The sequence below is a fragment of the Colletotrichum karsti genome (assembly GCF_011947395.1).
Source record: "Colletotrichum karsti strain CkLH20 chromosome Unknown Scaffold7, whole genome shotgun sequence".
In the NCBI taxonomy this organism is placed as follows: Eukaryota; Fungi; Ascomycota; class Sordariomycetes; order Glomerellales; family Glomerellaceae; genus Colletotrichum; species Colletotrichum karsti.
The window spans coordinates 88,946-210,841 of record NW_024065907.1 but is presented as its reverse complement, the minus strand read 5'-3'; the positions used below and the strand labels follow the sequence as shown (position 1 = coordinate 210,841).

Sequence of the window (121,896 nt, the reverse complement as noted above, 5' to 3'; positions counted from 1 at the left end):
CCTCAGCACCGCGTCCGAGTTCCAGTCTCTTCAGCCGTCGGCTCCAGTCCTGAGACCCCACCGGCTGTTCTTTCACTTGAAGGAAATCCGAAAATCGTTCACGGTTTCCTTCTCGGGCCATCTTACCTCGTGCTCCACCAACCTTTTCGGGAAGGCACAAGTCGCGGTCGCCTTTCGGCTCCGCACCTGCCCTGCCGTACGTTAGAGGAGAGAAAAGACCAAGAACGACCTGAGGGGAAAAAAGTCAACATCAAGAGGAGGCAACTACGAGAACCCCCATGGCCATGGACACAGGTTCTACGAGCTTCGCCGCTCGTAGACAAGCGACGCAGGCCCTGCCTCCTTTTCATCTTCCGTCAACAACTCAAGATATTCCCAGTATGAGTAGACCGTCTCATCAATTCCCCTTCAGTTATCAGTCCACGCCCGTTCAATCACAATCTTCTTCTTGGCAAGCTCCCACGATGATTCCACCATCGGTCCCAGCTTCTTCCTCCTCCGCAACCTCAAACACCCAACACTCTCCACACACCGCCAGCTCCGGTCTAACATCGCCTTCAGGAGTGACAGGTGAAGGGCTCAGCCCGCTTTCCTCCGGCGTAAACACCACCAGCTCCCAGAGCTCTCAGTACTACTCTGGCTCGTGGCCGACTCCCCAAGCCCACGGCTCTTATCAACTCAGCTCGGGGACGCCTCAAAGCATCGCTCAACAATCCCCCTACGCCTCGAGGTCAAGCACCTACGAACAGCAATCTCCGTTGGCTTACTCGAGAACCTCGCAGTCTCCAGCCACCGGCGGCGAAGGTCTCCCAGCACCCTCCTACAACAACAGCCACCAGCCTTTCCAGAATGCCTATTCTCAAGCAGGAGCAGGGTCTACTCCAGTTAGTCTGCCTTCCCAGGCGCCTCAAACGGCGCAACCCGGCATCCTCAACTCCCAGACTCCGGTCTCAACGCAGCCTGCGACCCCTGGCGGTGTTCCTTCGCATGTTGACTCGTATATGCAGTCCCGACCATCAGCTCCACAGTCCTACTACGCCGCGTCCTCTGCTCCTCAGCAGCCTGGATACCACAGCTACACGTCGCCAAACGCGCCTTCCCCGACGACTGCAGCTGGGCCGCCAAGGGGACTTGCTTCTCTTCATAACCCCTCCGGCATGGCTCCGCCTTACCAACGGTACACCTACAATGTCTCCCCGATGGGAGGACCCATCATGTCCAACCTCGGTGCACCAGGTCATCAGATGTCTCTGGTCCCGGGAATGGGTGTTCCTACATACGGGCATCACTTGGGGGCTTCCATGTACGGTGCCCATGGCGGCCAGCCGAACCCTCAAACCGAGCGTCCGTTCAAGTGCGACCAATGCCCGCAGTCTTTCAACAGAAACCACGATCTGAAGAGGCATAAGCGAATCCACTTGGCCGTCAAGCCTTTTCCCTGTAACTTCTGCGACAAGAGCTTTTCGCGAAAGGATGCTCTGAAGGTAAGCTTATTCTCTCCGCGGGCGATATCTGTCGCGTAAATTAAATGCTAACGGGGTGAATTACAGAGACACCGACTCGTCAAGGGCTGTGGAAACAAAGAGACAGATGCTTCCAACGAGACCAACCGCCGTTCCCCCCCGGATAACTCTGACGACGGAACCCCTCCAGTGAAGCGAGAGTGAAGAACTGATGCGCAGCACACCGGTGCTTTATCAAAACATCGGCCATATCTCGAGATCCAGATCGATTTTTCAAGCAACTGAAAAAAGTACCTGCCCCGTGAGGCGTTGACGCACCGAACTTTGGGTGGAGAAGAGGACAGCCCATCACGTTCAGGACCGCTGGGGTCATGGTTCTCAAGACAGTTGGAGAGACTCGTTTGAGCGTCTCAGAGACGAGTGTGAAATTGCTACGAGATCAGAACGAAACGCGAGCTTTGCTGGAACCTTTCCTAATTGTATTTGGGCCATTGCCAACACCACGGCAACTAATTGGAGCACGGTTATCCGGGTTATAGATGGGATGCTTGGGATTCTTTCGTCGGTTTACATGGACACGGAACTCTCGGCGGCGAACGGATTGCGACATGAGAAACCGAGCGATTACAAACTGGAAAACGGATTCACGGGACAACTACAAGGGACAACGGGGTATAATGACTGGGTTCGTCATGGTCACGGACAACGGCGCCTGGGATCTCGTGCAGGGCCCGGCAAAATTTTTACAGGACGGAGTTCGATCGTGGCGAGGTACGAGATGGGTTCGGAATGCGGTTCGGAATTGCTTTAGGAGATACCACATAGGGGATGGAGTTTCCAAAACTCTCTTGTACAAGTATCTTAGTGTTAGGAAATAGACCCGGTCTTACGGGTAAAATGGTGTCATTGGGAACAACAATCTTTTTTTGCCGCTCATCGAAGAGTGCGAGATGCGTCACCGGGGAACACCAGGTTTCTCAAAATTCGACAACGTGACCCCATGATGCCTGGATTGTGGATAGCATTTGCGGAAAGTCGCATCGTGATTCAACATTTGCCCCGGGATGACACATTGCCTCGGAAACCTTCGGGGTATTAAAGCTTAAAATGTGGAAGTTATGCGTAATTCAACCTCATCGCCATGGGCCTTGAGGACGCGGATGGCGGCGGGGGTTTAAAGTGTGGAAAACCGGGATGTCGTGATCGTCACCTCACGGTCTCCGAGGTACGGACAACGGGAGGATGATGACAGCTTAAGGTGTGGCAACACCGGGTGGCGTGTGGTGACTGTTCTCTTCCATTATACTTTGAATTTTGAGAATTCGATGAGCAACACACACACACACACCCATCCGTGTTGGAAGGAACTTCATCCTCGGGCCCGAAGAGACCTTGATACTTCTATTGATTGTGCAGGGCAGAAAGTTCCCTAGTGATTAGGACCTTTTAGGACTCTGCATGGTAGCATGATCACCACCAGGTGGGCCTGCGGTGCTGAGGTTGAAGCAGCGTAGGTATCGCGCGATCTGACCGGAACCGAACTCGTCGAGATTTTCACGAGCTACAGAATACCAGTCACCAGCATTATCCACTCAACCGCAGCTCTAGACAGAAAGGTTCACAGCAATAAAACGACCCCCACGAGAAGAAAAGGAGGTTAACTTCGCATGTCCCCCCCCCCTAAACTAGTAACCATCGTGACGCGCAGGAAAGATCGACTATATTGGATTGGAAAGTCTCCGGGTTGCGCTCCCACCCTCCCCTCCTTTCATCTGATCTAGACCCAGAAGGCTAGCAAAAGTCTGTTTAGTTGACATGTCGGACCGGACGGACGGTTCGCTCGGTGACAGGACGAACTGGAGCGCGAAGGAAGGATGAGGAGGAGTAAATCGGACGATGAGGGAAAAGCTTGCGTTTGCTTGCATTGGCTCTCCTGCGCTCCGCCCCTCCGTTTTCTGCCAACTTATTTCTCTGCAGGTTGCCTAGGGTGAGTTTTTAGATCGGATGATAGGGCCAGGGAACAAACCGACGAACCGACAAAGCGACATGGAGGATGACGGGGGGCCGTTCAGACTCTCTTGCCTTTGCCGTATCCGGCGCATGTCTCCCCTTTTTTTTAATAATGCTTCGTATGCTTCTCCCCCGCAAGAAGTAGGTCGTCCAGGTGTGCTTTTCGCGTCGATAAAAGTCTATATCGCGACCTTGTGAGGTGTATATTACTCACACCTTGGGGGTGCTTGGAGGCCTTGCACAGCCCGTGACTACAGCCGTTCCACGGCGGCGGATGAACACACGCCATCGTGGCTGCAACTAAGGTGTGGTGGTTTGGCGCGGAGAGGGCTTGATGCAACTCAAGGTTGCAGAGGGCTTTTCTCTCGTGCTGCTGCTGCCACAGGGAAACGCATACACGGGGTCGTGACGCCCCTTGCATCGGTTACATGCGGCTGCGAGTCACCATGATTCAACGATTTTTACTGAATTTTCCTTTGCATCCTGCGCCGATAGACTGGAGTAAATAAATGCCGCAGAATGAGGCTCGTCCGAAAAGATGCGATTTGCTGGAGCTGAGAAAAGACCTGCGCGTTCCAGATACCTCAAACTGCCTTCGGGGGCCACCCTCCCGGCAGAAACAAAGCCAGAAGCTTGTGAGGAGGTGAGGTGAGGGGTGCGTGGGTGCGTGGCGGCGAAGGCGAGACGGTAGGCTGGAAGCTGAACCAGACCTGAGGTGAGCTGAGACATACTCACGCGGAGGAAGAGAAGAATGGCGGCGCCTTGGGGACCAGTCCACGAAGACGCAACATCCAAAGCGAGGACGGAGAGACGCCTCCCACCCAGCGGGCTTCTAGCCTGTCCCTCCCCTCTCCTCTCCTCTCCCCTCTCCTCCCCTTTTTCTCGGGATTGGTGGCATGTTGGCGGCATCACTAGTGATGGAGCTAGGGGAAGCCACGCCATCTGTGCACGAGGGGGCTCGAAGAGTCCGTCGCCCAAATGCAGCCAGATGGATAGGCGTTGTCGCCATTGATCTCTGACGGTCCCTCCCATCAAAAGCTAAAATGGCGTGGGGCTGTAGTGTTTGCCTTGCTACCCGGAGAGTTGGTGGGGGAGTGGCCAGGCGAGAACTCGACGAGGGCAACCGCGTCCGCTGCTTTTCGTCCTTTGTCATACGCAGACTGCTTCACAAGGTGGGAAGACACTGCAGGCCTGGAGGAGACATCCTCTTCCGTTCTGCTCAGCTGGTGTCCGAATCTGCGGTGTCGCATATGCGCGCGGTCTTGGCGAGGAGACACATGTCGTGAGCTCTTCCAGTAAGAGCAGGATTCACAGGAATGGCCGGCCGTTGGCCTCTCGGTCTTCCTTTTGGAAATGAAGCTCATCCACCAGCGCCGTGGCGGCCGGTATTTGCGAACGTTCCTCAAGCTCTTTCTCGTTTCTTCTTCACATTCTTCAACTCGGCGTGGCATAAGCCCTGAGTGCCACGTCGGTCGTTGGGAGTTAAGAAAAATGCGGGAGACGTAAAGCCAGGACGCCTATGGCTCAAAGGATACTGTACTAATGACAGGAGGAAGAAGGTGTGGACGGCATCCAGCTGTTGGCAGGGGGTTGGACAATGCAGGTGCCGCTGACATGCGAGGCGTGCCTCGAGGGTGCTATTCGTACCCATCAGCGTTCTTGGAGGGGGGCACCAAAGCACGTCGTCATGCTGCTCGGAGTGCCATATTGAGGCTAGCGGCCACTCAGTGCGGCAGCGGCTGAACGCCCGGATGCGGGATTGGGGGACTCCATGGAGATCTCACGCAATTACGCGCTGCCTTTGGTCCCCACCAATCTGACCTCCTTCAAATCCAGAGTCAGCAAACAGGATATGGCTGGCCTGATCAGCTGGGTTGACTCTCGAGCCGACGAATTGTCTTTGAATATTCGACGGGCGAATCTCTTCATGTCTCAGCAACGCAGGCCGCACGAATGTGAAGCCCGGCGCAAACGACTGTTGCTTACGGCGGGCACCACGGCGCCCGATGCTCATGATAGAGCCCAGGGCCACTGACGAATATCCTTATCGTGAGTTCTCGTTGTGTTCCATGAATAGAAAGAAACTCGTCGCGAACTCCATCTTTGGTTTCGATCTCAGGTATGAGGCGACGAGCAAGAAGACGTCAATTTCGGAAGTAGACGGTACTAACATCTGGTCAATAGAATGTTATCTCCGGGGCTGCGAGTCCAGACGAAAATTCAGGATGTGATGTTCCGTTTGTGATAGGGCAGTGCCGAGATGCATGGCCTTGACTATGCGTCCGTCCTTGTCACTGTTGCATGACTGCTTGGCTTCCAATCCAAGTCGGTATGCTCTTTTTTGGAGAAGTACTAGAGCCCCAGCACTTGGGACAATACCCATTCGTGGAAAAGATGGCGCTCGCAGGTATGTTGCCGTTTGTGTTACCTGAAAGCCAATGTTGATATTCTCATTCAGGTGCCTCTTCCCATTGGATGGTGCTTTTCGATGATTTCGAGTTCCCGACGCTATTTCTTTGCGACAAACAACGACCAAAGAGTTTACACAGCTTGATTTGAAGGTCTCCGTAGGATTATATTGCAATGTAGTCGGCAAGGTAATGGCATGTCGAGATATCTCCTTCAGAGCCATGGTATTCAGCACATGCAGCCGAGGGCCGCCATGAGCTTTGTCCGTGCCAGTCACGTGCCTTTTGCCCATATTCTCCCGACTTCTCGGCTTCGTACGGCGGGCTGGACGACAGAAGATGGCTACTTTCGTCGACCAGAACAAGGACGTCACCGCGTTCTGCCTGATGCTGGACGGCTGTCACCGGTGGCGAGGCTGGTTTCGCATCCAGAGCATCCCTAAGCAGGGTTGGGAGTGTGATAAATTGATTGGACAGTCAATAACGCCGGTCGCCGCGAATCGGGCTGGCGATATGAGATCAGCGACGATTGCAATCAGAACCAGGACATCCGTTGCAAGTCGTCGAAATAGACTCGGCAAGCTGCCTTGCCCGCCCCTTGATCCCAGCCCCACGGTTTAGGTTGGATGCAGATGGGGATGTGATGGCCTGTGTCCCCGTCTTTGGCCAACCAAGACTTCATCCACCCGCTTCCTGTGGATAGCGCCGCGGGTTGATGCAGATCGTTCCCCATGCCTAAAAGGTGCGGACCAGCGCCGCCCCAATGGCCGGCGTGGGGACTGTCTTGTTCGGGGCTGTCGAGGGCTGAATGAGAGAGGGGATGGCCTCACCGGAAGGAAAATGCCAAATGGCAGGCCGCAAACTCTTTTTGAACATTCGCTGGTCTCCCTCAGCAAACATTGTTGGCTTTGAAGCGACACAAACCACAAAGACTGCCAACTTCGGCGAGGTGCTGCTCTGAGGCACCAAGTGAATTCAGGTGTCCAACGTTGCATTGGAGCCGGGTCAATCACCACCGGGCTCCCCTGTCGATTTGACAGTCGTGTGCTTTTCACACTCCATCCCGGCTAACGAACGATTCGATCGTTGAGAATGACCCGACCACTCGAAGTTTTAGTTCGCTTTCCCCCGGATCCGATAAAAATACTCCGGCGACGATCGGCGGGTAACTATAGCCCGAGTCTTCCGCCGGATCTTCCGCCGATCGGGTCCCACATAAGACCCGTTGACCGGCTGCAAGCACATGATGGTCTACTTTGCTGCCGGTTATCGGGGTTGGTTCTTAACTGTTCCGTCTTCTTTGGCGAAACCGAGTTACGCGTGCCATCGGGGGAATATTGAGGGGGACAGAGGATTGTTTTCCATGCTGTTGCGGCTAAAAGTTGAGTCCGACTCTCTTCTGGACACCGGCCTTTGAGAAGTACTGCATAGTATTCCCGGCGGCATTTTCGGCGAAGCACTTGGCGATTATATCGCAGTCCCGGCGCAAACTTTCCAGACATAGTTCTGGGGTATTTCGATCCGAAAATGCTCAGGAGCTTGCCGTCGTCGTCAGTCCAATGCTGGCGTATGGCGTGGGAGACTGTGATTCGCCAAGACCAGCATACGCCCCCAGCAAGGGACGAGTCGGAAGGAACTCTATGAGTGAGTTTGGACGGATATTGGCGTTTGATGTGGAAGCTGACGATTCCGACTTTAGTTGACACTGATCCTGCGTCAAGTAGCGTTTGTCGTTGGCCGTCCCACGCCAGCCTTCAATTTGTGTCAGTAGGAGGACACCAGTTGGTTTGCGCTTTTGAAGCCTGGGTATGGAAGACATGCTGCGGGTGATTCAATGATTCCGATGACGAGTATGGTTCGAAGATGGCTCAGGGAAGCCCGTAGAGTTAGCTAACAAAAAGGGGTTTGAGTGCTGTTGTTGTGGACAATATCTCGCGAGCCGCTTTCGAAGCTGGTCGTCTGAACGCTGTAGTTTATCGTGAAACTTGCATATTGGTTACCCCTTTAGGTAGGTAAGAGGACGAATGAAGCACAGAATTCGGCTGAAGATTTCTCAGCCTGAAATCTCGTCCAGTCCAACGTTGACGACGTGGACGGGAGATTCAGAAACGCGGCACCCAGCACGCGAGGAGTGGGGCGTGACGAAGCATCGGGGGCAATGATACGCAGGTTGGACGCCGGCTAATAGTTCTTGCCAGTGAGACCAGGAAGGGTCGACGTTCCACGGATGCGATTGGCGGATTTGTGCCAAAGCTTGGTGGTAAAAGCTTTCTGAGGTGAAGAAGAAAACGGCCGAGAATAGGTCGGTTTAGACATGATTTCGGACGAAATGCTCAGATTGACCTTAGCTTCGGGCTCGGTGACGACACATGAGACAGCGCAGCCGTCCCTTTCTGCTTCTTCGTCGCAGCCGCGAGAGCCTCTTGAGCTTGTTTCGAACAAGCGTAATGTTGCCATGAACAAGGTCCCTTTCTTTTGCCAAGGCCACGGTCCAGACGGCCGACGGACAGTTTCCAACGTGGTACGCGGTCCCTCGTTGGAAGGGGGCCTATTTGAGTTCTGTCAGGCCCGGGGTTGGCTTGGTTTGTCTGATTCGGTCACCCATGTTTGTGTCGCCAGTTGGTTCAGAAACACGGAGTTGTGGGCTATTTCTGGAAGGCGAGGCATTTGGTCCCTCACGACGATACCGGCTAGGAGATGGCGGTTGCGGTCGCGGTCGCCGCAGCGGCGAAGTCATGGCCAAGAAACCAGTCGGCAAAGACCTCGTGTACCGTTCGGCCCAGTAGTGGTATTGCTTATTTTCGTCTCGTAAATCGTCAGAGGTTCGTGTGAAATGATGAGATAGACTAGGGCCAAAAAAGCGGGAGGAAGAAGCAGAAAAAGCTGATGTCGACACGGCAAATGAGCAGGTTGTTTGAGGCCAGGAAAGACGGAGGTTAGAGTTGAGGGGTCACTCGATGTGAAAATTGTTAGGGAGAGCAGGTATCGGTACTTGCTGCTGCTCTCGGCGGGGCGAAGCTTAGTGGCCACAACAGCCAATTAAAGATGGGAAGGTCGGGACCGTCGCTTACTATCCGTCCTTGGCGTTGTCGCAAACCCCACCAATGCGCATGTTTCCCAAGGGTCTGTCCCTGGGTCGCAGTAACGACACTTCCAACCTGCCTTATCGACATCACAGCGTCAATCCTGCTGTTTTCTGCTAACGACATATTAGACCACGCTGTGGCCTGCCGTCAGTATCACCTGGGGTCATCCAGGTTCCATGGCTGACCGGCAGGAGTAGCAAAAAGTCGCATCTGCCCGTCTCCAACATCTTGGCACGAGCCAAGTCACTTGCCGTTAATGCAGAACATGCTCTTGTTTCGCTGCGGCATCGCGAGAACTAATTCGTAACGCTCTCCCTGTTCCAAGCGTCTGAAGATCCCTCGCAAACTTTCTCGCTGTCAATCTATATCACCGTCCTCGCCGCCCAACCACGTCAACTTTCCGTCCGAAAAATCACGCCGCTCTCTTTACACGTCAAATCACGAGAACTAACATATAACTCCTCGGCCGGGACTGGAGCCTGGTTGGAATATCCGTTTCGTCACTCTCTAATACCGACCGTCCGTTTGCCTCCCGACAGCGTCGACCGCTTCGCCCCTTCGAACCGAACCGCACCGCCGCGATGGACAGCTATTTGATGGCAAGGCACGGTGGTGATGACCACGGGGCGGCAGGAACAGCTACCCAGGCTGACACCATGCCCGGCATGGACATGAGCGGATCTGGCGGCATGGCAATGAACGACAGCCACGGTTCGAGCAGCATGAGCATGATGATGATGACCATCTTCCAAACCAACATCAAGACTCCGCTCTACACCGAGAACTGGACCCCGAACAGCGTTGGCACCTACGCTGCCACTTGCATCTTCCTCGTCTTCCTGGCCTTCGGTCTTCGCAGCATGGTCGCCCTCAAGTCTATCCAGGAGAAGCGATGGTTGGACAAGGATTTCAAGCGTCGCTACGTCAAAGTCAACGGAAAGCTCGGTATGGCTGGTCAAATGTCCCAGGACAGCATGGCCCACAAGATGGTTCTCTCGGAGAACGGAGTAGAGGAAAATGTCACAGTTGTGCAAGGACAGCACGGTATCTGGCGGCCATGGAGGTTTTCTGTCGATCCCATCCGCGCCCTCATCGACACGTCCATCGCCGGCGTTGGCTACCTCCTGTAAGTTTCCCACCCATCCACCCAAGCGAGTCGCTTTGCTAATACGCATCACAGCATGCTTGCGGTCATGACCATGAACGTCGGATATCTCCTCTCCGTTCTCGGTGGTGTTTTCTTGGGTAGTCTCGCCGTTGGCCGATTTGCGACCATGGGAGAGCATTAAGTTGTCCGAAGATTGCCTCACCACAGGGCAAAGTTTCCCCTGAATTCTTCACTCAAAGAACCAGGAAAGAATCTGTGGTGTTACGATTGCTTCTACGGAGGCAAAGAGACGATATGAACGACGGACCAATTCTGACCAGACTTCCTTCACCTTCACCAACCCCTTCTACTTGGGATTTTTTTTTCTGTGGACTCCTGTCGAGGGAATATCCAGACTTCTAGTGGCTGATGACAAGACACTCGTTGGAAGTGCTGCAAACAGCACGACTGTATATTTTTATGGCGGCCAAAGTCGCAAAGGCCGCAGCTGTAACAATAATAATGCTGTTGCGAGGTTTCGGCTCGAAGTGGCTGGTGATGTGTTTGTTAGTCGCTCCTTCCAACAAGTGATAAAGGGACAAGTAGAGGGTACGCCAGAAGCGGGGGGCTGACCCGTGGCCCGTGCAGAAACCTTCTCAAACCCCCTCAGCCCATTCCTCTTGTGCTCTCTCCAACCGAGACAACACCAAGGCCAACGACCTTTTCCTTGCCGGGTCATCCATCATCTCTTGTTACATTTCATCATCACCGACCCTAGCCAACATCCAAGCCGCCTGTTCTTATCAGCTCGTTGATTTCCGTTTGCCGAACGAGGCACCAGCCACGCAGGCAAGCCACCAGCCCGCTCGTGTCCCGTTAAGCTGCCGCTAACTCTTGCTTCTTGCAGACTATACATTCAGGTGGTTTCGTGGGAGAAACGATCCGAAGGTGAACGCCAGACGCTTGTCATGAATGAGTATCGGCACATATCCGTCTTTTCAAAAAAGCCCATCTGTGTCGTCTTACAATATTTTACGCCCATCCACATGCTAAAATTCTCGCGAGTACGGATACGTTGCGATGCTTGATAAACAAGCATTCCCCTTCCACAACTTCCGAGCCTCCGAGTCGTGGAGCCGCAGGTCAACGTCACCCAAACCAGGTGCGAGCCTTACGATGGCGGTGGGATGTCCTGATTGCCGCATTTACTAAGGGCCCGCCTTCCCAGAGAGCTTGTTTCTGCTCGTTTCATCTGAACAGTCAACCAGATGGCCTCTGAAAGTTTCACAGCCCCGATGCTGCTGCTGCCATTCAAGCCATCAACTTTGGCCAATCTACGAACGAGTTCGGAAAGTTCCACGTGGCATCGAGAAAAGCATAACGTCGCTGCTATCGAATATCCCCTCTCTGCGCCTGGACTATGAGTGGCTGACCACGACATTGGTGGTGGCCGCCGCCTGCGTCGGTGTCAGAAACCGAAAGGCAAGCTGTAGAAGCGGCAGACGGCCGACAACTTGTGGCGCCGGCGTCGATATACTCACCAGTTGCGTCGCTTCTCGCGCCGTGATTGCCGGCAAGTCGCAACGGTCTGAGTTAGCCGAACCCTGGAGTCAACGATCGGCCTTGCCAGCCGGCCGTCGAACTCGAGGCAATCCAGTCAGAACACCAGACGATGGGGTTGGCGACTAGACCGAAAACGCTCTTGAAGGCTTTCACTTCGACTGAAGTTCGTGACAGCTCCCCCAAACCCGACGGACTTGATCCCGTCAAAGTAGCCAACGGCGCACAACTCCGAGCACTGTGTGGTACATGGCTTTCATCAGCGGACCTCGGGCGTATGTGGGCCTCCATCAATCCGACTCCATCTGTGTCTGTGGTCTTTGGGACGACGCAGAGTTCGCAATTGTCCGGAAAGACAAGGACATAGGCGCGAGGCTGGATTGTTAGACAAACATCAGCGAAGAACACAGCCCAACCAGCCGGTGGCCAACGCCCGGACGCCGTCTTTTCAAACGTCGGAAGACCACCGCATGATACTTCGTGTCCGACGGGCTCCGGGGAGCATTAAAGCAACTCCCGCCCGTCGTTCCTACTGGTGCGATGTCAACTTGACAGGCGAAGAAGGCTTGGGATTGTTTTATTTCAACGGTCAAAACAGAAATTGAGCCCTCCATTGTCGGTTTGTTTCCGGCGCCTCGCGGTGAGTCTGGTGAGTAATCCGACGACCTCGGCAGCGGTACGGTGTCCGGTCAAGGAGATAAGTCCTTGGGACTCGGCAGGATACACTTTTCTTTAGGCCCGATGAGTCGCGGACACCAACTCAAAGTCAACCTCTTTCTTGGACATCCTTGTTCGCGGGGCCTTGAGAATGGCCGCTGCTCCTGCTGATATTATCAAGACGTCCAGTGTCGGTTTCTGCGAAGTTTGACTGGAAGACGTCAAAACCAACCGCATCAGTGGCCGCTCTACGGCGTCGACACGTGGCGGTCATCCAGGCTGGAGATCAGCTCCAAACAATCATACCTACTGAAAAGCCACGATGGGCAAGAAGTCGCCGATAACTCCATGACAACCGTCGCGCGATTCCATCGCGAGCAAGCCCACCAAGCCCAAAGAGGCAACGAGCTGTCCCTGCATCATGTCCCAATCCAGACAAGACCTTCCCCACCAACGAGCAGCGAATCCATACCTTCACCGAAATGGAAGCAGCCGGAAACACCATCCTCGATTGCTACCCCGCTACAGAATTGCAAAAGAAAAAGCCAGACGAAGTGCTTGGGAAGCGCATGTGACACATCATGATACTGCTCGCCCCAAGTTTTTCGTCAGCATTGAAGGGCACAATCTGGCATGTGTGTGATCGACAGAGACAACCGACAGTCAAATCCGAGACCGAACAGTTGGTGCTCTTCAGCTTCTGCCCTACGCGCCACCATTGACCCCTCTACGCCGTGCCGTGCGGACGTGCATCCAGCTACCCGGGCGCTATCAGGTCCACTAACCATCGCTGGATCTCAACCACTGACAGGGCGGACGCGGTAGCCATGGCCGGGGCGCAAGCGGGCCTCCCAACCGCCGAATCACAGCCCGCCAGACGGCCAAAAGCAGCATTCGAGTCCTCAGCTGCCCTTGCATCCCGTCCGTCACCAAAAATCATCCTGCGTCGACCAAGTTCAAAAGGTCGAGCGTGGGAAGAATTGTCTTGCCTGTTCAGGAAACATGTGGCTTACACGGCAGCCATCGACTTGATCGAATCTTTGGCTGCCCATCCTCCGGACCGTCCCATTCCCACACACACACTCGCGGGTACGAATGGAGGATTGCAAACGCCGCGAAATCATACCCGACCCGTAATCGCCGTACTCGCTTTCTCACAAGCGAAACCAAGGCAGGCATGTCAGTCAGTCAGTCAATCAGTCGTCATGTCCATGTTTGCGCGTTCGCATGTGCGTGCTGCTTTGTCCGTAGTCCGACAACCCCCCAATCGATTAATACGGAAATTCCAAGGAGAAAAAAAAGAGAGCCAGGGACGCTACAAGGTACTGCTGTCTTTTGACATTTTTCTGACAGACGGCAGCACGCGAACAAATCCAGCGAAAATTTAAGAAAAATCTTAATTTTCCCCTTAACACAAGCCTAGGAACTCACAACCCTCGAGGAACAAGAAGAAGCTCAAAGTGTCTCGCATGACCCCGTTAGAGTTCATGTCACTGTCATGTCACCAGTCATGTCATGGAAGGGCAACAGACAATTCAACATGACGGAACTCAACACCCACCACACACCACCACTCCCACCACCACGCGGTCTCGCTCGCCACACCGCGTCCGCAAACGGCCAGCCGGGCAAGCCCAAGCTGAAAGGGGAGCGGGCTGGCTGGCACTGTCGACATTTTACGTGATCATACATCAATGAGAGCTGTTGTCACGCATTTCCTACAGATAGATAGCAAGGTGGGAATCAAAATAACGTGAAAAAAAGATTAGCAGCTTGTGTCAGACCCTGACTTTCTAAGAGAGACGAGTAATAAAACGCATGGTAAAAGAATCAACGGGCAAATGCAAATGCTATCATACAAAGCCAACCGGGACCCCTACGTCCCCTCCCTATCGCGTCAAGCCTTTCTTCTTCCCGTCTTGATTCCCATCCCGTCTGTCTCCTAGACTCCAGAAAAAAGAGGTAGGGGGTATTGCTTTCGTAACAAGTGTGTGTGTGCGTGCGCGTCTGTATGAAAAATAGAGATGGGGGCGGGAAAGGGACAGGACAGGACATTGTTTTGTGAATGTATTGTTGTCTTGTTGATTTGCCCAGGGCCGGGGGTATCGAAGCCGAGTCCTACGAAAGGGCCTCGGGGAAGGTTTTTTTTGTTGGAAATAGAAGGAAAAGAAAAAAAGTCGCGCGCGCATCATCTTCGGCCCATCTGATCCTCGACAATATCATCAAAGTCCATTCCAAGAGAAATGTGCCTGCCCCAGCCGTGAGAAGTCATGCCCTCATGCTGAAAACCCCCGTTCTTTCCCGCGCCAAACCTCCCCCATACCCTTTTTTCGAAAGGTAGACAACGCAAACATTTCCTCCCGCGGCATAAACGAAAGAAGAAGAAAAGAAATTGGCCAACCTTGCCATGCAATCCCACTCACGCGCGCACTCCTGAGCTCCCGTCTAGAGCCGGCGCCAAAAATTGGCCCATGGCACAAGATGTTTTTTGTGTTCAATGAGGCCGCCCCTCCTCCGCAATGCCATCCCAACTGTCGTGTGTTTCCCCATTGAGTATCCTCCATGTTGCCGTGTTCTCGTTGCATCCCCCAAGGTGTTTCCACAAGATAGCATTAAGTCTCGCTCCGTGATAAAGAACGGCGCACAGAGTTTTCCAGTCCTCATGCCAGGCCAGTTGTTGCATCCGTCCATGACCAAGAACTGTCCAAGTGCTGCATGCCGGTAACGGAATCGAAAGAGAGGGAAATCAGAGTCAAGGGAAATAAAAGAAACGTAGTGGAACGAGATGCAGCAAGTGGTAACACCGAACTGTAACGCCAAACCGCCGGAGCCTCGGATTTGAGGAACGAATGCCGACCATGCCCCCCGTGCCGATGAGCGACTTCTCCAGCATGCAGTTATCAACGAGAGATGCACTGGTCGTGAACAACTTGGCTATCATGACTGGTGCGACGTGTGCTGGGGAAGACCAGACTGCGGCATGTAGCCACCTCCCCGTTGTTGTTGCTGGACGTAGCTCTGGTACGCGAGGGCCTGGGGGTCCATGGGGTTGACGGGCATGCCGTATTGGGGAGGCATGTGGTTCTGGGGCATACCTTGACGTTGAGGAGGGAGGTGTTGTTGGGGGGGCTCTTCGGGAGAGTCAACCTGGTTTGAGTCGTCGACGCCGTTCTCGCCGCCCTGGGAGGGTTCGGGGGCATTCAGACACGCCTACATCAACAGTTAGCCCATCAAAGTCCATCTACCAATGGGAGATATGGGTGGTAGCCATACCTGGATCAAGTTCTTGCCCTCAGCCTTAGTGACGAGAGGCTGGAGTTTCGGTGTCGTGAACGTGTACACCAAGCCAGTCTCTGAGACGACAAGGAGCAAGACCTGGGTACCGGTGAGGACGGAAAGCTCGTAAGCCTAGTAACGCGTCGTGTCAGCAATTGGCCCATTGGGTCTGGCGACGAGGGTGCAGCAAGCCGGGGCGCGCGATAATGGCGGCAGGTCAGGTCGGATGCACGGGGGAATGCGACGGGTGGTTACCTTCTTCATGATGCCAGCTTTGCGCTTGGAAAAAGTGATGTGGCGACGAGACTTGTCGTTGATGAACTTGATCTCAATCTTGCGACGCTCGCGGCCGCCCTTCTCGTCGTCGTCGTCATCGTCGTCGGCGGTGCTGGGACGCTGGCGCTTGACGCCTCTGTTCTCGGCGACGTTGCCGTTGCCAACCTGCGACTCGTCGAGGTCGGCGGGAGAGGTCTGTTCGTGTTGATCGGTGATGTCGGCCATTGTGGTCTTGGTGATAGTCGGATGGTATCACGAGGCAGGTAAAGGTAAAATAAACGGTGGAGATGCTGCTTTGAGCGTGGTGCCGATTGATCTATACTTGATCTGGAGGCAAGGGCAGCTGTTGTGTGTAGCTTGGATTCTGTCGCAGAAGAAACCAGGTCGGGACGGGACGTAACCTGTATCGAGTCTGGTGCGGAGCGGTTGCAGTGGCCTTGTGGTGGTGCCTTGCGGTTGGTGGAGGGTGGTGGCAGGTGGAAGGAAGAAGTAAGGCGAGGAACGAGAACCAGAACCAGGACCAGAACCGGGTAAGGTAGGAGGAGGCAGGCAGGTGCAGGTGCGGGTGCAAGTTAGGCGGGTAGTGGTGGCAGTAAGTGGGTGGTGCGCGTAGTGCGTTTTTTTGCTGTGCCGGCCAACGGAAGCGAGGAATTTGCTGGTTTAATTTTTTTATTTGCTTTGTTTGACTTTTGGGTCTTCCGTGCCTGACAGCTGCTGGTTGCTTGTCGGGAGAGCGGACGGACGAAATTTGTTTAGGTCGGCAGTAGTCAAAGTCGACTATCTTTTTCTGACAGGCGCGCCGTGTTTTTTTTTTTTTTTTTTTTTGCCTTGGAAGGATTTGTGGTGGTGGACAAGTGTGGTGTTCGCGGTTGGAGGTGGTGGTTGCTCGCGCAAGCGTGAGCGGGTAGACCGTGGGAGAGGCTTGGCCTGACGAAACGAACTGGCTGCGGTGCGGATTATGAGCCGAGCGGGTTCGGTTTGCGGTTTGCGTGGTGTACGAATAGTTTTAGGACCTGCGGTTCTGCGGGTGCTATGTTGGTGGAGGTGGTGGGTGACGGCGCAGAAAAAGGAAAAACGCGACTCGAGGAACCTGGGACTGGGGACTTCGGGGTCGGGATTGCCTGAGCTGGGAGAACAACAAGACTTTGAGGTTCGAGGTACTGATACTCGTCCGGTTGGTGATTGTCTTGTACGGAGCCGACGAACGGGTTTGAGTTACCCCAGAAAAAAAATAGGATAAGCAGGTAGGTCCGGTAAGGTGGACAAAGAGACAGATGTTGATCTGGTCGATGGGTTGGTTGGTTCTCTATAGGTATCTTGTCGATAGAGAGAGACTTTTGGTGGTGGTCAAGCGGTTTCCCCTGCTCTCATAGAATCAAGCAACAAAAACGTCAGTTGGGGAAAGAAGCTCGCTCGATTGAGGATAAGGCAAAGGGGAACTGCGGAGTGAATGAAAAGAGGATAGTGAGGTGGTAGCACGGGCTGCGGCCACGACCAGACAGTTTAAGGGAAAACGAAAGGCGGGGGGGGGTGGCGGCCTTTGCCTCTGGGCCACTACCTTACGGAGACCTGAGAGTCGCGACGGGGGGCCCTTGGGGGAACGACCAGGGTATCGAATGCTAGCTAGGTTGTAGCGTACAGTGCGTGATACAAGATACCTCTGGCCTTTCCTTTGAAAGGGACGGCGTGGGAGGGGGTGGTGAGGGAGGGGTGTTGGCGATGGATTGATGGATGGATGGGTGGGATGGGTGGATGAAGAGTGAGAGAGAGATAAATGGTGGTGGTAGTGGTGGGAGCGGATAGGATGTGTGTATCCGTAATTTTTGTCAAGTCCTCCCTCTTGTTCCTCCATCTGACAATCTGCTACAATTTTCTCCCTCCTTCTGATCTTATCTTATCTACATAGTTACTAATAAAGTACTGCACCTTATTCGGGCAGGAGCAATTAGAAAAGATGGAAGGGGCGGATGAGTATAAGGTATAATGCTAAGCAAGAGCGAAGAGACAGATGAGGCAGGAACGATCTGGTAAGACTGCACGTCAGGACGGGACGTGAGGAAGGAACACCACAGACGTGGGTAGGCAACGGCCGGGCAGGCAAGAACTCCAAGTCGACGAGGGAAGGACCAACTTGACCGGCGACCAGGTGCAAACCGCAAGTGCAAGTGAAAGTGCAAGGTGCAGGACCAGACGACGGGAACGAACGGGGTTGGGCGAGAAGGTGAGGTGGTGTCGAAAGAGGAGAGTGGGGTCCATCCCAATGTGAATGTGACTTCCATTCCCCAGCTCCTGCTCCTGCTCCTACTCACAATCACAATCACAATCACAAGCACTCTCGAGTCTCTTCCTTCCATCATCTCATAACTACATCAACGTTTTCTCACCCCTCTCATTTCTTGCCTCAACGTCGGGCATCTCAGGTTCCCGATATTCTCTCTGGATTTCCCCCTTTTTCTTCATAAGGTCCCCTTATCTTACACACCAAACCCAGGGACCCAGATTGACGGCATTTGCTTGGAGGCGCACGCAGACTAAGGCATCGCCAAAGTATTTCTTTCTCCTCCCAGGGGCCCCCAGCAGGAAGCTGAGGTACGAAAAATGAGGAGACGTATGTTAGCACGCACTCACCTGCAGCTAAGAAGGTTTCCCCCTCAAGTGCAAGCGCAAGCAACAGCACAAGCATTTGCCAAAGTACAGAACTGCGTATCAGTATCCGTATCTCCAAATATCTGACTTGCCAACCTTACCCGCACGTATCACCTACCGCACTACCATCCACCCAGCGGCACTGCACTACCTTACCACTACCACCCGCATCGCCAAGGCATCTCGTCTTCTTCACCTACCGCAACCCTCTTCTACAGTTTGCCAGTACATTGGTCCTCATCCATGTCCTCGGTTCATCATTCCTGCGTGCCGTCAAGTTGGATGGGCTTAAATCAAGCAATGCCATGTCATCTTCGTACTGGCGCAAGGTGTCTCCCGTCACCTTAACTCCGCCCACGCAGTAGTCCTAAACCCCTAGCGCAGCCCAAGTTGCTGTCCCCCGTCGCCGGTAGGCGCCAATCGATGGCCTGGCCTGCCAAATTGGCACAATTAGGTTGCGTCCCGCCCTGGCCGTGGGGCATATCGGTCAGGACGCGGCCGACCGAACCAGACCAGCGCGGCCCTGGGCTGGAGACTGGAGTCCTCACTGCTGAATGCTCTGTATTCGTACGAATACTGAGAATCGGACACGGGTTTCTGGGCGTCTCCCACGCTCACGGTCCATGCCTTGTCGTCGTCGTTGTTTTCGCACTCATGACTTGACTCTCTCTTGTCTCACCGACGCGCACAGGTAGGGCGACCATTCATACTACGTACACCTGCAGATACGGCTGCGAAGTATTGCATGTCTGTCTGTACGCTTGGATTCAGACCGTAACCGCATTTCCAGGGTCATCTATGTCACGTACGGCGATAGTAGACATTTTCCAGAAAAGGGGGCGCGCAAGAACGGTACGACCATCGCGATGGACAAGGGCTCGTTGGTTTGGCGTGTTGAATCTTTCTTTCCCCCTCCTCATGGCCCAGGGAGTCAAGCTCAACATGAGGACCGTGTGCAGGAAACGTACCTGACTTGTCCGGTTTGGGATCTGTTCCCTGTGTCTCGAAAGGCTGTTTTCCTCGAGTACCGAGCTAACGCAAGGCAGAGGGCAGACGTCGAGTCGACGTCTTGCCAGAAACTAGAACATTCACACCGGTGCTGTCAAAGCCTTCTTTCTGGCTTCTCTTGCTTGCGGTCTAATACTTGGTGCCTTTTTTTGCTTTTGGCTTTGGCTTTGGCCGCCACGCGATCGTCCAGACCCGCGCCCGCTTCCTGTCGTTGACTTTGTCTGGGAGCCGGTCCCTGTAGGCTGTCGATATGGATGAGCATGTCGGTCATGTCAGCAAGTACTCCACGACTCCAACCACCGGTTCTCTGTGTCTCGCACTCAGTCCGGCCCCTCAATTTTAGCTCCCCCATCCCAGGGCCAGTCTGTATGTCTCTACCAGTGGCATCCATGGGAAATAAGCGATCGCGGTATGGATACAGTGTAACACAGTACGCGGCATGACGACTCGCAAACAGTGGTCATAGCATTGCTCCTGGAAGGGGGAAGGGTTGTTGCGGCTTCAAGGGCATGAGATTCAGAGAGGAAATCGGAGGAGACCAACAACTGCGAGGGAAAAAATCTCCATCCAAAGAAAATGACCGAACCACTCTGGGGGACCCTCTTTTGGCCTCGACTTCGAGAGACACGAGAACCACGCACAATATTGACTGAACGCGCCAACGAATAATTAATGATTCCTGGGCTTTGTGGGGCCAGATGGCGCCTGGTTGATTGGGATCATGGGGGAATGAGTGATCGGGAAAGCGCCCAGTGCGACGAGTGTGCAAGGTACAAGATTGTCCCCCTGCTGCTTACCGCGACTAGCGGTATCGACGACCTCGGCTTGTCATGGTCTGCCATCGGTTTCTTCCAGTCATCCAATGGCCACTTCGGTTGGCTGTTTTCAGCTGAAGAGGATGCCTAGGTCGACAGATAGCCGTTTTCTTGTGCCAAATTATCACGCCTCCCCGGTAGGCTTGTTGGATCACGGTCTGCGCGTAAAGCTTCCGGGCGGCCCTGGGTGCAGTCGGCGAGCACCACCCACAAAGGAACGGCTTGGACGTCGGCTTGTTGGACTGCCCTGCATTGCAGCGCGCGTTGCTTTCTGGTACGTATCCTGCACAGCGTTCTGGAGACGGGAGTGTGTGGAACACTGCGACGCTGGTGTTTGGCCTGGAGCGTCTGGCATCTGCTTGGTAACTCGAGGGATCCAAGAGGGTGTAGGGGTGGTCCTAGGTGCCGCCAGGAAGCTGATTTCCTGGTTTGGAGAGCTCTTCTCATCTGCGCCCATACTCGGAGTAGCGCTCTAGAAACCTGCCTCAATCAGCTGTGGCATGTCATCCGCATGGGGCAATTTGCTCACGGTAGCGTGGCAGCCGGCGCAAGTAAAGCACTCAACGACACCCGCAAGCAAGTCAGCGCAAAACGCAAAGTGCAACTTGCATCGGCCGAGAAAAGTCATGTCCTGTCGCGCATCTTAGCCTGCTCGGGTCCGCACGACATGCTCCCCCAGCAATCATCAGATTTTGCTCCGTTGATGTGCAGAGACTATCGATGTTGACCTGCAACAGAAAATGACAGAACTGGGGCCTCGAAGACGTTGGCGGTTGGGCGCGATCACGTCGCGGCTGTAGCGTATTGTGGCACTATGCCGACGACTCTCATCATCTACCAGAGGTGGTAGTTGCAGGGCCAACCCGACCAATCAGTGATTGGCGGAAATTGGCAATGGGTTGACGCTGTGTATCGCTCGCTCGAGGGCGAGGGCGGCAGGGCCAGGCGGGTTCCCAAGAGAATGGATCAAATTCGATAGTGCTGGCCAGACCTAGGTTCGGAAAGGGTGACTTTTTGATGTGTCTTTGTCTGTGGGCGGGTCGATGTTCGTTCGTTCGTTCGCTCGGTCGAGATAGATGCCCCACGCCGTCGCCGACCGAAATCAAACGACACGACACGGCGCCGGCAAGGGTGGGAAGTGTCGTTGAGCCGGGGTCTGGTTGGTGGTTTGATGGGGGGAGGTGGATGGGAGTCGACAGTCGGCGCGGTCGCGTTGCGGCACAGCACACAGTGCTTGTTCCTGAAGGCTGGCTGCTGGCCTGCTGGTGCTCAACATGGGACGTGCTGTCGAGAACGTGGCCCCAGAGCGGGGACGGCCAGGGCGGGCTAGGATGGATAGCGTGTGATTGCAGCGGCCACGGGCACGGAGCAAATGTCGTGAGCGTGGAGTCGAGAACATGGTGCAGTCCCGGTCACCAGGGATTGTCTGATGGATGCAGCTCTCACGAGTACCCGACTCGGGCCAGAGACTGGGTCGATGCTGGGAGAGGATTCGGAGCTTCGGAGCGGATAATGGAGGAGGACCACATGTTGCAATGGCGGACATGGCTGACAGGATTCAGGACTCTCTCAGGGCAGGCATAGGTCGGGTCGCGGAAGTCTTTCTTCGCAGCGCGGCGCACATCCGCGTCCATTGGACGGATGTGAGATACACTTTGTGACCTGGCCTGCCCTGGGAGGGTTGTATGCTTTCCACCGTGTGCAAGCCAGCACTTTCGAGGGCGGTAGAGACAGTTGTTGGTGCGTTTTTTAGATGCGAGTTGCGGTACGGTACGGTGCGCTGCATTGCGTTGCGTTGCGTTGCGTTGCGTTGGGCTGAGCTGAGAAACTGAGAATAGCAGCCGAAACAAGCGTCGAGGCAAATTCCGCGTGGGCACATGGCCGGAGGCCACCTCGAACCCGAAGAGGTACTTTGTACGTACGTGATTGAGAGGTGGAAAGGGTAAAATTAAAAGGTAATCGTTTGCCCGCACGTGGAGAAGGCTCGCGAAAAAGCAATGGTTGTCGAGGACCGCAGCACAGCGGTAAGAAAAAGAAAGCAAGATCTGAGATTGTCGACGGGCGCGACAGCGATTGCGAGATTCGCTGGTCCAAATTGACGCGGCCAACCCGCCTGGAATTGAAACAGTCGAATTGCTCTGTCGTACGCGTCTCTGAGCATGACGAGTTAGATGAGGGAGTCGAGGCCTTTGACCAACAAGAGAGAAAAAGAAAAAAACGCACTCGCAGGAGTGACGTGAGGTCGTAGTAGACTCGAGTGAAGTCGAAGAGGCTGAGGCGGGAATGGATTGATGACGCCCAAATAAGGTGGCATGTCAAGCCTGACAAGGTAAAGCGCGGTGATTTTGACTTTTGTGCTCCCGAATAAGAGATCTGGACGTTGCTCGATTTGTGCTTGACAGCCTTCGTGACAGCCTTTCGAGGACCACGGACCTGGGGCACCGCCGGGCTTGCCATGTTGGATGCCTGGGGGTGTGTGTGTGCCGGTATGAGCGTTTGAGGTGAAGTCGGGTGCCAATGGAATGGCACGACAGGCGGCTGGCAGGTGCACTCCGGCGGAATGAAGCGTGAAGCAGGAGCCACGAACCGCGAATCGCGAACTCGTCTTTCCCGAGGTGGTGGTGGATGATGGATCTGCTGGTGTTGGAACCAGCAGCTGGGTGAAGGTGACTGTGAGAACCCAGCCGTGAGGCGGCAGGCCCATGAGGTTTGTGTGGGACGGTGGGACAGTGGACCAAAGCTGGGTGCAAGGGGGCCGAGATTGGTCCAAACCCATCCAGGAAGAGAAGGAAATCGATACGGACGGGGAACGATGGAGACAAATGCAGGGGAAGTACGTACTCTCACCTACCTGACTGGGCAGGCAACAGTGGGCTGGTTTCCACGAAGGAAGGAAGGCCTCCACGAAAGGCAGGACGACTCGCGACGGGAGATACTGTACCTACTCTGTACGTAAAAATGCAATGCAACCATTGTCATATCCACGGATATTAGGACCCTCCAGCTGCGAGTCCAGATTCAGGGCAGACTGCATGCTCATGACGCCGATAATGATGGCACCTACGCAGTATTGAACCACGCGATGGCAGGCACCTGGCACACTTATCAGGGCTACTGGGCCACTGCCACGGCTGCCATTGCTCCTGCCGGGAGAGAAAAGAACGAGGGAGGTGGACACCATTCCTCATCAGGAAGTTACAATGGATACTCCACACAGTGTCAAGCGGGATCAAGGGTACCTCATCCGCTACCTTCGTACGGACACCCAGGTGAGAAGGAAAGGACAAGAGGAAAGTGCAGGGTGTAAATGAAAGATGGAATGAATTATCTTACCTTTAGCTCGGCCAATAACAAGCTTGCCTCGATCAATTTACTCCGTTGCCCTCCTCGAACGCGACAGAAAGTAACCCGCGAACACTTTACTTCACTTTAGGTAGGTACGGAGTACTCGAACTCATCTCCATACGAATGCTCATTATATCGCAGTTTTCATATCAATCTTAATCCACGACTCCAGTTTCCAGGACATGGGCCATGCGTTAGCTACCTTACCTCAGGAACGCTTCGCTCCAGACTCCAGCTCGAAGGTTCAATCTTGATCAAACGAACTCGGACTTCGGGCGCGCAACAGAAAATGCGCGTTTGGTGTCAAGTCGCGGCAGGGTCTGCTCCGCGGCCCGTTCATCTCTCCAGTCCCAGTCCCAGTCCCAGTCCCAGTCCCAGTCCCGGCGGCTGACTTGCCTTGTCGTCTTCGATCTCCCACCCTCACCCTGCTCTCGGGCGAGCTGAGCTGAGCTGGGCTTAGGTCGACCGTTGAGATTTTGGAGCATGTGTCATTCTGCAGCGACACCAGAAACATCTCGCGGCAGTGCACATCCTCACGCAACCACACAATACTTTTCGTTCCGAGACATTGAAGATGAGATGAGATAAGATGAGATAGACCAGGGAAGGGAGCGCGTGGGCAGCCCATCTCATTCTCGTCTGCCTGCCTTGTCGTACATGTTCGGAGTCGGCGACGGCGACAGCGACGTCGACAGCGTCAGTGTCAGACCCAGGTCCCGGAGAGCTGGCGACTTGCTGCCGATCTACGAATACCTTTTGAACATGGACAAGACGCCTTACCTCGATTCAGTACCTTACTGGTAGACTCTGGTCTTCCCTGCACTCCCCCGGTCGAAGCCGACTGAACCCAGTCTTACCGGGCCTTTTCCGTGCACGTGACTCCGCATCCCCGAGCGGCTAGCTAGGGGTCCTGCGTCAGAGATTCCGGTGAAGCAGTTGCGCCTGATTCACTCACCACAAAAGACCCCTGTTCTCCTGTTCTCCTCGAGCCTCCCTGCACTAACGTTCACAGTGTCGCTCCTGCCAGCTCCACTAGCCCGCTGCCCAGCGTCGAGCCCACCTCATCACATCACATCTGCCCTCCCAGGACCCCGGCCAACTTCGGACTGCAACTGACACTGCGTTTCGTTTCGTTCGGCGACCTCAATTGAACTCCAACTCCAGCTATGGACGGCCGGACACGCAGACGGCCGGTCCCTCAAGTCTTCATCATCTTTGGTCTGTTCTCTTGATTCTCCTGCAAGCAAAAGAGCACGTATTCGTACGCGGGCCATCGCACCTCCATCATCCCGCACCAAAAAATCGTGTGATGGGTTCACATCTCGCAGCGCCTTCTCCCGTCCTCACACCCTCTTCGAGTTCGTGCTGCCGCGTTCGTGTGCATGGACTGGCTCTTCCTTCGGCCGGCAGGAGACAAGCAGGCCTTTCTTTGGCAGCAAACAAGCTCATCATCAACAACCTGTGTGGCCCAGGATCAGGCCCATGAGGGGAGGTGGCCTAGACAGCTCGCAGACATGGCTCTACGGGAACGGATGCAATCCTGTTCCGTCAGTTGTCAACTTGACGTACTCTCTTCAAGGCCCTTGTTGTTCCTACAAGTTGAGCCAGGTGCATGAACTCAATCTTACGGGATCTAAGCCGTCTGAAGACCGCCTCTTGGTTGTCTCTTCGCCCCCAAGGATGGCTTCACTTGTCAGCTCGGGGCCAGACCACGGCGACATACGCAGACCGGTCCGGGGAAATCGCTTTAGGGAAACGTGGCAATCTTACCCAACCCCCTTTACGGCATCTACGCGCTATCTAGGTGGCCGTATCGCTAAGCACTCGAGAAGCCGTGCAATCGAAAGCACTAGCGGAGGTATTTTCGGACATCTATGGTGTGCGCGTGTGTGGACTTGCATACTCTAGCTCGACATTTCGCATGCTGAGCAGGTTTTCACTCGGTCAATTGACCAGAGATCCTGCGGACAACACTCACAGCGGCGGGCGCATGTCTCTGCTTCCAATGTCTGTAAAAACAAAATAACCACGTTCCAATCAGGGGCGTTCGCTCCCACCCTTCAGCAAGGGTAACTGCAGAGCTTGAGGGAGAAGACTTGGACCATCTCCTGCCGCAGTAACCAGCATCTCGCAGCAGATGACTGTCCGAACTTGGGCGGACCAAGCTGAACCAGAACTCTTCTGAAGACGAGGGCCGTGTTGCTGCTTACAGCGGCTCTGCGAAGTACTTGCCAAAAAGGGAATGTCGCAGACATTCGTGCAGCCCATCAAACGGTCTATCTGGATTCAACACCGATGGCGCCGAAGGCCCCTGGGCGCCACTGAAGAGAATCACAACTCTCCAGGCTGTCAACGGGCGCCCAAGGTTTGGCGTCGATTTAACGCAGCACCCGTCATGAAACTCACGGCCCCGGGTACCCACGTGTATCGGCCGATTTCAAAAGAGACTACTCTCTTCACGGTTAAAGAATCTTGAGATTCCAGCTTGGCGGACTGCCCTACCAAGCGTTCATGGCCTTGAGCTAAACGTCTTCTGGCCCCGTACGACGCAGGGTTGAATGACCTAGGCCTAGTTTGGTACGCGTTGAGCGCACTGACTTTGGGCTTTGCTGAAGAGTCTTTTCTAAGTCGACCTGTCAAGGCTCGTGAGAGCTTGGCATACAAACGGACCCCTTCTCTACTGATGTCAAATGGCTAGGATCGAAGACATGTGCGTCTTCTCGAACATCATCCCACCCGAGGGGGCCTTTGATCTCAAACCTTTCAGACACTGTTGCTGCAGCTGCTAGCCCCGTGTGGCACCCCGCCAGGAGTTTCTCCACAGCTCCGGATCCAACCTCACTCCGCAGCCCCGGTGTTGCTTAAAGATTTCTCGACGGATCCCAAGCCTTGGCTCGGCTGCCTCTCCCGCGCGTGGCGGATAAGAGGTTCATGATGCTGACAAACGTATTCGGGCCTGGCCACTTTGACGCGATCACCGTCCTCCATGCTCACGAAAGGCATTACGACTTGTCTATACACAAGGCAGTTGGCAGTTCCTGTTCCAGTACAATGTGTATGACGGCTCAATTTCATGCCCTATTGACGGTGTTTCGTCGAACAAAGTCTCGGTCTTGAGGAAAATCTGCCACCGCATTCAGAGCATGTGTCCATGGGCGGTTTGGTCAACCTCTGTCGGCCATCGTACTACGGGACGCGTAAGAACCGTTCCACCGGCCTCATTCTCAGTCTTCACGGAAGAACAACAGCTCCCTCGTGACAATGACGCCAAAATTGCCCCATTGCGTGCCTCTTTCCGAATCCAAAAGACTGACTTTCGTCCCAAGTAGCGCGGAAAAGGGATTGAGTTGACAAGGGGGCGAGGGCCACATGCTCGCAAGAACGTCATTCTGAGCCGCCAGTGACAGCCATGGTTTATGGCATTGAAGCTTGTTAACCTCAGCTGTTGAGTTCTACCGAACGTCCGGTTCTAAACTCTCTTTACGGACTTTGATAGGTTTTTGGCATGAGAGAGAAGCTACGTGCCTCAGGTCGCTGACAGAGGCCGAGAAACTCGGCCGTGGTTTGACGAGACGGTTTCGAGGCTTTAACTCGATGTGGGAAACACAATAGGAATGATGAAGATAAAGGGGTTGATGAAATGACTAGCATACTTTTGTTGACAAAGGTTCGTTCCAAGGGTGGGTGTGTACACGTTGTTCTTCCGGATCTCGTAGGTTTAAGTAGGTTTGAGTAGATATAGGCTGTGTTTTCCGAGGGGTTGGGTCAGCGAAAATGTGGTGTTCGTAATGTTCGCGATCTCGCATTCAGAGAGGAAGGTTTCACCATATTTAAGCCTTTTTGTGAGGTTTTCTGGAGGGGATCGGATTCATCATGGACGTGTGAGTCTCGAAGACCAGTTGGTTGTATGGACGACACTGAGGACTATGACTGTTATATAGGGCTTTGCCGTTTGGTAGAGACACATCTTATGGGAAACTGCGCCGGCGGCTTTACGCGAGCCCTTGAGAATGGCTTCGTTTTGGGTTGTGGCTGTCGCTCAGGAGGATATGGTCAGGGGTTGTTTCGATTTCTATTCTCGCAGTCAGTGAGGTTTCGTAGCAAGGTATCTGTCACTTGGGCATAAGATTTCGACACGGGCAGTGGACCAACGTGGAAAAGGGTTTGTGAACTTTGTAAGTCTAGATACGATTTAAGAAACCGGGATCGATAATACGAGAAAGTCGCAGATGAGTAAATAATCTTCGTGACGGATTTGAGAACGGGACCGGAACAACGACGTGAAAATACCGTAGCTGATAATAGTTCTTCATGTCTCATATCGCAACGGCACCGGAAGTTGAGCTAACGGTAATAGCACCGTAGCTGCGACAAGAGTGTATACGATTGTCGGAAGAGAAAAAGGAAGAAGGCAGCGTGCGAGAAGTTTGGTGAAACTGGCAGAAATTAGGCAGGAGGATGGTCGAGAACAGCAAGCTGTTGTGACCACTTAGAATGCACAGGGGTTGTTTCTTCCGCACTATATAGTTCAGATAGGTTTCTATGGTGGCATTTCTCTCACATCTAGGTTCTGCAGAGAAACAAACTATTGACAACTCTATTCTTTGTATCGCTCACCAGGCTCTTCGTTGACTGCACCTTTCAACGACTCATTGGTATCACAAGCCAAATGACTTCAGCATTCGATGTTATTTCAGCAACCCTGACATCGAATTTCAAAATCAACGCCCCAGCATCTAAGACGTCTCGAAGCAAGAGCGTAACTCGTGCAACATACGCAGTCCAAACCTCTCTCAGAAATCATACCTGAAATCAGGGTTCTCCTTATCCGTCATATCCGCAAAAGCATTCTCATGCCCGATCCTCTCCTCCCCATCGCTCTTCCCTTTGGAACTGGACTCATTGTCATCCTCATCCCCAGCGTCAATCCTCTCCGGCCGGGCACCATCAACAACTCCAGCAGCGGCGGCCTTGCGCTTGGACGAGTTCCTCCTCACGAGCAAGAAGCGCATGAGGACGAGGAACAGGTTGAAGAGCACGTAGAGACAAAAGTGCGCGGTGAAGCCCCGGCGGTACCGCGGCGCGTCGCTGTCCTGGAAGATCTGGGGCGCCATCATGTTGCCGGCGGCCCAGCCGATGAAGGTCATGGCGAGGGTGGTGGACTTCTTGGTCTGGCCGGCGACGTTGCGCGAGATGAGGGAGAAGATGAGGTTACCCTCGGCGAGGTAGAACTGGGTGCAGTAGAAGGCCACGAGGAGGCCGATGCGGTTTGAGGGGGACGGGGGGATGGAGTAGATCACGGCGGTTCCGATGATGGCGGGACTTGGATTCACGTCAGCGCAAGTCCTTGTTAAGGAATGGAATGATATAGGAGAGACTTACATTGTCCATCCCTACGTCGTGTCGCGTTAGAAAGTTGGTTCGTATGAAATGTTTTAAGTGTGACTTACATGCATGACCCACGCGGTCTGCTTCGACCACGTAGCCAACGACGCCCCTCCCACCATCACGATGATGGTCACCGCGCCCTGTGCGATATTCAGCAACTGCGTCTGGAGATACGTGAAGCCGAACGAGGCGATGATCAGGTTGGAGAAGACGCCCAGGCCGCCGATGATGAGGGTCGAGGTGACCTGGAGCATGACGTAGCACCACACGACGGGGTCGGTGACGGCCTCGGCCATCTGGTAGCGCTTGTAGGTCTTGTTCTGGATGCCCGTCTCGTTGGCACGGACGCGCTCAATCATGAGGCGCTTCTGGTCCTCGTTGAAGCACTTGGCGGCCATGGGGGAGTCGGGCAGCCACCAGCCGATGAAGACGGCCCAAGCGACGGTCGCGGCGCCCAGGACGAGGAACAGGAGCTGCCACGACTTGATGTTGTGGTTTTGGTAGTGGGAGGCGCCGTAGGCGATGAGGCCGCCGACCATCAGCTGGACTCCGGTCATACAGTACCAGAGTGACGTAAGGATGGCTTGTTCTCTTTTGGTGTACTATTTCAAATCAAGTCAGAAAAGCTAGGCCAGGAGGCTCGAGAGGGTAGTCAGTCTTTAGAGTCAAATCACATACCCACATGGAAGTCCTAGGTTCGGGTCAGGATATCAGAACATGATATCATGGTCAGGTGGTAGATGACTTACATGATGATGAAGGCCGGCTGAACGCAGCTCTCAAAGACTCCCAAGAGAAACCGCACCACCATCAGACCTGCAAAGTTTTTGGCGGCGGCAGAGCAGGCGATGACGATGCCCCAGCAAAAGACGTTGGCAGATAGGTATTTCGCGACAGGGAACTTTTGCAGCAACATGTTGGTCGGGTACTCTCCAACTAAGACGCCCATGTACAAAATCGTCCCGAGCCAGCTTGCGGTTTCGTCAATCTGATTTGATCCCATCTCAATGATGCAGAGTTTTAGGTGGTAACTGACCTGAACTGGTTGCTGTGCGTGAGGCCGGCATCCTGTCGGATGTTCATGACGGACGCAAAGCCCAGCGTTCCCTTGTCGAGAGACTGACAAAAGTAGGTCCCGAGCATACAAGCCAGGATACGACGGTTGATAACCCAGAACAACTCTCTGCTGGTTTTCTCATCGACGTGGGTCGCTGTGGTGCTGGTCCATTTGTTGGTCTGGCATATTTGTTAGCCATGGTGGATGATAGTAAAGACGGCCTAGACATACTTCCTTATCTCCCTCCTGATGTTCAACAGGGATATCATCGGAGACAGGCCGGATGGAGCCATCTCCCTGAGTCGAGTTCTGCTTCATTGTTTCTCACGTGGGCCCAGCGAAGTTTTTTTCGTGATAGTGTTCGATAAGTAGACTTAGTGCTGGTCTCGACACCCTCTCTTACCCCGGATTTTCCTTTGGTCGGCGACCCTCCTATATGCGCACAACGTCGACTTTCTGGGGACCCCAACTTCCAGAATTCCGGAGCGGCGGAGTAGGAGAAACTCCTCGAGCTAGAAGGATGGGCCGATGGCGATGTCAGGGATGTTGGAGCGGGCAAAGTGTATTCTCGGACAGACCTCCGGTACCTCCCCCGAGCCCGGAGGCGGGAAGGTGGGCGGATCGTCGCTCGGGGAGTTAGGGCCGTTGGTGTTGCTGAACCCGGGTTTGAAGTAATAACATGGAAAAATCGCGTTGCGCTAAAGCGTCTGATTCCCCCTCGCTTTCGCTTGGGTCAAGAGAGTATTTCCGTTCACATGGTCTGTCGTGGCTTTACGTTGAAGTTTCTTGGATTGGAGGGCTTTCAGTCTCGAAATTCTGAGCCTATCAATGCTCCTACATGTAGGTTGGAGATTATGAGAGGAAATTCTTGGCCGCGGCCATTTCCTGTTCTCTGTCAATTTCGGGATACTGTCTTGTTATTAGTTTGAACTCACTCGACTGTTCTTTCTGTTAACGTCGACAAAGTCAACTGCGTGCTCAGCGTCATGATGTCCCTTAGTAGAAGTGTTCTTGATATGTCGTTTCATACCTAGGCCGGAATGGAGGGGTTACAGCGCGTGTACTCGTACGTGCGGAGATCACAGGACTCAACACAAGGATTCTACCCGCTGTAGCTTGCTTTAGCGGCCCAACAAGACGGCTTGTAAAATGTGACAGGCGTGCGTTCCCCGCACAACTTCCCCACGTCGAAGTTTCGATCCCCTAACTGCTTGAGGTGACGGCACCGTTTTCTCGACTCGGTGGTCAGGCCAGTGACGTTCGTCTTCAAAATGTTTGCTCCTACATATTCTGGATATCGCGCTCAATTAACTTGCGATACGACGTGATGGCATTCGAGGACGACGATGAGGCCATGTCTGGCCGGTCCGGTGGTGAAGAGGATGGCCAGCCGCAGTCCAAGAAGAGGCGCACGAATTCGGGAGCGAACGGCTGCGATACAGACGGTCCTGCGTGAGATGCGCCAACTTCTCTTCCATGTTCGAAGGACTGACAGACATTGCCAGTTGCCAGTCTTGTCGCAAGAAGAAGGCGCGCTGTTCAAGGCGGCAGCCATGTTCGGCCTGTGTACGATACAGTTAGTTCAACTCCTCAACCCGTGAGGCGACCGAACACTGACGTTATCTAGATGTTGAATGTTTATATGACGATAAGAGATCCAAACCAGGACTGCGCACCGGTGCCGTAGAAAGCCTCAGTCAGCGAGTTGGTGAGTTTATGCGACGTGTTCTTGATCGATCGGGATCAGAAACCAGGCATTGGATCACTGACACACGGCTTAGCAACTCTTGAGAATATGTTTCTCGGTCAGGGGGTTCTCTGGCAACAAGTCTTCAACGCCCTGAGCACCGCCACTAACTCCAAAGCCGCCAGCCCGAGCTTATGCGACTCCCCGAATCACTCTCTCAGCGAGACGACTTTGTCTTTGAAAAATACGTTGGCTACTCTTGCCGCTGGCGGAGAGCCAGCCATGGCGACGTTGGCTGCCCGTGCGAAGAACGCAACTAGGCAGAAGGAGGCACCCGAGGGACACACGCGTGCCAAGGACAAACTCGACTCTGTTTTCGATGACAGTTTGCTCCCTGAGGCCGATCTCGTCGACAATCTTGTTGAAGTCTACTTTGCTAACATTCACCCCTGGATACCGATGCTTCACGTCCGTCAGTTTCGCGAGAGAATGCAGGATGCCGAGCAGCGATCACAACTCATCACAATTTTCCATGCCATTGTGTCCCTATGCGCCAGGTTCTCTCAGGATCCCCGCCTGGGATCTTCGGAAGAGAAGAGTCGTTACGCCAAGAGATGTCGTCAGTTTGTCATCTTGAACAGCATGGAATCCTTCTCCGTGGAGAACTTGCAAGCACTGACCATTATTGCTTTCGACACGGTGAGTCTACCGCAAGCACAAAATGACGGATCAAAACCCTAACAGAATCTTGCTAGATTGGCAGTGGCAGAGGGCCATCTGCATGGTCGATTGTCGGCAGCATGACCAGAACGGTGGAGCAATTGCAGCTCAGCGTCGAGGACGAAGACCAGGCACCAGCATTAAAGCATCTGATCAAACGAATGGAGTTCCTCCCTCCGTGCCGCTTCTGGAGTGAGAGGGAGGAACGGCGTCGAGTGTTCTGGAATATCTTCCTCATGGATCGGTTCTGCAGCATTGCCACTGGATGGAACTTTTCTTTGACCAGTGCAGACGTCAAAAGACGCCTGCCGTGCGAAGGGGCTTTATGGGAAGCCGGTAAGCCTCTTGAAACACCGACGCCATATTTTGGTGTTGCAGACCAGTCAAGCGGAGCCAGCGGGACACTGCCGACAGCTCGACCTGAAGAGGCGGCTCAGGATTCGTTGGGAGGCTTTGCATATTGCATCGAGGCCACCGAAAGCCTGAGTCTGGTCACGTCTTTCTTCCTTCAGCAAGCTATTGATGTTTCCAAGCCACATGAGATTCAGGTCTGGCTGATGAAGTTCAAACAGCTTGACTTACGCCTAGTCCAGTGAGTTTCGGCATCAATATATGCTAGTGTGTTTGGCATTATTAACACGAGCTAGGTGGAAGATATTCTTACCCGAGCAGTGGCGCGAGGCATGCGTCCTCAACAGCGATGGCATCATGGATCCCAACTTGACGCTGGCGCACATATCGCACAACTGCGCCGTTGTTCTCCTCCATCAAGGCATCGCATACCCCTTGCCCGAATGGCAAGCCACCGGCATCCGACTGCCCTCCGGCTCGAGTGCGGAAACGTGTCTTGCGGCAGCGACAGAAGTCGCGATTATAGCCGAGAAGTTCCTGCAGGATTCTCAGCACGTCGTCAGTCCGCAGTTCGCCTTCTGCTTCTTCATTTGCGGGCGGATGTTCCTGGCACACTCGATCTACTACAGCGTGGTCCTCCCAGGTGGCTTCGACTCACTGGTGGGTAGTCTGCGGATTATCGCTAAAAGATGGAACGGGCCCGGTGATACATCAGAGAACCTGGCATCGAAGTTTGCTGGAAGACTCGTCCAAGCACGGCAGCGAGGTCACGGCATGCTGGATATCAGACAAGCTGTCTACTCCGACGACAGACACGACGAGTCTTCTCCGTTGTCCGGTAACAACCTCAGAACTCTTGGCGCCCTTCATCCGAGACCGAATGGTCAGGGAACCGGACTCTCTCCGAGACAGGACAACTTTATGGGTGACTTTGACACCTCCGCTATGAACTTCGACCAAGAGGCGTCTCCTGATAGTATCTCCATGGCGTTTCCCCCGCTTCCGCTGGCATTTCACGCTCAGAACTCCAGCAGGGGTCCGACGGCCATGCCATCGCCGGTGCCAGGGAACGTACAGCCTGACTTAGGCGGGTTTGAACATTACGGTATTGGAGATGCGGGTCGCCACAATGTCGTTCACAACCCAGCCGGGGATTTTGAGGATCTCAACGCCTACCTGGACTATTCGTTTTTGCCCAATCAGCGTGTTAGCATGTTCTCAGGGGCAGCTGACAAGGATTGAATATATTCAGCCCCGCGAAGGCTGGAGAATGAAGCACTCTGGTTTCTGTTCATAATGAAAACATCTTTTACATAATTCTTGGGTATAATATCAACCCGTAATGGGTGGACGTCCAGGGCTATCTGTTCTATTCAAGTCTGGAATTATGAGCTTCTCTGTGGTGTCATTCTGTCATTCCTCGTTTATTCATTTTTGCGAGGTAAAGTGTAAATGTATGCTTGGATCTATATCATCTATGCCAACATATCAGCATGTCCTCAAGCACTCCCCTCGAACAAGTTCGGAACCCCCATTTCCAACAGCTTGTTTCCCGCCAGAAGACAGAAGTAATCGGCATAGACCAATCCATGGTCCGCCCACCTCCGCGGCGCGAACTCATAGTTGTTAATCGTCGCCCCGTTGAGAATCGTCTCGGGCTCTCCCTCCATATCCACCTCCCAACCAACCTCCTCCTCAACCACACCATGCTCAACTGTCTCGGTCGTCCTCCGAGATCTGATATACCTGCCCCCGCCGTTCGTATGCCCACTGCAAGCCGCCTTAATCAGCCTGATGGCATGTCCCAAGTACTCAGACTCCTTCCCTAGCGACGTCAACGCCTCATGGATCAAGAGCATCCCGTACGCCGCGATCATCGCGGCGCTGACGTCCGGGGGTTGCGGTGTGTCCTTCGGAGCGGAAAAGTCCCAAGGCGGGATCCCGCTCGGCGGGAGCTCCACGAGGAAGTACTCGGCGCAGGAGACCGCCGTATCGAGAAACGAGACGTCGCGCGTCCAGCCGTACGTCTGCGCGAAGCCCGCCACGGCCCAGGCTTGGCCCCGCGCCCAGGACGACTCGTCCGAGTGGCCCTGGTTGGTGATTTTCTGTTTCGGGAGGCCGGTCGTCTGGTCGAAGTTGACGACGTGGTACGTCGAGGCGTCCTGGCGGACGTGGTGTTTTCGCGTGGTCTCGGCGTGCGCGACGGCTGCGTCGTGCATTTCTCGGTCGCCGAGCTGGGCGGCGGCCCAGAAGATTATGTCGAGGTTCATCATGTTGTCCTGCGCAATTTTGTGAGTATGTAGAGGAGAGGTGGGCGGAAGTCGGGTGGGGGTTTACGTACGATGATGACGAGGAAGTCTTTGCTGGGGTCCAGGAACTTGTACCGTTTTGTCACGCAGACATCCCATGAACGAATCGATTTGACGACTGGATTGTATCTGCCGTACAGCGACTTGGCCGCCGTGATCGCCGTCTGGTACGCCCGGTGGTCGTGGCTCAGCTCCCAGGCCGGCCTGGCCCAGGGGAAGATCATGAAGCCGAGGTCGTGGGTCGTCGTGAGCTGCGCGTTGGGGTGGAGGGCTTCCGTCCACCATTTGCAGGCGAACCTACAAAGAAATGATCAGCTCAGCGGGTTTTGGCGTAACAAGATAACGAAGCTCACTCCAGGTGCAAATCATGCGGTTCATCTCTGGGAGACCACCCCGTGTGACGCAGTAGATGGGAATACTTGCGCCGCCTCTCTAGCAAGAGATACAGACACCCCGGAAAGAAACCAGACGTCCAGAAATCCAGCTCGCGGTAGACGTACTTCGTGCCGCCTGGCTTGGTGTATTCCGGAAACAGAGTTGGAGGCCATGGCTGTGAAGTAGGTCAACTGTCAGATCTTCGAATCAGTCTGAGAACGGAGGTTCGTACCAAAGAGAAGCCTTGCTGAGCGACACCCCATATCTTGGCTGTCGCTTGAGGTGCGAAGAGAGTCGAGGCCAGAGATCTCTTGTCTCCGTTTACTGCAAGACCAGCCGGGGTTCCTGTCTGCTCGCACGAGACTTTGCTGCGCTTCTGCATTTTTAGCTTGTCAGAGATGCGTATGATGAGCTCCGCTGTGGGATCTTACCAAACGCAGGCCATCGCAGCCCGATTTCTCGTGGCCTCTCTTGACACCATTGGTGACGACTTCTTCGCCGGTTTCGACGGCTTCGGGCGCCATGATTCCCGGGCTCAAGGTATCAGCAGTACGCAGACACGGCCTGTAAAGACAAGCCCCTTAAAGAATAAGTCTCGAATAAAACATGTAAGTCGAAGTTCTCATTCTTTCTGAGGTAAGTCGGTCAAGTAGCTGTCCCAACAGCAACCGAAGACTTAGTCACGACGACTCTCTTCGGCGCGACTTGCCTCATCCTGCTCGGCAGAAGCTGGCCGACGATCCCGTGTCTGGGGCGGCAAAGCTTTCGGGCCGTCGAAATACATTTCGCGTCATCCAGTTAGGTGGTAGGTTGGATGATGGTGTGTGGTTTGTATTGCCGGGGAGAGCTCCGGCACTTGCTCCGGCTCCGACCGGGCGTGATCGCGCTTCCATTTCGAAGGGCGCGTTCTTCAAAACAGATCCCTCGCGTTAAGACCTCCCGAACTAAGTCTCAATGTCATCATCTTGATGCAGTCTTTGATAATCGCTGGTGTGGCATTCCTCTGGGTCGGATTGCGAGTGTCAAAAGCTTGACAAACGTTCTGATGGAGAACTTCTTGCAAACGTTTGTGGGCCTCAATATGCCCCCAAATTCTAAGTGAAAGTCCCTTATTAAGTTTCATTATTGTATCGTTATTCGCAGTCATTTAATAGAAAATCAGACAATGAATATTCCATCCCGTAAGATTATCTCCATAACATGCTTAGCAAGACAACAAAAGCACCTTTGTCTGCCCAATTTCCACACCACTCAAGGAGATGTTTTCTTCAACAGTCCCCAGATTCTCCGCAGCCCAGACATCCCTCACCTTGAACCCACCAGGGCACTCGTCTTCTAGTCGGATGCCATCCAACGGCACTTCAATATCAGTCGTTCCGTTCCCGTAATTCAACGCCAGAACAACGTGCCGATACTTCCCGACCTCGACCGGACCAGCCCAAATCTGCACCCGCCCCTCGGTCGACAATTCCGGCAGATACCTCACAGCCTCGCCCCTCGCGTCCTGCGAAACCGCAATGATCTCCTCGTTGAGCAGGATCCGCAGCGACGACTCCCGGATCCTCGTCACATCTGCCCCTATAACAAGCGGCGACTTCAACGCCGCCCAGAACGAAAAGTGCGTCTCCTCCTCCGCCACGCTCATGTCCCCGACCCCGACCTCGAGCATGTCCATATCCGCCCACGACTTTCGTCTTGCGTCCTGGAACGGCGAGATCTCCCGCATCTTGCGTATCATCGTCAGCACGCTGACGCCCGCGTACCCCGTGTTCAGACAGTACGCCGTCCCGCACACGCCCGGCTTGTCCTCGGCAAAGGAGGCGTGGATGTCGCCCGCCACGCGGTACGAGCCCGCGCCGACGAGGTCGGCCCAGTACCAGGGGAACTGGTGGCCCCACTGGCAGAGCGAGTAGAAGACGTCGCGGCCGGCGGCGCGGAGGGCGGCGGACATGGCGCCGAAGCGCTCCTGCTGGGTGTGCGTGCCGGCGTGGAAGCCGCCGCAGTTGTCGTACTTGAGGTAGTCGACGCCCCAGGCGGCGTAGGTCGCGGCGTCGAGGTCTTCGTGGCCGTAGCTGCCCGGGGCGAAGCCGCAGGTGTAGATGCCGGAATCGCTTTTGGTTTGAAGTGTGAGTTTCTCACTGCGTGCTCTTGGGGTTTTGATGGAGAGGGAGGGAGGAAGGCAGATAGGCGGCTTACCTGTAGACCCCGACCTTGAGGCCCATATCGTGGATGTGTTGGACGAGGGCCGGGCCGCCGGAGGGGAAGCGCGTGGCGTTGAACTGTTGGCGGCCGTCTGGGCCGCGCTCGTTGGCTTGCCAGCCCTCGTCCATGACGAGGTAGGTGTAGCCTGCTTTCGCGAGGCCCGTATCCACAAGGGCTTTGGCTGTGGTTTCGATGATGGATTGGTTTATGTTTGCCTTGAAGGTGTTCCATGAGTTCCAACCTGGCCTGGAAGTCAGTACAACACCGCCTTTCTCATCAGGTCATGTTACTTGGCCATACCCATCTGCGGCTTCGAAGCCGTCCCGCCACCAACTCCCATGACCGGAACGACGGCGGAGACGAGGAACAAGAGTAACGCGAGCATGTTGTTGCTGAGCAGAGGGGTAGACGCATGCTCAACACCCAAGTGCCGAGGGGCATTTTCTCAGTAAATATCCTCTTCATTGGGTATCAATCGAGCTCGAAAATCAATAGTTTGTATTCTGCGAAGAAGGTCTCCTGAAAGCTACCCGGATACTCCTCCGATGCGGGCTTTCCCGATCCGCCGATGATCTGCGGGGAAGGTCGGGGTAGACATGCACCCCGCACCTCCGGAACGACTATCGGACTTCGGCGCCGGGCCGGTGAACATTGGCCCGGCGCTTCCTGCCCTTCACTACGCTCAAATCCCTCACTGCTTAGTAAACTGTGTATGGAATAAGCAAGAACCTCAACGTAAAGAGTTCTTGATTCAGCTGTCTTGCAATAAAGGAAGCAGAATTCCGTCTCCTTCAATCAAAACGACAGTAAACTGTGCCAAGTCGTTTCAGCAACTTCAGAATGAGACTGCCCAGCATCTTGGGCGCGCTTGTCTTCGTGTCTCTGGTCGCCTCGGACCCGTTCGATCGGAAACCCCTCTCCTACGCACCAAAGCCGGACGGCACGTACGTGCCGCCGAAGGCACCGGGAGTAACCACGCTCTGGGACTTTGTCAAGTCCAGAAGCGACTTGACCGAGCTGGCGACAGTCCTAAACGGTTCCGCAGGTATGTGCCAATCACCTCAACTCCCGCGGTCGCAAATGTTAAGCAGGCCACGCACAGGTTTCACCGAGGCGTTCGACACCGCTCCGACGTGGGACTTCACCTTCTTCGCCCCCTCCAACGACGCCTTCACGAAGCACACGGGCCAATACTTCAACACCTTCACGGCGACGCCCAAGGGGAAGTGGTGGCTCGGGAACCTCGTGCAGCACCACTACGTGCCCAACACGCAGCTCGACACGAGCCTTTTCAACGAGACCGCGACGCGGATCCAGACGGGGTCGTACTTGTACGTCGGCACGCGGGTCAAGGACGGGAAATTGTGGCTGAACGACGTCGCGACTGTCACGGAGGGGAACTTGAGAGTCACCAAGGTATGTTGGCCCGGCTTGAACGTTGGTTATGTAGGTATGCCGCTGACGAAGGGAAAGGGCGTCGTGCACATCATCGACCGCATCTTGGATCCCTCCGCGCAGGTCTTCGAAGCCGACCGACCCAAGGCCGGTCAAAAGTTCATCGCCGGGAGCTGTTCAGATACTTCCCTGCCATACTGCTAAGAATGGGACGGTGGAAGTGTCGGCATGGAAAACCGAGGGATGCAGGGGATCGCAAGAGGGCTATGAACTTCGTTAGCAGGCCGAGATAAGATGATCGACAATTCTCCGACATGGCAGATGCGGCGCAGGAGGTTGAACTGGGCCGTAAGTGATTCGCTCCATCGGGACTGTCGTACTTGTCTCAGCGTGCGTTCCGATATCCGTCTTTTCGGGTATCCCTGTCGTGACTCGTGGTTCTGGTGCCCTTAGTCGCGTCCACCGCCCCCCATCGAGCCCTCCTTGAGTAAGATTCGCGTCAGGCCACCTCAACAAGCAGCAAGCATTCAGCTTCTCGTCCGCCCTGATGGTCTAGCGGTATGATTCTCCCTTAGGGTTGTCTTCACGATAATTCATTCTGGGAGAGGTCCCAGGTTCGATCCCTGGTTAGGGCCCATTCCTTTTTGCAGATTTGAAGAATGTGTGTGTGGTGGCGGTGAGGGTTGAGGTGGGGCCATTTTTGCTACCTGTGACTCTCACGGCCAGCGAAACCAGCCTGCCTGCAATCTTTGTATTAGCAATTACATGTCATCTCTAGTAGCTAGAAGCAGGATATCATAACAGGCAGGCTCAATGAACGAAGCAAAGCCGTATTTCCGGTGTTCCACGGTTGTGCGGTTTGTTGTGTGAGAATGGGCCGTGAAGCTGCTTAGTCATCTCACCAATGGAAGAAATACTGACTGACCATCGGATGAAAACAGATCGAAACGAGTTACCGCTTCAGCAATCAGCAGTAGATCTCGGTAGCGAGCCATGGAACTGGACGAGCTGGAACAGACACGGTCCAGATTCGATAAGTGGTTGATGATGTGAATGCAAAGCTGTCTGCACACGGCATTGACTTGCCGGGGAGATGAGGCTCGCGCACTCGTTTCTCTCGATCTCATGAATCGAACACACTCACACACACACACACAGGACGGGAACGGAACGGAAGCGGGAACGCAAGATGCGCGAAACGACGCAGGGCCTGAAGGCACGCGTCAACGGCTGTGCATTTTATGCCACTTGGTTTGCTGCATCAATTACTGAGATGGCAGATGGGGAAGCCGTATCCGCACTACAAACAACTCGAGTCGCGTGGAGGAGCAAGAAGCGAGGTTGATGAGTGACAGGTCTGGGCGTCCAAACAACGCAGCCTGGAAAACAGCCGATGGGGAAGAGGTCAAAGACCCCTCGTGAGGCTCTGATCCTTCAGCGGCACAGCAGACCGATGAGAAATGAAGAATAGGTGAGGCAACGCGGGAGAGAGAGAATTCCACCGACTGACTGATTTGGGCATAAAAGGAGGGCCTGAGATGGCGCTAGCGGCCTTGATCCCTGATGTCGTTCCCGAGCGCGACCGCAGTCCACTGGACCTTTTTTTGGTCGGCCATCTCGGGGCACACCTTGTTCAGAGTAAGGTAGTGGGGAAAAGCGGCTGTGGCAGGGGAGCCAAGAAGATGGAAATTGGACGTTGAGCAATGAGCGGGCGGTAATGTCGTGCCACCGGCGCTGAAGAAAGGCGAGACCGTTGGTTTAGCTCGTGCGATGAGGGGCAGTGTCGACTGTCAATTAACATCCTCGTCTCGATTCGTAGAGTTCCTCCGGGGTCTTTCGTACGAGTCGGAAAGAAGACGCGCTAGTAATTAATTTGTTCGGAGGAAGCCGTGGGATGTGAAGATGGAAGCCTGAAAGGTCAGGGGAAAAGCCGGTCGAGATTCGTTTGTGATGGACGCGTGTGTAGAGTAGTATTTGGACGGCGGCTGCAACATGTCTCGTCGTTCAAGTGCCGTAGTGCCGTTCCTTACGACTTTTGTGCATATTCGACGTACTAAGGGTCTTAGGAGGCTCTGCTGGCTCGTCTCCTGTTTCTCTTTTTCGCTCCAGAGGATGATGTAAGTCCAGCTCGCTCGCTTTCCCTTGCGAACCGTCGTCCGCTGAAGTAAGCCCCGGCGTTGCAGACATCTACCATGGCTCGACGTAAAGTGGGAGATATGTATTTCTTCATATGATTTCCGGTGAAGAGGTACATCCAAACGGTAGCCGGGGCCAAGCCAGCCCTAAGCAATTGGGCCAAACGGACGACCACCCCAATCAGGCGACTCTTGGACATTTTGAGCGTCATGATTGGCTATAAACCCGGCATTGGTCGTTGCACGGCCCTGGTTTTGGCGCGTGCCTTGCCGCCTGCATGAGGTCGCCCCTCGGCCCTGAAACACGTCTCGTCAGGGAACCCGAATCATCGTGACCTCCCTTTCCTCTTCCACAGTCCATCTGACTACTATCTCCCTTCTTTTCACACCGTCTTTTGCATACAATTTCTCGACTTCTTCCACACAAGACACAGTGTCGCATTGGTGGGCTGGTCCCCAGCTGTTTCTGGTGCGTTTCTTATTCTCCCATCTGCTGTTCGAGCCACCGAAAAAAGACGAGGGGTCCTGCCGCCGCGCCCCAATCGTGTGTGTACGTACTACGTAACCTACCAAGGCCAGGAACACCGAACGCCCAGTGGCCTAGAGCCCCCCCTGCTCCCTGCTCATCAAGCCACCCTCCCGCCGGTTGTCACCCATTCACACTTCAACAACCACTCACTTTCGTTCTCTCGAATTCCCTACTCGATACGGGTCCTTCTCCTGGCACCAAGAGTCTGGCGATTCTCTCTAGGGTCTCCCTGGCCAGAACAAGTCTCGGACGAGACAGTATTGTGGATACCGGCCGCTCTCCCGTTCCACCGTCCTCCTCAGACTTGCGCTTGCGACTCCTCACTTTTCCTTCCCATTCCTTCAATCCTCCGCGAAGCTGGGTGTCTTTTTTGGAGAACGACCTTTGGCAATCTTCACGTTCTTGTACTATCGTTCAAATCGACCTTATTCACTTCTTTGACGATACCTTCGGTTCGTCGCCTCCCTTCTTTCTATCACCTTTTTTTTTTCTCTTCGTTGCGATCGTCCCCGCTGGGTGGTGGAGGTTCCGTTTCTTTTTGCTGGTCGAAGACAGTCCTTACCACGACAGCGAACCCGACGATACCGCAAGCGAATTTTTAACTCTTCGTAAATCGAAAATCGAAAAACGACAATCAAGACGCCGGCCGTCAGATCTAAACCCGAAAAATCTAAAAACTATTCAAGAGGAGGATTCCGAAAGAGGAGGATCATCTGAACGGTAGAGGAGCAGCCAAGTCTCTCCGGGCGACAACTCTCTCGGGTCTCGGGGCTGCTCAGTTTTCGCGACAGCAATCATGGCGAACAAGGTGCTGATGGCCTACGTCGTGGCCGACATCATCTTCGCCATCACCGGAGCCCTCCTTCTCGGTTACTCCGTCATCAACCAGAACACCCTCAACGATATACCGAAAGAAGGCGTAGAGGCCGCTACGAAATTGCTCACCAAGCAGTTTCCTCTGACCGGTACGTATTGAAAGGACGAGACCGTCTTTTGGTCTGCGGCTTCATGGCATCAGGAAATACTAACACCGACCAGCCGGTATCGCGAATGCCGTCTTCATTTTCGTCACTTTCCTCTTCACCATCCCGGGCATGATCACCCCCGCCCGCGGCTGGCTCAAGCTCTCAGGCTACCTCGTCACCTTCTGCGGCCTCTTCAGTCTCGTCGTCGGTACCTACCTCTGGGTCCTGACCCTCACGACCAAGGCCGATTTTGGCAAGCTCTGGATTGCCGCCGATCCCAGCGTTCAAGAACTAATGCAGACTGCCGTAAGTGGAGCTTCTCAACTCGAGGTTGATGTCGACTAACAACACCAGTTCCAATGCTGCGGATACTTCAACAGCACGTCTCCCGCCTTCATCACCGACGTCCAGTGCCCCAGTCCCGCTGCCGCTGCCCTCCAGCGCGGTTGCGCCACCCCGATCACGAGTTTCGCCAACGTCTTCGTCGACAACATTTTCACCGGCGTGTACGGAATGGTCGCCGTCGACGCCCTCCTCGTCGTGTGTACCGCCATGCTCCTCAAGGACCGCAAGGAGCGCGAACGCTACCGCCACATCGACGAGAAGGCCGGCTACCGTGGATTCTAAGGAAAGGAGGGACTTCCCTGCTTCCCTTTTCGGGGCACAGCCGCAGGCCAAATTGCGTGGCAACCATTTCTCGTCTCTCCTTGGATGACTCCTTTTTTTTGCTGTGGAAAAGGGCGACGGCGTGTCATGCACGCTTGACCCCTCGTTCCTGCTTTTCGGACGGGAAAGAATGAAATCGCCTTACCTCGTCCGCCCGCGGCCATTGATTGGCCATAATGTTGAACACCACCACCTCCTTAGACAATGTGGACAGGCAGAAACAATCAAACCTTCTCCCCCCTTTTTTGGCATCTCCTGAGCCCAGCCCCTCCTCGGCCGAGGTAGGGGCATGGCTACGACTCTTTGACGCATGGAAACGAAATCTGGACGGAGATATTCGAGCGAAAGTCTGTTTTGCGTGACGGCCACCTAGTCTCTCTTCCTCTTTTCCTCTCTCACCAACCTACCTCTCTGGATCCCTTTTTTTGTATGTGTGGACACCATATATAGATTTTTAGTGTTGATTATCTCTGTTCTGTAAAAAGGGGGGAACTTGCCCTGAAAGGAATCTGTTACTTAAATCTTCGTCTGCGTCCCGTATCGTGCCGTGATTGTGAGCGTATGTGTCGTACGTTTTGACGGAAAGTGAGCGAGCCAACAGATCGCAGGTCATCCTCGGGCAGGTTGGGACAGCAGCGGCGCGCATATATACACAATTTCGGTCCATAACCAAATCGATCTTCGTCGTTAAACTGAGCATGTATCTGACGCGGCGCCGTGAACCACGTAAATGGGAGCCAAGAGGCCGATAATCTATCTGCCAAACGCCGGCCCCCAAAGTATCGCCCATCTCATCCAGTTTTACTGCAGGAAAACACACAAAGTAACGTCGATAGAACGCAAACTGCCAAACTGCTCGAAATAGAATATTGTTTGTCTAGGATTAAACACGCCAAGTAAACCCCGGCGGGTTCGCGATGCGTGAATGGACCAATGAGGGGTTCGGATAGGGGAGGTTTGAGATAAAACACCGCTCATCTGGCTGGTCTCTCCCCCGCATTAAACAAAGTGCGGGAGATAGACGAGAGGCGGCGATTTCGGGTAGACGACGTTGCAGTGGGGGGCGAGAGTGCTTTCTTTGGGATTTAATATCTATCTAGCTTGGCTTAGGCTTTGCGATGATGTGCGTGGTTCTTTTTGGAATGACGAGAATGAACTGAAGTCTGGCGGATCGGTTTGCTACAGCATCGTTCTGGTTCACCGGGCATGAGACACCCCGGCGGATATCAAGATCATGTTCAACCCCTCGCTTCAGAGGGTAAGTCCACTCCACTGGGGTTTTCCTCCATTCCCGTCCACGATGTACTCGAGGTAGACATCGTTGAACATTTATGGCGGCATTTCTGTACCTCTTTCCGTGGAGAGGTATATGTCTGTCCGACGCGCCATTTCATCCGATGTATGCCTACGTGCCTATATGCACGACACAACACGAACGATGACGAGTCAGCTGGGACCCCTTTTTTCCCCCTCCGCCACTGCAGTATCTCACTAAGAGAAGCCGTCACGCGTAAACTCTCGTTGTAAGGGCGTTTGTCTTTTGCTGTCTCTTTGCTGGTTTTGGCGAGGACGGTCTATTTTTGTTTGATGTTGGTGTGATATGATCTCGGTGGGTCGTTAGTCATTCGAAGCACTGGGATACTTCAGCTTGGTGATTCGTAGATTTGAGGGGTTGATGTGCTGTGCCCTCGAGAGATGCAATTATGGCCGTGACGGCGCACTCCATCTTGCTGCAAGAAAGCAAAGGCTGCACATGGTCGATAAATCCAGTTCCAACGTCTGTGTATGAGTGCCCATTGCACACAAACTCGACCAGGTCGATAACGACAATGAACATTACAAATACCGTCACTCAGCGAATCTGGTTCGGTACTTGGATGACGTGGCTTTGTAGACTACAACGGATCAACTCTCGCCACGTGGAAGCCGCGAAGAAGGAAGATGGCACGAGGACTTTGCGGGCAGGATGTTTTTTCGCTGTGATGGCCACCGCAGAGACGATGGGGGATACATTTATGTAAAGGTGAGATGCCAAAGCTCGCGCGGAAACGGAAACAGTACTCGTACGTATAAGCTCAGCAAGTAAGGTACCTTAGTCCGGGACGGAGGCAAGCTCTGTACCGCTGTCCCAAGCCCCGTCGAATCTTGTGGCCCGGGCCGGAGGCGGCGGGTGTGGAGCCGTCGACGCCGGACAACGCCGCAGCCGGGGGCCGCTGTGGAACCCTGTGCGGAGGGCCCGCGTTGTGCGGCGCCGCATGGCGCATTCCGGGACGGGGGGAACCACCGGGGGTATGTGGTCGGACAGTTTCCCCGGATGCCGACAACGACATAGGCTTCGAGATACGATTTCATAGCCAGCAGGAAGAGGGACTTCGTTGGCTTGCCGTCTGTTCTGACCAACACCGTTCATTCCGATCACGACTTCCACCTCCTGTTTCTCAGGGGGTGATTAGTTTCGCGGCTAAGATCACACTCATGTTCCCCAAGCTCAAAGTGGCTGGCCGGCTACACTCTACGCTTTTCGACAACAGAGAGACCTGAGAACGGAGATACATCCAGACGCTGGACCGGATCATCGGTCTCGACAAGTCTTGCCCGTATCCAGAAATACCATACGAAGATCACTTAGCAGGTTCGAAACATTGGGAGCTAGCATATCTCCCCGTGTACCTTAAGTGGCAGTATAAATCACGAAGTCCTTACTCCAACGATCACGCAAACTAGTCGTGGTGTGTATATTCCCGGGTGGCCAACATAGTTGTGATGACTCTCCTTCAAAACAACGTCTCCTCCGTCGACACTAAACCGTCTTCTCCAGCCGTAGTCCGATCAGCCGGGGGCCACGTTCAGGCAGGCTGTAGACGTGTGAACTGCTTTCCGACGCCTCCCGTCCCGACTGGTCGCTCAGCCTGAAAACTTGGCCAAGTCGAGGATCCGACTGAGCAATCAACTTCAAGTGCTTATAAGACTTCACAAGGCGCCCGCCGAATACATCAAAGCGTACGATGCAACTCTACCATACACCCACACACAAAACTCACCGAAGACGCGACAATGTGTTCATCAACGAGGCATATCGAACAATAATAAATATCATACTTTCGAAGAATCCCGTCCCTCCCAAAGGGGGATCTGAGGAACCGTGGGAAGGGGTCTTGGTCTGCGATCCCAAGATGCAACAAAGCACCCTACCCACACGCTGTATATCTAGATGAAACATCCACCATGACAACCACCTGCTTCAACCCCTAAATGCCTAAATGCTTTCAATCCCACCCCTCCTTTTCCGCGCCTCAAAACACCACAATGTACATACACACAAGCATTACACATTGAGGCGGGAGAAAAAAAAGGGGGGGAGAATAAGGGGGTGCGGTGGGAAGACACGCGTTCGCATGAAAGTGGGCACACATAGATTCTGATGCTCTGGGGAAGTTGAGAAGGAAAATGAAGAACCCAAGAAAAAAGGTGTTGAATAAAGACATGAAAATCCGATATACTCATACAGGCGAATCGTCACTAGGCCGGCCGCCCCGCCCCCTATCATGCTGCTGGGCCCCGTCGCCGCCGCCGCCGCCGTTCTCCCCCCTCCGCCCTCCTTGCGCGCTACCGCTGCTGTCCGGCCTCGGCTCGTCGCGGAACACGGACCAGCTCCCACTACTACTCGGCGGCGCGCCCTCGTCACCGCCGGACCGCCACCACTTGAGCTTCCAGACCCCGCTGAGTGCCTCCTGCAGCGAGGGCTGGCTGCTCTGGCTCTTACGGCGACGGCGGGCCGTGAAGCCCGGGAAGCCCGTTGACTTACGCCGCCTGCGGCCCACGGGCCGGCGTTGTGAGGGGGACTCGCTGCTGGGGCCCGGCTCCGCTGAAGACGATGTTTGGGGCTGTTTTGTGCCGCTTGAGCGGCGGTGGTGGGCGAGAAGGGAGGTGGACTCAGTGATGTCAGGCATGGTACTGGAACGCTTGCGCGAGATGGGCGTGCTTGGTGCATCGCGATCCTCGAGCTCGCCCCAAATTTCGGCTCGTTCCTGCCATCTCCTACCCTTCTTTGGACGGCTGGGTGTAAGGGGCGTGGTCTCGCCGCTGGCCACGTTGAAGGTCGAGTACTGTACGGGGAGAGGGTCGTCTTCTTCGTGAAGGCTGTACAGGTCGTCGCCGCCAAGGAGAGACTCCTCTTCGTCTTCCGTGTCTTCCACGAGACCCAGGCCGGGAGCCAGCGACGACTGGCCGACGCCGGGAGTATGTTGTTCGTCGCTGAGGCGCCAGGACAGCGCCAGAACGCCTGATAGTAAAATGACGGTTCCGAGCGCGATAAGCCCGCCGCGTAGAGGATTAATAAGGTCGGTCTGCTTGAAGTAAATCAAGCCGTCCAGGATCGCAATGATGTTATATATGCAGAAGACCATTGGATATAGGACCGACGTCGAGACAAGCTTAAGGCCGCGGTGAAGGTAGTACAGCTGGCTCAGGGCCAGCGTGACCAACGCGAGAACCAGGACCCAGGCCTGCCAGTGAACGAACTGGTTATCGCCGTCGGCGATGGTCTTGATAATGAGCTCGACTGCGGACTTGGCGACCAGCAGCGAGTGCGCGGACACTATGCCGCTTATACAACCGTATGACAGCCCGCGGACGAACCGGAAGCGCGAGTTGGTCGACAGGCTCGTGAAGGCGTCGAGGCAGTCGATGGTGATGGCGATGGAGAGGACCAGCAGGGCCTGCATGATCATCCATATCACGAAGGGCCGGCGGCCGAGTAGATCGAGGAGTTCGCGGAGGTTATGGGCTGGCGCGGGAATTGCGCCGAAGACGGCGATGAGTACGGCGCCGGCGCATACGAGCAGGGTGCCCCAGAGCGACCACCTCGTGAAGGGCTCGTTGAGGATGAGGGTGGCGCATATCGAGTTGAAGACGAGGCCCGAGGCCTGCAGGGTCGAGAGGACGGGGAGAGGGAGGGTCGAGATCTGGACGGAGCTACCGAGCAGGTTGGCGGCGATGAACATTCCCATGCCCAGCTGCCACCTGCCCCTCCGGTACGGCGGCCTGCGGATCTCATGCGGGCCCTTTTCGTCTTCGAGGATGTGCGATTTTCGTTGTAGCGTCAGGCCCAGGCTCTGAACGCTGGTCGAGAGTAGACCTACGATGATTCCGATCTGCGAAGAGTCGAGGACAAGTGTTAGCCGGGGGATCTCGTGAGCATCTAAGACAATCGGGCTGTGAGGGCGAGGAAGCATACGGCGATTGTCCCCCCGGGGGAGATGCCGCCAAGGGACCCCATTGCGCGCGCGAGCAGCTAGCTGTCGGTCATCTGGCGGCGGCGGTTGAGAAGGAAGATGTCGCGGCGGGCCCTCGGTGTCATGGATTGATTTCGTTCGTCCCTTGTTATCCGCGCAACCGTCGTATCCCTCCCTTCTACCCTAGCGCTTTTTTGCCGTGTGTCGTGTCTCTCCTCGAGCCCGAGTCGGACCGGATGAAATCGCAATCGGGGGAGCGTGGGCGGTCGGACGTTTTATTTTGACGGATGCAAGAACCCTTACGGAAGCGCCTCTAGTGAACCAAAAAAAACGTTGCTGTACGCAGTAGTGGTGTTGAAGGCTGTCTAGCGAAAGCCCGCCACTTGATCTACCACCTCCCAGGTGATGATCTTTAGCCGCCAAGGCCAGAGAGCTTGCAGCAGACTGGACGGGACGTAGGTAATCGGGGAGGAGGATTCGCTCTGGGTTGCTTCGGTTTCGATCGACACAGCGTTGCTCGAGGGAGGAGGCAGAGGAGGAAGAGGAGGAGGGAAAAAGGGCCGCGACGGGCGAGTTGAAGATGTTTGCGTGTACAGGTTAATGCGTGTTATAAAATACGGAGTTTCCACATGGCCGGAGTCGGTGAACACTTTGTTAGATCATGGCTCAGCTCGAAACACCAGACAGACGTACGTTGACATGCACGACGCAATGGCCGCTGGCTGTCCCGTCGGTCTGGCCCAAATTGGGTTGCTTGTTGCCGGCTTTGCTGGCGAAAATGGGGGGGAGGAGGCACCCACATCTCTCTCTCCAGTGAGGAGCCCAAGGTCAGGGAGGTACATGGCCCTGCTGCAAGCACGCAGAAACGCAGTAAGGGACCCTCCCGGCTACTGCCTCTGGGCTGCATTGATTCAGTAGTGCGGTACCTTACTCGTGTGGCGGTGCGAGCGTGAGACGGGCCGGCGCCAGCTGAATTGCAACTGTCACATTATCTTATCGCATTCTCGGTGCTGCGTGATGTCACTGGCCCAGAAAGACACCCAAAAAGTGAGGCTGGAGCAGCATCAAACGCACGGGTCATCTGTGGCAGTCCATGTGGGGCACCACGACCGGCCCGCATTTACTGGAGCAGCCGGCGCAGCCAGTCAGAGCCGCGCCTGCGTGTGGCTGATGGAGTCGAGGTACCCGTCGACTGGCCTTGGTGCTGCTGCTTGGAGCTGGCCCGAACGTCCGTCCAGTGATGCTTGCTACTGGCGGCTTGGTAGGTAGTAGCATCGACACTCGTCAACAACAGCTTCATTCAACCACGAACCCTTTCCCATAACGCCCACCCCTCCCATCCGCCCTAACCCCCACCGGGCTGTCAGGCTTCATCTCGACCTCTCCGCGATCCCGAATTCGCATCCTCCACCCTCGTTTTCGATATCTTAATTGAACAAAGTCGCTCAATCAAACCGCCCAGCATGTCGCACGCACCGTTGACCGACGACCAAGTAAGGGCGCCCCCCCCCCCCCCCTCGCGGCCTCACGAATCCCACCCTGTTCCTCCCTCGTCCCGCTCGCCGACACGTAGGATGCGATCGATGCTGATACAATGGGTGTTCCCCTTTCAAACAGGTCGGTCAGGAGCTCCGCAAGATGACGGCCTTCATCAAGCAGGAGGCGATGGAGAAGGCCCGCGAGATCGAGATCAAGGCCAACGAGGAGTTCGCAATCGAAAAGTCCAAGCTCGTCCGCCAGGAGACGGACGCCATCGACACCCAGTACGAGAAGAAGTTCAAGCAGGCCCAGATGTCGCTGCAGATCACCCGCTCCACCGTCACCAACAAGACCCGTCTCAAGGTCCTCGGCGCCCGCCAGGAGCTCCTCGACGACATCTTCGAGGCCGCCCGCAAGAAGCTCGCCGACGGCACAAAGGACAAGGCCAAGTACCAGGCCGTCCTCAAGGGCCTCGTCCTCGAGGGCCTCTACGCCCTCAACGAGCCCGAGGTCCAGATCCGCGCCCGCAAGGCCGATTTCGACATCGTCAAGAAGGCCATCGACGAGGCCGTCAAGGACTACAAGAAGGAGCTCGGCAAGGACGCCGCCGCCAAGATTGACGAGTCGGACCCCTTGCCCGCGGAGAGGTACGTTCGCCACGGAACCGTATGCACATTGCTGGAGATATGGACTAACGCGAGCACACAGCGCCGGAGGTGTCTTCATCATTGGTGGAAAGGGAAAGATTGAGATCAACAACACATTCGAAGAGCGTCTAAACCTTCTCCAAGACACCTCTTTGCCGGCCGTTAGAGAGACCCTGTTTGGAAAGAACCCCAACCGCAGATTCACCGACTAAACAGACACCCCTTTCCGAACTGCACCCTGCAAAACCTCCCTCAGCCTCGTCCCGGGCTGGAAAGTAACCATCGCTGCATGAAGGACTCCCCGACGCCGCCCTGTTTGAAACCCTTCCTGTGGTGTATCTTAGATGCTGTATGGTCGTGGCCAACCGTTGGCGTATTAGGTAGTTGTCATTATACTACAAGTGCATTATCATTAACCAATCGCTGTTACAAAGTCCTCGCTAGCATCTGAAGACGACTCTTCCTTAATGGCGTCCGCCTCCGGCTTGCTTTTCCTGGCGTGCACGAACTTCTTCATAAAGTCTTGCTGTCTTCTCTTCTTAGCTGACGACGGCCCCTGGTCACCGAAAATGCTCTGCGTAGGGGGAGGCCGGGTGCGCACAGAGTACGACAGACGTTGTCCGACCCATTCCAGCACGCTCTTCGCTTCTGTGCGCGTGAGGTTGGCCGCGCCGGTATCATTAATACCACGCCAGATGGCCTTGAGACGTCTCGCGAGGTCGTCAACCTCGGCGTTGAACGTCTTCTGGTGTTCCTTGTCATCCTCATCCGGAACGAACGAGCCGTCGTCCACGGCCATATCGAGAAGCAAGACCTGCGCCTTGAGGTCGGCGTAGTCGGTCTTGTTGTTAATCTGGAAGTCGCTGTCTTTCACCCGGGCAAGGATAAGACGGACAGACATGGCATGATCCGGGTGTCGGCTGGCTAGTGCGGCATCCCGGAGGAAGAACGCAATTGCCAGACGTCTCCGTAGCTCATGCAATTTTGGCGTGGTGACGGGCATGCACATCAACGGGAGTATCCGCAGTGAGGCCTGAGCGAATCCATGATAGAGAGACGAGCAGATCTCAGTGCACTGGGCAAAGTCAGCGTGGAGCATGCTCGACGAGGGCACATAACTTACGTATTCGTTCCATACGCCGTCTTGAATTCTGTTCACCAAAGCCGCCAACGCCTGCTGATGTATCATGAGCACGTCCGGGTTCTCGATGACCATCTTGTCGGCTGCCATGCGCAGCAGCATCTTGATTGCGTAAGTGATCGCATCTTGTTGAAGATACTCAGCAACCTTGCGAAGCCATTTCAAACATGACAGAAGCGGCTTCCAGTCTCGATCGTCGTATATATCTCGTATCTCGCGAACTGGTTTCAGCGTATCATCTCCTACATGATCCGCAGCGCCCAGTTGGCGAAAGACCTCGGCGAGCTGTTGAGGAGTAACGAGGCGCCTGACCTGTTTCTTATTCGCGGCAGCAAGTTTGCTATACTCCTCACGCAGAACGCCGATCTTTTCAACGTTCGACATGTTCAGGATCCATAGGTACAACTCGTCGGGCAATGCTATGGAAGCCGCAAGACGAGTAGGCATGCCGGACAGGAAATGTCTGTCTCGTGTTCCGGCTTTTTCAAGGAATGACCAGGCCTCTTTTGCAGTCTTCTTGGGAAAAGACCGAGGAGGCGGCGCATCTCCCTCCTTAAAGAAGTACCACCTGGTCTGCGGGCCAGAAGTGTTTGTTCGCTCCATGGCCCTCATCGCCTTATCTGCATCCTCTTCGGACTTGACACCGGCGATCTCGATCAATTTGTGGCGGGACTTGCTGGGGTTGGCATCCGCCATCACCTCGTCCTTCAGCTCGGCCTGTTGAGGTCTCTTGGGACTGTCAAATTTGACGTCGTGCCTCTTCGAGTGCGCATCCAGGGTCTTGAAGTCGAACTTGTGTTTGGGCTGTATGGTGAGCGGCGACTTGTGAACCATCATCGCCCTCCTTTTCGCCCTTGGAGTGCTGCATGGATCCGCTCCTTGTCTCTTCGGGCCCAGCATATTGAGACTCGGGAGAGAACAGTCAGAGAAGTCGCCTTCGTCGTCTTCCTCATCCGAGCCTTTGATAACCGCATCTCTGGTCAAAACAGAACGCTTCCTCGCTGTTGACGGGGATGCAGGCATGCTGGGGGAGCTGGCCAGGTCGGGTAAAGACGGCAAACTGCTGGGCGTGTCATCGCCCTTCGCCTGCCCCTTCTGTCCTCGCTTGGGCGTGTCGAGTAGTCTGTTCTTCTTCAAGGCAGATAAAGAGGGAAGATCAGTGGCCAGAGCCTCGGGCGGACTCTCGCTCGCAGGCTTCTTCCCACCAGTGAATAGAAGTCGCACTGGCGTCGTCTCCTCTGCTTCGGGGGATTGACCTCGGCCTGGTGTCGAGGGCGCGGAGCTGAATCGAACTTTCCGTGCTGAGCCAGTGGCACGCCCAGAAGGTGGCATATTTAAACCGACAAAAGCACCGTTAGGCGCCTTTGTTCTCGACCCTTTGCTACCAGGTGTACGGAGCAAACGCTTCTGCGCAGAGGAAGGTAGACTTGGAGTAGTACGCAGGTCGGACAATGAGGTTGACGTAGTAAAGCTAGTTGCTGCTACTGCAGCCAGCTGTGGAGGCGATGCGCTTAATCCATCGAGATTCTGGGTGTTTGGTTTCGAGTTCTCGTCGTGTACCATGGATGACCGTTTCCTCTTGCCTCGCGGTTGCCTTGGCGATGGCGCCTTCACATCTCGGACGTGGGTAGTCAGTGCACCACCATTGGGAAGTTCGACACCTGGAGTAGACGACGGGGATGCGGATGATCCGGTAGAGCCTCCGCCAGCTTGCGAAGAGCTTAGAGGAGCTTGAGCCTTCTTCGCAGCTGATCGAGCTGCAAAGAAACTTCTGATATCTCGGTTGCCGTTTGCGCCGCCAGCCTGACCGCTGCCGCCCTTTGTGCGAGCCATGGTGAAGCCCAGCCTCGCTTCAAAGATGAGATTGCTGACGGAGAAATTCTACAGACCTCAGGGCTTCTAGAGTAGAATGATGTTGTTTGTACCGTTGATGAGGCTTGTCACATGATTGCGCATGAAGTCGGTGCAGATGGATTGAACGTTGAAGTCTCGACGCGTCGCAGGGGCCGTTTTCGCGTCGGTCGCCGCCAAATGGCGAACAACTTTAGTGGAGAAACACTTAAGCCATCATCACCGCTTATCTTATCATCGCTTATGTCATCATCACTATGGCTTTTGGGCACCTTTTGGCTCCCATGGGAATTGGAATTTGGATTTGGGTTTCCCAGGACGACCGGCGGCTGAATAATTATAGGAAAATATGGCATTGCGTAGATGTCTAAAAAGAAATATCTCCGTGAGTTTACTCAGGTCTCGGTGACAGTCAACCAACGCTTCAACGCTTAGTGAGATGCGACATGGATACTGATCCATGGCTTTTGCAACATTTCTCGAATGAACGACGGCGGTGTTCGTACCTGACACCTGCCAGCAGGCATCAAGCCGTTCAGAAAGCGAATACTACTGGTTTAAACATATCAACCTGCTATATGTCAGAGAATAGGGATTTTCGAGGTACGACGATGACTCGACTCGGTATTGTCGGACGAACAACCGTTCGGCGTCCGCGGCGGCGGAGTCGTTCGGCAACCGACACAGAGCCTGTGGAATCACGGGTGACCGGCCCAAAATAACGGAGGCGTGACACCAAAGGATTGATCATCACCGCGCAGAGACGACGGCACGAACGGGCAGCGGACTGCTCAGCTGTCCACACCCCCGGTTTCCCAGCATGCGGCCAAGAGAGAGGTCCGACGATCGCCCGCCAGTGACCGCGAACCGTTGGAGACCGGTGCTCTTGAAATTTTCGGTTTCAGGGGTCGGACAGGAGTCCGGAATAGGGGACATCGTGGTCGTAATGGTTGCGTTGCATGACAGAGTGGTTTGGAAGTTCCTGGGCGGCTGAAGGAGGTATGGATGGCCTGGGAGTTTGTCCAGTTCTCGTCCCTTATTTCCGCCGTGTCTTGCACATCACGAAGAAAGGTCAAGGCCTGCAGACTGGTAGGCCCAGACTTGCCCAGACGCTTGGGACAATCTCAGAGCCACGCCGAGTTTGTCATCAGACCGAATTTTGCTCAAGGCACCCTGCCTCAGAAGCGGCGGTCCGGGTCAGAGATGCATCGATGAACCTGTTCCCAACACCTTGGACCGCGATCAAAGCGATCATCCCAGAAGGTTAAATCGACCCGTGTGTCCCGTGTGAGCCTCCCGACCTCCCCTTCTTCGATGGGGTTTGGGAGTGGCTTGCTTCAAAAGCAGCGTGGGTTACCCGGCAAAAGGCCACATCCTGTCTTCCCGCCTCCCATCTGGTGTCCTCCGTCTGTTTTCTAGCGGAAGGCCTTGAATTGCACTTTCGGATTGGATGAGACAAACCTGACGAGCGTGGGGAATGTGAATGTGAGCGTTGGTTCATGTCGATTCCGCGTTCGAGCCTGAGTCGTACGAAATCCTTGGGGCAAATTCTGTGTAACAAGACGCGACTGGAAAAATTCCAGAGAAGCCGCCAGAGCAATCAGGAAAAAGCCACCTGTCAGAAGAGTGTTTGGCGGCTGCGGTGCCGCATGCCGCGTCGTACCCGAGGGATCTCGTGGGAAAAATACGCCGGGCGGCGCGTGAGGGTCTCACGTCCTCCCACTCCTCCTCATCCTCGGCGTCGAATGGGCTCCGTCCGCGCCGTGGATGCACACCGCAGTCTCGCAGAGCAGATGCAGGAAAAGCTGGCTGGATACCCTGCAAAGGCCCGCCGTGCCCCGTCCTACCTCCGAATGGACATGTCGTAAGCCCCGAATGCCCGACTGCACATCCCTCCACTATTCCTCCATATTCCAATTGCGATGTAGTAGCACGCTGATTGCTAGTGGGCGCCCCTTGACTCTTGAGGCTTGACGACGTCTCTGGTGGACCCTCCCTGGCGAACTGGCTCGACTGACCTGGCCAGGCCGGTGATTGATGAGCAGAGGGGAGATTGAAGCTAACCAGCTGGCAATGCTCGCCGGCCCGGGTTTGGTATGGCGTAGGGGGCAGTTACGGCGCAGCGCCCTCGATCCGTATCTGTAGTGATTCGAGAACAAGAACGGACAAGGGTCAATCCTAGATGCTGTCAACGGTTGCCGAGGTCGACAACGTCGACATTGACTGGTTGCGGTGAACAGCTCATTCAAGCATTACTTTTCAACCGTCGCAAAGCAGAACACGGACAGATCTGTGAGCGGAAGACATCCCGGAAGATGCTGCCAAGGACAGGCGCGACAGAAGGTTGGCTGCCGAGCTGCGCTGAGTGATTGACTGAGAGTGCTGCGTAGCGGCTATCGATTTGTTTCAAGCTGCCCTTTCCCGTGTGGCTAGGACGGTTAGGTGGAGGGGCGATCTGGATAGGATCGCCTCATCGCGGGTCTCTTTCCCAGCCGCCTCTGAAGTTCAGAACTGCACAGCATAGATCGCCAGCAGAGGAAGCAGGAGTTGTGTGCGTATGTGTGTGACTTTTTGTGTCGGTTATGCTGTTATGCTGCAGCCTCACATCCTGCTCCTGTTGTTGGTCTTCAGGCGATTCCTCCCATGGTGTCGGTAAAAGGTCTGGCCGTGAGCATTGTTTCTGTAACTTGACAAGCAAGACCAGAGAAAGCTTGGCTCAGGTGAAGGAGCAGGCCTGCTCGAGCGCGCATCTCAATCCCGCATGCCTAACAGGCCCTAGTGCCACAGGCGCAAAGATTCGCGATCCGTCCGGGCGCCGTGGGTACGATGCAACCCTGAGACCCGTTCTCTCTCCGACTTGGAACCGTCAAGGGCCAACGGGATGGAGCCTTGTCGCTTGCTATTTGGGGTTCAATCGAATTTCAAGAAACGGAGCGGATACCACAGCGAGAAGTCGCGAGAGGCTGGAGTTGGCCATCTGGCATCGGCCATCGGTGGCTCATCAAATGGCGCCGGGTTTCGTGCTCCGCCAGTCATCAAGTCAAGACTCGGGGGCCCCTCTGGGAGGACCTTTTCGCAAATGCCCCCGGCTGACACATGCTTGGCCAATTTCTCGTCCTGGGGGGCCAAGTATGGGTCGTTATTTTAACAGCAACTTCTCCAATGTTTGGCGAGCAGCGAGGGCCTGCGTGTGCGCCTGCGTCTGCGTCTGGAACCCATTCCCCCCCTAAAGAGGACCATGTTGGGACGGGACGAGATGACGACGATTGCTTCCCGTAATAACACGGTCGAGTGCTCAGCCTCAGAGCAGCAGCACGCAGCAGCACGACGCACGAGACAGACTGTGGGCGGTACTGTGACGCAGCAGTTGGGTTTGGGTGATCCCGGGCCTCTTGCTCGCCGTGAGGTTCACGTTGCCGCCTGGAGACTGGGATTCACCTGGTTGCGACGAAGAATGAAGACTGGACCCCGTCCGAAAGGGCCAGTCGGCGACATCGTAGCTCGTCAAGATCTGCCCTCGGTAGGCGGTATCCGTAGTGTGGCCAGCTCACGGTTGGGTCGGTCAGTAAGCAGTGGCTGGGCTGTGCTGGTGCAACCATCCGTCCATCCATCCATCCATGCTCTTGTGCCCTCCGTGCCTCAACTCAACTCAACTTTCCCACGCTCCCGTCCGCTCTTCCGCCAACGCACCGGTGCAAGCGGCGACCGGAAAGGGAGAAGGATGGTAGACGATGGTTGTGCTGTGCAGACACGGAAGCCGGCGCATGGAAACGCAGGGCAGTGGTGCAGACGGATTCGGACGCAGGCGATTTGAAGGTGCGGCTTGATTGCGCTTAGTAGAGACATGCGATATGCAGTTCTCTCCAGGTCCAAGTATTGATATTTTTGGGGACGACTTGAATTGGGTTATGTCGGATCCGGATCGGCTGGAACAGCGGACTAGCGTGAAGTTTTTGGTGGCCATTCGTCATTTTCTCTTCGCAGGAAGTAGTCTGTACTTGGAGAGACAATTCGTCCCTATTAGCTTGCCGCGACGGGAGGATGGAGGATGGCCGAAGGCAGAGGTGAGAGTGCTGACGGGAGGTGAGCGATGGTCAAACACTTGTTGGAATTGGGGCAGCGTGAGGAAGGAGTTGCTGACATATAGGTAGGTAGTGCTTGATTCCATGTAGGCAGTCTACCTACCTGCGGTGCTCAGGTGGCTTGGGGTGTTGCTTGACGATGCGCCGGACTGTGCTCATTGGTTTGGCAGTAAGACCTTGCATTGCAAGCTCGGGGCTACGGCCACGGCCACGGTCCGCTCAGTGCTGGTTTGGTCTGGTGTTTTGCTTGATGCTGGTGAGCCATCGACCATCATCAGGAACCTACTACCAGAGCTGTAGGAAGGAAGGTAGGTACTTGATAGTAATCGCAAAGCAGCTTGGAAGTTCGGTTCTTGGGTAGCCTGTATGTACTAGGTAGGTAAAAGAAGGTAATTGGCAAGGATGCTTCTTACGGCGAGATGAAGAAGCCGGAGATTCGATAACATTGATTGGCTGTTGCGGCTGGACTTGGAATGAGGATGGGAATGGCAACTGGGGTGCAGAGACGAAGTACCCATGTACCTGCCTACCTACGCAGTACCTACCTAGAGATATGTACAACACGGCATCTGTGCCTTGGACCAGTTTGCTTTTCTTGTTTCTCATGCACAAGTCATCTATCAAGTGACTGCGACATTTTGAAAAGTAAGGGATCTGTCCCTGAGTCTAGGGAAGAAGGGTAGGTCGCATTTGATATGGGAATCTCTATGGTATATCAAGGTATTATATCGAAAAAAGAGGATACAATAATCGATGCCAAGGGACACGAGCAAACGATACAGGCCCCTGCTCCGTAGATGCCTCTGGCGCTGCTGTCGCCGTGGTAGCGAAAATGAGGATGGTAAGGTAACAGTTGATTACCAATTGTCAACATCAGTCATCATCCTTCCTGCATCCACCTCTGACCGCAAGTGTCCGTACAGAGGCTAGAGGTAGAGGATAGAGGCTAGAGAGGTATGGGAGGTTCGCAGCGACCGTAAGTCCGGGCTAGCGCCCCGGGTGCTGCAGGCAAATGCCAGGGTTGACGATGGTTTTAAGACGGGCACGTCGTGCTTGTCATTGTCAAGCAAGAGATCAAATCGTTCGCGGGCATCATCTGGTTGGAACTAAAGGGATGGATTGGGCGCTACTGTCTGCCAGTGCAAGTGCAGTCACCATCTCAGTGTGCGGCATGCCTCCTTCCCCCCTAAAAGTCGGACGTGGAGTCTTACTAGTCCCCGGGCCATCCGGGCGGGCGGCCACTCGCTTCTGACATTTGCCTTGTAGCTCCGATGTATCCACGGCGACATTCTTGCAGGAGTGGATATGCGTTCGGTGATGAGAGTGACATGCATAGACTTTGAGACTTTTTTCTGCCAGATCCATCTTCCTCCGTCCCATCTGGAAATGTTGCCTTCCGGAGAGGCAGGAACGCTGCTGCTATTGCAACCACCATCACAACTCCTCACTTCCATGCTAATACCTTACCAACACAATATGCCGTCGCGTTTCCAGCAATCCCGTCACGCCTTTTTTTGAGGTGCATCTACAACGCTACATCTGCAGGAAGAAAGAAAGAAGAAAAAGTGTGAAAGAGGTGGGACTCGCCCGGCCGACACGGCATTGCGGCCACGACGAGCACGCGCTTCGGCTGCACTTGGTCCCCAGTCTTTGCTTCTCTCTTGCAGCGTACTCTGTACCTTACTCTGTACTCTGCAGACTGCAGACTGCACTCCATCCATCCACCATCCTGTTCCTCCTCCTCTTCTGTCGCTGTCGGCCTCGCCCTTCTCACTCGCCCGACTTCTTGGTCTTGGTTCCTCCCTTTCTCCATCCTTTTCATCCTCCCTCCACCATCATTACTGACCCTCCCTACGAACACTGTCTCTCCGGGAGTAATTATAATCGCACTTGCTCATAAGACTTCTCCTCTGTTCCATTGACAACGTGCGCGGTGGAACATCACAGACAGCCTCACAGACTGGGGGAAGAGAAGGAGAAAAAGCATCAGCATCAGCAAAACCAATCTGCAGAAAAGGTACCTACTCTGCGGCATCCAAGGGCCGTACCTGGTTAGGGTGTTTCTGCTACAGTCCCCCACCACCAACGGTAGGGCGAGATACTTCCGCAGCCACGGTTTCCCGAAGTACTGCGCAGTACCTCACCTCATCTGCTATGGTGGTGTCAGCTCTCCGCTACGTACCGCACATCCCGTCTCCGCCGCCCCCCCTTGCGCCGTGCCTTAAGACGTGAGATGTCCCTTGGTACATGACATGAATTGGTACTTTATCCAGACTTGAATAACTTTCTCCCCCTCCTCACCCCCTTCCTAAGTTCCTCCCCTCCCAAAGCACCGCCCAGCCGCTGCACACTGCACGATTTCATCCAGGCACTGAGAAGGGCGAACTTGGTCCTGACCTGAGGTACATGACCCCCCCCCCCCAGCAGCAAGCGCAGCACCCAGCACCAAGCACCCAGTAAGATACCCAGCACACCCCCTCTCAGCGGGTTTTTGGGTAACGCTGTCATCAAACACCGCGACAGCGCCTCCCGGCCCCTTCTGCCAAAATAATTCTTGCCCCCTTCCGACCACTCCCTTCCAATTCTGCTACTCCCTCGCACGAACCACGCTCTCTTCAACCAACACCACGACCCAACCACGCACCGAAAACCACGACGACGTTACGCTGAACATCCACGGTCGCTCGTTTCCCTCTCACCGTCTCGAAAACAACTTCACCCGTCTTTAATCCGACTTTCGACTTGCATTCCGCCGACCCTGGACTGCGACGCCATTCGAGAGTCCCCTCCCCATCCGGGACCTTAGTTGCGGCCGGTCGAGGCCATCCTGGAGGACAACTCGGGTTGATCGGGCTGAATGCCCGCACAAGTCGAGACCACGATGGCGCCTGCCAACAACGAGCCGGGACCGCCGCCGCCCGATCCCGAGAATCCAACCCTGCGGACGAGATGGGCCACTCGCAAAATGACGATCAAGAGCAGCAGCAAGAAGAGGATGTCCCTGATGAATCGCGCCACACACAAGAAGAAGAACAGCGAAAAGAGCCGGAGTTCAGGGGGCGGCGACTCGCTACAAACCGACCACACCGCCGCAACTGAACAGGACCAAGGCCATGGAGGCAGGAAACTCTTCTTCAACCTGCCCCTGCCCGACGAGTACAAGGACGAGGAGGGCCATCCGAAACAGCACTTCACGAGGAACAAGATCCGAACCGCAAAGTACACGCCGCTAAGCTTCGTCCCCAAGAACTTATGGTTCCAATTCCAAAATATTGCCAACGTGTTTTTCCTTTTTCTCGTTGTCCTGGTGGTAAGTCGGATTCGAGACTCCCCTCTCAATGTTTGCTGAACCAATTTCCAACTCGACGTAGTTCTTCCCCATCTTTGGTGGTGAAAATCCGGGTTTGAGTGCCGTTCCTTTGATCTTCATCGTCACCGTTACGGCCATAAAGGACGCCATTGAAGATTATCGCCGAACCGCTCTCGATATCGAACTCAACAACGCCCCCGTCCACCGTCTGCGGGGATGGGACAACGTCAATGTCGAGGAGGACAACATTTCGCTATGGAGACGCATCAAGAAGGCCAACTCTCGTTTCTTTGGTATGATCTGGCATACAATCGAGAGCATCTGGTCCAAGAAGGCGAGGCAGGAGATGGCAAGACGGAAATCTCCGCAAGCATCGGCTGACGCGCCACGACCATCGATCGAAACACACGTACCCCGTGATTCCTACAACTCACCTCGATCCGCCCGCGATTCGTTCGTTTCCGCCAGGGAGGACATTCAGATGACGCCAGTCCCCTCTCCCTTACCCCGACAAAACCTTGAGGTGCCAAAAGAGGAGGACCACGCTCGGGCGAGGGAGATGCTGCAACGCAAAGGTGACGTTTTGAACCGCAACCTGCCGACCAACGGCGATGCTCGGTTCCACAAAGATCATTGGAAGGACTTGAGAGTCGGTGATTTTGTGCGCATTTACAACGACGACGAATTACCTGCCGACATTATCGTTCTATCGACTTCCGACCCAGATGGAGCATGTTACGTGGAGACGAAAAACCTCGATGGTGAGACCAACCTCAAAGTTCGACAGGCCCTCCGCTGCGGCAAGTCGCTCAAGCACGCGAGGGATTGTGAACGGGCCCAATTCTGGATTGAGAGCGAGCCCCCGCAACCCAACCTTTACAAGTACAACGGTGCCATCCGATGGCATCAGAGCTTTGATGGTGAACCTGAACCCGAGCTCATGACCGAGCCCATCACGATTGACAACATGCTTCTCCGAGGCTGCAACTTGAGAAACACGGAGTGGGCTTTGGGCGTTGTCGTGTTCACCGGACACGACACTAAGATCATGATCAACTCGGGTATTACGCCTAGTAAGCGCCCCAGGATCGCCCGAGAGATGAACTTTAACGTCATCTGCAACTTCGGAATTTTGTTCCTTCTGTGTCTCTTGTCGGCCATCATCAACGGTGCCGCGTGGGCCAAGACAGATGCGTCCCTGTTCTTCTTCGACTTTGGGTCCATTGGTGGCAGCGCAGCCATGTCAGGCTTCATCACCTTCTTCGCCGCCATCATCGTCTTCCAGAACTTGATTCCCATCGCTCTCTACATCACACTCGAAATCGTGCGACTACTCCAGGCCATCTTTATCTACAGCGATATCGAGATGTACTACGAGAAACTTGACCAACCATGCATCCCGAAATCGTGGAACATCTCCGACGATGTCGGCCAGATTGAATACATCTTCTCCGACAAAACCGGCACGCTCACTCAGAACGTAATGGAGTTCAAAAAGGCTACCATCAACGGACAGCCGTACGGAGAGGCCTATACCGAGGCTCAGGCAGGAATGCAAAAGCGATTGGGTGTAGATGTTGAGAAGCAGGCTGCTGAAGCCAGAGCTGAGATCGCAGACGCGAAAGTTCGGGCCGTTGAGGGTCTCAGGAACTTGCACGACAACCCGTACTTGCACGAAGACGACGTCACTTTCATCGCTCCCGACTACGTTTCTGACTTGGCAGGCGATTCGGGCGAGGAGCAACAGGCCGCCAATGAGCACTTCATGCTCTGTCTCGCATTGTGTCACACCGTCATCGCCGAAAAGGTCCCAGGCTCGCCGCCGAAGATGATTTTCAAGGCCCAGTCTCCCGACGAGGCGGCTCTCGTGGCCACAGCTCGCGACATGGGCTTCACCGTGCTTGGCAGCACTTCCGAGGGAATCAACCTCAACGTCATGGGTGTTGACCGTCACTACCCCATTTTGAACACCATCGAGTTCAACTCAAGCAGAAAACGCATGAGTGCCATTGTTCGGATGCCTGATGATCGCATTCTGCTCATCTGCAAGGGCGCCGACAGCATCATCTATTCACGCCTCAAGCGTGGAGAGCAATCAGAGCTTCGCAAGATTACTGCGGAGCACCTCGAAATGTTCGCTCGTGAGGGTCTGCGAACACTGTGTATCGCGCAGCGCGAGCTCACCGAAGATCAATACCGCAACTGGCAGAAGGAGTACAACGCCGCAGCCTCTGCTTTGGAGAACCGAGAGGAGAAGATGGAGGAAGTTGCCGATCAGCTCGAACGCGAACTGACCCTGCTCGGAGGTACCGCTATCGAAGACAGATTGCAAGACGGTGTCCCGGATACCATTGCCTTGCTTGGAGATGCGGGTATCAAGCTTTGGGTTCTCACGGGCGACAAGGTTGAGACCGCCATCAACATTGGTTTCTCTTGTAACCTGCTGAACAACGACATGGAGCTCATCCACCTGAAAGTTGAAGAGGACGAGACTGGCGAGATTCCGGACCACGAGTTCCTCGGCAGACTTGAGCAAGAGCTTGACAAGCACCTTGAGGCTTTCGGAATGAAGGGCGACGATGACGATCTGGCAAGGGCCAAGAAGAACCACGAACCCCCTGACGCAACTCATGGCCTCGTCATTGACGGTTTCACCTTGAAGTGGGTGCTTCACGATGCTTTGAAGCAGAAGTTCCTGCTCCTTTGCAAGCAGTGCAGATCAGTCCTGTGCTGTCGTGTCAGTCCAGCCCAGAAGGCCGCCGTCGTGGCCATGGTGAAGCACGGCCTCAACGTTATGACGCTATCCATCGGTGATGGTGCCAACGACGTCGCCATGATTCAAGAGGCAGACGTCGGTGTCGGTATTGCTGGTGAGGAGGGCCGTCAAGCCGTCATGTCGTCTGATTACGCCATTGCCCAATTCCGATACCTCCAGCGTTTGGTTCTCGTTCACGGTCGATGGTCATATCGCCGTCTCGGAGAGACTGTTGCCAACTTCTTCTACAAAAACGTGGTGTGGGTGTTTGGTATCTTCTGGTACCAGATTTACTGCGACTTCGACGTCACCTACATTTACGAGTACACCTACATCCTGCTGTTCAACTTGCTTTTTACCTCAGTTCCGGTCGTCATTATGGGTGTGTTGGATCAGGACGTTTCAGACAAGGTTTCTTTGGCAGTCCCGCAGCTGTACCGCCGCGGCATTGAGCGTCTGGAATGGACGCAGACCAAGTTTTGGTAAGTTGGATCCCAGAAGCGGCTTTCGATTACGTTGCTAACCGGCTTGTAGGCTGTACATGCTTGACGGTGTCTACCAATCTGTCATGGTCTTTTACATTCCATACCTCACGGTCGTAGGCACCAGCTTCGTCACCAAGAACGGCTTGAACATCGAAGACAGGACTCGGCTCGGCGCCTACATTGCACACCCCGCCGTCATCACGATCAACGCCTACACCATCATGAACACATACCGCTGGGACTGGGTTATGATTCTGATCGTTGTCCTCAGTGACCTGATGATTTTCATCGTCACTGGTATCTACACGTCCATGGAATCGTCGGTGTTCTTCTACCAAGCCGCCCCCCAGATCTACGCCCAGGCGTCTTTCTGGGCAGTCTTCTTCATTGTTCCGGTCATCTGCCTGTTCCCCCGATTCGCAATCAAGGCGATCCAGAAGGTCTACTTCCCTTACGACGTGGATATTATCCGCGAGCAAGAACGCCAGGGCAAGTTTTCCCGCCTCACACAGGGCGACGACGCTACGGTTGTTGGAGAAGAGGCGGCGAGCAAGACACCGTCGAACTCGTCAGTCAGCTCGCGCAAGGGTAAGCACATACACTACGCCAGTGTGGATGAAGACAGAAGGCCAATCTATCCACCTTCAGTTGCGACACACACGACGCACAACCCGCGCAGCCAAAACGGCAGCGACGGAACCAACTATACGGGCCATCGCCATTCAATGGACATGATGCAAACCCAGTCCCTCGATATGACGCCGCCGATGCGTCCCTCCTTCGATCGACCACGTCCCTCATACGACCGAGCCCGACCGTCCTACGACCGAATGCGAGCATCGATGGATCGCACCCGGGCCAGTTTCGAGGCAAGCAGCGACTTCACGTCGGCCGCTCGTCTGTCTCGCATCGAGTCCAGCCAGTCATACAGCGACCGTTTCCATCCGCGACGGCTAAGAGGCTTGTCGTTGACCAAGAGCAACAACATTTAGACAACCGTCGACCTCCCCGACCGAACCGAGCCGGCTCTCCTTGTACTATATCCATCATGCCCTTTCGCCAGGGTCTTGTTTCTTTGCTGTTTTGTTGATATCCCCCGATGCATCACGATCTGCATGAGCGATCTACGACGTTCCCACCCTCGCGTACCAGCGACACCCGATGCTTTCACCCACACCCGGCCTCTGCTTTCCCATTCGTCTTGCGATTTCTTTCATCGAACTTTTTGTTTTCTTTTCATCGTATAGGTGTTTCCTATTGCGACGGCGTTCAAAGGAGGGGGAAAGGAAAGGAAGACTCGGATGGCATTTTTTTGTACGAGTTTGGTGTGCATCCTAGATTTGAGAGGGGGCGCCAGGAACCAGTCCATTTGAAGGTGCTGGAATCTCTCCTTAGGCCGGCCCCAGGGCGTTCTGTCTGGGCGGGCCAAAGAAAGTGACGGCGCGCAGCTCATAGCAGTCGACGCCTTTTTGTACATACGCACGCAAACAGAAGGAGGGGAAAAAGGAGCGAAAACGCATAATCAGGTGATAGCTTGGAGATGAGTAGGAGAGAGACAGAAGCCAACTGCTGTTTGAACCGCCAAAACAGGATATCTACAAAGTACCATTAGTTCCAAGTGAAATGTGAATCATTCGTAGACCCAGCAAGGATGATGTTGATGTGCTCCAGTAACTTGGTTGGGGGCAAGTCTTTCGTTTCGCCAAACCCTTCGAGGCAAGATACCTTACGAAGATGGTTCCTTCCCCGCACAAGCACGCAGGTACGATCGTTGCCTTGATGTGATATCCCTGCAGTGACAAACCATGGCCCCTGCCAATTCAATTCCGTTGTAGTGGGGGCCCTGGACCGGGGTAAGCTCCCCCGAGCTCTGCTGATTTCTGGCCAGGAACATCCGACACGGCGTTCTCGGGGTTTGCTTGCACAGCAACTTTTGTGGTGCGAACTACACGCGACCAACCTCAACACCACCAACTCAAGCTGCCATCACGATCTTTCTGTTGACGCTCGCTACAACAACCGATTGAGCCGACGCCGAAGCCAGCATGGACGCCCAACTTTGGGACGATGTCGCCGAGAGGCTCAACTCGTACATCGACGCCATCCCGTACGTTATTGCTAGTGTCCGCCGAATGGCGCCACTTCTTCCTACTCGAGAACTCTGCGCTGACTCAAAACGTCTCTCGCAGGTCCGGTTTCCCCCAATATGCTGTCGCCGCGGTCGCAATCGCCTTTAGCATATGGTTACTGCTCCTGACTCGATCCTCGAACGAAGACAAGGCCATAGCCTACACCGTCCCGCCGCCCAGGATCCCCGAGAAATACTCCATCGTCGAGGAGACCAAGGTGAAGGTACGACCACTATAAGAGCCTGCTCTGACTTGACCACAGCTGACAGCTTTGGGATGTATAGGTCGCCAGCACAACCGCAATCCAATGCTACGCCCCTGCCACGGGCCAGTTTCTTGCGTTCGTCAACCCCTCCACGCCCGCCTCGATCGACCGAGCCGTCAACGCCGCCCACGCAGCCCAGGCCAAATGGAAGCATACATCTTTCCGCGAGCGCCGCCAAGTGCTGCGATCCATGCTCAAGCACGTCCTCGATAACCAGGAAGCGATCTGTCGCGCCGCCTGCCTCGACTCCGGGAAGACCATGGTCGACGCTCAGCTGGGTGAGATCCTAGTCACCGTTGAGAAGCTCACATGGACCCTGAAGCACGGCGAGAAGGCTCTCACGCCTGAGCGGAGACCCACGAACTTGCTGATGGCATATAAGCGCAACGAGGTACGGTACGAGCCGCTCGGTGTCGTCGGCGCACTTGTCAGCTGGAACTACCCGTTCCATAACCTCATCGGGCCCATCATCTCGAGCATCTTTGCTGGCAACGGTGTGATTGTCAAGGTCTCCGAGCAGACTGCTTGGAGCTCTCAGTACTTTACCAGCATTGCGAGAGGTGCGCTTATTGCCCATGGACATGACCCCGCTTTGATCCAGTCGGTCGTTTGCTGGCCCAACATCGCGGATCACATTACGTCCCACCCCAGGATCTCGCATATCACCTTCATCGGCTCCCGTCCTGTGTGCCTCAAGGTTGCGGCTGCAGCCGCGAAGACGCTCACGCCCATGATAGCAGAGCTCGGCGGTAAAGATCCGTCTATTCTTCTCGATTCTGCTGCCAAGGACCTGAAGCGCATCGTTGAGATCCTCATGCGTGGAACCTTCCAAGCCTCGGGACAGAACTGCATCGGTATTGAACGCATCATCGCAACCCCGAAGCTCTACAGAGAGCTCGTCGCTATACTCGCTCCCAAAGTCCAAGCCCTCCGCCTTGGTCCCAAGGCCGACGTCGGTGCCATGATCTCCGACGCCTCCTTCGACCGTCTGGAATCCCTGGTCGACAAGGCCGTCAAGCAGGGCGCCCGCCTACTCGCCGGCGGCAGCCGACACATCCACCCAGAACATCCCAAGGGCCACTACTTCACCCCAACACTTCTGGTCGACGTCACCCCGGACATGGAAATTGCCAAGGAGGAGTGCTTCGGTCCCGTCATGACCATCATGCGCGCCCCCGGCCCCGACGCAGACTCTGTTCTCTCCGTCGCCAATGCCCCAGATTTCGGCCTCGGCGCTTCCGTCTTTGGCGGGGATAATGACCCCGTCCTGCACGCTGTCGTCGACGGCCTGAAGACCGGCATGGTTGCCGTCAACGACTTCGGCGCGACCTACGCAGTCCAGCTCCCCTTCGGTGGTGTCGGCGGTTCAGGCTACGGACGGTTCGCCGGCGAGGAGGGCCTCAGGGGCCTCTGCAACGCAAAGAGCATCTGCGCTGATCGTCTCGGCTGGGCCGGCGTCCGTACCGCAATCCCACCCCCTGTCAAGTATCCCGTCCCCGACCAGGAGCGGAGCTGGAGGTTCACGAGGGGCGTCGTCGGCGTTGGATACGGTCTCGGAGTCGGCGGCAAAATCAAGGGCCTTTTCGATATTATGAAGAACGCCTGAAGTCATACAAGTATTATAGATCAAAACCAGGGGGGAAGACTTTGCACGTATAAACTTTAATACCAAAGGAATAGCCGGAGTTCAGCATAGATACCTGGTAATCAAAAGCCTTTTCTTTTTCCGATTTCAGTCAGTATGTTTCTCTTCGTCGTGTGTGGCTCTTCTGGATGATGTCTGTCATTGCTCAATCTGTAACTCACCACTTGGCCCGAAAAGTCGACGAGGGTGACCGCTCGACGCACTTTTTGAAGTCCACGAGCTTTGCTTGGAGCGAGGAATTCGACTTTGATGGCACAGCATCGGCCGGACAACATCTTCCAGCAGACCAAGATGCTTACCGCTCGAGTTGCCCCAAGATATTCTCAAATCCGTAGGGCGACATCGCGAATCGTTCCTTGTTATACAAGTTCTCTCACCATGACACAACTGTAAAGATCGAACACATCACGAAGCCGTCGATCGGTACAGTCAGAGAATTACCATTAAATTGACGCAGAACCTATTCCTTTCGGCATTTCGAAATCCACCAAAGCATTCCGAATAGTCTACGGCAACTTGCATCAAGTATTCTCAAATCTTCTCAGCCCCAAGGCAGAACCAACCTCGATGATGAAAGGAGAGAAATGCAACCATCCAATTACCATGCATCACCACCGCCGCCGCCGCCGCCAGTGTTGCCCCAGTTGGTGGCCTGTACAGGCTCATTGGTGTCGTTGCCAGCGTTGTTGCCAGCGTCGTCGCCAGAAGGAGCGCCCCAGCCTCCAGCGTCACCACCGTCGCCACCATCGCCTCCGTCACCGCCCCAGTCCTCACCGCCGCCCATGCCGCCCAAGTGGGCAATGCCGGCCTCCTCAGGGTCAAAATCCGACTCGGTCTCAAACTTGAGATTCTCCAAGCCCTTGCCAGTGGGCATGAAGGGCTGGAGGAACTCGGGAACCTCCTGCTTAGTCTCCATCAGCGTGCGAACCAGGACACTGGCGATGGGCTCATCACGCTCAGTGTAGAAAGACGTCGCGACACCACGCTGGCCCATGCGACCGGTGCGACCTGAAAACAATGTCAGTAGGGAACAGAAATATTAGACGAGATGATCCTACCGATGCGGTGAGTGTACTCCTCAATGCCGCCGTGGTCCATGCTGGGCAGGTCGTAGTTGATGACGTGCTTCACGTTCTTCACGTCAATGCCGCGGGCGCTGATGCCAGTGGCGATGAGGATAGGGGCCTTGCCGGCACGGAAAGCGCGCATGGAAGCCTCACGCTCCAGCTGAGTGCGGTCGCTGTGCATAGAGGTGCAGGGAAAGCCCATGTTGAAGAGGAAGTCATCCAACTCATCAGCAGTGCGCTTGCTGTTCACGAAGATGATGGTACGGCAAGCAGCGAGGGAGTTGATCTGCTCCTTGAGCATGCTCTTCTTGTCGAAGGGCGCAACCTCGAAGACGCGCTGGAGGATGTTCGTGTGGGTGCTGCCAATGCGACCGACATTGATACGAACACTGGACAGAGCCAGGTGCTCCTTGGCAAGATCACGAAGCGCCTTGGGGAAGGTCGCGGAGAAGAGCATGTACTTGATGTTGCCTTCTTGCTGCTCTGGGGAGATGTCAGAGATGCATCGCGACGAGAATAGAAACATGGAACTTACCACCACCGGTCATGATGACGTCGAACTCCTCACGCCAGTCGTCGTGAAGCATCTCGTCGGCCTCGTCGAAGACCATGTAGCGCAGACGCTTGAGAGAAAGAACATCCGGGCGCTGGATGAAGTCGCAGAGACGACCAGGAGACGCGATAAGAATGTCACAGCCCTTTCCGAGCTGCTGAATCTGGTCGCGAATAGGTCCACCGCCGTAAGCGACACAAGGGCGAAGCATGGTTCGGTAGCAGAACTTGCGAGCCTCGTTGAAGATCTGGATGGCCAGCTCACGGGTGGGGCAAACGACAACAACCAGAGGCTCTGCACGGACTGACTGCTCACCAAGCTGGACCTTGGAAGGGTTGGGACGGGGAGCCGCCAACTTCTTCGCCTTTCCCATGAGCTTGTTCAGGATGGGAATCAAATAGGCAGCGGTCTTGCCAGATCCTAGAAAGAGCTCTGGTTAGCCTGGGATGGATTGTCTGGGAAGTTGACTTACCAGTCTGCGCAACAGCAACAACATCAAGCCCCATGTGAATGGCGGGAATGGTGTACTTCTGGATCGGAGTGGGGGCATCGTACCCAGCCAGCTCGATGTTCTCACGCATAACAGGATGAAGACCGGCATCCTTGTAAGAGTCGATGTGCTTGACGTGGATGTCGCCCTGCTGAGTGACTTTGACCTCAGAGATGCTGTGACTGTCAGGTTAAGGTCGCAAATAATGTGTGAAGGGGTCAACTTACGCCGTGAAGTCCAGGCCAGTGTGGTCGCGACGGTCCTTGGGGTCACCGAAGAGCATGAACTCAAGCTCCTCGTGCTTAGGACCAACTTCGCCATACTCATCGTCCCACTCGTAGATGGCGGCGTTGCCCTCCCAGTTAGTAGACTCGATGGGGCCCTGCTGAGCGAGCTCATCGTAGTTGTAATCGAGCGGCTTCGACCACTCCTCGCCGTTGACGTCGACAGGAATAGCCTTCTGGCCACTGTCCGAGGAAGGCAGAGCGGCCTGCATCTCGGAAACGTTGTCGAAAGCCATCGTGAATGATGAGCTGGACAAAGTGTTAGGAGCGAAGGAAAAGACAGGCTGCTGCGAATGTTCTTACCAGAGATGTTTGGCAAAACCAACGAGGTCTATCAAGCGCAGAGAGAACTGTTCTGGCAGAGATAGAGATGTCTGATCTGAAGAACGTCAAGACTATGCGAAATCTTGAAGCTTGAAGAAGTAGCGTTGGTCAGTCGAGGTGGTCAGGCAAGCGAGACCCGGATGATGAAGGTATTTGGAAGGGAAGTTGTGATGGAAGAAGGGGGAGGGATTCTCGAGTGTGAAAAAGATCGGAGAGAAAAACCGGTCAGTCTGGTTTTGGGAGGAAAGAAGGGAAGGAAGAGCAGGACTGAGGAAGTGACCAGATGGAAACAAGAAGAAACCTCACGTGATCTGTAGAGGCTCTTGTTTTCGAGGCGTGCAGTCCAAAAGTGAAAATAACCCGAACGGAAGGGGAATCAGAGGGAAAGCGACGCGGCAGAACTGTGCGTGTGGCTTCCGGAGGAAAGGCGCGGAAGGGATGGTCGAAAACAGGAAGGAGAGTCCGTCGTGAGCAGAGATGGAGGTTGTTTACCCAGGGCACGAATCGAAGATCTCGAGGCGAAGCGGCGCGACAGCAACCTGAAGAGATTTCGGCTTCGGACGTGGAAGGTGGTATGGCGACGATGATGGTGATGGTGATGGTGATGGTGATAAAGGAAGGGATAACTTACCTCTCGTGATGACTCGACGAAGTGTGAAGACCAAGATCTCCTGATGCAGTAACCTCCCGTCTCGAAAGGCTGTGATTTGGAAGGAAGAAGAAGAAGAAGAAGAGGTTTGGGTCTGGGAGTGTGGGAGAGAAATAAGTACGTGTGGGAGGTGGCCCGAGGGTCCTTGGGTCGATTGGCTCGAGGCAGGAAGTTCCTGAGAAATAAGGGAAGGAGAAGGGGAAGCAATTGTAGTCGGGCAGGAAAGGACTGAAAAAAGCACCTCTGGTGGACGAGAGGGCAAGGGCTAAGGTTGACGGCTGCTTCCCAGGCAACGAAGAGATCGTGGGACTAAGACTTGACTGCTCACCCTAAGATATTTGCTGTTATCAGCAGCAGGCACTTTTGTTGTTTAATGACCAAAGTATTGCAACTTAGGGAGCTTTAATATGAATCTGGAAAGCACTCATCGAGAGGACGAGATCGCTGATGTTTTCTGGGAGGTCTGATTATCAGGACGATTTTCTGGAAAAGTTCGGTGAAGCCTTGCTGCATAATGTGTCCCGCCGTCCATGCCTCAGGGTCTCTGCAGGAGAAAGACATGTTAGGTTCTGTTTGACAGCAAAATATTCAGAGACACAGTAGGAAGGCTGCATCATGGTAGACAAAGTAAACCAGACCAACAGATATCCAAAGAAAAAATAGCCTCGCTAGCGAGGGGGTATCATTGATGTGTTCGTCTACATCTATCAAACGCGCGCCGTTTGCCGGCATTTCTCTGAGCTATTGCGTATGCCTTAAGCACCCTTCCCTACATCTTAGCCAGTTGAACATGCGAAAGTCTGACATAATGTCTCGAAGTAGGTAGGGACATCGCATCCAACTACGAAGCAAACTGAGCTTCGGGCACTGGTCAAGAAAGCAAGCCCTATGCCCAGCATGTTCCAAGTTGTCCCTCTCAGTCCTCCCATATTGGGCGGCGCCGAGGCTTGCTGGATCGCTGTGCGGTGAAGGGTACGTCGTCGTTTCAGACGATGGGAACCACACCGTAAGCATCGTTCATATTCATCTTCTGATAATCGCGACGTCCTTCACCACAGGTCGAGGAGGTCCTGAGAATCAACAGCAGAAGTCGGCTCGTACCCATCCATCCCCTCCTTCAAAGCCTGTTCCAGCGCGACCGCAGACCGTCCAGTAGCGCCGCCCTCCTTCTTCGCCTGCTCGATGCCCCGGTTGAACGACTCCAAAAACCTCTTGTGGAAAACGCGCTGCCGGGACTCGCGGTCGTTGTACATCTCCGCGTCCTCGTCCCGCCTCGTCCCGAACAGGTTGAGATACGCAAACGGGTTCGGCGCTCGCGGGATGCGATACATGTTGTCGTAGCCGGCGTTCGGGTTGCTCGGCGCCGCCACCTCCGGCTTCAGCCCGGCCTTCAGGAACCGCGCCAGCACGCCGACCTGCCTCGCGTGCGCCTGCGCGTCCTTGGGCCTCAGCCCCGTCTTGGGCGCGCTGGTCCATCCCGTGCTCGACTTGACGGACCACCCCATCAGCGCGCAGAAGCTGTTCAGCGTCTTGACCCAGCCGCCGGGGCAGCCGACGGTCTCGTCCTCGGCGACGTCGAGGAGCCACTCGAGCACGGAGAGCGAGTCGTTGCTGATCTCGGAGGAGAGGTGCGTCATGCCGGCGCGGATGTACATGATGCACCGCTCGGCGTGGTGCCGTACTTCGGTTTCCGGGAGGGTGCGGAAGAGCTTGAGGAGCTGGCCGCGGACGGGCCCGTTGGCGTCGGAGATGAGGGGGAGGAGTTTGCCGAGGATCGTCGCGGTGCCGACGGGGTTGTTGTCGGCGGCGAGCTGGGAGGTGAGGTGGGCCAGGGCTTCTTTGCGCTGTTTTTCTGATCTCGACGTGGAGGCGAGGGAGAGGTGGTGCTTGAATTGTGTTGCGACGTCAGGGGCTTCTTCTGCGAGGGACTGCACGCCCATGACAATGGACTTGGCCTTGAAGCTGGTGTCTGTAAAGTTGGCAGGCTTGGCCTTGGCCTTTCCGACCTTGAGCTTTGGTTTCTATCTCGAATTATTAGCATGGATTCGGAAACATGATGAGAAGTCTCCGGTGCGGTTCATTCTCATCTCATTCGAGTTGTCTCATACCGCAAAGTCCTTGGCCTTTTGATTCTTCTTCCTCGTACTGGAACCCATGATGACGGTTATGTAGGGTTGATTTATTGAGATACGGTATAATATAAGCAACGACGTAGTAAAGAAATGGTTGACTCTCGAATAGTCCGTCGCCCAGAAAGCTTTTGTGTAATTTACTCTGATTTTTCTTCACATGAGAGAGCAGCATGTCACAGCCATGAGACCCCTGCCAGACGGTAGCCAGAAAATTTTAGCGGTCAGAAACGGCAGAATTTGGTGAGGTGTCGGCGGCCCCACAACGTTGTTGACTCTGTTACCCGGACAGTGAATCCCAGCAGCGGTCAACAGCGCACCGACCGAGCTTGAGCTGATCCGGCCAGCCTTACGGACCAAACACCCGAGCTCTACGGAACCGACACGATACAACGAGTCACACACTCCGTTTCCGACTTCATTCGCCAATTCACGAGTGCTCCCTCCCACACCCTACATCCTACATCCCACCTGACGTACCTGACGAACCCCTCTTTCGTTACCTCACAACAGCCAAACCAAAAAAATGGCCGACCCCGTACCCGTGAGCGACCTCGAGACCCCTCTACCGATGTCGTCATAGCTGACAGTAAGGCGCGCGCGCGCGCCCGACGCAAAAGACCAACGGACCAGACGCGCTCGACGAGACCCTCAGCCGACTCTCCAAGAAACCCGGCGTCAAGGCCGTCGTCATCCTCGACCGAGCCACCGGCGCCATCCTCCGCACGACGGGACAGCTGTCCTTCAACGCCTCGGCGCTGCCGAGCTCCGGGTCCTTCTCGGGCGAGGGCGCGGCCGCGGAACAGCAGCAGAACGGCGAGGGCGGCGAGGGCAGCGAGCAGCCGCAGGGCCTCGAGGACTTCGCGGCGAAGGTGTGGAACTGGGTGAATGCGTCGGGCACGCTGGTGTTGGACCTGGACACAGAGGTACGTACGGGACGATGCGCGGGCGTGGGAAGACTGGCTGCTGCGAGAATCAGGGCAGTGTTGGCTGACGTGTGAGAACAGGACGAGCTGAAGCTGTTGAGGCTACGGACGAAGAAGCAGGAGCTGGTCATCGTGCCGGATCCGAAGTACCTCCTCATCGTGGTCCACGACACACCGCCCGCCTGAAGAGCTCCATCACAGGATCACGAACGACGTGTGTTGGGTGTTCCATGAAACCCCTTATTTCTCTTTGCCCAGGACGAGCAGACCGTGCTTCTCGCATACGCGCGCATCAGCTAGCGGACAGCCGATCCATTGGCTCAACGGGGACGAAATTGAGGGCATTTCCAAGACGCCTACGTGGCAAAAAAGGGGAGAGGGAGACTACTGCCGTAATTTCCGCGCTCGAGCTTCACACACAAGATTGGTGTAGAGCGGCGAGGCGGACGGACGGACGAGGCGGCGCGAACGAATGAATGATACCCTGAAATTACACATTCCCATGACCTTGGCATTGGCATTGCATCCCGGGAACGAAGCCGGTGCCCGCGGCGGCTGATGCTTCCGTATGACGACGGGCCGCTTGCCTCCCTAGCTTAGGTTTTTCGTGTCGCTCGGCAGCGGCATGGATATGAGATAAAATAGAAAGAGTCCAAAGTCAAAAGGCGAGGCCGTGTGAGCCGGGCTCAGAGTGTAAACGAAAAATGGCACACGTTCTTATCCCGAGACATCCTGGGCTGTTCTTTGCTTCGACGCGAACCATCCGTCAAAATTTGATGCGTCCCTTGCCTGCAGCTCGATACTTGGCAGATGATATCTTCACTGAACGCCACCTATGTTCTAGCACCTCAAAAACGTGGCTCGATTTGATGAGCAGCCCGCCGACGGGAAGTGGGTTGTACCAAGCCACCTCCCCCCTGGTTTTAGCTTGGAAGTCTTAAACCAAGTCCCAGGATTAAATTAAAGGTGCTTCACGCCTCTGAGGGCCTGGGTGTCCGACCAGTCGGCAGTCGAAGTTTTGTAACCTCGCCTCGCAAATCTTTCGACACATGGAACATTAGGAAAAATAAGGTGGACTCGGACTTGTCGGGGGCGTGTAGGTATTGCATTGCCAAAGGGAGTCGTTTGGCATTTTCGGACCTCCTTTCGTTTCATGGTATTCTAGCAGAGGTGTTGGCGAGGCTCTTGCCGGGACCTCCGTCGGTCGTGTAAAGTTGCTGTATCGTTTGTTCGTAAAGAGAGATTGTGTCTTGAAAACTCTTTTTTTTTCTGCCCCTAGAAGAGTAGCCTCTTTGTGCGTTCATGGTCCGCTTCCATGTGAGTTTATTTTGGTTCCTACCTCACCTGGGGTAGGGTACCCATTGGAAGGGTCCCTTGCGGTGTAACCTTCCCTTTTGAAGGGGACCTGACTTGTTATTGAACTCTGTTGGATTTTCAACGTCGTAATGAGGATTGCTAGGCTGACAAGGCGTGCGAAAGACGCGTCCTGGCGTCGCGTATCTGCATATGCAAACTTGCAGATGCTCATTTCAGCCCCCTTTTCTCGTCTCTCAACCCGCGTCCCAACATTATGAGACGACGACGTTCGAGAAGACTGGAGAGAAGCTCCCGGCGGCGGCAGCGGTGACGTCCTCACCCCCATGCCACTTTGTCGTCTCATGTCGAGGCAGATCGGGGCCCACGGCTGCCCCATGCTCCTTCTTTTTGCGGATACCTCTCTCTGAAGCTGAAGCTAGGGGTCCATGATCTTCGTGGCTGAGGAGGAAGAAAAAAAAAGAAAAGCAGAGAGAGGCCAGACAAGAAAGAAAGCCTTGCCTCGTGCTGGTGAAGGACACCCGTTGTCGACGTTTCAAAAGTCTTGAAATAGTTCCAGATAGACGTACACGCACAAAAAAGGGGAGGGTGATCCCCCCTCCGAACACGGGCAAACAGGGTTCTCTACCCCATATCGAATGTTTGAAAATGTTCGAGAAGGAAAGGGAGGAAGAAAGGGCCCGCTGCTGCTGCTCCTCGTTTCGCAAATCTGAAGCATGGGACAAATAAGGTCAAGCCACACCCGTAGTCTCTCTTCCTTCTATCTCGGCGTTACCTACCTGCTGGTGGCACACGGCACGCTTCGAAGATGATGTGCGACGGGCCGACAAGACATGTAATGAGAGGGAGAGGTTCCTGACGACGGTGGCGTTCTGTTTAATTCTGCAAGGCCGCAGCGCAGACGATGCCAATTTCCTCGCCCAGCGACATGCCGAACTGCGAAGTATTACCAGGGTTTCCAAGCCTCGCCGAGCTTGTATCTGTAGCATGATAGTGATGGTGTTTTTTTTTTTTTGCTTTTTCCCTTTTCTGCACAGCCGTATTCCAAATTTGAGGATCGACCTGCCCATCCAACCTGCCAACGATTGAGACTTTGAATCAAGGCCGGAAGAGCCAGCTCTTCGCGCGCAGAGTCCCCGTCCGGCGCGCCATTCATTCATTCAATCGAGGGAGTGCCGCAGAGAGAAACTTGCCCGGACTCACCAGACCATCTCCTTCACAAGTGGAGAGCGACGCTGCGGATCCCGAAACCACCTAATCAGAGATCTCCCAAAACCACCCCGGTCGTGGCATGTTCACATGTGCTTGTCTCGTCCAAGGCACATCAACTCGCAGGCAGGATATCTTGTTCAGCTTTGGTATCCGTTGCTTCGACAAATCCTTCTTCTCTCTTCTTCCTCTCCTGCCCCATCTTCAGAAGGCGAAAAGATCCACGATTGTCAAGCGGCCGGGGGATACGAAGACGGGGTTTGGTTTGCGGCCGTGGTCATGGATCCCCTACCCACTCGACGTCGACCTCGGTGCCCTGGACGTCTGTGTCTCCCGTCCGTTGTCTTGTCTTGCTGACTGTCTATCCATACGTACCTGTCAGTTTGATGATGTCTCTGGTCTCGGTGTTTGCGTATCGTGCGTGTGCGTGTCTATATCCTGACGCCGGTATGGCATCCCAGTCTCCGGGATGGATGCGAGGCGGCACGGCAGGACGCAGCGCGCTATCATGCAGTCTGAAGTCTGACATCGTTGTAGGGGTCGGCACTGAAGCTCTCTCTCTCTCTCTCTCCCTCACCCCTCTCAGCTTGCTTGTGCTACAGATTTGCCGTACCGCGAAATGAGCGATGAGCGATGGGTAGGCCTGCAAATCACAAGTGACAGCCCGTGCCATGGCACCGTCGCTTTCTTGTGTCGCCTTCCATGCTAAAGACTAGGTAACAGCTTAGCTTCCTACGGCAAAAGGTAGCAGGACGCAAGGCGGGACAGGGAACATGGTGCTACTAGGGTCTATTCCTTCTGCAGCAGAAATGATTTGAGGTAAGGTACTGCGTAGGTTAAAGGTATCTATCTGTACGATGAAATCACAGAGGCGAATGACTGACTGTAAAGGACGAAGGAGGGATGTCCATGCCATGCCTGCAAGATTTCGGGACGCCCACAGCATACACACATGGACACACACACACACACACGCCTCCCCCGATTGCTGTTAGCATGGGGAGATGACGAACAGCTCCTGATGGTTTTGTTTTGCTTTGCGTTTTGATTTTTTTCTCTCCCTATGATTTCTTTCTAGGCCTTTTTTCTTTCCTGAACCTCGCCTCGCCTCCCCCCGTCCGCCCTCTGCCGTCTTGACTGTTCCTTGGAAAACCCTTGCAAACATGAGCCTTTCCCGTTTGAATCGGTACAATCTTGGATCTGAGACTGCCGGGCTCCGTCGCCTGTCCCGGTCCTGGACCTCGCCTTCAGCCCTGGGCCTTTCCATCCCAACAGCCCCCGTCCCCAGTTTCTCGACGTCCCTCCACCATCACCACCACCATCATCGTCGACGTCGTCCCCGCTGGCTGGCGCTGATGTTCCTCCTACCCCCCGGTTCCGGGATGCTATATTCAGATACGTGAATAATAATTCAAGGACTCTCGTAGCTGCGTGACAGGACCGGCGGACCGTCGACAACACCCATGTTGCCTGCACATGCGCCTGCGGCGGCCCAGGACGAGGGGTACACCAACAAAGTGGACATGTCCATGTCGCCTGCGCGTGCTGTCCTATCCAGAGCCTGTGTTATCCTGTCCCGTTCTGTCGCCATCCAGTCAGAGGAGGCGCTGCTTCACGGAAAATGGGCAATCCAGGCCCAGCTCAGCCCAGCCAGGCCACCAGCAGCAAGTAGATGCTGCCCAAAAGAGTGAAGGCTCGAAGAACAGAGAGAGAGAGGACGTGTACGATAACAGAACAGGAACCTGTGGCCCCTGCCTTGGCAGCCATCGGCCTGCCTCTGTGCATGTGTGCTTGTGTGTGTGTGTGTGTGCTCAGTGACTATCTATCTGTCTCTCGCTCTCACTTGATTCGCATTTCTTGTTTTAACGTCCCCTCGCCTTGCTTCCTCCTTCTCTCTCTCTCTCTCTCTTTCCAGTCGTCTTCCTCCTCTCTTCACCTACCACCCCCCTCCATCACGAGTTACCCTTCTCCCGATTTCCCGTCCCCCCACCATCAACATCATTCGTTCTGCGCCTCTCTGCAGCCGTTGGACAATATCCGGCGTCGGTTCCCCCTCCGTTACATCTCCAAGGTCACCCTGCAGGAAAACAAGAGTTGGAGTCGTGCCCGCCTCACACATCGGAGATAAGACGTCGGCCCCTCATCAGCCAACCCCAAGCAAGCCAGCGAAGAGCGACACACACAAAAACCGGACGACGAGAAAGCAAGACTTGATTTGGGTTCCAGCATAGGTGGAAACGCAAGGAATACGGGTTTAGAAGAAGGACAGAGTTGGGAAATTCGGAGGAAATTTCGACACGAATGAGACGAACACGGCGGCAACACCCATCCCCAATCAGAGACTGAGACGACTGAGACGACTAAGACGAGAAGAAGATGCCGTCACTATCCCTCCTCAGACGGGGGTCCAAACAACATGAGCAGCAACCGCTGAGCGTGTCGCCGCAGACGAGTCCACGGAAGGCGGACGGCAGAGAAGCGGGTGCGGGCATGGGCATCGGCGGTCCAGGATCATTCGCAGGATCAAGAAGAGGAACGGAAACAGGATCGGGAACGGGGACGGGCGAACGGGAGCGCAAATCGTCCAAACGGGACTTCTTTGGCGGGCTGCTGGGCCGCAGTCGAAGCCGAACGCCCGCGACATCGACGACGTCGTCACCGGCCAGCTCTGCACGGAGGGGGGCCGGTGCGGAGTCGCCAACCAAGTTTCCTGTAAGTGCCTTTTTCACTTTGCTATTATTATTATTCAAGTTCTGTTTGCTTCCTGCCGAGCTTCCCTTTGGATTTTTTTTCCCATAGTCGATCTTCAGATCACCCGCGCACATGCGTGGTTCTATTTTCCACCTTTTTAGTGGTCCAAGTGGCTCCTCTCGGGACCCCTCAGGCAAGGTCCCTGAAGGGCGCATTTTGCTGGAGCAAGTGGAAGAAGCTCCATGTCCCGATGCTCCGATGTTCCGATGACCGTAAGTCCCGGCGAAGTCCAGTCTGGACGTGAGGAAGTCCTCGGAATAGAAGCAAGTGTGCTGGGAAGACGCACGCAGTGTGCATTGCATTCCATTACACAACTTCGCAGCTTTATTACACATTACACACAGGCAATATGCGCATCTCAGTACCACCCACCCTCCAGCTTACAGCTCACCCCGCCCTCCACGTCCTCTTCCATCCTTCGTCCAGACCAGCGGCTGCGGCTGTCTTCTGGCCGGCCCGGTCGGCGTTAGCGAGCGAGTTTGCCTTAGCTAAGGCTGGGCCCTCCGTGCAACGTGGAGACCTCACCCTGGGCCGTGGCCTGGACAGGAGGAGCTGGAGCTGCACCTGGCCTGCTGATGCTGATGCTTCATCAGGTCTCGTCCGTGGTGTTGCTCGGCGCTCGCCCCTCTTTACCGGGCTGGACACGGATGGGCCCTGGACCTGCCCTGGACGTCGAGTGACCTGCTGCTTGCTTGCTGCTTGCTGCTCGCTGCTGCAGCCGCTGCAGAGAGTCCAACACGACGTCGTCACTGCCAATTCCCCTCCATCGTGTCACTCCCCCGCCATCATCTCATCCAATACATCAATCGGAGCTGCATCAGGCCACTTCCATTGCCCTGCCTTTCTTTTCTTGCCCACTTCATAACACCAAGTACCGTCCTTTGGAGCCCACTGGACGGATAATCGTCCTTGCCGTGACGTTCTTCCGAGATGCTCGCCTGTTGACGGTGACCGGGTTTCTATTTTTTCTTCGTCCGAGATGCGACGCGAGATGCTCTGACGATCTTCTACCCATTGCTCCCTTGCATGTTCCCCTCTGCCGCGTGACCACTCAGCTGAAGTCTCCCAATTGCCCACTTTGCACCCCTTTTGTCATTGTCAAACACTTCTCAGCTTTTTTCTTCTTTACTCTTTCCTTCGTTTTGTACTCTAGCAAGCCACTTCGTACTTTGATTCAACCTCAATATTGGCGACAAGCGTGGTCGACCTATTAGCAACAAGGAACCGATTCCCCTCCTCCAGGAAGCATTCCATACATCTTGCTTCACTTTCCTCCAATTGGATCATCCTCTCTCAGCCGTTGCAAAAATAAGCCGTTGTGTCTCACCAGCAAACCCCAGGTTTCCCCTCCGCAGAGCAGTGCCGAGTCCCGTTCCTCTCGATCGCCGCCCCCTCTTAACCCCAACAAGCCACTTCCTTCCCCGCCTCCAGTCGACAGCGACCAAGCCAATGGCCCGCCGGCCAAACCAGTCTTGAAGCTGACCAGAATCATGGCGACCCTCAGCGACGACGACATTGAGAAGCTCTTCTCCGGAGCTCCTCAGTACTTTGCCCGCTCCGAGGGCCACTACACCGGCGCCCCTCACCCCTCCGTCGCCTTTCCCTGGGACGAGTCTCTAGAGATTCGCGACTTGACCGACCATGTCCAGATCGAAGACGCCGCCTGGAGCTGCATCACCGCATGGCCTCATATCACCAGGGATATGAACAGCAACCCGGCCGCCATCAAGTGCGCCCGAGAGCGGAAGCGAGCCCACTTCTACCCGCGATGTCGAGAACGGCCTAATATGCTGAGCATGCAGGGTTTGGAGAAGGGCACCATGGGCTATCAGGCAGCTCTGGAGCTCCCTGTCGGCGATGCGCTTCAGGAAGAGCAGTTCGGTTTCGGCACCCTCGGGTCCAAGGCCAATGCCATCATCGACGCCCGTCAGAAGCTGCTGGCCTCCAAGGATGGTCTGCGACGCTTGGAGGAGTCGGGCATCTTGGACCAGCTCATTAAAAATGGTGCCAGGTACAAGGAGAACAGAATACACAGAAAGATCCATCACACCTTATACAACGAATTGTTCCTTGGTATCTTGCACCCACCAACCCGAGTCGTCGATCACCAGGACCCTTACAGCCTCTCCGTTCAGATCCAGGCGCTAGTCAAGGTTCTTGCCGCGCCGAACGTCTGGATCGACTTCTCGCATGTCGAATGGAGGATTCGCCTTGGTCAGATACTGTGGGGCTCCTTCGAAGGCGACGAACTGGAAACCGAAAATGACATTGACGATGCCGAGACCAACGAGGAGCGCAAAGAGGAGAGATATTGGTTGCTGATTCAGATACTTCTCTCCTGCGAGCTTTTAATAAGATTAGACGCCATCACCGAGGGCGAAGAATTGGGCATCGAGAGTATTAGACCCGCTGAGATACATCGTTTCGAGAAGGACGCCAATCAGTCGGTTAAGTGGTCACTACATTTGGCACGGGCTTGGCTCGAGAATATCGATATTGTCGAGGCCAAGATTGACCCGGCCAACGTGGGCCAGAAGCGCAACTCCGGAGGCTGGCTGGCTTCGTTGACCGGCAAGATGAGCCTGCACCACAACAACCACACCAATGCAGGGGACAGCATGTCCATCTATACCATTCAGGGGCGGTACAGCGAGAGGCAGGTCAACGGCCTGACGCACTTCGCGAGGAAACTCCGATGGCCCGATATCGATTCGGAAAATTACGCAGAGCAGATCGAAGAAACGGTTGGGAAGGTTTCCGAGGCAACGCCTATTCACACGCCTTCAGAAACACCGTTGAGCATCGATACCCGGAGATCGTCCTATTTCGGCGGCGGCCGGGCTGAAGCAAGCGTCACCCGGCATCCTTCGGGGAAGCGCAAGATTTCCGCAGCCCTTCATCCGTCTGGGTGGTTGTCCAAGTCGTATGTCTCCGGGCTGATGCTCCCGGGAGAAGGACTCTACCACTTGATCATGTCCACTTTGCTGGAGAACGACAAGGAGGCCATGGAAAAGCTGGGGCCGATGGCGAACCTGTGTGGTGGCTTCGTCTATCGAGGGAAGAGCTTCTGGAGCACAGCTTGCATCGTTGGCCGTGTCTTGGCGGCTGGTAAGGGCTCTGCTCAGTGCATGGGCTGGATTTCGAGCGAGATCACGCCTCAAGGCCACGCTGATGGTTGGATCAACATTGACGTGGCGGATGTTTCCGGTAAACCTTTTCATCGTTGACATTGGAGGAAATTGCTAACTGTGGTGATAGCGGATATGAAGAAGACCGGCAGACAAGCGAGACTTTGGGGTAAGACACACGTTGAGCGGGAGTCTTGCGTGCTAGGAGACGCAGACCCCAGTTCGGTGTTGCCCGCAGACTTCATCATCCCTTACGAGAACAACTACGTCGAGCCACCACCCAGCTTGAGTACTGAGCTAGTGTCGCTCAACCTCTTTGCTCCTGTGGATTCGGTCCATACCACGCCGACGGAGGAAATTTTGACTCCTCTCACTGATGTGACAAGAGCTTCGGAGATCCACACTTACCCGGCTTCGATCTCGTTTTCCGTCGGCCCCAACGGCGGCGAGGCCAAGCAGTACAACTTGGCATTGTCGAACGACATTCACTTTGTCACGGCGCATCCATGTGCTCCGTCGTCTCACGTGAAGGTGATGAGATCACCTTCAAGCCCAACAATCCAGCAGATCGATGTGGACGGCACCGGCATCGGGGGCAAGAGCTCCAGCCCTGCCACCATCACGGGTAAGCCACCCACTCACTCGCCAGATCAGCGCAGCCACGTATCCATACTGACCCTGTTTCCCAGGACATCCCCTGCACAAGATGTTCACCTACACCGTAATCCACCTCTCCGAGCTCCTCGACAAGCAGGATGCCTCCCTAGAAGACCTCCTCCAGAACACGGCCTCCGTCCGACGCCCCTCCCTCACCCCCACGACCAACGCCAACACGGCGCCCCGCGTCCTGGTCATCGACTGCATCACGGGAATCGCACGCCAGGCCCCGACGCAGGAGACGCCCACCTCGCCCATTCTCGAGCGCACCGCCAACGGCGCCAGCCTCGCGGCGGCCAAGATGCACCTCGAGTCCCGCCGCCGCCAGTTCGGGAGCGACATGGAGATCCTCGTCCGCGCTTTCTGCGCAGAGAAGGGCTGGAACGCCATCATCTCGCGCCGCCGCCGGGGATGCCTCGCCTGCGCCATCAGAGAGGCCGGGGCGCTGGCGTGGAAGGTCATCATTCGTGTTGACTGAGAGTATGACTTTTGTTCGTCTGTACATGTCACAAACACCACTTATTATTGAGAAAATGCGATGGGGCGTAAAGTAGGTTTTGGAAGGGATACACGGGGGTCAACACAGCGCACACACGCACAAACGTTACAAAACGCACACACATACGAGCGGACATACATAGCGATCTTTTCTTTTCTCTTTTTTGACGGAACGACTGAAGAGGAGACGAGACGAGACGAAGCGAAGGGCGGAACGAAAGGTGTCTGTATGTCTTTTAACGTGAAAAAAGCGGAAAAGTGTGAGATACCCCTATGAAATATACACACGTAATGAAGGAAATTCCTCTCTCTCCTTTGTCGTGACAAGTTGGACGCTATCTTATCCTGTGTGAGACATTCCATCGCATGGAACGTCGCACGGAACGCGGAGAAGCTTCAATTGTGGCTTGAACCGTTGGGCGCAAAGTAGGTAAGAGAACGGCACGCATGGTGGCACTGCAGGCCCGACGGATGGAATAGCCAAAAAAGATACTTCGAAGTAGATAAGCCACACCATAATTCTTTCGCATCTCTTCACAATTTGGGCTTTATACTGGTATCATCCCGTAGAAAAAAATCAAATATCCTCCTCTTTCATCTAAAAACGCTACACAACGCTCCGAGCTGGGTACCTTAGCTAGCTCCTCAAAGATCGCTCCCGTCGAACCAGCTGTCGACGCTCCACTCCTTCCAGCCGCGCTCCTCGCCGGGGAGCTTGATGGCCTCGTACTCGTCGCGGGTGACGCGGCGCCACTCGTCGAGGGGGATCCAGCCGATGTAGGCGCGGTCGCCGAAGCCGCCGATCCAGTAGACGGAGGTGACGACGAGGCGGACCCACTCGGACTCGTGGACGGGGCTGCCGGGGAGCCAGTACTTGCTGTCCGGGTGCTTGGCGACGAAGCAGGAGGCGAGCCTGACGGCGGCGACGGGGTCGGCGGGGATCTTTTCGAGGTAGCCCATGAGGGAGAAGCGGGGGAGGTTGGCGGCGGAGTAGGGGACGGTGTCGGGGGTGCTGCTGCTATCCTCAGAGGAGGAGGAGGAGCCGAAGAGGCGGTTCTTCAGGGAGGAGAGGAGGGAGATGCGCTTGGCGGGCGGGTAGGGCGGGACCCAGTGCATGGAGAGGGAGATGTTGGAGCCGGCGCGGACGTTCTTGAAGGAGGTGGCGATGGTGATGGCGAGGATGGTGGGGTCGCCCTGGTCCTCGCAGTCGGCGACGTAGTCCATGAGGCCGATGGGGACGCCGGAGAGGTCGGTGCCGGAGGCGGAGCGGGCGCCGGCGGGGAAGACGGTGGAGAGCTCGGCGAGCTTGGTGTGCGCGAGGATGCGGCGGGCCATGACGGCGGACTCGTAGGAGGTCGGGATGCGGGAGGTCGAGGCATCATCGTCGGCGGAGGGGTTTTGGAGGATGTGTTGGGGGGTTCCTGGGTGCAGGGCCGCCGTGGCGGTGGCTGCGAGGGAGAGGAGGGCGGCGGGCTTCATTTTTGGCGAGGTGGGACGAAGGTGGTCGCGCTGGTGGTGGAAGGAGATGTGAAGGATGTAGCTGGAAGGCGGGGATGGTGAGGGTTTTGTATCGCGGGGCCCGTCTTCTTCTTCTTCTTCGCGTCAGGTTCGGTCGGTCGGTCGGGTCGGGGAGGACGGAATCGATCGTACGAGGTGGGATGGCGGGATCGGAAAGGGCTAGGGGAGCCAAGATCTTTTTTCGGGGGTGGTCTGCGTGATTATATCAAGTATTTTGCACCGGGGACGATGCCTGCTTTTGGGCGTCCCTTCTTTTCTCGGTCGGTGGCCGCGGCGGCGTGGGTTGAGTGGTGAGGCGTAGGTAGTAGTAGTAGTAGTTGGTTTTCCCAGTCGGGGACCCGCTGATTGCAATTACGAATCGCAACAGAGCCCTTGATCAGGAGACGGGGTGCAGTTGAACGAGTCGGGTTCTGTAGCGGCGGCGCGCGCAGGTTTCTGGGGTTGGTTGGTGGGAGATCACGTTAGGTAGGTAGGTTACCGGTTTGGCCAAGCGAAACTCCGCCGGCGCAGAGGGCGAGCGAGCGAGCAAGCAGGCAGGCAAACCACCACTGCGGAGGGCATGTGATGTCTGGGATGAGACGCTGGGTACCTATTGGGCGGGGTGGGTTTAGATCTGATAAGACCAAACGTCGCCTAGCGCCGAAGGACCGAAGGGAAAAGGGTTCCACATGGGGAGACTGCGAGAGCTCATGCGGGCGGGCATTGCATGGGCAGGCCGGGGGTAGGTGGTGGTCTAGGCGCCGCCGCCGCCGCCGCGGTATGCGAGGTGGCAGGTTCTGGGTTTGGGGGGTTTTGGTGTAAAAGCTTCGGCCTGCCAATAACGAATTCCGTTAGACTGGAAAATTTGGTGTCTGCTCTTGCAGGGAAGGGCGTTGCATGATCATTTTCTGCTCTGTGTTGGATGACGGGTTGGTAGGTAGGATGACTGGATGAACGACTGTGAGAGTCAGTTTGCGCCTTCAAAATACACATCAGCCCAGGGTCTCACTGTGTGTTTCTTTTTAGGACGGAACCACACCTGCATCAGGTCGAGTCAACCCCCTCGTATTGTCATTGTGTTATATCGTTGGTGTGATTAGTGTCGTCGTTGTTGCAGCATCGTTGTTGGTGTTGTCGTCCTTGTCGTCGTAGTATTGGGTCTAAGTCCAGCCATCCAGATCGTACTGATGACCGCAATAGTCGCCTTAGCCTAAGTACGTGCCTGCCAACCTGGGTAGGCATGGAAGGCATTTTCGTACCTGAATACTTGGGAAATTCCAGAAACAGAGACATCGCTGGGAGACAACGCCGAATGTCGTTAGCAGGCGTCTATTGGCTGAGAAATTCTTTTTTAAGTGGGACCCGTGAAAGGCGCACCCTTAACACGAAGACAACGCTCAATTTCGAGCCCTTCAGTTGACGACGCGACACGATATATGACGAGGGGAATCATCAAAATTGGCACACCGTTTGATCCTACATTCGGAAACCCTACCTACTTTTGCGGCCGCATTTTTTCGCGGTGAAGAAAGGGCTGCACTCATCTCCGTCCGCAGACCCCGCTGAAATTTCACCTCTCACTCAAGGTAGCGTCATGCCAAAGTCACGCACTCACAAACAACGTCCGCTCAAGAGGACCAGGCGCAACTCTCAACACCACGACACCTGCAGAACCGAAATGAAGAACCCGATGGCGACGTGGAACGGCCTCCCGGCCGAGCTCAGAGGGCTCATCATGGACTACGTAGCCATCGGCGCCCAGGAGTACAACAGGTCCAAGGCCTCAAAGGGCAAGAAGGCCAGCAGGCGCCGCGGCATGGGCGGCTACGCCGTCGTCTGCAAGCAGTGGCAGTGCTTCATCGAGAAGCACAACTTCAGGACTCTCGAGGTCGGCTCGGCTAGGGACCTCTCGCGCTTCGACCAGATCATGAAGGACCCCCGCCGCCGCTCGCTTCTCCGCCGAGTGTCGCTGCGCGTCGAGCTACCCCGCTATTCTAAGAAGCTGGCCAAGGTACCCGAGACGGACATCGAGATGGACGAAAACGAAGTCATGTTTACGCGGGGGATTTGGAACTTGTTCGACATCCTGAGCAAGTGGACGTTGGAACGTCCTGAGGGGATCGAGTTGGAGCTGGGCGCAGCGTCGCCGAGTGACAAGCCCGAGCTCTTTGGAGAGGCGGGGCTGGATGAGAATAGCGAGTCGCGGTTCTTCAGTCACGAACTCGACTTCTCTTGGATCACGGCCGGATGCGAGCAGGTTGGACGTCACGGCCTTCCGGAAGTGTCCGTCGTCTCAAGTTGTCATATCCTCAGAAAGAACCATCGCAACTTCTCCTCTCATGCGCTTCTCACCATCTTCTCGAGTCTACCCAAGCTGCGGGAGATTCGATATGAGCCGTGGCATCAGATCGATATGGAGTCGCAGCTAGAAGTCGATTCAGGTATGGTTTATGCAAGGATGTTGTGAGGACGACACTGACGTCTACAGATCTCGCCCGGACCATGCCCTTTTATCCATCACACATAAATCGGGTCAGTATCTTTGAGCACTTCGACGCATTCAACGATGGAGCCGGAGGCGAAGAGTGGGAGGACGCAGATTCGTCGTCTTCTTCCTCATCAGACGACGACAATGATGACCATGATGACGGGTATCCGGACAACAACGAAGACAATGGGGGCGACGACGAGTCCAACACCAGTGGAGACGAAAGTGATGCCCCTATCGACCCCTTGGACACGGATCCGTTTCTTCCTGAGAGGACAGAATGTCGAAGTCTCGCCAAGAACCTGGCCTATCTAAGCCTTCAAGCGGAAGAGATGGCGGTATCCAACATGGCTGATGCATCCACCTTTTTCGGCAGCTTGCTCTCCAACAAGACCCAGCCGCCCGTATGGACGAATTTACGCAGACTCACCCTCACCTCTCACACCATGTTATCCGGCATTGAACCCGAGCAGATCAACAAGGTCCTGCATCTCACAGCCACCGCCGCGAAGCAGATGCCTGCGCTGAAGATGCTGGAGCTGTATAAGGTGGACCAGTTCGGCGCCGCCGTCTTCCGCTACACGGTCGACACCATGTCGACAACGGCGAGCTGGGAGAGCACGTGGGAGTTCCGCACGGAGGAGCGCGTCAGGACCGCCTGGTCGGCCGTCGCCTCCAAGAACACCAACCACGAGCTGGAGTTCCTGCCCGAGGTGATGCTGGGCGAGTACCGCGGACCGTTCATCTTCATCAACGAGAACCTCCGGTCCAAGGACTTGGTGGTACACCCGGCCTCGCTCGCGGACATGCTGGCCAAGGAGATGAACAAGTGCAATGCTTGCCACGGGTTCTGCGCCTATCCGAAGCCGAACCTCCCCCTTGGCTTGACCCCGACGGCCTCTACTCACGGAGTGGTCGACCTGACCGGAGATTCGGAGTGAAGTGGCAGGAGTACGGCTACGTGCAACGACAATGCCGCTACGACATCAGTGACTTATTTGTGTGGGGCGACGAAGATAATAACGGACGACGACCACGGCGTCAACAACGATGACTATGACGACGAATTATACTTGGCCGGGTCATCTACCTGAGTTAGGTAGCATACCTTTATCCGGAGGCATTGGAGGAGTGATTGAACAGCTCGACTTGTGCGGACGAGGGAGGTCTTCTTGGTTGGTGTTGGAATAAGGAAGAAGAGGACAGGGCATTGCCTGCTGTGCGAGCAGCTTGATACGACCAACAGGCCGTATCTTGAGGGCATCACCATGAAAAATGAATCGCTTAGAGTTTGGTTGTCTGGTATTTAGAGGTTCCTGCATTCCAAGAAAACAACGGCTACGTGCAAGCATGGAGAGATACCCTGGCACAAGCGCGAAGGGCGGAAAACCAAAGTAATGGCATCGATGCATTTGTTATGAAGAATCCGATGACTCAGAAAATACTAGTCCGGCGAACCCAATCCGTCTCGCTAACGTGATTGCATGGTGACGCCTTCACCGATGATTCATTCGCCGTGCCCAGACCCTTGGGGGGAGATCTCAAGTCCTAACTCCGAATTCTGACCGGACCACCCTCTCCGTCCAAGCGCAGGCGAAGGCGAAAAACAAAAAGGGACAAAGGGGCCCGCCCTTTTTCCTCGCCAAAATCCTGTCCGCCCCACCTGAAACCCCTCACGTGACCAGGGTCCACGCCCACAACCGGCAGAATTGACAGAATCCCGCCTTTGCCTCCCACTGCCACCCATCGCACGCATCGCCCATCGCCCGCGACGAACTCGACAACTCACCCCGAATAACCCCAACTCAACAGCAACAACACCCCCCCCAAGTCGACAACATGGGAAAGGTTCACGGATCGTTGGCGCGTGCCGGAAAGGTCAAGTCTCAGACGTAAGTCTTTGCCCGATTTTCTTGAGTGCCCTTGGTTCGGTCGGAGGAGGCGGGAAAGGAAAAAAACAAGCTTTGGTCATCACCGAATGATGAGGGGAACGGTCGGGAAAGAGGAGGCATAAAGTTCATGAGCGACGACGAACGGTCGACGACATGATGGAAAAGGGGATTTCACGACGACCAGGATATTGTTTTCGTTTTCTTCGATGGAAATGAACGAACGGATGCTGACGTGCTCTCGATAGCCCCAAGGTTGAGCCCCAGGAGAAGAAGAAGACCCCCAAGGGCCGCGCCAAGAAGCGTCTCACATACACCCGCCGCTTCGTCAACGTCACCCTCACCGGCGGCAAGCGCAAGGTACGATTTTCCCGATGATGATGAAGACAACAGCGTCTTTCCTCGTCCCACGATCACACACAGAAGTCGCTAACGCCACCCGCAGATGAACCCCAACCCCGGCTCTTAAATGCCTCTTTCTCTCCTCTTCCCTACGCATTCGATACGACTCTAGGAACGTCTGGGACCCCAAAACACAACCGGCATGAGGGTGGAATCGACGGGACGATTGTTACGGGGGCTTGGCTGGCGAAACAGGTGAAATTCTTTTCCACGAATTTTTTATGCGCGTCACGGGAAAGGAAAACCACATGGATGGTCCGTTCGGGTTTCGACGACAGGCGGTATCCCGCGAGATGCCCGTCTTCGTCGAAAGCAGACCACCCGACGAGGAAGGCAAAAAGAGACATACGAATTGCGTACTGCAGAATACGTAAAGAATCATTTTCTGGCATTGAAATATTCGGAAATGGGGAATCTCACACGCACACGCACAAGCGCAAGCAACCTTCGTCCTGCTACCATCACTCTGCCCATTTTTTATGTTTGTCCTGTTACGAGAACAACGTCTGATACGCCCCGAGGATGCAATGCAACGCTCGCCACCCGGCGTGCTGGACGAGCTGACGCCATCTGGAGGAATATACGAATGTTTCTTCTATCTGCTATGTGTCTGTTGGTGATGATGGACTTGCTGGGATGTGTTCGTCTATCAATTTTGGCGATGGCGAGTTGCTGATAACATCCATTCCCAAACGCCATCACATCTGCTCATGAACGACATCCAGCGGCAAGTATGACACACCGTCCACGAAAGAAGCAGCTACCTTGATGTAACGTTCATATGCTGAACATGTGGCTTCCCAAGCTTCACGTAGCCGACTTCCATTTCATTGATCGCTTTTGTGCTGTCGAAAGTCTGTATACTGCCGATATCATTGACAGCACGAAATCTGATCAGTTGCTGATGTCTTGCGTCCCATCCCTTTGCCGCAACGCGGGGGAAAAGCTGCTTGCGGCTTGTTGGGTCTTGCATGTCCAATATGAAGAATCGCCTGGCTTCACTTCTCTTGGTGAGTATCTCTACTTCACAACAGGTTTGCGCTGTTGCTATCTCATATCAGGGAGTTACTTCTGGTGGCTGTTTCCCATGAAAGCAGCTTGCCAGCCGATTCGAAGCATCGATGGCCGATGATAACGGATTGGAAGACGGCGGGCGGACGTCATGGTATTCCACAATCGGATCACGAACATGATTCATTACTCCATCCATGCTAACACGGGCATTTTTCAGTCAGACTGTATTTTACTAAACTTTTACTTTACTCTCATGGTAGGTACATCTATCCTCCCAAGATTCTCACCATCACACACCAGAAGGTCGACTCTCTACTCTCGACAAGACGAGGCAAATCTACCAAAATCCCGTCCAGGCCGTGTCGATAGTCTTATCAGACTCGGGCTTGACACGGGGAGTCCCCTTACAAAGCTGCTGATACTTGGCCGGGACGTTCCCCATCTTCCGCATGCCCAGCCTGTTGCGGGGGTAGTCCTCGGGGTACTCGGGGTACACCTCGCGCATCTTCTTCCTGCACTCGTCCGTCGCCTCGGGGCAGTACGCCGCCATGCGGCGCTCGATCTCGCAGCCGCGCGTCACGGCGTCCCCGAAGCCGTCGATGTCGAAACGGCCCTGCTCGCGCTTCTCCAGCGCCCCGGCCTCCTCCTCAGACAGGAGCGCGCTGTCGGCGGGCAGGCCGCGCTTGTCGCGGGGGTAGTCCTCCGGGTAGTCCGGGAGCGCGGCGGAGATCTTGGAGCGGCAGTGGTGCTCGAGCTCGGGGAAGTCGACGTCTGGGCAGTAGAAGGACATGCGCATGTCGACGATGGCCTTGTACTCCTCCTCGGAGAGGTTGGGGGGTTGAAGGACGTCTCCGGCGACGAGTTGACGGGGTTTGTTCTTGTTGTTGTTAACCTCTTCGGGGCCGCCGGACTCGCCACCGTCGCCACCGGTCTCGATCTCCCGCTTCGCGAAGGAGACGGAGGGGAGCGCGTTCGTCTTCGTGCGCGTGCACTTGATGAGGGGCGCGCCAGTCGGGTCGCGCGGGAAGTCGGCGGGCACCTCGGGGTGGGCGTTGAAGAGCTTCCTGAGGCAGAACTTGTAGGACTCTGCGGGTGCGTTTTTGTTCGTGCTGCAGTTGCACAGCGTGCGGCCGTTGGTGTCGGCGTCGGCCGCGTCGGCCTTGTCGGCCTTCAGTGCGAGGTTGAGGCCGTGGTCGGCGCTGATTCTGATGGACTCCTGGAGTTCGGCGTCGGTGAAGTTGTGCTGGGCCGTGGCGACGGAGGCCAGGGACGCGGCGGCGGCGAGGGCTGTGGTGACGCGCATGTTTGCGGTTGTTGATGGGTTTAGAGAGTTGAAGAAAGGGGTTGATGAGTTGTTCGTTTTTTCTGAGGAAGAAGTTTGGGTGGACTTGGAAGCGGGATGTTGGCGGGCTTTTATGTTCTTCTGGCAGCTTTCATAAAGGTTGCAGTTGATGCGGCTCACATGTCTTTATGAGTGTTTTGGTACAAGAGATGGAGATAGCATCCCAAGGTTTGTACAAAGTCAGATATGTATAGTTTGCAAATTCTCTCTAGGGCGGCCACGTAAGAGAGAGAGAGAAGATTCCAGCTCCTCATGTCTAACAAACAACGTTCATGTGTTGAGCGGTTCTCGTGGCAATCTCCGCCACAAAGGTATACGATAACCACAGCGGGAATGTAACGTTGTGGTCTTCGTTCCTACCTTCGTGGATGCTTGGGAAGCCTTTCGGAGACAGGATATCTGCCAACCTACCATGGGTTCGAACACAAATGGCTGATATAGTACCTGACCGCCATTCGTTGAAATTATGTCGGTATATTTACGGCGCGTTGAAATCCATGTCCGTCTTAAACGACAAAAGCCTTCCCAAATTTTCTCAAGACCTCGGGCTGACGTTGCAAGTGTGTCGGTGTGGGTGTGTCGAGACATTCAATCACCTAGAAGCTCAAGGCATGCAGTCGACCCTAGAAACGGATGCAAAACAGCCTGCTCTGTGTTGTTGAGCTAGTTGATCTTCCTCCTGTAGGCGTCTGAGTCGTCAAGCCCCATAGATAGGTAGGTGGTGGCGGCCTTGCAATTTTGCTTTGAAAGCCTCCTTCTAAACCGTCACCCAACCCCCCATGGATGCAGCTGACGCCATGGCCGTGTTTACCGAAGTCCAGCTTCAAAGTGGTGCGCAGCCGTAGTCCCAGCCAGCCCATCAACCATGAACGTGACTATCTGCGGGACCGTCTCAGAAACCGAAGCCGCCCCCGTCGAGGACCGAGGACGTCATGGAGAAGAAGGCGACGAGGGAGGGGAGAAGTGCAAAGGGTGTAACTGATGGCTACGTGCAAGTAAGCATCGGAGAAGGAAAAGGCCATGCGGGTTAGCAAGAAGAACACAGATAACCCATCACTGAGAGCAAGGTAACCGGTGGCAAGGACCTCAGACATAAGACCCAGGCTTCCTTTCATATCCCACTTCCGCCCAAGATCCACGTCCAGGACCGAGAGTCGAGCATGCAGGAGCGTTGCGCTACCGGCACTGTGGAATCACCCTTCGAAACAAGAGCCCAAACTACAAACAAGATCGAAGCGCGCAACCCCTTCGAAGTTGACTTCTCTACTCGACTGTTCTGGCCAATTACTCCATCGCACAACGGAGGCGCGTAGCTCCTCTTAAACTCTATGCGCCGTCCCGACGTGGAATGCGACTCTCATCGAACGGGTGCCGTCTGGTACGCGATGTGGTCGGTCCTCTTCTCAGCGCAACAGGGTGCGGACACCAAAAAGAGACACAATCGCACACATTCTGGGGAATGAACGATCCAGCAGTGTCACAAACTCATTCCCAATTTTCCAACCAGACTCGAACTGAAAAGAGGAAATGACCATCGAGCTTGTCGTCTTGCATGTAGTCGGAGCCCATCCAACCAGCGGCCGATGGCATGTGGGGGAGCGACAAGGGTGGTTCGCCGATCGGCGACGGCGCGGGGCCGGCCGAAACCCCGCACTATGGTCCCATCCGGGGCACGGTACCGGGCGGCCGAAAGCCGGGCTGCGGGTATTTCAAGCAAACTCAAAGAGCAAACAGCGATCGACACCAGGACAATCATCACTAATAACTCAAATTATCACGACAAAATCTCATGGCGTCCGAAACATGATGCAAAGCAAAGAAAAGAGGTATCTCAGTTTATATCATCCGATGCGTGGTTCTAGGTATAAAAACATCAAAAATGACGAGTCCGTAAACAAACCCCTCTTCGTTCGAGGAAAACCCGAATACATCCCGGCGCTCACCCAGGTCTTCCAAAGACGCCATTCTAGAACGCGTGAAAACTGAAAGTATGTCCCGGCCCAGAGAGTCTGGAGACGTCCAGACGGCAACCACACGCTGAGAAAGCATCAAACAGCCCGAATCATGCTCGTAAGTCGAAAAAACCGTTGCTCCCCCGTAAAAACATCATCATCTCCAGCGCAACAACTTCGGCGCCGGAAGCTACCATTAAGCAGCATAAGCTGCCTCCCCACAGTCCAGACCCAAGATGGCAGATCTGCGTCAATACAGCCAACCCAATTATGTTTCTGTGTATAGCTGGCCAAAAGACAAAAACCGCCGCGTAAGGACCGATATCAAGGTCTGGTATCAAGCAAGATTCGTAAACATCGCAGGAAAGCAGTATTCCCCAACTTCCACATCCAACTCCATCCGATAAATGGGATAGTGCCCCATTGGTGATTCTATAGTCGAAACGCTTCGTGAAAGACAAATAGGACGCATATCGACGAGATCATGGGCGCTTGAAGCTCGTCGTCGCAGTAGTGTGTAATGTCTTACAAGCTCATCGTGAGCCATTCCCATTCTTGCGGGCCGGATGCTGGCCCTCCTGGGTTCATCATTGGACCGTTTTGCGCACCAGGCATTCCCATCACGCCTGAACTCATCATGGGACGTTGCGACATGCCGAGACCATTTGCAAGACCAAGAGAGCCTGTTGTTGACATGGGGGTAAAACCCGTCGACCCAATAGATTTCGCCGCCTCGTTGGGCGAGCCCGTTGAGTTTTCGGGGCTGTCGACTTCCATACCTGCAAGGTCACTTCCAGCACTCTTGCTGTGGCGCCTTTGGCGTTTTGAAGAACCAGAGGAAGAAGATGTACCCGCATTCCGCGGGAGGGATGCGGCGCCTGGGCCAGGCGTGTTCTTGGGCGGCGCGGCAGCAATCGGCACGACGCCCTTCCCGCCAGCAACAGCACCATTAGACGAACCCGTTCCGAAGCTCGTCGGCGTGCTGCCGGCAGTATTGCCTCCAGATGGGGCTCCACTCGCGGGGCTCTCGACTTCATTCGCACTGCCAGCCCGAGCAGGGGCTGGCGGCGTCGTAACGTTGTTGGTGATGGGAGTAGACGAGATGGCGAGAGTCGAGTTCTTTCTCGAGCCGACTCCAGCACTGGCAGCATTCTTCTTTGATCTCGTGCTAGTGCCGCCAACAGGTAAGCTCGCTCCCGATCCACGGTTTCTCTTCTTGATAACGTCCGTTTTCAAGCTCAGTGGCCGCACAACACCGTGAAGCTTCAGGAACAGACCGCAAGCATTGCATAGCGGCTGACCCTCGGGGTTTCGTCTCCACAACGGTGTTGTCTGCGTGAAGCAGTTCGTACACGTCGTCGGTGTGCCACCCTCCCCTTGGTTGCCCGCGGCCGCCTGCAAGTTGGTCGTAGAGCCGTTCTTCGAGCCCGGCGGCGACGAGGGTCTGCTTGGAGCGACAGAAGAGTAACCAGACACAGTGCCGTTGTTTTCTGGGGGCGAGTTCGGAGAGGATTGAGCCATTCGATCGAAGGGGTTTCCGTTCCTCCCCAGGTGCCCCGCTGGTGTAGATGCCGTGCGGGGGACCTTCCCGCCTCTCCTGTCGGATCCTTGACGGAATGATTGCGACTGAGACCGCGGTAGGTTGCCACCCTCCCAGTCGTTGTTCTCAACGTAGTCTGTCGTGGTGCCGCCGATAGTAACTTGCTTGCGAGGTGGTCCACCGGGGTATCGTGCAGCTTGCGTGCTGTACTGACCCGGAAGCGATGGATCCCAGCCGAGGCTGCTACCATCATCCATAGCGCCAGGTGAGAAGTCTTGGGTCATAACCATGTTGCGATCGGCAAATGCCCCGCCCTCCTCCTCGTCCGAGTCGGCACCAAAGCTGAACATGCCCTCGTTGGGCAAAGACATACCAGGAGAGCGAACAGGATGGTCAGACTGGAAGACTTGCGTCGGGTCGATGTGTCCAAATGGGCTGGGTGCTGTGCTGAAGGCAGACACCGAGTCGGTCGTGGGAGCCGATGCAGGGAACATCGGGTTCCCGTTCGTGTTGTTGTACATGAATTGTTGATTCATTTGGTTTCCCATGTTCTGGGATCCCGGACGGAAGGCTTGCGACCTCTGGCCGCGAATATCCATCGATCCAAAGTAGAAGTTGTCGTTATCGGGCATGGCGTGCGGCGTTGAGACAGTGGAATGATAAGCCGATCCTGGGGGAGAATAAAAATCTGACGGGTTCAGCGAAGAAGACTGAACCGCAGAATTGTTGTAGACGTTGGAAAACGGGCCATGGGATATCATGGGGGAGGTGGAAGGGGAGAAGGAGAAGTTCTGCTGGAAGGGGCCTGCAGATGTGATGATAGGGTCGTTCTCGATGTAGGTATCCAAGGGGAAGGGGACACCCGCCTGATGCGGGTTCTGCGTCATGTTGGCTTGGTTGGCGTTATCGAGGGAATATTCATGAAGCTCTGAATCCGCATCCAAGTCATTGGGCGTGTTTGTGTTGCTGTTGACGGCGGGCACCTGAGGGGAGAAGTCGGCGGGACGTTTACGGGTCTAAGTGCGGACGGGTCAGCGAAGCCCAAAAAGGCACTAACATGATATCGGGGGTGTGGCGATGGGCGCTTGAGGGGGGTGCGCAAGATAAGGTAGGGAAATAAAATAAAATAAAGATGGATGGGTGGAAAAATCAGGTGCGTCGCAGGACAGGCCTGCGGCTCGAACATGGAAAAATCGGCTCACCCTTCGTTCGTCGATACTCGTTTTACGGTGATGCCGAGTAATGTAGTTGAATTCGTCCTGAGTCTTTTGGTGGTGAGGAGGGAACGGGACCGACTGCGGCACAAAGTGCTGCTGCGCGACCGAGTCCTTGCGGGATTTGATGGGAATCGCGGAAGTGAAGGGCTGCTGCATCTGGCTCCTCTCTTCGTTTTGCTTGTGCGGTTGAGGGGAAGGGTTCGTGACAGGCGTGGAAATGTTGTCGGAAAAGATAAAGTCGTCGAGGTTCATGGGCTCTGGGTGGTTGACGTTTTGTTCCGAAGACTTGCGCAATTGAGCAATACCGCTGGGTGCGTTGACATTGAAGGTAGCGGCCGCATGAGCTTGTGGTGCATGTGCCGGCGCAGATCGAGCGAGTCTGCATCATCCCACACAGGTTAGCCAGGTCCGTCAGCAATGGCATACAGCACACCACAGCACAACCACATAAAAAACAGAAGAGGTATGTATGACGGGGCAGTTCTCACCTTGCTCTCTCCTCCTCCTGCTGCTTCTTGCGCAAATTGACAGACATCATTCTCCATGTCAAATTCTCCACGCGCTTCTGGTTGGGCAGCATCTGCTTTGTCTTGCTGAAGAACTTCCAGACGAGAATCGCCAGAGGGTCCTCCTTCTGCATCTCCTCGGGGCTCTGGCTGGAGTCCATGGCCGATTGTTGGAAAGGGGAAAATGCCGATTTTTGCAAAAGGTCGTCCTGCGCATTCGGATACAACGCAGTAGAGAGGTCGAGCCTGAGATCCCGGAGACCGGCGGGCAATTCGCTCGGGCTGGCCTTGGAATGCGCCTGGGACTGCGACGTAATGGCGAATGGGTCGTCAGGCCTCCGCGGGAAGCGATAGTCGTGTTCTGTTGTTGTGGGATTCATTGAGGTGAATGGACTTGAAGTCGAGATTGGTGATGCTGTGGTGGCAGCCATGTGAAAGTCGGACTCTTGGGGGGGGGAGAGGAGGGAAAAAAACTCTCTGCTTCGACCTCTTCCTGGAGAAGAGAGCGAAAGTTCGGTTTCGGCGAGTCGAGGGTCACAAGAAAGGAATTTCCCCACGTTCGCTTGGCTGCAACTCACACACTCCCACACTCGCGCTGGTGCTCTGTGACTGGGTGGCTTGTCTCCGACTCGCTCACTGGGGCTGGTCGCTGGTCGGAGAGGTGAGGTAGGCAGTTAGGCACCTTGAGTGTTGAATGTGGTGCGCCACAGAATAGATCGGTGTCAGGTACGGATGTTGTAGACCTTCTGGTCACGACGAATTGTGTTTGGTTTTGTCGGAGAGGTCTTGAAAGGGTTAAGAAGAAGTTTAGGTCTGGAGGAAGGTTTCGATGGCTAGACTGTCGGGTCGATGCCGCCGGGTTTTTGGTGCTGCAGACGTCGAGGGGAAAACGGGAAGAGACGTTGTTTCTACTTGGTACAGGTCGACGGCGGGAAGGGATCTCTTGTCGTCGCAGCGAGAGCCGGCGGAATAGTGGGCGGTATTGCGTAGCGTAGAGGCAGCAGTGACCACGACCAACAGCCGCGAGTGGTGTCGCTTCCTCGAGTATCCGTACTGCGTATGTGTGAAAGGTGCTGCGACGAGGGTCGACCTGGATGAGGTACGTAGTTGCTGTAGTGTAGTGGATGCCGTGCCTCGTGCAGGGGAGGGGGAGGAGGAGGGCGAGCGTCGGTGGGTGAAGTGGGAGTTGTTGGAGTTGGAGTAGGAGTCAAAGTGGACGCGGGTGGGCGTGGGACGTGGATGTCTGCGCTAGCTCATCGTCAGGTACGTACCGTCTAGAGTAACACTGAAATGCGGGAGGTGGGTGTGGAGTCGTCAAATCGACCTTTCTCACTCACTCACTTGGCTTTCTCACTGCTCCGAATCACAATGGCCCCCTCCCCCCTCATCTAGCAGACTTCGTTCGGCTCCTGCACTCTGCAAAGAGCAACACTTTACTGGTCAATCTTGTTAGACTGTCTGAAATGCACCGAAGGATATTGTGGATCTTGCGCCGAAATTATTCAGATGCTGTTGTAACTATCAACAAGGTGGGGGAAGAACAAGAGACCACAACCACGCGGGGGTGTCTCTGCAGCCTGAGGCCAGCACTTACGGATACTTCCCTCACCTCATCTGCCCCGGCTTGCAAATGCGCGTTGAAGGCCCTGAACCGTTGCCCAGACTGTCAGAGATGACAAGAAGTGGCAGGCATCGCGGCATGTCTGTCCTACGTGCTTGTTCTCTAGGCCGCATTCTCTGTGTTCTGCAGCGTCCTGCAGACAATAGACCGAACAACAGTTTGACCCCTCCCCTCAGGGACCACTGGGGGCCACTACGTCGCAGGGACGCCAGCCCGCTAAGAGCCCAAGAACACAGGCAGATCCCAGCTTGAACCGACAGCGGCGGACTGGTCTTCCCAGCTTCCTAGCGCCAGCGAATGGAAGATTACTTAGCCTCGAGAATCGTTGGTGGAAAGAGTCTCGCTGCCCGTTGTCGGTGCCTCGTCCAAACCCGCGAGCTGGGAATACCCCTCTTCCGACTCAACATCCAATACCGCTTCTTTCACTCTGATACCTGTCGGGCGGTTCTCCCGAGCGCTTGAGCTTGAGTTGGCCCTTTGACCCATTCGTCAGGGGCACATTCGTAATGGGGAGCGAAGGCCTGACATATGATCCGGATCCAAGTTGCGCCCGTCCGCACATCTCGTGTTGGAGTCGTCTTGACAGCGTCTTCATAGCTGACAGGCAGAGCTCCGCATGGCCCGCGGCAGACACCGTCCCAAGCCACGGCGTGGTCCAACGTGAAGAGGAACCAGATAGGCCGCATTTGTCAGGCTGACTATGAAAAGCCGTAGACCGATGGAAGCAGGTTGGAAAATACCGCTCAACCGTACGATGCCTTTCCCGAGAGGGTTGCACCGAACCGAACTGGTCGACAGGCGACTGCGCGGACAGCGGACGTTGAACTGAATTAGAAGAGGTGGAGGCCACTAAAACCGAGAGGCGGCAGCCAGGAAACGAATCGCACCCATCACTGCCCAGTACCGCCTAGCACTTGCCGTTCGGAGTGTGCCCGGCCGGCATTCCTCGTCGCCGATACCTTGTCTCGACTCTTCAGTGCCTTGCTCGCCTCCTGCCAGGCTGGAACCTAAGACAGACAAGCGTCATCACCACCAGCGCTGCCCGCCATGGTGGTCGACTGCTGGGCATCAGCTAACCTCTGCCGTTGCCTCGACCGTTCTCAGAGCACCAACAGCCTATGCCGTGAATCTCCACGCGCACATGGCCCACTGTCTAAGGTCGAGACAGCGTGACAGTCGTGCGTATGGCAGGACGGACGTCGACTCCGCGCCGCTGGTCCAGATTCCGTGGACCATCATGCTGGTTTACACAATCCCGCCGTCAGGTCAGATTTCAGGGTCCTGTCGGGGGCATGGGAGGAAACTTGCAACAAGCAAGGCACGGGCAAAAGCCCGCCCCCTCGAGTCCCATCTCGGCGGAACTCCACCCTGGACGACTTCAACCTCACGCTAGAGAAGCATGGCAGAGGAGAAAATCGAGGCACCGCTGCACCAGCCGCGCGCCGGGCGGCAGTCCCTGGCCGTGGTGGTTGTGGCAGTGACAGTGACAGCGACAACGACAGCGCCAGCCCGCGTGTCCAACGACGTCGCTGGTGGGACCTGGAGCCCATCTGTCGTCCTCACTAAGGTGAAGCACTGGCGCAGTTGATTTGCGCATCTCAGTCGAGAGTCTCGGCCCCAGCATCTGAATTCGTCCTTGGTTCATCACATCTTTCCCCATCCGTTTGCCTCCTCAGACCCCTCTCAATCAAATCCGCATCCATCATCCACATTGATCTCGGGAAAACATGGTTGTTGGTGTTGCTTGCGCATACCGAACGCACATTCCAAACACTAGGCAATTTCTCTTCAACAGATCTGCTGTGTTCGTAGGCTGTCGTACCCGTACAGGTCAGGCCGATTGGAGCCCCATGGAGCAGCGGGGCCATATGTTACTGGGGAGGCATCATTGGCCCCGAGACCAATACCCCGGTGATTCTCGTTCAAGTCGGATGGGTAGGTATTAGTGCACGAGTGCCTGCCGTCGCAGTACAAGTTGCGCTTCGGGCTGCCATTGGGGAATTCTTCATGGCCAAGGTTTCTTAGTATACGGCAGGTTCCCTAATAAAGTAAGAGTTCGTGGCCAAGTTGGGACAAGCTCATCCCGGAGTGTCGGTGGTTGGTGATGAAAGTGCGCCCGCTGTGGCGGGTTGCTTTGCTGATGTTAAAGTGAGGGCATGATGGGTTCAAGGAACTGCAGGCCGAAGGCTTGTGCTCATCACGGATCTGTTGCTTGATTGATCCATGGGCATCCACCCGCAAGCGAGCGAGAATTCGGGCGCATCTCACCGTGGGAAGCGTGGCTTGCGACCGTCTCTCACCCCACCAGCTTTCACCTGCTTCTGCCGTCCATCCCCTGCGTGTAGCGCCTGTCTGGCGCCGCCAATCAGGGTTGTCGCTTGCAGTAAATAGTCTCGAACATGTCGGGGTTCACTGTACCGCGGCTGTACAAGGGAACGGTTCTTGAGTAGGTGAAACCGTTCAACTCGGGTTCTAGTGGTGACATGCTCGTGTATTGGCGACAACGACCCCGGACTGACATCCCACGCTGCAAGTTCGACCAGTAGATGGCCACTGATTGAATGTGTCCCATCCACAAGATGTTGATCCGTAAGATGAAGAGTGAAATCGGTCAACAGTACAGCAGTCGTTCCATGACGAAGGCTGAGTGGAGTTGGCACGTGCGGCGGACGGGCCAAGGATCGCAACGACCACCTCAGCGTCTTGTTCCCCTCACAGAGGGCCAGCAGCGGATGGAGACGTAGATGATGGGGCTGTTCAGCCTTAGGCTTGGGGAAAGCGTGCGGCGGGAGATTCTTCCAGCCTGTAGCCGGCTCTGGGTTGTAATGTGTATCCGTAGTGTATTCGCAGAATCACCCGCACGGCTGTCGACCCAGCCTCTAGCCCGGGTTGGTCCCCCACGCGCGACAGACCAATGTCTGAGTGCAGTCGTCTGATGGCAGGTTGCCAAAAGCACAGACGAGTTGGGGAAGGGGAATTGATTTCTGCTCGGGCGACATTTGAAAGGCCAGATGTGCGACCAGCGTTGGAAGATGATATTAGCCTAAAGGAGCCGCACGAGCTGTGGGATCTCAAATCGGCAGACCACGTCGACGCGGCCCCTTGGCTCCTGGAATAGATCTTGGAGACTATTCATCAGCTGTGCGGCTTAAGCTGGGGCTTGGGGTCGTTGGTCCCGTCGTCGAGGACGTGGAGACCGGGGAAGTGAAGACGTGCAGCTCGCGGCAACGGAACAACACCGAGGACTCCTCTTCTTGATGTCCAGAGAGGAGAAGGCGAAAATCGTTTCGAGTGCGGAGGAGAGAGCTGGTGAGTGAAAGAAAGTGCCTCAAGCTTTGGAAGCTAGAACGCCGTGTCGATGGGTATCCGATGCAGGTCGATGCAGCTCGACGCAGCTCGCGACATTCGGCCGGCATTAAAGGACAAGCAGAAGCGTCAGCATGCATCAGACGGAACGAGATGCATCAACGCGCCTGCGTCTGCAGACTCACCAGAGTGTTGCAGCAAATTGCAGGCAGAGTCGCAGAGAGACACTGCGTGAAGTTGAGTTGACGGGTGAGAGATGCCTCGCGATGGTCGATCTGAAGAAGTATGCGATACCAATAGGTGGTAAGTCGGTACATGTAAAAATAAGTACCTGAGACCGAAGTGGCAGTGGCAGGCAAGGAATCTAGAAGTTACAGGGAGGCCATGCTGATGCTGGGCGACCCCCACACGCGACCGCAAATGGCAGCGACGAACAAGACGAGGAGGGAAAGAGCAGGGCAGGCAGAACCGTGGACGGGCTCATGGTCCGTGACCGAGAACGGCCAGGCACCTTACGGAGGAAGTCTCGGCCCACGATCCACGGTCGTCACCTACCTTACCTCACCAATTTAGGTCAACTCACCTCGCATTTTCCAAGCCGTCCAACAACATCATCATCTACAAGGGAACAGCGCCCATCACAACAATTCACCACCACCGGTCAGGTCGTGACCCTCTTTTTCTCTCCAGAGATGAGCATTGGCACCTCCGACTGAGCATCACCGAAGGTGGGCCTTGGCGTTCCTTCGCGGCATTCTCCAGAGACCCCCAGTCGAAGTCTCCTCTCCTCTCCTCTCCAGCTCCTCACCCTCCCGCCTGGAGTTGGGACTCTTGCTCCAGCCTGTCGTCGTCGAGCCTCGTTTCGTCCGAAACCTGCGGCACATCTACGAACTTCCTTGTCCATTACCGAAACCTATCCCGTCATCCATCCCAACTCCCACTTTTTCACCATGATACCAACAGCGATATCGACATCTACCATGTCCACTTCGGATAATCACACATCTTACGGATGAGACACCATGTCCGGAAACCGCCAACAACGCCATTGGCATGCCATCCCTCTTCGTTGCGACCATCTACCGAAACCCATCTTGACATTGCCCGTCTAAAACCCGTCCGGAACAAGTCCGCGCCCAAGCCTTGCTGCTTCCAACAACTTTGGACCGTTGGCACAATCATCACCAATTGCTCCGCACTTTATTTACTTTACCCCTGCTGCGAATACAGCTGAGCCAGCTCTCGAATTACACATCACAAAAGCTTACGGCGCAGCCGGTCCTTTTCCATCCGTTGCGAGTCATTTCGGAAGCATCCATGACTCCCTTTACACCGACCTTATGGGCCGGCTAGCCACTGCTCAACGCTTGCCTCGTGGTAGAGGGTCTTTCAACGGGCATCTTCCTGGCCATCAGCTTTAGCCTTGCGGGCGTTCTGCGACCAGGGTTGTCTGTCAGTCGGAGAATTGTCGTATTACGACTCGAGTTGCTAGGCAATGCCGAACCAAAATAAACTCGACAACAACTCTCTCTCCAATTGACGGCCCAATAATGCGGTTTTCTTTACGATTCAGTCGCATCCCGACCCCCAAATCTCTGGTCGGGAGTCGGGACGCCTCAACCAGCCTGTCAACTACAAAGAGCCACACCGGCAGCCGTCGTCTTATTTCGACGTTCATCTTACTTGACCAGGACTCTCTTGCATCTCGCACTTGCTACGTCGTTCAATGGATCCCATTTCTCCTCAACCTCGGCTTCCGTTCAAGGGCCCCCGGTGGCTATGGAGAACAGAACAGACAGGCACTAAAACGCCAAGGATGATGATGAGGACGTCAGCCGCCAGCATCGTCTCGAGGTGTCGTCGACTCTATCCCGTCGGGCGTTAAGCTCCATGGTAGGCTCGCATCAACGACAATCACTGTCGATATGTGCACTCCTCTGCGATGCAAGTCGCAGTATGTGTGGGAATGTTTCACCCGAATCAAAGTCCCTCTTGCCAGTCTCCAACTTTGCGATACTGCGATCAAGAAAAACCATGACGAAATTTTGTTTGTCCGCCGTTAACTTCAAGACCCTCCCGACCGCTGTGGTCCACTCAGGGGGCCTTGTTCTCGATGCATGGTGCGCCATTCGGTTCCGTCTGCCATGGACCCGTCTCCGCGACTGCGGCAGCGGCGCACAAGGGCATATGCATCCGACTGCGCTGGTCTATTCTGGACTCGGTCTAAATCGCATCAACTCGCATCGACTGTGGAACTGTTGGGTCTGAATGCTGCAGCGACGGCTTGCGAACACAATCTCTATGCAGCGGCAAGATATCATGGAGCTACCATGGGTCAGAGGCTGAGAACAAGTTTACTCCTCCTCTTCCCGACTCCGGTGAACCGGCTGCAGTGCGGATTATCGATTCCGTACCCGCTCATCCTGCATACGTCTAGCCGCTGCGGCCGACCTGTTGCGCCTCTTGTCGAGTCCAGGGTCAGACGAAAATGATGCGGAATCGAAGACGTCCCCCAACCTCCATCATCGGAGACTGCGAGACAGACTCAAGGTCGGGCCTCCAGTCGGCCCCTGATCAAGGTCGGAGCCATAACGCCGCTCCGTAAACACCTCTTCTCGGCTTTCAACATGTCGCTGAAGGGTCCAGCGAGCTTTGTCCACCGCTAATCTCAGCCTACGCATAGCTCATTACCTCAACAGGAGCGTGACATGTGACGCCGTCGCAATATCATAGTCGTGGCACCCGACCTCACACCAGGGTTACACTCACGCTGAGGTCTGGAACGGCTCAGCAGGCCTTGAGTTCTCATTGACATGGCCGATTTTAATTGTGTCGAAATGTCACGGTTGATGATGTGCATGAACAGCTTTAATGACTCCTGTCCGCTGGCAGATCCACGACTACGACATGAGAGACACATGGCATGTCCATGGCAGGCACCAGGCAGGCATCACGCCGTCGGCTCCAGGATGGAGGTCAACTAGATCCTCTTCTCTCCGTTCTCTTTCGAGGTCGTAACACTCAACTCCAGCAAGACCTTGTTATTGAAGCCAGCCGACAGAAGCGCATCTCGTCACTGTATTGAGTACGGATAAGGAAGCTGAAATCATGCCCCTGCCGGACTGCATTCTGCACATGGCCGGTATCGCAAAGAAACTCACAGGTGGAAAAAAAAAGACCGCAGAGCGACCAGCGGCAGCTCGTATGCAAGTACGAATCCAGAGCGATCGAGCCTTGTCAGCCTTCTCTGGAATCTGTCGGAGCTGGGCCGGTACCCCCCCTCCGTTAACACCGGCGGCGAGTTTATTGTGGATGGCGGTGAGTCGGAGTGGACTTCCAAGTCCCCGGCAACGCCACCAATGTTCCTCAAAGAGCATCGACCATCCTGGAGAGACGGCATGAGTCGACTGCGCTGGGATGGCATTGCTCCATGACTTGCTTCCCTGCAGGTCCTAATCGAGGGAAAGAATTGGGCGTTTCGGACAAGGCCAAGTCAACTGTCCCTCATTGGCCTGGTTGGTGTCTCTTATCAGGTTCCCCCCACCAAGATATTTTAGGGCCCGGCAATCTCGGTCAAATTGCGTGCCCCCCACCGTCATCAACCTGCGGGACTTGTCGTGTGCTTGCTCCGGCGTGGTCGCTGATCACAGAAACCAACCAAAACCGTCTGAAAGGTCATCCAAAGGCTCGTGGTTTTCGGCCGAGGACCGACACTGACATTTGTGCGGTTTCTGTTGCTGCCTCGCCCACAAGGCTTTCCCTACATCCACCTCTTTTCCCAACGGGCGTCGTCGCTTTCATTCAGGGTCCATCGGGGCGACGTCGGCCGACTTGGTCCAGTTGTCGGGTATAAACACCAGGAATTTCGGAGCAACGCAGGGCGAGGGCGAAGGCGGTCGATCACGCCTAAAAAGGGATGCTTCCGCCGTGAAACCTACAACCACCATCATCGGGCATGAACCTGCCCCGCGTGGGGGTCCAGTTCAATACCGTGTTCACTTTGGCTGCGCCTGGTCGGCCAAGGAGCATGCCAGCATGCCCTTCAACGGCTGCTGGTGTGGCGTGTGGTTGGGTGATCAACATCGCATCGACATGCTGCTGTGGTCGGGTGAAGTCATGGCCTCCATACGTAGGAAGCATAAGCCATCCACCATGACGCTACCCAGGTCGTTCGCGGGAAGAAACACGGCAATAATCTCGTGGCCTCAAAGCAGTGAGATGCCTTGGTGGTTCGGAATTTTTTGCCATGCTCGTGGCTAAGAAGCTCCTATTGCGATGTCGTGTGCTACATCGCCGTTCCAGGACACCTGTCGCAGGGCCCTTCGATCGAGTCGTCTCAAGTCGTCTTCGAATACACCTCGTTTGTGTCGAAAATTCGGTTGACTGGTCTCTTCTTAAAAGAAAGGGGAAAGACCTGAGCTTATAAGTCACTCTTATCTCTGGTGCCAATTCTCCCAAGGCGAAGGCTCAGTTAAAGACTTGCTCGAATAGGGCAGCTGATTCTTTTGCACCATTTTTCCAGCAAATTAGCAATGCGATGCCGCCAGAGATCGGCTCCCGTGCGCAATCGTCTCCCTGTCGGTATCGCTGCTATCTCTCTATCTCCGTTCTATCTTTCTCCTCGGACCTGCCCTATCTGCCCATGAACACATACCGAATGTGGTAGGAAAAAGGGCAAAGGGCAACGCACAGCCTCAAGCCTCTGTTCAGTTGGTTGCCATCGTTCCATGTATCTGGGACACCCGCAGCAGTTGTTCCCCCTTACCTTATCTCTCCATACTGCAACTGCTCTCGTGACACCCTTGTCGTTTGGCTCTCGTTTGCTGCACCCGATTTGCTCACGAAAGAGTAATCCCGAGCAAAAGGACGACCTCCTGCAAAACGTCTCTGCGGCCTCGCAGCGATTGCAGATGTCGGTATGCATGTTGGCCCCCTTTGCTGGCCTGCAAGTCATTCTTTATCTCTGCTGTAAGTGCGGGATTGCGTGCGTCGTTTTTGTTTCAAAAGCGACCTGCTTATCTGGAGATGGAAGGGGGGGGCGGTCTGGGCGACACGAGGGGTAGTACCCCCTTTATCTCCAGATTTCCCCGGACTTCGGGGTCCGCCTAGTCGGAGTGATGCCTTTGGGGAGATATAGATATAGATACGGCGTTGGCCCTTTCGTCTGCCTTAGACTTGGTGACTAGTGTGTTCTCGATGGTTTCGACTTGCAACTTCTGGTGGCGTTTTGCCATAACCCCCTATATCCTGCCCACGATGACCCGATTTCGATGACGAGCTTTTCGATACGTATGCCCCGCGCCGGACGAAAGGGATAGCAGTGGTGGAGGATATATGGACGTGATGCCACCTCCTGGGGTACATTGCCGGAGGCCTTGCCTCGCAGCCGAGACGGAACGACCTCTCCTTCGACAAATACCCTCCCATCATCTTCCGACTCTTAAGAAAGCCCCCTCTACTATTCGATAGACCGATACGAAACACGGGCGGCCCGGTCTGGACGATCTTCAGGAACAAATAGATCTTCCCTCGTTTCGTCATATCGACTCGTAGGCGTAGATGGTCGACGGCACCGGGTCGTCGTCGAGACCGGATACACGAGGCAGGTTACTTGACAAGTTCCAATGTTCTGGTTCGATTCCAAGTTGTGGTCTGCTTGGGGTATAACCTCTGTATCCTTTGGACACCAAGTCGATACCCACTTCGACTGCCCACGATCGAGTTCTCGTATAAGATGGTATACTGCCAGATGATGTGATATCCAGGGAAAAGGGGCCGGCTCGGGGATGGGACACTTTGATCTTGCTCCCCGAGGTGAATATCACTTCGTATTGCTTCGCCAGGCATCGTCGAGGCTTGAGAGACAGCATTCTGCTGGCGGTTCATTGGCGTCGGCTGCAGACTAACACGTCTCCTACGTCTTCTATTTCTTGCGAAGATCTGGGCTCTAGATAACGATGGATACCGCGGGTCGAGCTAAGGAGACCTTGATATGGGGGGAGAGGGATGTTAAGTAGTAGCTAGAGGGTTTCCATTGTGTCCGTGTATGCATCGTGACTTGCTCTCCCATTCTCTTGGTTAGTGCTTAATGTGAGATCTCCTTCGTCATGATTCATATCTCTCTTCCAGCTACTAGGAGATCTCTGGTACTCGTGGCGTCATCCCATGGTCGATGACAAGTTGACAGAAGCTTTCCGCAGCCGGCTTGCATCATCTGAATACGCTGTCTGCGACCCGAATATCGAAATTGAAATGTTAAGAGTAGAATCAAGCTGAAGCACGCCGTATTCTGGTCCTTTCCAATCAACGCACTGGTCCATGTCCTCCCGGCTCGCAAAGGGATGTCTGCTAGGTAGAGGCCTGGACACCTCGTTTGCAGCCTTTCATCTTCTGAACCGCCTCTGTTACTGCGATTAGAGAACATGTCATCATGGACTGTGGCCAAACCTGAACTGTGATCTCCGACGCCCGGATGACTGCCGTGTAGGAACCGTCTGGTCTTTCTGTCTTCGCTCGGGAGTGTGCTGGTCCAAAAGTGTTAGATGAAATGTAATGGCAATCCTCGGGCTACACGCTTGAATCACGACGCGTAGTTCACAGCACATAATTGATGCCTGCGAAGACTTCTTACATGTCAGCGATTCGGCCGCATATGGCTGTGAAATTCTGCGTCTTAATCTGCTGTTGTACGCAAAAGGCACACTAGGAGCAGCAAAGTGGTCTCTTGGCGGAAAACTTCCACCGTACGGGGCCCGGAATATGCAAAGCCATGGGACATTTCGGTCACAGTATCTTTGGACATGCGTATATATTCAAGTGAGAAGCCATCTATGAGACGTACAATTCCATGTAGAGGGCAAGTGCTCTGCGTCGAAATTGAACGTCGTCTTCGAGATTGGATTGCATGCTTAAATGACCCAACTCGTCACAGCTATCAGTCCGCCAAGCTTCTGGCTGAACCATCAGTGATATTCGTTTTAATACTCTAGGAGTGCTGCTGGACGACAAGGAAGTCGATTACGGTGTTGCTGAAGCTTCATGGACGAGGAATATATCACCTCAGCAACTCGGTTCATTCTCTCTGCGCCAGGCGTAATAACCAGATCGTTGAGCACCATTGATTGAATGAGAACCTCATCGGAGAATTCTGTTCTGCTTGGTACATTCAAGTGGCCAGCGGGAGATATCCTTTGCCGAATGGGCGGGACAGTGGCAGAGATATGGAGCACACCCCTTCGTATGGTCCATAGTAGGAGAGACTCACTATACATAAATGCGCATAAACGCGCATCAATTTCTTCGATATGACATGTTTGGGAACCGCAAACGACCCCTTGCGATTCCTCTGCGCCGCTGAGGTATCGTCATTCCTAAGACGAGCATTGGTCCAGGATGCCGAATGGATCGGCTTTCCCGTGCGGTCACAGATGTCGGATTTGTGCAGTTTCCGGTTTTACTTGAAAATGTTAATGAGAATAATTCAGGATGGCCACCGGACGATAGCAAAGTCAGCCAGACGCGCGATTGATACAGCTCAGAGATGTGCCGATGCCAGAGTGCAGTACTATGAATCACGAGGAGCTTAAGATATAAGGACTCCAGGACTGTGAAGCTGTTAAGGGTTGTAGCTGTGGGTTCCTTTGCGCCAGTTTTGTTGCTGGGATATTGAAAGGACTGTTGAAGAAAGAGCTGTCAGGGAGGGAGTCTAGCCCAACAAGTTTCAATAATGAACATGGTACATGAACACTATGATAATATGTTCTCATCTGTACCAATTACTTGAATATGAGGCCTTCGACTGTGACGCCGCGTTTCCAGACCATGGAGGCTATAGTGTGAGAATGGATAGGCTGTATGATAGACTGGCGGAAGAAATGCAGCTCAGGTGGTTGTCAAAGCCATGGCCATAAACATTTGAAACTTATGGCCTGTGACTGACCCAACATTTATTCGATAATCATTCCGATCATTAGGGTTGAACTCTCAATCTTTAGCTTGCAACTGTGGAAGCAATTTGAATGTTCAACATGTGATAAAGACACCTGAACACTGAGTTCACAATTTAGACTGATTTAAGCAGGAATTATTCTATTCCTTTCATGGTATCCGGCCGTGACTAGTCTATATCGTAAGGAACGTAATCATCTCCGTCCAAGGAGATCCACCGTCATAAATATCGTTATAATACAAAGGTATCCAGCCTTAAGAAATATCCTTCCACCCAGCAAACTCCGAGTCATTAAGGAATGATAGAAAGAAGAAGAATATGAACCTAAACCCCCATAAAAACCGGATCCCTTATTTGCTCCGACTCAATGTTTTTTCAATACCCCATTCCCCGTTTCAATGTGTCCATGAAAGGGGAAAGAAGGAGTGATGGATAAGGTGTACAAGGAAGATGTTGATGATAGGTAGTAAGAAGCTTCTTACATCAGACCGACAACAGCGACGGCAGCACCGAGGCAGACACCGGCGACCTTGACACTGCGGTCGACACCAGCAGCGGCGTTGGTGGTGGTGCCGGTCTCCTGGGCGGCGAAGGCGCCGGCGAAGGTCGTGCGGAGCGTGCTGCTGCCGGAGACGGCCTGGGCGACGGTCTGGGGGCCGACGGTGGTGATGACACGACCGTCCTGGGAGATGGTCCTGGTGACGATGTCGGTCTCGGTCTTGTAAGCCCAGCCGGGACCCATACCTAGAAGAGTAGGATTAGCGAGTGAAGAGAGAGATGAGAGGAGAGGAAATGTCTTACCACCCCAGGCACCGCCGGGACCCCAGAAGCCGTCGACGGGGCATCCGGTCATGGTGACGGCGTCGTCGGTCTTGGTGGCCCACCAGCCGCCGCTGTAGGTGAAGGTGCTCTTGGTCGCACAGTCGGTGAAGGCCTTGCAGGCGGAGGAGGAGACGGAGGACCACTTGGAGAGGGCGGCGGTCTCGGTGGCGCAGGCGGAGCTGACGCAGGACTTCAGCGCAGGGGCGTCGGAGCAGAAGGCGGCGGGGGTAGGGGTGGCAGTGGCCCAGTGGGATGAGAAGCAAGAAGCCTGTTGGTGTTCATGTCAGTTTTGTTGTGTCCAGGTAGAGTTCGGCCCAAGTTGGGACAGAAGAGAATAGACGGGGATGGGATGGGAGAAGGACGTACAGCGCACTTCGCGGGACCGTGGCCGAAGCCTCCGAAGCCACCGGGGAAACCTCCACCGAAACCACCCCAGCCGGTCATGTTGCGATCGGGACCGAAGTTGTTACCGTTGCCATAGCCGGGGGCGAGGGCGAGAGCACCCTGGGCGAGAGCGGAAGCGACGACGGCGGCCTTCATCTTGTCTGTTGAGGTGATTTGTTGTTGTGATTAGAGAAGGTAAGCTTTGCAGCAATGAGTGTCTCTGACTCTCTTGTTGTGTATACTGTTTGTTGTTTGTTGTTTTTAGTCTGAAGAATGAAATCCGAAGCGAGATGTTGCGACGAAAGGATGCGATGATGATCTGAACTGAAAACAATAACGGACGAAGATCGAACAAGTCCTTTATATCAATTCCCATCCGACGACAAGAAGAGGCTATGCGCCAGTCTAACGCCCCCCTTCCTCACCGTGTAGCTCTGTTTGCTTTCGGTCCCGAGAAGCCGTACGGCCAAAAAAGCAATGACATCGTCATTGGTCCTCTGTCCGCCCCCTCGGTTCACGGACACCGCGTATGCGAGCTCTTTGGACTTCCGCAGAATCCTACCACGCGGCCGGTTCCTCTTCCACCACTTACTTGCTCCACTTGCTCACCATCAACGGCATTCCTTCCAAGCAGGTCGTACCTCTCTCTCTCTCACTATCGCCCTGCCATCCACTAGACGGCAAGGTGTAGGGCCACCGCGCGGCCCTGCATGGCAGCTTGGCGCTCACGACCGAGCGCGGTGTGACAGGAGAAACAGAACGATGGTTGCCCAACAGAAAATTGGTGCTTGTGGTATGGTAAGCAAGCCAATGCGGGTAGTTGGAAGAAAAAAATTCCATGTTTACTCGTTGGGTTGCTGCGTCGTGGTACACACGCTTGACGGTCGTCGTCCCGGGATGGGCATTGGGGAACGTCCGCTAGTGTCGGTGAAGAGCCGTCTTAGTCGAGGGTCGAACCGGCCAACCACCATTGCAGGCGCCGTTGGCTCGGTCCTCCGGAGAGGCGGCTAACTGGGGCCTTGTGCTTCTGTTTCCATCTTTTCTTTCTTTCTGGCGCGTATCCTGTACGCATTAGCTCTAGAATCCTCGCTCAGTGTTCTGCGAGAAGGGAACTTGACGTAATTGTGCCGATTCGTCCGAATGAGAGTGCTCTTTGCGTCTGCTGCGCAAGACTGCCGTTGGAGCCGTTGTCCGTACTCAACGACAGTGAGCCACCAAGGGAGGAGCCATTGCAGAGGTGAGCCATCAATCGTTGTCGAGGCGCCGAGAAGTCGACCAACGATACATGGCCTGACCGAAGACTGTGTTTCAGAATATGTGCTTATGCTGCTGCTCGATTCGGGCTGATCATGGTCACCTCCACTACCAAGCCCCAGCCGCCTGTCAAGTTGGCAGCATATCGAAGACTAGTCGCCGTCGCGCCGAGAGACGAGGCTGGCGTGGTGGTCATCTCGGCTGACACTAAGGCAGGAACTCTTACACCTGTCTCGCGCCAGCCTCAACGGATGACGCGGAAGATCGACTCACGTCGGCAAGCCGGCGATAACTCACCGATCTAATGGGAATAAGACCAATTTTCTACGTGTGTTAATCGTCTCTAGTACAACATGATATCGGATGTCGGCCGTCTGCAACGCCGTTTCCCATCCCGTGTATTAATCCCGACCCAAGAAAAAGTCCCTGCTTTGTATGCAGCAGGCATGTCATCCCAATCCTGTCCTTCTGCAAACTCCAACGCAAAAAGAAAACAGCCCGATATTTCATCTCAAACATGCCGTTGCTGCAGTGCAGGGTGCAGCTGTCCAAACTCATACAAGAAGCCCGTCCGCCTTCAACACTGCCTTCATCATTGTAGTTCCATGACGTCTGCCTCATCATCATCAACGGAATCTGCCGACGCCAGGTTCAGCGAAGGCTCTTCCGTGAAAACCATTGATACTGCGGATACGGCGTATACTGCGAGTACTGCATGTACTGCGCCTGATTCCGCGCCTGATACGCCGCTTGATACTGCGCCCTTTGCCACATTGACTGGTTCTACAGCATTGTGCCAAAGGTATCTTCATTGCTGTTGTTGAATGGAATCGGCTTGCGAGGACTTCCATCATCTCCGGTCTTGCGGTGTCGGAACGTGAATCCGACGAAGAGACTCTTGCCCATTTCGTCATCACGGTCTGCCATGCTCTCAAGCGCCTGCTGCTTGTCGTGCACTTCCTTGTACTTGGCCATATCGGCCTCGTTGCTGAAGTCATCGAAGTAGCCCGCGTCGGTCTCCGAATCGAGTTCGGGAACGAACGGAGCCTTGGTGGTGCGAAGGGTGTCCCAGTCCACCTCTGCGAAGTATTGGTGAGAATAGATCTCCTTGATAGTAGAGAATCGTTTGGACCGGGAGTTGATGCAACTAAAGGACAGGATTAGAGCCTTTCAGAAAAAACAGCGGGGTTAAATCACTTACGTTGTGATGAAGTTCCATGTGCGGTTGCTGAGGAAGTAGTTAGGATCCTCCCAGACGGGCCGCTTCAGGACCTCTCTCCAGTGCTTCAAGTTTCGCCAGGTCTCATCAGGGGTAGATCCAGCAAAGGGCGGGAATCCGGTCAAGGCCTCGAAAAGCATACATCCCAAACTCCAGTAATCCACAGTGTAGTCATATTCGTCTCCTCGGAGCACTTCTGGCGCCATGTAGTCAGGCGAGCCCACAATGGACTTGGCGTAGTTTGTATCCTTGGCGCGCATCGTCTGGTAACCCTCTCGTCGCTCGGCAACTGTTCGTTGATCCATTGGCTTTCCGAATGGGACCGACGTCTCGGAAGCTTTCTCCAGGCGGATTCGCATGGATTCGATCTTCGCCGGTGCGAGGAAACCTGCCGCCAAGCCGAAGTCGGTGAGCTTGACGTGGCCTGTGGAATCGACAAGGAAGTTCTCTGGCTTCAGATCTCTGTGAATGTAGCCGAGCTGATGGAGGGCGTCGACAGAGCAGAACATCTCTGCGATGTAGAATCGGGCATGACGGTTGCTCAGAACTCCAGTGTTGTTGAGCAGAGTGCGGAAATCACCACCCGGAACGTATTCCATAGCGAGGTAGATGCTCTTGTCGTCTTGGAAGGAGTACAGCAGCCGGACCAGCCACTCACTCTTGGCCGTGGTGAGAATGTCGCGCTCTGTCAACACGTGGCGCACCTCGTCCAACTTGAAGAGCAACTTCTTGCTCATGACTTTCAAGGCGCAAACCTCGCGTGTGTCCTTCTTCTGAGCCAGGAAAACTTGACCATAGCCACCTTGGCCAACTTGTGTCAGAATCTGGAAATCACCGTGGCGAAGTCGGACACGTCTCTTTCTCAAGTTGGCGCGCTCTCGACCTGCGTACTTTGACCACATCTGCTTGTATGTCGCTTCATCGGTTTCAGGCGGGGGCGGGATCTCGGACTGGAAAGACACAAGGCGATTTTGTCTGGAGCCAACGTAGGTCAGCAGGTCGAAGTAGTAGTCGAGGAAGTCTGGAGCATGTTAGCTTGAATCGACGATAGACCGGGAATTAGCATACATAGCTGGGTAACATTGACCAGGCGGCGGACGTTGGGACGCTGCAGGATCTCCAATTCCTCTGGAGTAAGCGCCCTTTGGGTGTTGAACTTGTTTCTGGGAGTGATTGGCTTCTCCTTGGGTTGGTACAGCTCGCCGCGGGAGATGGCCGCATGGCTTTGTTGATAAGGTGACTCGCCCACTCCCTTGCGCGACACAGGAGGGGTGTTTTCCTGGCCGTGAGACTTCTTCAAGGGGCTGCCAGTGGAAGCGACACCCCTGTGTAGGACGCTGTCTTCGACATTCGGGCTCGACTCGGTCAGATTGCCCTTTCCTGGGGATTGCGGTGTGTTGATGACACTCAGCGGGCGCTCGAGTCTAGGTCTCTCGAGGAGAGGAGTGTTCAACTTGAGGGCGCTGTCGAATGCGTCGGGCAATTCGTGGGCGCCTGGAGGGGCCGTCCGTTTGCTGGGGCTGCCCTGAGGCGTGCTTGCGGGGTTGATGAAGCTGTTTCTCGTAGGCGTCTCGGGCCTCGACGGACTGCCTCCAGGGAGAAAGCTGGACATGAAGCCCGACATTGTTGCGGTGTTGTTGATGCTCGAAAAAGCAATCGAGGGAGGGCGGCGAAAGGGGAATAAATGAGACGATCAGCCGATTAGGAGGGGCCGACGGAGAGGAAGTGGGAGGATCGATACCGCCGCAAGGTACGGATAAAGTTCAGGACTCGCGATACGGATAGCAGATGCTAACAGCAGCAACAAGCGAGGCGTGTGTTGTTATCTTCTCCGCCGTGGGGTTGAATTTGGGACGGGAGTCCAGGGTGATTGATGGAGTCAGGCCCAAGATCTGCCCAAGAGAGCCCGTCACTGCACAGTCGATCGCTGGGTGGACACCGATTTAATTTAGGGGGGAAGCGGGAACAAAGCAACAGTGTTATTGGGCTGCTGCGGGGTCCAAAGTCAACAATGTCGCAGGGGCAACAATCGACCCCTTGTTGATTGGACGCGTCACGTGAGCTGATAAGATTAGATAAGAAGCTCCATTATCGCGATTGAAGCAAGCTTTCTGGATCGCGACCTCACATCGACCGCGACACTCATCTTTACGTCTTTAACACCCACCCACACAACACTGACGATGCCGAAAGAACGCAACTACAATCCAGTACAGGCCCAGCGTAAAGCTGACAAGGCCAAAGCGATCAAAAAAGGTAACCCAACTTCCAAGACTCGGCACGGGTGGTTTTTCGACGTCGCTAACATTTGACTCTAGGCAAGGCATCCATCCAGTCTCAACGTAACGAAAAGCTCGCTCGCCGCAACCCCGAACGAATCCAAAAACAGATCGACGACCTCAAAGCGATAACAACAGGAGGTGGAAAGCTTTCCCGACATGAAGAGCAAGTCCTCGAAGGACTCGAGAAGGAATTACGAGCCGTGAAGAAGGCGCGCGAAGCCCTTGGCGACAATGCCCCAACATTCAGCCGCGGATTCCATCGCGATGGCGATTCCTCAGGAGGCGTCTTAGGGAAACGCAGACGAAATGACGATGAGTTGACCAGCGACGAAGACGTACCCGATGACGTAAAGCGCATCCCTATGCCGCGAGATACACCGCCGCCCGTCCCGAAGGAAGTTCTCGACAAGTGGTACTCAAAGCGACGTGCTCGCCGGCAGGCTGAACAGGCTGAGAAAGAAAAGGCGGAGGGCAAGGCGGAAGGCAACGAGAAGAAGCCCGCGACCCCAGCACCAGAGCCGAAGACGGTTTACGAAGCGAAACCAGTTGTTCGCAACTTGCAGAAGGAGGCAGTGTCTGCTTTTGTGCCTACCGCGGTCCGAATGAAGATGGACAAGGGTAAGGGCCAGGGAGGCCTGATGGAGCCCGAGGAAGCAGACAGACTCGAGCGAGAAGGTTACTTGAAACCAGCAACTGCTTCCGAGGACACGGAACCTAGTGGGCCTAAGAAGGTTATGGTGGAGGAGGTGGAAGACGATGACGATATCAACATGGGTTGATTACGGCTTTTGAAACCCAGTATGATTGTCACACCAGGTCCGTGAGAGGAGAAGATTGCTATTGGAAGCACACACGCCAGCACGACAGCCGATACCAATACATCGACTTATATCAAATACCCATCACGAACTCCGACACGGGGCTTTGCAGATAAGACTCAGCCAGGCTACGGAGCAACTTGATTTTGGGCAGAGTTCACTTTCGAAGATGGACATTTGATACAGGAGAATACTGAGATTCGATGGAGGCTGCGGGTACTTTTGCGTCAAAGTTCGATTTCCGATTGTGGACTTGGTCGTAGCCATATTGACACCTCATGCAGGCCCGTCGATCCTTGCGCTGTTTAATAGGGCGTGGAGAAGCCAAGCGAAATATTATACCCCGGCGGAAAGACTGTCGAAAAACCAATTACATCTTTGTTCATTTTTCAGTCGCCAGTGCCACACATCCTGGAAGAGCGCACGCCATACATCAAGTTCAATTACAAACAGACAGTCATCCAACTTTAGCATGTGAGCTCCTCAGAAGCGAAACTGTTCTATCTATCTACAGATTGCAGCAAACATGTCGTGTGGACGAAGATTCGACGACGAATGGGCAGCCGATGAACCCCTTCGCGCCAGGTCAAAAGACTGCTGTGACCAAATATGGCACGCAACAGGACCCGCATTCTCGTAGGTGCATTGCGGAGCGTAAACCGAATTGGAGGACATTGTGATGCGATGCTGTTCGCCGAGTGAAGTAACCTTTCTGGTGGTTGGTTCCCATCCCGATGGAGACGTCCGAACCCGTCATGACATGGCTGCTGGTCATCGACAAGCATCATGGCATCCGACCAATCACATGCAGCGCGCGGCACCAGCTCCGCCTCGAAGCTTACACAAAATGACTGGTTAGGAGTCGGTTCCGGCGGCAGCCTCTTCGCCATTGGTCAACGAATGTATTCACTCGCCAGGCCCAAGAACCCCATCACTCAGAATTGACGTCAATCCTTGTTGGCAACAGAGTCTCCCGTCAGGAAACGTTCAGATGTACACTGCATCTTCGATGTCCGGACCTGCTCCGGTTCCCAGACAGGCTTTGGAGGGAATAGGCGCTGGCATTTGCCTGCCAGAAGTTCGTGCTGGTTGTATCTCGCCCCCTAGGCGTGGTGCAGGACGGGAGCGGATGCGTATGAACAGTTTGGAATCGCGCCTAAAGCAAGCAATATTTGTGCAGTAACCTCTTGTATGACTTCATTGCCCTGTCACTGTGGAACCGACATCCACTGCCTGTTGATACCTATCTTGCAGCTAGCCTCTGGAGTTGACCGGCCGGACTGAGAGATTGGCAAACGCAGACTGAGCGCATATGTCATTAATGTGCCATATGTGACATATCGCTGACCATCTTCTGCGGCACAAAGACTTAATCCAATTCTCTGACATCTACCTAGTTCTCCGCTGCCAACGGCGAGAGCCGATCGTCCCTGCCACCGGTTCAACGCAGCCGCGTGTACTTGCATCCAAGCGACATCTTACACAACGAGTTCCATCACCACAAAGAAGGCAATGACCAAGATCCTCATCCAAAACGTCCGCGTCTTCGACAGCGACGCGCTCCGCGACCCGGCCAACGTCGTCATCACCCGCTCCGCCGGCAACATCGAGGCCCTTCCTACCGCCGCCGCCGACGACGACGACCCGGAAGAAAAGTCCGACGTCCTCGTCGACGGCCACGGCTGCACCCTCATCCCGGGCCTCATCGACGTCTACGCGAACATCAAAGGCGCCAACGCCGCCCTCGCCACCTTCGCCTCCCACGGCGTCACCACCGTCATCGACCTCAGCAGCAACACCCAGCAGTGCCAGGCCCTCCGCGTCTACGCCGCCGGCCGCACCAGGCTCCCCACCGTCCTCACCAGCGGCACCGAGGCCACCCCGGCCCGCGACCACCAGCCCCAGGTCTACGACAACCCGGACGGCATCGTCATCCGCACCGCGGCCGACGCCGTGGCCTTCGCGGCCGCCAAGGCCAGCGGGCCGGACCGCGCCGACTTCGTTAAAGTCATCGTCGACCGGGACTCCCCCAACGACGCCCTCCTCAAGACCATGGTCGACGCCGCGCACGCGCACGGCAAGCTCGTCATCGCGCGCACGACCGGCAAGGCGTCTTACGTTCGCGGTATGCGCGCGGGTTTCGACATCTTCGCCCACGCGCCGCTCGACGAACCCCTGGACGCCGACCTGGCTCGTGAGATGGCTGCCCAGGGCAAGGTCTTCGTCCCAACGCTGAGCACGATGAAAAGGCGGACGCCGACGAGCACCCATATGTCCTCATTCTCGGGCGAAAGCGTCCCCCGGGCAAGCTTCCCGACCACGGAGGGCCTACCCGCCTCCTCCTTCGCAACCCGCGGCCGCGACGCGACCACGGACGAGACCGAACCCGACGCCGGCTCGCGGCACCGCAGCAACCCGGGCGCGACCTCGGGCTCCGACTACCGCAACGCGGCGGACAGCGTGCGCACGCTCTACGAGGCCGGCGTGACCGTCTGCGCCGGCACGACCGCGAACCTGGTGCCGGGGACACAGGTGCCCTTCGGCGAGAGCCTGCACGAGGAGCTGCGGCTGCTCGTGGACGCGGGCCTGTCGAGGCTCGACGCGCTGCGGGCCGCGACGTGCGTCGCCGCGAAGGCGTTCCGGCTCGGCGACCGCGGCATCGTGAGGGGCGGGCTGAGGGCCGATTTGCTGCTCATCGAGGGGAACCCGCTGGAGGACATATCGGCGACGAGGAATATCAGACGGGTCTGGATTCAGGGGGAGGATGTTGAGCCGGCGAACTTGGCGGTTTGAGATGGCATCACGTAAGGGGAGCGGGTGTTGGAAGATGTGTCACTTTGAGTCGGGCTAAGGTGTAAGGATCGCACGTTGTTCGTTCAAGGTGCGGGGGGTCCGGCATGGATATCCGGTTTGCATTTTTGATAGGAGCCAAAATGAACATTGATACTCATGCCGTGTCTACCCAGGTGAGCTGGTTGATCGCAAGAGTACTTTTTTCCGTGTACTACTCCTTGTACAGGAGCCTCGATGTACCGCTCTACCGCAGAATATGAAAAACACGCCCCAACTCCGCCAATAGATCCCACCCGCCTTCCCTCATCCAAGATCCCCAAACCTCAAATTCCTGGTCGGACATCACAAATATTCCCCCTGAAAGCAACGTCACACCGGTCCCCCAGCACGCCGCCACGAACAGAACCATCAAACACCCGCGCGCCCCTCACGACGAACCCTGGCGCGACATCGACAACCTCGGGCGACCTCGACGACGCTCTCCCGTACGCCGGAACCCGCACTCCCATCGCCCTCGCCGTCTCCTCGATCTCGCCCAGCAGCTGCGCCGCGCGGGCCGAGAGGCCGCCGGCGCTCATCTCGCAGAGCAGCCAGCACGCCCTGGCGACGATGTCGTGCGCGGACTCGAGACGCGACAGGAGGACGCGGGCGGCGAAGGCGCAGTGCTCGGCGGCCCAGTACTCGTGGCGGAGGGTGTGCAGGCTGCGGTGGAGCCAGAGGGTGTTGACGAGGGAGCTGGCGTGGAGGTGGAGGAGGGCGTCGGCGTTGCGGCCGTCGAAGTCGGTGCCGGTGAAGGCCGAGAGGAGCTTGAGGCATACGAAGTCGTACGTTGATCTGGCACTGGGGGTTAGCCGGACGGTAAGTCCTTTAATCATGGGCACATGGGGCTTCAACGTACTGAAGGAGTAAAACAGAAGGCAGAACGCTGTCTCCCGTGGTGAAGCTTTCCGGGAGGGAAAGTTTCCAGCAGAGGAGTTTGTTATATAGCTCCGTGCGACGCCCGCCGTCTAGGAATACGCGCTGAGACGCGCCGCGGACGAAGCTAGAGACGAACTGCTCGATGATTTCGCAGAGGGAGCACTCGGCGATGAAGAGCTGGAGCTTGCATGCTTCCTGGGCGGCTACGGGATCTTTGACCGCATCGGAGGTGGTGGTGGAGGCCGGAGATCCAGGGACGGGTTCGT

General features: G+C 55.2%; 26 protein-coding genes across 26 annotated transcripts in view; 12 read left to right on the top strand and 14 right to left on the bottom strand.

The window, feature by feature from the left end:
- Positions 1 to 464: 464 nt before the first annotated feature.
- On the top strand, positions 465 to 1,667 carry CkaCkLH20_02905 (uncharacterized protein; the record flags this gene model as incomplete). The annotated part of the gene is made up of 2 exons (XM_038885624.1): positions 465 to 1,484; positions 1,551 to 1,667. 2 exons carry the CDS (start codon positions 465 to 467, stop codon positions 1,665 to 1,667), a joined length of 1,137 nt encoding a protein of 378 aa, XP_038748823.1.
- Positions 1,668 to 9,548: 7,881 nt separating this feature from the next.
- CkaCkLH20_02904 (ctr copper transporter) lies at positions 9,549 to 10,256 on the top strand (the record flags this gene model as incomplete). The annotated part of the gene is made up of 2 exons (XM_038885623.1): positions 9,549 to 10,093; positions 10,148 to 10,256. 2 exons carry the CDS (start codon positions 9,549 to 9,551, stop codon positions 10,254 to 10,256), a joined length of 654 nt encoding a protein of 217 aa, XP_038748822.1.
- A 4,952-nt stretch (positions 10,257 to 15,208) lies between these two features.
- Positions 15,209 to 16,048, bottom strand: CkaCkLH20_02903 (putative SRF-type transcription factor; the record flags this gene model as incomplete). Its single annotated transcript, XM_038885622.1, has 3 exons — positions 15,209 to 15,481; positions 15,545 to 15,679; positions 15,803 to 16,048. 3 exons carry the CDS (start codon positions 16,046 to 16,048, stop codon positions 15,209 to 15,211), a joined length of 654 nt encoding a protein of 217 aa, XP_038748821.1.
- Positions 16,049 to 28,430: 12,382 nt separating this feature from the next.
- Positions 28,431 to 30,400, bottom strand: CkaCkLH20_02902 (major facilitator superfamily transporter; the record flags this gene model as incomplete). The annotated part of the gene is made up of 7 exons (XM_038885621.1): positions 28,431 to 28,959; positions 29,020 to 29,030; positions 29,088 to 29,627; positions 29,704 to 29,716; positions 29,775 to 29,996; positions 30,062 to 30,261; positions 30,314 to 30,400. The coding sequence occupies 7 exons, from the start codon at positions 30,398 to 30,400 to the stop codon at positions 28,431 to 28,433; spliced, it is 1,602 nt and encodes a 533-aa protein (XP_038748820.1).
- A 1,009-nt stretch (positions 30,401 to 31,409) lies between these two features.
- Positions 31,410 to 34,082, top strand: CkaCkLH20_02901 (uncharacterized protein; the record flags this gene model as incomplete). Its single annotated transcript, XM_038885620.1, has 6 exons — positions 31,410 to 31,527; positions 31,595 to 31,648; positions 31,710 to 31,790; positions 31,864 to 32,468; positions 32,525 to 33,081; positions 33,137 to 34,082. 6 exons carry the CDS (start codon positions 31,410 to 31,412, stop codon positions 34,080 to 34,082), a joined length of 2,361 nt encoding a protein of 786 aa, XP_038748819.1.
- Positions 34,083 to 34,339: 257 nt separating this feature from the next.
- Positions 34,340 to 36,048, bottom strand: CkaCkLH20_02900 (glucuronyl hydrolase; the record flags this gene model as incomplete). Its single annotated transcript, XM_038885619.1, has 5 exons — positions 34,340 to 35,119; positions 35,182 to 35,446; positions 35,620 to 35,699; positions 35,757 to 35,900; positions 35,956 to 36,048. 5 exons carry the CDS (start codon positions 36,046 to 36,048, stop codon positions 34,340 to 34,342), a joined length of 1,362 nt encoding a protein of 453 aa, XP_038748818.1.
- Positions 36,049 to 36,728: 680 nt separating this feature from the next.
- CkaCkLH20_02899 (alpha-galactosidase) lies at positions 36,729 to 38,111 on the bottom strand (the record flags this gene model as incomplete). The annotated part of the gene is made up of 3 exons (XM_038885618.1): positions 36,729 to 37,635; positions 37,721 to 37,967; positions 38,027 to 38,111. The coding sequence occupies 3 exons, from the start codon at positions 38,109 to 38,111 to the stop codon at positions 36,729 to 36,731; spliced, it is 1,239 nt and encodes a 412-aa protein (XP_038748817.1).
- Positions 38,112 to 38,566: 455 nt separating this feature from the next.
- Positions 38,567 to 43,377, top strand: CkaCkLH20_02898 (tetraspanin; the record flags this gene model as incomplete). Its single annotated transcript, XM_038885617.1, has 6 exons — positions 38,567 to 38,771; positions 38,829 to 39,142; positions 39,200 to 39,296; positions 42,577 to 42,750; positions 42,824 to 43,056; positions 43,105 to 43,377. 6 exons carry the CDS (start codon positions 38,567 to 38,569, stop codon positions 43,375 to 43,377), a joined length of 1,296 nt encoding a protein of 431 aa, XP_038748816.1.
- Positions 43,378 to 46,916: 3,539 nt separating this feature from the next.
- CkaCkLH20_02897 (duf803 domain-containing protein) lies at positions 46,917 to 48,650 on the bottom strand (the record flags this gene model as incomplete). The annotated part of the gene is made up of 1 exon (XM_038885616.1): positions 46,917 to 48,650. The coding sequence occupies one exon, from the start codon at positions 48,648 to 48,650 to the stop codon at positions 46,917 to 46,919; it is 1,734 nt and encodes a 577-aa protein (XP_038748815.1).
- Positions 48,651 to 50,113: 1,463 nt separating this feature from the next.
- Positions 50,114 to 50,988, top strand: CkaCkLH20_02896 (uncharacterized protein; the record flags this gene model as incomplete). Its single annotated transcript, XM_038885615.1, has 3 exons — positions 50,114 to 50,143; positions 50,268 to 50,776; positions 50,838 to 50,988. The coding sequence occupies 3 exons, from the start codon at positions 50,114 to 50,116 to the stop codon at positions 50,986 to 50,988; spliced, it is 690 nt and encodes a 229-aa protein (XP_038748814.1).
- A 200-nt stretch (positions 50,989 to 51,188) lies between these two features.
- Positions 51,189 to 53,750, bottom strand: CkaCkLH20_02895 (uncharacterized protein; the record flags this gene model as incomplete). The annotated part of the gene is made up of 2 exons (XM_038885614.1): positions 51,189 to 51,851; positions 51,900 to 53,750. 2 exons carry the CDS (start codon positions 53,748 to 53,750, stop codon positions 51,189 to 51,191), a joined length of 2,514 nt encoding a protein of 837 aa, XP_038748813.1.
- A 6,981-nt stretch (positions 53,751 to 60,731) lies between these two features.
- On the top strand, positions 60,732 to 65,392 carry CkaCkLH20_02894 (phospholipid-translocating p-type atpase domain-containing protein; the record flags this gene model as incomplete). Its single annotated transcript, XM_038885613.1, has 3 exons — positions 60,732 to 61,160; positions 61,222 to 64,397; positions 64,450 to 65,392. 3 exons carry the CDS (start codon positions 60,732 to 60,734, stop codon positions 65,390 to 65,392), a joined length of 4,548 nt encoding a protein of 1,515 aa, XP_038748812.1.
- A 1,053-nt stretch (positions 65,393 to 66,445) lies between these two features.
- Positions 66,446 to 68,400, top strand: CkaCkLH20_02893 (aldehyde dehydrogenase; the record flags this gene model as incomplete). Its single annotated transcript, XM_038885612.1, has 3 exons — positions 66,446 to 66,507; positions 66,590 to 66,752; positions 66,814 to 68,400. The coding sequence occupies 3 exons, from the start codon at positions 66,446 to 66,448 to the stop codon at positions 68,398 to 68,400; spliced, it is 1,812 nt and encodes a 603-aa protein (XP_038748811.1).
- Positions 68,401 to 69,037: 637 nt separating this feature from the next.
- Positions 69,038 to 71,069, bottom strand: CkaCkLH20_02892 (DEAD/DEAH box helicase; the record flags this gene model as incomplete). The annotated part of the gene is made up of 5 exons (XM_038885611.1): positions 69,038 to 69,447; positions 69,498 to 69,989; positions 70,042 to 70,479; positions 70,532 to 70,725; positions 70,777 to 71,069. 5 exons carry the CDS (start codon positions 71,067 to 71,069, stop codon positions 69,038 to 69,040), a joined length of 1,827 nt encoding a protein of 608 aa, XP_038748810.1.
- A 1,786-nt stretch (positions 71,070 to 72,855) lies between these two features.
- CkaCkLH20_02891 (pre-rRNA-processing protein IPI1) lies at positions 72,856 to 73,962 on the bottom strand (the record flags this gene model as incomplete). The annotated part of the gene is made up of 2 exons (XM_038885610.1): positions 72,856 to 73,827; positions 73,915 to 73,962. 2 exons carry the CDS (start codon positions 73,960 to 73,962, stop codon positions 72,856 to 72,858), a joined length of 1,020 nt encoding a protein of 339 aa, XP_038748809.1.
- A 499-nt stretch (positions 73,963 to 74,461) lies between these two features.
- CkaCkLH20_02890 (uncharacterized protein) lies at positions 74,462 to 75,047 on the top strand (the record flags this gene model as incomplete). The annotated part of the gene is made up of 3 exons (XM_038885609.1): positions 74,462 to 74,508; positions 74,591 to 74,861; positions 74,943 to 75,047. The coding sequence occupies 3 exons, from the start codon at positions 74,462 to 74,464 to the stop codon at positions 75,045 to 75,047; spliced, it is 423 nt and encodes a 140-aa protein (XP_038748808.1).
- A 6,578-nt stretch (positions 75,048 to 81,625) lies between these two features.
- Positions 81,626 to 84,398, top strand: CkaCkLH20_02889 (uncharacterized protein; the record flags this gene model as incomplete). Its single annotated transcript, XM_038885608.1, has 3 exons — positions 81,626 to 83,342; positions 83,394 to 83,888; positions 83,953 to 84,398. The coding sequence occupies 3 exons, from the start codon at positions 81,626 to 81,628 to the stop codon at positions 84,396 to 84,398; spliced, it is 2,658 nt and encodes an 885-aa protein (XP_038748807.1).
- Positions 84,399 to 85,063: 665 nt separating this feature from the next.
- Positions 85,064 to 85,897, bottom strand: CkaCkLH20_02888 (uncharacterized protein; the record flags this gene model as incomplete). The annotated part of the gene is made up of 1 exon (XM_038885607.1): positions 85,064 to 85,897. The coding sequence occupies one exon, from the start codon at positions 85,895 to 85,897 to the stop codon at positions 85,064 to 85,066; it is 834 nt and encodes a 277-aa protein (XP_038748806.1).
- A 1,696-nt stretch (positions 85,898 to 87,593) lies between these two features.
- CkaCkLH20_02887 (uncharacterized protein) lies at positions 87,594 to 89,344 on the top strand (the record flags this gene model as incomplete). Its single annotated transcript, XM_038885606.1, has 2 exons — positions 87,594 to 88,356; positions 88,404 to 89,344. The coding sequence occupies 2 exons, from the start codon at positions 87,594 to 87,596 to the stop codon at positions 89,342 to 89,344; spliced, it is 1,704 nt and encodes a 567-aa protein (XP_038748805.1).
- A 2,701-nt stretch (positions 89,345 to 92,045) lies between these two features.
- Positions 92,046 to 93,011, bottom strand: CkaCkLH20_02886 (uncharacterized protein; the record flags this gene model as incomplete). The annotated part of the gene is made up of 1 exon (XM_038885605.1): positions 92,046 to 93,011. One exon carries the CDS (start codon positions 93,009 to 93,011, stop codon positions 92,046 to 92,048), a length of 966 nt encoding a protein of 321 aa, XP_038748804.1.
- A 2,516-nt stretch (positions 93,012 to 95,527) lies between these two features.
- On the bottom strand, positions 95,528 to 98,645 carry CkaCkLH20_02885 (GATA zinc finger; the record flags this gene model as incomplete). The annotated part of the gene is made up of 3 exons (XM_038885604.1): positions 95,528 to 97,558; positions 97,745 to 98,138; positions 98,248 to 98,645. 3 exons carry the CDS (start codon positions 98,643 to 98,645, stop codon positions 95,528 to 95,530), a joined length of 2,823 nt encoding a protein of 940 aa, XP_038748803.1.
- A 12,973-nt stretch (positions 98,646 to 111,618) lies between these two features.
- On the bottom strand, positions 111,619 to 112,502 carry CkaCkLH20_02884 (uncharacterized protein; the record flags this gene model as incomplete). Its single annotated transcript, XM_038885603.1, has 3 exons — positions 111,619 to 111,884; positions 111,942 to 112,230; positions 112,329 to 112,502. 3 exons carry the CDS (start codon positions 112,500 to 112,502, stop codon positions 111,619 to 111,621), a joined length of 729 nt encoding a protein of 242 aa, XP_038748802.1.
- A 1,881-nt stretch (positions 112,503 to 114,383) lies between these two features.
- CkaCkLH20_02883 (serine threonine-protein kinase dbf20) lies at positions 114,384 to 116,443 on the bottom strand (the record flags this gene model as incomplete). Its single annotated transcript, XM_038885602.1, has 3 exons — positions 114,384 to 114,747; positions 114,802 to 115,840; positions 115,888 to 116,443. 3 exons carry the CDS (start codon positions 116,441 to 116,443, stop codon positions 114,384 to 114,386), a joined length of 1,959 nt encoding a protein of 652 aa, XP_038748801.1.
- Positions 116,444 to 117,002: 559 nt separating this feature from the next.
- Positions 117,003 to 117,880, top strand: CkaCkLH20_02882 (WW domain binding protein 11; the record flags this gene model as incomplete). The annotated part of the gene is made up of 2 exons (XM_038885601.1): positions 117,003 to 117,075; positions 117,138 to 117,880. The coding sequence occupies 2 exons, from the start codon at positions 117,003 to 117,005 to the stop codon at positions 117,878 to 117,880; spliced, it is 816 nt and encodes a 271-aa protein (XP_038748800.1).
- A 1,551-nt stretch (positions 117,881 to 119,431) lies between these two features.
- Positions 119,432 to 120,712, top strand: CkaCkLH20_02881 (amidohydrolase; the record flags this gene model as incomplete). The annotated part of the gene is made up of 1 exon (XM_038885600.1): positions 119,432 to 120,712. One exon carries the CDS (start codon positions 119,432 to 119,434, stop codon positions 120,710 to 120,712), a length of 1,281 nt encoding a protein of 426 aa, XP_038748799.1.
- A 323-nt stretch (positions 120,713 to 121,035) lies between these two features.
- CkaCkLH20_02880 (C6 transcription factor) overlaps positions 121,036 to 121,896 on the bottom strand; it is a gene marked incomplete at both ends in the record, with an annotated part of 907 nt that continues 46 nt past the window's right edge. The window contains 2 exons of the mRNA XM_038885599.1: positions 121,036 to 121,546; positions 121,611 to 121,896. The exon at positions 121,611 to 121,896 is cut by the window's right edge and continues 46 nt beyond it. Coding sequence (XP_038748798.1) covers positions 121,036 to 121,546; positions 121,611 to 121,896 — 797 coding nt within the window. The remainder of the gene's footprint in view (positions 121,547 to 121,610) is intronic.